The sequence below is a fragment of the Denticeps clupeoides genome, chromosome 10, assembly GCF_900700375.1.
Source record: "Denticeps clupeoides chromosome 10, fDenClu1.1, whole genome shotgun sequence".
Classification (NCBI taxonomy): Eukaryota; Metazoa; Chordata; class Actinopteri; order Clupeiformes; family Denticipitidae; genus Denticeps; species Denticeps clupeoides.
In genome coordinates, this window is record NC_041716.1 from 1,271,053 (window position 1) to 1,372,432 (window position 101,380).

General features: G+C 49.4%; 9 protein-coding genes and 1 pseudogene across 20 annotated transcripts; 4 read left to right on the forward strand and 6 right to left on the reverse strand.

Moving 5' to 3' along the window:
* Window positions 1–12,276: 12,276 nt before the first annotated feature.
* Window positions 12,277–15,851, reverse strand: cbx5 (chromobox homolog 5 (HP1 alpha homolog, Drosophila)). 2 transcript variants are annotated; one of them, XM_028993193.1, is made up of 5 exons: window positions 15,702–15,851; window positions 14,639–14,853; window positions 14,332–14,557; window positions 13,861–13,961; window positions 12,277–13,612 (listed from the first exon to the last, which is right to left on the reverse strand). In XM_028993193.1, the coding sequence occupies exons 2-5, from the start codon at window positions 14,779–14,781 to the stop codon at window positions 13,474–13,476; spliced, it is 609 nt and encodes a 202-aa protein (XP_028849026.1). In that variant the 5' UTR covers window positions 14,782–14,853; window positions 15,702–15,851; the 3' UTR covers window positions 12,277–13,473. The 2 variants fall into 2 exon arrangements, with proteins under 2 accessions (XP_028849026.1, XP_028849027.1); XM_028993194.1 differs by having other exon boundaries at window positions 15,748–15,841.
* A 658-nt stretch (window positions 15,852–16,509) lies between these two features.
* Window positions 16,510–20,983, forward strand: hnrnpa1b (heterogeneous nuclear ribonucleoprotein A1b). Of its 3 annotated transcripts, none has more exons than XM_028993191.1 (12): window positions 16,510–16,631; window positions 17,175–17,291; window positions 17,386–17,532; window positions 17,615–17,825; window positions 17,908–17,985; window positions 18,075–18,164; window positions 18,245–18,322; window positions 18,925–19,071; window positions 19,158–19,301; window positions 19,382–19,464; window positions 19,703–20,840; window positions 20,924–20,983. In XM_028993191.1, the coding sequence occupies exons 1-10, from the start codon at window positions 16,620–16,622 to the stop codon at window positions 19,450–19,452; spliced, it is 1,095 nt and encodes a 364-aa protein (XP_028849024.1). In that variant the 5' UTR covers window positions 16,510–16,619; the 3' UTR covers window positions 19,453–19,464; window positions 19,703–20,840; window positions 20,924–20,983. The 3 variants fall into 3 exon arrangements, with proteins under 3 accessions (XP_028849024.1, XP_028849025.1, XP_028849023.1); XM_028993192.1 differs by having other exon boundaries at window positions 20,755–20,840; XM_028993190.1 differs by having other exon boundaries at window positions 19,382–20,840.
* Window positions 20,984–23,222: 2,239 nt separating this feature from the next.
* On the reverse strand, window positions 23,223–26,875 carry nfe2 (nuclear factor, erythroid 2). Its single transcript, XM_028993189.1, has 4 exons — window positions 26,724–26,875; window positions 25,173–25,251; window positions 24,945–25,082; window positions 23,223–24,569 (listed from the first exon to the last, which is right to left on the reverse strand). The coding sequence occupies exons 2-4, from the start codon at window positions 25,218–25,220 to the stop codon at window positions 23,322–23,324; spliced, it is 1,434 nt and encodes a 477-aa protein (XP_028849022.1). The 5' UTR covers window positions 25,221–25,251; window positions 26,724–26,875; the 3' UTR covers window positions 23,223–23,321.
* Window positions 26,876–28,940: 2,065 nt separating this feature from the next.
* Window positions 28,941–29,040, forward strand: LOC114798952 (uncharacterized; annotated as a pseudogene).
* A 14,442-nt stretch (window positions 29,041–43,482) lies between these two features.
* On the reverse strand, window positions 43,483–47,679 carry znf740b (zinc finger protein 740b). 4 transcript variants are annotated; one of them, XM_028993861.1, is made up of 7 exons: window positions 47,599–47,679; window positions 46,803–46,930; window positions 46,484–46,654; window positions 46,041–46,184; window positions 45,735–45,858; window positions 45,524–45,642; window positions 43,483–44,515 (listed from the first exon to the last, which is right to left on the reverse strand). In XM_028993861.1, the coding sequence occupies exons 2-7, from the start codon at window positions 46,845–46,847 to the stop codon at window positions 44,342–44,344; spliced, it is 777 nt and encodes a 258-aa protein (XP_028849694.1). In that variant the 5' UTR covers window positions 46,848–46,930; window positions 47,599–47,679; the 3' UTR covers window positions 43,483–44,341. The 4 variants fall into 4 exon arrangements, with proteins under 4 accessions (XP_028849694.1, XP_028849693.1, XP_028849696.1 ...); XM_028993860.1 differs by having other exon boundaries at window positions 46,469–46,654; XM_028993863.1 differs by lacking the exon at window positions 46,484–46,654.
* A 322-nt stretch (window positions 47,680–48,001) lies between these two features.
* Window positions 48,002–53,964, reverse strand: csad (cysteine sulfinic acid decarboxylase). Its single transcript, XM_028993090.1, has 14 exons — window positions 53,665–53,964; window positions 53,124–53,296; window positions 52,911–53,037; window positions 52,745–52,835; window positions 51,579–51,801; window positions 51,424–51,503; window positions 51,293–51,347; window positions 51,102–51,218; window positions 50,951–51,015; window positions 50,105–50,186; window positions 49,780–49,979; window positions 49,424–49,475; window positions 49,250–49,339; window positions 48,002–48,288 (listed from the first exon to the last, which is right to left on the reverse strand). The coding sequence occupies exons 2-14, from the start codon at window positions 53,268–53,270 to the stop codon at window positions 48,115–48,117; spliced, it is 1,503 nt and encodes a 500-aa protein (XP_028848923.1). The 5' UTR covers window positions 53,271–53,296; window positions 53,665–53,964; the 3' UTR covers window positions 48,002–48,114.
* Window positions 53,965–55,747: 1,783 nt separating this feature from the next.
* LOC114798643 (uncharacterized) lies at window positions 55,748–59,049 on the reverse strand. Its single transcript, XM_028994510.1, has 2 exons — window positions 58,963–59,049; window positions 55,748–56,680 (listed from the first exon to the last, which is right to left on the reverse strand). The coding sequence occupies exon 2, from the start codon at window positions 56,637–56,639 to the stop codon at window positions 55,887–55,889; it is 753 nt and encodes a 250-aa protein (XP_028850343.1). The 5' UTR covers window positions 56,640–56,680; window positions 58,963–59,049; the 3' UTR covers window positions 55,748–55,886.
* A 2,250-nt stretch (window positions 59,050–61,299) lies between these two features.
* On the forward strand, window positions 61,300–70,190 carry lima1a (LIM domain and actin binding 1a). Of its 6 annotated transcripts, none has more exons than XM_028994143.1 (11): window positions 61,300–61,387; window positions 62,737–62,875; window positions 63,296–63,341; window positions 64,965–65,270; window positions 67,596–67,662; window positions 67,794–67,882; window positions 67,979–68,041; window positions 68,124–68,175; window positions 68,635–68,696; window positions 68,765–68,898; window positions 68,983–70,190. In XM_028994143.1, the coding sequence occupies exons 2-11, from the start codon at window positions 62,763–62,765 to the stop codon at window positions 69,854–69,856; spliced, it is 1,806 nt and encodes a 601-aa protein (XP_028849976.1). In that variant the 5' UTR covers window positions 61,300–61,387; window positions 62,737–62,762; the 3' UTR covers window positions 69,857–70,190. The 6 variants fall into 6 exon arrangements, with proteins under 6 accessions (XP_028849976.1, XP_028849977.1, XP_028849979.1 ...); XM_028994144.1 differs by having other exon boundaries at window positions 68,638–68,696; XM_028994146.1 differs by lacking the exons at window positions 61,300–61,387; window positions 62,737–62,875; window positions 63,296–63,341 and adding an exon at window positions 63,584–63,686.
* A 50-nt stretch (window positions 70,191–70,240) lies between these two features.
* Window positions 70,241–89,043, reverse strand: spryd3 (SPRY domain containing 3). Its single transcript, XM_028994149.1, has 11 exons — window positions 88,938–89,043; window positions 88,375–88,538; window positions 88,048–88,123; window positions 85,947–86,071; window positions 85,731–85,866; window positions 84,631–84,819; window positions 80,035–80,184; window positions 77,209–77,266; window positions 75,566–75,685; window positions 72,254–72,390; window positions 70,241–71,361 (listed from the first exon to the last, which is right to left on the reverse strand). The coding sequence occupies exons 2-11, from the start codon at window positions 88,500–88,502 to the stop codon at window positions 71,227–71,229; spliced, it is 1,254 nt and encodes a 417-aa protein (XP_028849982.1). The 5' UTR covers window positions 88,503–88,538; window positions 88,938–89,043; the 3' UTR covers window positions 70,241–71,226.
* Window positions 89,044–91,022: 1,979 nt separating this feature from the next.
* LOC114798364 (insulin-like growth factor-binding protein 3) lies at window positions 91,023–93,992 on the forward strand. Its single transcript, XM_028994013.1, has 4 exons — window positions 91,023–91,594; window positions 92,301–92,335; window positions 92,542–92,661; window positions 92,809–93,992. The coding sequence occupies exons 1-4, from the start codon at window positions 91,228–91,230 to the stop codon at window positions 92,920–92,922; spliced, it is 636 nt and encodes a 211-aa protein (XP_028849846.1). The 5' UTR covers window positions 91,023–91,227; the 3' UTR covers window positions 92,923–93,992.
* Window positions 93,993–101,380: the final 7,388 nt, after the last annotated feature.

The window sequence follows — 101,380 nt, forward strand, 5'->3', positions numbered from 1 at the left end:
CAATCCTCATTTTCCTGCATTTTGTTTCAGTTGTACTGAATCTGAATGTGAACCCGCCTGCATCTGCGGCGTCTGGCTCAGGGGGGGGGCAGGTGTCCAGACCCCCCCGTCCCCGTCCCCTCCTCATGCATCTGTGCTGATCCCAGGCCTCCGGCCCGCGACGTTCGCCGTGGCCGCGCCTCCTTGCTCCCTCCTCCCTCCCTCGCTCCGCCCGCCGCTGATGGATCACCTTCCCCTCCCGTTGAACTCGACTGATAATCCGGGGGAAGCGGTGAGGGACCATCGATCAGCGTCACCGACAGCGCCACAAGCCACATTGCTGCGGCTACATGGCAACAACAAGCTACTGCTCTGGGCTGCGCATGGCTGCATGTGCATGCATATTTCATAAATACACGTGTGTGTGTGTGTGTGTGTGTGTGTGCTCGTGTAGTCTGCCGCTGGGATGAATGAAGGGCTGAATTCGGCTCTGTTGATATCGAGACTCATCTCATGTGTCCTCATCGCCTGGTCCCATCATCTCTGAAGGTAAAAGGAAGACGCTCATCTAGACTCTTCTCCATCTTGGCCCCTCGGTGGTGGAATGAACTTCCTCTCGAGGTCAGAACAGCTCAGCCACTGAGCACCTTCACACGGCAGCTCAAGACCTTCCTTTTTAAAGAATATTTAGATTAAATTGTAATTTTCTTGTTGTCGAACTTTGTGTACAGAATCTACAACAGAGTGAATTAAATAGATGTATTCATAGTTGGGGTCCTAGTGAACCGGAATTGATCTCTTCATCGATGTAACTTGAAAGCACGTTGTAAGTCGCTCTGGATAAGGGCGTCTGCCAAATGCCGTAAATGTAAATGTAAATGTTGTGCTTTTTGTGCATTCGGTGCATGTCGCAGCCACAACGGAGCCCGCATTCTCCTGGTCCCCTGGACAAGAGACGTGAAGCCATGGACGGGGATTAAATTAAAAATAAAAAATGCTTTAAACATGACAAACGTTTGAATTCAGAGTCCTGGCGCAGGTCCTGTTGTGAAGTGAGGGGCAGCTGGACGGGCAGGACTCCGGCCTCCCGTCAGTGCGAGGCGCCACCTGGCGGCAGGTTTGGGAACAGGGGACACCTGCAGGCACCTTATCTCTGTACACACGTGTGCGTGAGACGTGGTGCGCACCTGCTGTCTCTCTCTCACGTGTGTGTGTGTGTGTGTGTGTGTGTGTGTGTGCGTGTGTGTGTGCGTGTGTGCATGTGTGTGTGTGCGTGTGAAGCGAGTTTTGACGACTGTGACAGATCACCTGGGCCTGCGCGATTGCGGGCTGTTGCGTCCCCCGTCACCAAGCCCATCCGTCACTGCCGTACCTCCAGGACACCTCGCTGGGACCACGCCCAGGGTCTCTGCCAGGTCCGCTTCGAAGCCGCCTCTGAAGTTTTCATTTGAAGAATTTAGCAATGGTGCCCCCTGCCGGCAGCTAATGACAATTTGTCCCGTTTTATTACTTCTGTAATCAGTGTATTAGCTGCACTAATATCACTGAAAATGTATTTCTAATAATCAGTCCAATGATAAACCTGCACTAGTGAAATGTTGACAGGACAGCATATAGAGAGACGAGACGATGAAGCTCTGGTTAAACCAGTCCAGAACAACAATAGAAACAGAAATATAAGAAAATATAAGAAATATACACTTATGACTAGGAACGGAAGTTAGACAAAAAATCTAATATGTGCATTATTTTAAATGTACAGTTTTAAATTTAAAGTTTAAAGTGACGAGTGTAGTTTCTTGTCCATAATTGTCCATAAAGCAGCATCTGCACCATCTGCATTACAAGGGGAGTGATGTGTCAAGTACAGCAGAGTCGGGTAACGGTCCGTGTGTGTGTGTGTGTGTGTGTGTGTGTGTGTGTATGTGTTTGTGCGTGGTCGGGGGGGGAGCAGGTAGAGAGTTCAGGAGTCTGGTGGCTTGTGGGAAAAATCAGTTTCGCAGTCTGGAGGACCGGATCTGACGCTTTGATATCGTAGGAGAGAAAAGGGTCCATGAGGGGGTGGGAGGGGTCAAGCACGATGTCAATTCAAAGAAAGAGCTGTCTATTCAAACTTAGAATAGTTCCAAATGACCATAAACATTTGAACAATAGTGCAGACAGATATCATGTTTTTGTACTTTTGTAGGTAATAATACATCTGGACACACGCACGCACATTTAAAAAAAAAAATGTATTTCAACCTCCAGTCAAAACAAAGATCTTTGAACTTTGAGCAAAGCAAAGAATGTGGCAGGAACGAAGATTTAATCTTGCGTGGGGAGACCCACCACCATCTCCCCCTCAGGCCGTTCTTCAGGGCGGCTGCACATGCTTTATGACGGGCAATTTAAGTGCAGCTGCCGTCGGAGCCATCCCTGGAATGGACTCGCTTAGAATCAAGTGCAATAAAGCAGGCACTCATGGAAACGTGTGTGTGTGTGTGTGAGTGTGAGACTATCTGAGTATTGATGAGAGAATGGGCAGGAAGAACAAGGAGTCTTATTGCCCTCTTGGGTCACATGCTCGCACTCACACTGACCATGTGACCCAGTTCCAGACGGGCCGGTGGATCTGTTGGTTTTCACCAGACGCTGTGGACAGCACAGGTCTGGAGTCCGGTTTCCTGTCCTTGTCTGACAGACGCCCCGCCCCACCCGCCCATCCTCATTGTTGCGTCTGGTGCTGTGAGGAAATGTCACCAGGGTGGGGTGGGGTGGGGGGTAATTTACACACTGTCCCCTGACACAGCCTGGGGCCTGGAAAGAAAGAAGTAAGGCTGGAGCCCATAAACACACACACACATTTGAACTGGTAAAACAGACCTACCAGTGTGTAACATTACTGAAAATTCTAAAATCCGGCATGGGTGATTCTAATAATAATAATAATTATTATTATTATAATTTTGTAGATATTTTATATTAAAATGAAGTTTATATTAACAATAACTGTAATATATGTTTTTGTTTTCAATAATATTGTTGTATTTAATATAAATTCTCAATGAAAAATATTTATTATAATTACTTACACCAAAACCAGTTATTTAATTCTTGATTTTTGTCAAAATAGTTATTCCAGTGATTCAAATTTGGAAATTTATCAAAATGATTTGTGAACCTATCTGAAAAGGATGATGGGATTTTTTTCTCAAATGAAAGAAAAAATAGGAATACAAACAGTGAGGTCATGTGACCAAGCGAGGCATGTGGTCATGTGGCTTGGCTTGTCACAGCATATCTCAGCATTCAGCTGCTGGACACACTGCACAAATGCAGCGTCCGCAGTGCCTGCAGGACCCTTGACACCCGTCACATTTTACACTCCTGCCTTCCAGAAGAAGATACTGCAGCATCAGAGCCAGACCTGCCAGGTTGAGGGACAGTTCTTTACCCCCCGGGACGTCCAGCTCATCAATACCACGCTGACCCCCAGGACCATCCATGGCATGTCAACCACATATGAAGCCTTAAATCATCTGCAAACTGCACTTTTAATTGAAGTACTGCACCCTGCACTCTCATCTCTATCTTATCACTACCTCACACAACCTTCGATGGTAACTTGAATGCACGTTGTAAGTCGCTCTGGATAAGGGCGCCTGCCAAACGTCACACTGTGTTATTATCATCATATCATGGCACATTACCACTACTACTACCATTATTATCATAGTATATCAAACACCACATACACTATATATAATGCATATAATGTATATAATATATATAATACACTGATGTATTGTGGTCTTGCTGCTACTTGTCAGCCTGGTTTGACAAGTTTGTCACTATTTTATGGGTCGGAGCACAATGTCCTTTGTCATGTTTTTGTGTTGTGTGTTTTGTGTCCCCGAAGCTTCGCCGTCTCATCTCTCCGTGTACTTCTTTACGGTGAGACGACGATAAAGTTGACAATTATTTTTGACTTGGAGAATTCTGGGACAATAATTGGCAAATTGAACAAAAAAGAACAAAAGTATCAGGCCTGTTCCCGTCACCTGAGACAAGTCAAACAAAGACATACAAGACGCGCCGGGACAACCCTGCTGGGAGCCACGCCCCTGCTCCCCCTCTCCATCAGACCCAGGCCTGCGGCCGGCGGGCTGGAAGCGAACCCCGCTGTCTGGGGTGCTTTCATACTCATGAGGCGCGATGCCACGTCCATCTCCGGGAACCCAAACGCTGCAAAAAACGCAACCAAAAACGCTCAGGTCCTCCGCCGGTGATTCAGGGCCGAGACCAGCATGCAACACCTGACAGGCCCGGCCGTAAATAAGCATCTCCAGCTCATTTACACCTGCGCCATCTCTCCTAAACTAACGCGGAACAGGCCCACGCCGCGTATTTCAGCGAGAGCGGGCGGGGCGGCACTTCAAACAGGCGGCGGAGGCGGAGGCCCGAAGCGGGCGCGGCCGAGTCCCGGAGATCAAGGCAGGGGGGCCGGCCTTCCCGTCCTCGTAAATCCAGGCCGCCGTCTCTTTCGCTCCTCTCCCACTCCGCCGAACATACCTTCGTCCAGTGAGCGTGATTTATGGGGAGAGACACCGCACACCGCCGCTCCGGGCAAGATGGGAACGCGGTACCCGCCTACGTACCGCCCGTCCGTCCGATTCCAGAACGGCCAGCTGGCAGGACCTACACAACTACACCGGGGCCGTTGTAAAGCCGCGTTATTAATCTGCACGTCGACTGTACGTGTTGCAGATGTAGTAAAACCGGTGAATTTGTTTAACTGCGCCGCTATTTTTATCTCTCTACAGCCTTGAAGAGCGTTTTACTCGCTCACAACCCGGCGTGGAATTCTGGCCAGGTCTAAGTATATAGGATTCAGCTACTCAGTGTTGTATACTGAATTCTGTCCATTTTACGCACGTAAAACCCAACCAGACACTGATAAAGTGATAAAGTGAAGTGATACACAGCAGCACAGCATACGGTGCACACAGTGAAATTTGTCCTCTGCATTTAACCATCACCCTTGGTGAGCAGTGGACAGCCATGACAGGCGCCCGGGGAGCAGTGTGTGGGGACGGTGCTTTGCTCAGTGGCACCTTGAGCCGCTTCCTTAACCGCTAGGCCCCACTGGACGAAGATACTTTTCAGGATGTGGATATTACAGTAATAAAATCCTGCGATTTTCCTGGTAGGACATGCATGAAACGGCATGATACACACACACACAGATCTGTTCCCAGCAGCTGCAGACGCTCTTCAGCCACCCGGCTCTTATTGTGAAGGTTATGAAGTGTTGTTGAGCAGGGACCGTTCCTCTTACTAGGGTTAGGCTCAGAGCTCCATTACTGCGCCCGTGGAGAGTTTCCTGCTGGGCCGGAGTAGTACGCCCCCTACTGGGAAAGAGGGGCCACTGTGTGGAACAGGGGGGTCGGCCTCACAGTATGAACCTGACGGACAAATACGTCTGAAGTCCAGTCCAAAGGAAACCGGACCCTGCCAGCGGTCCGAGACGGTCTGACCACGCAGAAGACCACGCCCTTTAAGCACATGCAGATTTTCCTAACGTGCATCTGAAATATTAAAAATATATATAAGGGGGTGTTAGTAACTTACGCCGGTAACACGCTCGCTGATGAACCAGAAGAGCACAAAGTTCCGGGTTCAAACCCCACTTACTACCATCGTGTCCCTGAGCAGGACACTTAACCCAGAGTGTCTCCAGAGGGGGGACTGTCGCTGTCACTACTGACTGTAAGTCCCTCTGGATAAGGACGTCTGGTAAATGTGAACACACATTCAAGAGATCTTCTGAGATGTATATTTAAGCCATCACATGTATGGCGAGTGTAATAATCAACACTCTCATGCCCATCTGCAGCTGAAAAATCACGTCAGGGGTCAAAGGTTAAATGCATCGCAGGTTTTTTCCAGGTCGTCCAGATCATATTCCATTAAAGAATAATATTTACATACATCCAATATGTAACTATATGTATGTAACTATGTTCTATAACTAATATTCTATTTAATATCATAATTACAATATTTTTATTTACATATGGTTTTGGTATTTGCATGTTTTAACTTACCTTTAATACATGTTTACACGTTGCTGTCTTGCTGCTCCGCAGCGCCCCCTGGTGACCACTAAATCCCGTCACACGAAATGAAAGTACAAAACATTTTTAAAATTCAATTTATTTTTATACTTGGGTTTGGACCGTCATCTCCTTATTTTTATTCACTATATTAACATATTTTGGTTTGTCAGTAGTTCTAAAGTTTTATTTGTAAAAAGGACTGAGCACAAATATAAGGAAATCATTTTCAAAATTTTCAAATGCACAAAAAGTAAATACAGAAGAGACTATAATAATATTTATTTTGCCCTCTGTAGGGTTAATGGATGTTTAGTAGGTGCTCTTTACAAGGTAAATCATACAATACGAGATGGAAATGCGTCATGTTCCAACAGAGAGCCGAGTTCCTCGGTGCTGAGTGTTGGGTTTGGTGTTTATGTAGATGAGCGCATTAGTCTAGCAGCGTGACAGATATTTGGAAGATAATAGGGGCTTTTAAAAGCTACAAGGGAGTTTGGCAACGGCGAGACGTTGTGGAAAGTAAACATGCCCTCGAACAAGCCGTAACTCCCCTGCTGACAAGCGCATTAACTGCACGACGCCCGCAGTGAGGTCATTTTATGTCAAACCAGAGGCCAGAGTCAGCAGGCCCCCCCGGCATGCCGGCGTCCTCGCGTGGCGGCAGCGGGAACTCCAGCTGCCCACAGGCCGCAGGGCCGACCGCGCCGGCATTAACACCTGGAATGGGCGGATCGAGGCTCCGGCTGCGTCCCCTGCAGCTGGTGATTCACGGTTATGGCTGTTTGGAGGAAACATCAGCAGTGGAACGGGAAAAAAGTGATCTCAGCATCTCCACATTTACTGCCTGCTTTCCAGTCACGTGAATATTCAACTTTTTTTTTTTTTTTTTATGATTTCGAGTATTAACTTTAATTAACCCGTCTGCAGCTTTTTAAAATGCGTTGTCATGTGCAAAAATGAAACTTTCATCCTGTTTGTTCTTGCACAAGGTCTCCAGTAGACGATAAAACCCGAAGAGTAGAAAAGCAGCAGCATCGGCGTCGTGTCTCCAGCTTCGAACCCGTCTTCATCTGGCAGCTTTGATGTTGGCCGCAGCTTCTCCGGTGACGCCGTGACAGACGTGTGCTGACCTCGCCGCTGCGGGCCAGGCCTGCGGAAATCGTATCTGCTTTATTCTTTTTCGTCTGGCCACGCCCCCGAACACACACACACACACGCACACACACACACACGCTCGTGCGGCGCGAATAAACGTCACATGGCCGGAGCCTGCAGTCGAACGCCGTCTTCCACGCGGTGTGGCGGCAGAATTGATTTTGTCCTTCTACTCGTCTTGATGTTTTTGTCCCCCTGCAGCCTGCTTTCCACCCAACGCGGGCCCCAGATTTCCACCCGGCGTCCGGCCCCTGGAGACGAGCGGAGGGCCCCACCTGGATTTATGCCTCGGAAGCCGGCACAGCAGGTGCTGCACGTTTCGGGGCGTCCTGCCGCACGGCCCCGCCCGGCTGTGCCGCGCCTCTGGACGGCGGCGATGGGAAACAGATGAGGGCCGGCTGTTGCCGAGGCAACACATCTGCCGTGCATTTTCACCTACTTCCACATGACCTTTAAAGGGAATCATTTGGTGCTCTTCTGCAGTGCGTGAGTGTGTGTGTGTGTGTGAACGTTCTACGTTAATTTACGTCTTGGTTATTACGAACGACAGTTTGTTTTTCTAGCAGCAGAGGGCTCCTGGAACACAACCTCATTTCTGCGGCCCGGGGCCGGCGTTTACACCGAGGCAGCATGACCTCCGGCTCCGGGCTGCAGGCTAAAGGGAACCAGGCGCGGGGTGAAAGGTCAACGGCGTCAACATGTGACACCACAGCCCCGAACGCTACATGCTAAAAAGGCACCGTTAACGCTGCCCGGCGTCTCCGGAAGAAGTCGGGTCAGATGTGTGAGCAGGAGGCCGGGAGGTAATCACGTGGCTCGGGCGCAGAGAGGCCAGGCGAATTTCTCGAATTCCTGCGTTGTTTCTGCCCTCCGTTCGAATGCGCTCGTCATTCACGCCGTACATGCAGCCGCCCTTTTGCCGACTGACAGGTCCAGAACGTGCTGAGTGAGACATGTGGTCCTGTAGGCTGTCGAGCGTACTTTTCTGTGAAATGTGCATATATATTTTATAGGACTGTAGCTGAATGTCTGCCGTGCATGGAGCACAGGAGCGGCAACAACAACAACACAGCTGCTTCATTCACAATAAACCGCGCTGATTGGCCAATGTGTTGAGAATGTTTGCATAAATCACATGAAAGTGAAGTGATTGTGAGACACTGCAGCACAGCACGCGGTGACACAATGAAACGTGTCCTCTGTATTTAACCGTCACCCTTGGTGAGCAGCGGGCAGCCATGACAGCAGCCTGGGGAGCAGCGTGTGGTGCTTTGCTCAGTGGCACCTTGGCGAATCAGGATTCGAACCAGCGCTGCCCCATGTGCCTCATCCTGCGAGATCACTTTATATACATACATTATCATGGCGATATGACGCGCCGATAACACACAAACTACAGATCCCATAATGCAGTTCGCACGGAGATTTGGTGACTTTGAAGCATGAAAAAAAAGAATTTTGAGATGTTTCACAACCTGAGATGTTTCACTAGCTGGTCACTCATGTTAAGATGAAATATAAATATTTAAATACAAACCGTACTAGTGCATCTTAAATAAAAATTTCACCATATTCCTATTTGTTGAGGTGCACAGTGAGACAATCTCCGCCGGTTACGAAGCCGAATCAGACAGGACTTTTATTTCGCGGTGTGTGAAGCGCTGCCTTCGTGGGCATCAGATGTCGGAATGCAACGAGCAGGCGGGATCTGGCGGGATCCGGCGAGTCCGGCGAAACTCATCTGTCTGGTGACGTGTGATCCTGGCCCAACACATGGTGCCTTGGCGTACAAAGTTGGTCTGTAACACCAGAGGTGTTCGGGTGGTGGGCGGCGCGGGTTTTGGTGCCAGGATTAGCGCCACCAACACACACAGCTGGCCTCAAGGCCCAAGATGGCTTTTAACACATAAGGGCGCCAACGAGTCGCCGTAGAAAACCCGGCCAGTATCCTGGGGTGGAACTTCTCCTTCCAACCCCATCATTGCCGGGCGTCTGAAACGAACACGGCAGATCCGCAGCAGGACGCCGCTACCCTGCGCCGCAACCTTAATCACCTCCATTATTCAGAGGGAAGAATTAAATCGAGTCTGTCGTCAGGATTTATAGACTGCAGTGGTGGCCCGGCGGGTATGGACGCAGACCCGTAATCGGAAGGTTTGCGGGTTCGAACTCCGACCTGTCGAGGTGCCGCCGAGGTCCCCTTGACGGAGGTATCGTCCCCACAAAAACAATGACCCTCCCATTTACATCACATTTAAAAAGAGCCCCAAAATCCAGCCCCCTCGCTTCCGTCTACATGCCGCTACATCACGAGCGTCATCTCCGGAACTAAATTCCATTCTGGAATTGTGATGGGCAAATCGCTGCATATGACGATTAATAACTCTCGTATGCACAGAATGTTCGAAATCTCGCTTAAAAAAAAAAAAAACGAATTAAATTCTGGACGTGGCACTTTCACGCGCAGCTGAAATGAAGTTGCAGCTGCGCTGGTGATATGAGTAAAATGCATCTCGCATGTGGCTATAAACCATCTCTTAGCGGAAAATAAAGGCCTGGAGGGGGGAGGCGGAGGTGAATTCTAATTCCGGAGTCCTGGCCGCGTCTCTGCAAATGAATTTACGGTGTAATTACGGGACGAGGCTGGAGTTATGAAGGGGCACAAATCAGCCGCCGTTAGCAGATGGCAGAGAAGTGGTGGGGGGTAGATTCAGATCGATATTTAGAAGTCCCAACAGGTTCCTCCGAGAGTGGCGCCACTGTGCGTGATGGGCGTGAAATTCCTATCCTCCTCCCGTCGCTGCCCAGAAGAAGTGGGAATTACATTTCAGATTTCAATTTTTATGATTTTGTCAGAACACAGAGGCACATAAATGTTTTAAACACAAATGGAACATTCCGGAGGTGATATAATACAAAACAAAAAGTGGCATTCTTCGGAATACTAAACGAATCCCATAAGAGCAGGTTTGTCGATCAATTAAAAAAATACATTAAATGAACCACACAATTTGGAAATATTTAATTGCAATTAATCACAATTAATTTGTCAGACTAAGGCTTGCCATAATATTTTAAACTACTAAAGAGACAAACGTGGGAAGGAGGCTCACCGCATGCACCGAAGCCATCAGTGGAGGCATCCCCGAACAGAATTGTGGGTACGGCGCCCTGCGTTGCTTCTGATTGGCTGCCGTTCCTGTGCCCCCTACACGACACTCACGTCAAATACGTATACGTGTTCATTTATTTAACATAGATATTTCAGACGAGACATGAGTAGAGAACGTAAATTATTATTATTATTATTATTATTATCATGGGGAAAAATGATCTAAATATGGCCATCGGGCCACTTCTCTTTCTTTCTAAGTCTCACCACACTCCTCACCGCAGGTCAGGTCCTCCCTTCTTCAGCGCAGTTAAAAATTATATCAGCTCGTGGAGGGCAAGCATTAGCATTTGCATTTTATAGGAGGCACTGAGATTTAGAGCGGGATATATCAGCTCTGAGCAGACAGAATTAGTTAACAATGCATTATCTGCCTTTTATGGCCGCCATAACTCTCCTGCTTGGCCGCGAGCGCCGGTGAGGAGGGGACGGAGCGATGGAGGGATCCGGAGCGGGCGCGGGAGAGCCAGCCTTTGTCTCCCGAGCGTGTCGGCCGCGCATTAAACACGACAGTGACTCTTCGCCGGCCGTCACCTTGGCACGGATCAGTGGGCCGGAGCGAAACCGCCCTGCGCCAGGACACGACTCCTGAGGCCACCTGTATGCACAGACACCCCAAAGAGCTGACCCTGACCTTTTAGAGGGTCAAAATGAAAGAACAACAACATTTATTTCTTATATAGCCCATAATCACATACAGAAAAAGAAGGAAAAAGAAATAACCTATCAATATTTTTCCTTCAAATAATACCATTTGTCTCACAACAGGAATTGTCCCCGTCACTTAAAATATTAAAAGCAAACAAGGGAATGATCAACGCGTCTAACCATATATATCCCCATGCACCGGCGTGAGTGTGCGTTCTGACCCCCACGGCTGCACTGTGGAACCCTTGCCACTCATTCGTTGTGCCCTCTGGAACAAATATACGTTGGGGTCTTTTGTCTCAGCCAGGGGACCCCCCGGTTCGAACCCCACTTACTACCATTGTGTCCCTGAGCAAGACACTTAACCCTGAGTGTCTCCAGGGGGGGACAGTCCCTGTAACTACTGATTGTAAGTCGCTCTGGATAAGGGCGTCTGGTAGGTACATACCATAAATGTAAATGTAGAGTAGATTTAATCAACACAACCTAAATCTCATTATACCCTGGCTGCATTCCGGTAATTAGTCTCATTAACAACTTCTACCCGTTTCAGATTAACACCAACACACACTGTGCTGCTCCGCTGCCGGTGGTCCTGCTGGACCTGCTGGTCCCCAAAGCTGCAGATTTACTGGTGACCTTTGGGTTCCATTTGCAGCAGGCCCCGCCCACTGCCGAGGAAAATTCCAGAAGCAGAGAGGCGGCGCATGCGCACACACCTCAAGCCAATTACACAAGCTGCAATGCACCATGGGGCCGTTTATTCTCGGCTGAGGCCACGCCCCAATTAAACCGTTAAACGAGAGGAGCAACGATGCAGGAGAACGGGGGGACAGTTTTACTATTGATTCTATATTAAACTTATTTATTAAAAAAAAAGAAGCTCTAAAATAGTTAATTAAATGTGGTGATGTGCGGTGAAATGTGCAGAAATCGCGACAGAACTGTTCTCTACTTTGCTACGGATTTTGAGCAGTGAGCGTCACATCAATAAAAGTTTCACTATTTAGAAAAAAAAATAAAAACAAACTCGTGGATCTTCACAACTAATAACTGTACGAGCATTTTGTCAGAGTTGCTTTAATAATAATAATTAAAAAAGTAATTTAAGGTATTAGGACCTTAACGTAGTTTGATGCCATCTGCTGGTGTGAAATGAGAACTGCACCAAAAAGCCCCGTGATAATGGCAGACGGACACAAAGACATATGACACCATCTATTATAATGTTGAAAACTAGATTTACTACAATCATCTACAAGACATACAAAAAAACAAAAATAATAATAATAAATCAACCGTGCTGAGCACTTTACATGGTAACATACATCAAATGCTGCACATCTTTTAAAACACCCTTGATTGAATAAACCTGGAGAGGTGGACTGATGAAGATGATGGGCACGTTTTTAGAAACCAGGAGCATAAGAAGTGGAAAGAATAAAAATAAAAACAACACATCTGCATCCAATGCACGTTAAACACGATCCGCGCCGCAGCTGAGGGACGAATCGCCCGGCAACTTCCTCCGGGCGAATTCGTGCGCGTGATCCCAGCACATCTACTACCTACATACATTCTTTCTTTCTTTTGGGGGCCCGGATCAGTAGCTCAAGAGTCTGGGCGCACCATCAAGTTTGACCTGTACACAACTTCATTCTACAAAAACAGCCACAAAAACAGGTCTGAGGTCAATCTGATGAAGTGAACGTGGAGAGAAAAAAAAATAAAAATACAGCATTTTACTGCATTTGTAGCATTTTAAAAAAAAAAAAAAAAAAAGGAAGGGGGTAACATGGGAGCAGCGGCTGGTTACATTTCTCGAACACATGGTGGCGCACCGAGACCAGAACACAGAGACGAGCTTCGCTCACTTCAGACCAGACGGGACGCGCCGCTCTCTGGGCAAACGGACTGCTTTAACCTCCACTGTGGGTTATTAATGAACCCAAACCCATTTAGGACCGAGACGGACGCTCGCCCGCTGTCAGACCACGCCCGCTCTCGACAGATCCGGTCACCTGGTTGGAAAGGGGACGGCAGTGATTGGAAGATGATCTCTGTGTTCCTCAGGCCAGACCTGGGCTTTAGCGAATCTCATTTATAACCAGAAAAAAAAAAAAAAAAAAAAGAACCCACACAGAGTCGATGTAGAAACGTAGCATGGCGAGGACAGAGAGAGAGAGAGAGAGAGATGAAAAGCGAGTGTGGATGGCAGGAGGGTGAAGCGCGACGCCCGGCCGGGGCATCGCCCACTGTCGGCAGCTTCTGAGGTCTCTGGAGAGAAGGTGGTTGGGAACCAACGATGACTAGGGACGGGCGGGGGGGGAAGAGTGTACATGTTTGCTGGGGTGGGGGGTGGGTGAGGTGGTGTTCCAGCTGTCCTGCACACGTGCAACACACACCACCCGCCCGCCCTCACGCCTCCGCGCTCTTCTCCTTCTTCTCGCCGTCCTCGTGCCAGGTGAGGCGCTCCTCGTAGAACGCTATTACGATCTGCGGGCACTTGTGATTGGCCTCCTTAGCAAGAACAAGGTCAGCTTCGTCTGAGTCTTTCCTGCAAGGAGAGAAAGAACAACGGCATGTTGATCGCCCCGATTTCACTACAACGTCTGGGTTCACATCTCGACCCCCCCCACGTTCACCCTTTTGTCCCCCCTCAGCATCAGTACCATCTGAGTGATGCCACCACACATCTCGGTTCAGCCTGACGATCCGGCGCCGCATCTACAGTCTGTCGGTGGGGGACGGGTGACGCCTGCTGAGGGGGGACTACTGTGATGGTAATCACCCCAAAATTCTCACCATTTCATGAGGAACATCAGGTCTCCACAGGAGTCCGTGGCTCCGATGATCTTCTCTGGTTCCAGACCTCGTTCAAAGCCCCTCGCAATAAGGATTTCTTCCTGGAGTTAAAAAACAAAGATGGCTGCTTCATTCAAACCGTATTAATGTACTGAACATGTCAGACCCTCTGTAACGTATGGGTGGTAGTAGCGGCTAACGCACTCGCCTGTGAACCAGAAGGCCCAGGTTCAAACCCCACTTACTACCATCAAGTCCCTGAGCAGGACACTTAACCCTGAGTGTCTCTGGGGGGGGGGAGGACTGTCCCTGTAACTACTGACTAAGTCGCTCTGGATAAGGGTGTCTGGTAAATGCCGTAGATGTAACTCCAGATCCTAAAAAGAGGGTCTTACTGAAGGGTGGAGGTCGGACGTTCTGCATGTACATACACACACTGACAGCCACCCCCCCATGCGCAGAGTGGCTCACCTCTTTTTTCCGCTTGGGTTTGCTCCCGCCTTCCTCCTCCTCTTCCGTGGAGTTTTTCCTCTTGGTGGCGCTGCCGCCGTCCTTCGCTCGCACTCCCGAAGGGCCGGTGCTGGAGGACTTGGGCCCACTGCTGTTGGTGCTGCTTCCTTTCTTGTAGGTCTTCATGAACTCAGATATGAGCTCCGGACAGTCCAGATTTTTCTCCGGCTCCCAGGTGTTGTGCTTTCTGCGCAAAATTATAATAATAATAATTTCAAAGTGCAAAACCAACAAGCCGTTGCATTAAAAAGCGCGGGGACAGACTCACTCTGAAAAGCCCTTCCACTTCAAGAAGTATTCAACGCGGCCCTTCACCACACGCCGGTCCAGCACCTTCTCCACCACGTACTCCTCCTCGTCCGAGGACTGCTGCGAAGCCCCCTCGCCGTGCGACTGGCTCTTCTTGCCCATGGCCGACAGCGATTCCGTGCACCTGGTAAAGAGCGAGGACGTCTCCCTGGTCTGCCGAGGAGGCGCTTCTTCCTGCAGGGAGGGGGTTGAAAATTACAAGCCTTTACATGCCACCCTAATGCATACAGGTGTCCATGCAGACCTACACAGCCAGAGAATCTTTATTCATTCATGCAAAGTGGGTGATCTGAAATCAAGAACGTGCACCGCTATCTAGTTTGGTTTTCCAGTTTGCAACCAATCCATAGAACTATTGCTTCATTTTCTAAATGCATATATGAACATAACTGCTCATAGTGTTATACTAATATACCTGTGACACATATTTTATGTTAAAAACATAAAATTGTAATATTTGCATATTGGTTCACGGTATACTTGCAATACTGAGGTCTATAGCAGTCGCTAAAGCATTTCACTGCATACCATACCGTGTATGTGACAAATAAAATTTTAATTTTGTTATTTACGGTATAATATTAATATTTACAGTAAATGAGCCAGACGTTACACGGTGTGATGCATGGCTTAACTGCGGGGAAAAGAATAAAGTCATATGCGGGCTGATCGGGAAAACGAATCGTTATAAAAATGAAACCGCGTGGGGAACATTCTGCAATATGTTAATCCGGTCGTGGCGCGAAGCGTGTGGCGGGACGCCAGCCGCCCACTTAAGCCACGCAAGACCGCCACCCACCCGAGACCGGGACCAGCGTCCTTCACGCACATCCACCTCGAAATTCACGCATATCCCCAAAAACCACCACAGCAGCCGGCCATGTCCGTCCACGCTAGCCTTTAGCCGCGGTGCTAGCTGCAATAAACAACACGGCCTAGATCGCCGAACCGCGGGCGTTCCCACAAAACCGAGCCGAGCCGCGGAGGGGCTTGTGCGACAACTGCGGGCAGCGCGGACTCACCGAAACCGCGTCGCCGTGAGGTTATTTTTATTTTATTTTTTTTTACCGGGCAGAGACGGGTCCTGCTAACCGCTGGCGACGAGCGCTTCCTCCCACCGCGCCTCCTGCGTGCGCAGATAAGCGCGCCAAAATACACAATGGCGGCCGCGCGCGTCTGCGCATGCGCGCGGGGCCCCGCGTCACGGCAGCTCGGCGTTTTCACGAAATTCAAAACATCCCGTCAAAAAAAACACAAACAAACATTTCATTGCGAGGGGGGGGGCGTTTAATCAGACCAACAGGACAAAATCAGTATCAGTAGTCCGTGTGTGTATGTGTGTTTCGGTCGTGTATTTATTTCCTTCTTTGTACGTTTTACACAGCCTGTAGGAGATTGCACGCGCCCCCTCACTCGGCAGCGCTACCGACGACCCAAATATCAGATTAGTTAAAATATATAAAATACGGATGCATATGGTCAGTGTTCAACCAATCTCGTAGGCCTGAAACCCGGTTCCAGTGGCTCTGATTTAACAATTGCTGGGGAATAGTCACACAGCTGATACGACGGTCATCACCCGTCCATTTACACGTCTCAGGCGTGCAAATACAACATGTATGCACACAGCCTTTCCATTGTAAAAACATACGTTTACTACAGTATACCCTTTACATCGTAAATAAGGCATAAAACAAACAAATCACCGAGCCTGTGGGACCAAGGGGTTTGGCGCGATTTAATTGGACGAAGTTTGTACTGGCGCGCTCGTCGTCCTATGAGAGCGGTCGCTACGTCACTCGCGGGAAAGATTGGCCCAATCAGCGTCGGGGCTGGGCGGGACCGCGCCGCTTTATTTGTGAAACAGTGCAGGGACGGCTCCGTTGTCGCAGCGTCTCTCTCCTTTGTTGCCGGGGGGAGCCCACGGATCGTCACACGCAATGTCGAAAGAGGTGAGCCTGTGGCGGCCGGCGCGGCGCGTTGCGCTCGCCGTGCGCCGCGTGTGCGTTTCGGGCGCCTTTTTCTGCGCGTCGCGTCGGTGCGGGCTTTGTGGGAGACGTTCGGAAGGCCGTGTGCGGAATAATGGCTCCGCCATTTTGCAGGCCTCGTGTGGCCGAGCCGGATCTGGTGGACCCGCGTCGCGTCGTTCCGTCACTTGCGCGGCGTGCGCCAGTCCAAATGTTCCGCACGAAATTGTATTGTTTGCTTTTAATGGCATTTGTGGCACATTTTCGGCGTTTCCCGCAGCGTTGAATATTAATGGCGTAACAAACATGGCGGAAACGCGTTCTTGTTAGCTTAGCATTAGCTTCCTGCAGCGTATGATAATCTACCGGTTTCTATGTATGTATATTTACCCTCTTAAAACGCATAAGTCGTTTTTTTTCCCCATTCTAAAGTCTAGATTTTGAAACGTGGACCATTTGTGTTGTTTGCTTGATTGCGGCGGTTCTCCATTGTCCCATGATCTTCACCGACACGGTTCTGTGGCGCAGGTCCCGCGCGAACCCGAGCAGCTCCGGAAGCTCTTCATCGGCGGACTGAGTTTCGAAACGACGGACGAGAGCCTGCGCGGCCACTTCGAACAATGGGGCACGCTGACCGACTGTGTCGTGAGTATCGCCGGCTTGACGCGGCCCGACTCCCGCGCGGTGAATTGTGGGCCGTCTGACCGGCGCTGTATTTTATTTTTATTTTTTTCAATAGGTCATGAAAGATTCGCAGACCAAACGGTCAAGGGGGTTTGGGTTTGTGACCTACTCGTCTGTCCGGGAGGTTGACGCCGCCATGGACGCTCGTCCCCACAAGGTCGACGGGAGACTCGTGGAGCCCAAGCGTGCCGTCTCCAGGGAGGTGAGTGTGCATCAGACGTTTCATTGTATTCTGCACCCCGGGTTGTTCCAGAACTCACGCTCTGGCCCGTCGTGCCCGCCAGGATTCCAACAGGCCCGGCGCACACATAACTGTGAAGAAGATCTTCGTCGGTGGGATTAAGGAGGACACCGAGGAGAGCCACCTGCGCGACTACTTCGGCCAGTTCGGCAAGATCGAGGCCATCGACATCATGGTCGACCACAAAACGGGGAACAAGAGGGGCTTCGCCTTTGTCACCTTTGATGACCACGACTCCGTTGACCGGATCGTCAGTGAGTATTTGGGCCAGATCGTGTGATCGGGACGGCGCCGGCAGCGTACCTGACCCAAACCCAACTCGTTATCTGCCTACAGTTCAGAAGTACCACACGGTGAACTCCCACAACTGTGAAGTGAGGAAGGCCCTCTCCAAGCAGGAGATGCAGAACTCTGGTATGAGGAGGGCGGATTCCTGTTTGAGGGCTCGGGATTGGCTGCTTAAGTGGGTCTAATCCCCCCTCCCCCATCTCTCTCGCCTTCAGGTCGTGGTGGAGGCGGTGGCGGGGGCAACTTTGGCAGAGGCGGCGGATACGGCAATGACTTTGGCCGCGACGGATACTTTGGCGGTCGTGGTACGAAGGGGGTTGGCTGGCTCACTATCGGCTCGTGTACTTTGTTCTATGGCTGCTGAAACCGTACTTGTTTTTTACAGGAGGTGGGCGTGGCGGCGGTGGTGGTAGCGGAGGGTACGGAGGTGGCGATGGCTACAACAACGGCTTCGGGGGTGATGGTGAGTCGTAGGGTTTGTGTTTTTGTGGGCATGCACGTCTCTATGAACGTGGGGCGGTGGTGGCCTAGCGGTTACGGAAGCGGCCCCGTAATCAGAAGGTTGCCGGTTCGATTCCTGATCTGCCGAGATGCCACTGAGTTAAGCGTCGTCCCCACACACTGCTCCCCGGGCGCCTGTCGTGGCTGCCCACTGCTCACTCAGGGCGATGGGTTAAATGCAGAGGACAAATTTCACTGTGTGCACCGTGTGCTATGTATTTTTTTTTTTTTTTTTTTTTTTCTTCCCTTCAGGGTATCAATTCAGCTAGAATTGCTGATAGCTTGACAATTCAACCCAAAATCAAACTCACCTTATTGGACCCAAAAAGCACTTTTTATTCCTACCTTTGCCTTCTGAGGAGCAGTGGTGGCCTAGCGGTTAAGGAAGCGGCCCTGTAATCAGAAGGTTGCCGGTTCGAATCCCGAGGTGCCACTGAGTCCACTGCTCCCCGGGCGCCTGTCATGGCTGCCCACTGCTCACCAATACAGGGGACACGTTTCACCGTGGCACAGTGTGCTGTGCATCACATGTGACAATCACTTCACTTATTTTTTGATTGATAGGTGGCTATGGAGGAGGACCTGGCTATGGTGGCAACCGTGGATATGGTGGTGGTGGCGGCGGCGGTGGTCAAGGCTACGGCAACCAGGGTGGATATGGCAGCAATGGCTATAACAACTACAATAACGGCAATGGAAACTTCGGTGGCGGTACGTACGTTTTAATAATTTGGTGGCCTTTCCGGTTTGGTGAGAGGCCGTGGAGTCCTGACGTGTCTGAACTGGACCCTCTGCAGGTAACTTCGGAGGAGGTGGTGGAGGCGGCGGCGGTGGCGGCGGCAACTACAACGACTTCGGGAACTACAACAACCACCCGTCGAACTACGGGCCCATGAAGGGCGGCAACTTCGGCGGCGGGAGGAACAGCGGGCCGTATGGCGGTGCGTAAGGGAAGCTTCGGGCCCAGCACCGCGGCGAAAGGCCACCCGCATTCACACCCCGCTCTTCTGTCTCTTTTCAGGCGGCTACGGTGGTGGCGGCGGCGGTGGCAGCGGGGGATACGGCGGCGGCTCCGGGGGCAGGCGGTTCTGAACTGAGTGGCAGGTCAGTGCTCTAGCCGCAGTGCATCCAACACTTACATTTTTTTTATTTTTTATTTTATTTTTGTTTTTAATTTTATTTTTTCTTGAGGAAAGTGTAAACATTTTTGCTAAACTGTGATGCGCCTCCAAGCATCTTTCACTTCTTCTTCTTCTTCTCTGTGGAGCTTGTGTTGTGGATCATGTAGATGCACTGAAGTCGGCATGCAGGCTTAACGAATGTTGTTCATATTGTTCAACAGGACTGAGTACTTATGAGAGGAGGGCGAGAGGTGACAGGGCAGCTGCAGGTTTACACCCCCCATAGATCTGCTCAGCCAAACACTTGTGGCAGGTTACCGCTGCCACAACGACGAGATGTGTACAGTAGCGCAAGAGATCATGATTGGTTCCATTTAAAGAAATGTTTCCTTCAGACATTATTTTATATTTGTGTTTTTTTTTTTTTTTTTTTTTTTTTTTTTGTGGAGAAGCATTCCAATGAGGTTTTATGTAGATCACTTTTACGTCAGTCTGGTTTTTATTTCATGTAACCACAATCAAGTTGAAATAAACATCTTTCATTTCCTTTTTTTTTAAAGAAGCGTGTCTAGTTTTTGCACATCTCTTTTGGGGGTGGTGGGCGGGCGGGCTCGGTGGTGGTGGTGGTGGTCCGGCGTGGGGCATTTAGCAGGTGAATACAGCCACGCCCCGGGGTGTACAGGGAGTGGGGTGCCGTACGCCCAATGGAGGCAGGCTTACATACGTAAGACTAGCCATGGAGGCCAGCTGAGGGAGAGGAGTAGATCTTCGCCAGGAGCCAGAGAAGCAGGGGACAGGGAGTTACAGGTCGTCACTCAAAGACTAGCAGGCAGCAGCTTCCAAATGGCTTTTTAGAACAAAAAGCCCCAGTAGGTAAGAACCTAGACTGCACACTGAAACACTACAATTCCTTTTTATTTATTTATTTATTTATGAACAGTGCAACTGTAGCTCTAATTCTTTTATGTGTATGCAACAAAGGCTAAGGTTTTTTTTTGGAAGTGTTTGACAATCTGCATGTGTTTTTTTTTTTTTTTTTTTTTAAGTCGATTAATCGTTTAGGTAAGATTATTTGGACCATTTAGGATTTGTAAGAGTTAAACTTTCAGAATTTAGTCTGTCCTTTTTGTAACCTGTACATTTTTACTTCGGGTTTTTTGGTTAGCGCCAGGGCCACTGAGGTTTTGGTTTTAGAAACGATATGTGCATTCATATTAAATACCCCGCTTCTACACTGGACCAGGTCTTCTGAGTGTCTTGTCTTGCTCCCCAGATTTCACGTGGGAAAATCATGACCTGCTGCTGCAAGCACCTCGAATGTTTGTTTTATTCGGACAAATCCAACGGACTTCTTTTTATGTACGTATTCAATTGCTCTGACCGTTCTTTATTGTTAATCTGCTTTACTGTGTCTTCATTTTATCCTCACCCTCTCTCCACAGATGGCATTGGGAGTGAAAGATTTTTATTACATTTTTTTAAATAAATTATTCTAATATATATTTGTCTCTTGCAGTTTTATTTATTTTTCAGTTTGCTTTTGCATTTTGAACATGATTGTGATCCAGTGCAATTTAGGGCTGAAACGATTATTCGAATTACTCTAATGATTCGATTACATAAAGTGTTCTAGAAATTCTTTGCCTCGAGGCTTCGTTTAATTCGCCAGAAAGTCCATCTACTATCGTATCGCCCCCGCGGAGCTGCGCAGCACCGGATTCATTGTTCTACACGGACCGTTTCAACTGGAGCGCATTTTTAAGGAGGCGCGATTTAATTTGAGCTCAATGGCGGAAAATGCCGATACCGGTGCGCGTAAAAAAAGGCATCAAATGTCTAAGGTGCGGGACCGTTTTACGCTGCGTGGACAACGTAGTGCAGTGTATACACTGTAAAACGGACCCGGCTTACCACAAACGTACTTAGTCAGCTCGAAGCTTCTACAAGGTATTGTGTTTTTTATGGGTGCTAACTAGCATTAGCGCTTCCTAGAACGGACATTTATTAGTGTTATGAGTCGATAGTGACGAGGCACGATGAGTAGCAAGAGAGCTAATACAGCACACACACATCTCAAAACGCCTTCCCCAAAAGGTAGTAATAATAAATGCAACAGATGGACAAATGTACATTAGCATATAGATTTACTTTTGGGCGAGTTTATAGCACTTGTTGTACATCACAGCGGCGCAGGCTTGAACATGCATTGCACACACAAGACAAAATCTCTATTTTGCACATAACATTGCACAAAGACAAACATTCCACCTACCTACCGCATCTGGATGCAACTGGAAACTGAACTGGATTATTAGTAATACTTGAATTGTTTATTTTCCTTTTTCCTTTGTTTTTTTTTTTTTTTTGTTCCTTTTATACTTTTTGTTGTTTTTCGTTCTTTTCGGATGGGCTATAGCAGGGGGTGCACCCCTTTTTCCTTTTTTTTTTTAATTAATTTAAAACTAAGCACAAACAGGCTAACCTATGTTTGTGAATGTTTCACAGAAAGATTGATTAAATGGTCTTAGTTCTTCAGCCAGTAACCCAAAGGTGTTAAGCTTTGATCTAATAAAAGTGTTTTTTGAGAGGAATAACAGCCAATTGCTTGCTCATTTTAAGAGGTTTTTCATGTTGTTTAACATACTAGTGATAGAGTTGTTTAAAAATGCAAAAGTGTGACTTTATTCGATTACTTGGTTTGAAAAATATTCGATAGTTGCAGCCCTTATGCAGTTTAACCTGGGTGAGCGGCGTCTGTGCTCAGTGGTACCGTGGCTGGATTTTTCACCTTAAATTATGGCTGCTCCACTGCTCACTTGGCCAGAAATTGCACCCGTGCACGGCACAACCCAAATTCCTGTTACGCCGTTTTGGCAAAAAAATCTCTGCTATTGAAGATCATCTCTAAATCGCGTCAGGTAGACAGTTGAGTACTAATGTTCTCCTGGATTATGCTTACGCTGTGACTTTGGGGAGTTTTTTTTTAATTGCAACATCTGGGTTAAGCCTCCTGTGAAATCTGATTAGCCACAAAACCAGAGCTTCTTGTAATGGTGCTTTACAGTATTTAGTGGGCAGCGGTGGCCTAGCGGTGAAAGAAGCGGCCCCGTAATCAGAAGGTTACCGGTTCGAATCCCGATCCGTCAAGGTGCCACTGAGCAAAGCACCGTCCCCACACACTGATCCCCGGGCGCCTGTCATGGCTGCCCACTGCTCACCAAGGGTGATGGTTAAATGCAGAGGACAAATTTCACTGTGTGCACCGTGTGCTGTGCATCACAAGTGACAGTCTTTTCACTTTTTTTCCAGTATTTAGTGTCTAATTTGTTCTTGTGGAGTAAAGTCAGGGTTTTTTGTTCTTCGACTGGGTGTAAATGTTCTAAATATTTATTTGTTTGCAGTCATTGACCGACTAGACTAAAGGAGCAGGTTGTTAGTAGCCTAGCGGGTAAAACACTCACCTGTGAACCAGAAGACCCAGGTTCGAACCCCACTTACTACCATCGTGTCCCTGAGCAGGACACTTAACCCTGAGTGTCTCCAGGGGGGGGACTGTCCCTGTAACTACTGACTGTAAGTCGCTCTGGATAAGGACGTAAATGTAAAGGAGATCTTGTTTAAGACCAGGCCTAATCCAGGAACAGGAATCTGGTCAGACCAGGATAGATCTCTTCTCTCCATCCAACATCGAGTCACGTCAGCAGAAACATTCTTTTAATGAGCAATTTTTAAAGGAAGAGCTGCATCTCAAATCTTTTATTACAGAGACACTTGGGTTACATCCATAAACATGGTTATTGGCGTGTGTGCTGGTTTAGTTGGCGAGGGAAGAACGGGCGCTCAGTGTAGAGCCTGGCATCCGCGGGCCGCGCACGGCTCCCGGGGCACCAGGTACACGCCGCCGTCGCCGGCCTGCTGGAGCGAGTAGTCGTCCAGCGAGTACGGCCGGCCGTCCTGGTCGCGCAGCTGCGAGAACACCGTGGCGTGCAGCTCGGCCAGGCGACACTTGACGACGGCGAGGCTCTGCTGGAAGTCGAGCCGCTCCCGGCTCAGGTGCTCGCGCTGGGCGCGGAGCTGGCCCAGCTCGCCCTCCAGGTGCACGATGTTCTCCAGCTTGCGCTTGCGGCAGTTCTGCGCCGCCACCTTGTTCTTGCCGCGGCGCCGGATGTCGCGCACCAGGGCCAGCTGGGCGTCGCTCAGGCTGCACTGTGTCAGCAGTTCGTTGAAGTCGTCCACGGGCAGGTTGACTATCTTTTCCAGCGGGAAGGGGATCTTGAGGGCCAGGGCCCGCCGCTCGTCGCGGCTCAGCGCCACCGGGGTGCCACCGGAGCAGCGGGCCTTCGGGTAGGACGTGGCCGAGCTGTTGAGGTGCAGGTCGTGTAAGGCCTGATGCTGTTTGGGCGGAGGGTGGTGGTGTTGGTGCTGCTGGGGTCCGGGGGGCGGACCACAGGACGCCGGGAAGAAGGAGGCGGACGGGTGCGGCCCTGGGTAGGCGTGGAGGGGATGGGGGTGCTGGTAGTCCGCCGGGTAAAGCAGGTTGGGTCTCATTCGACTCAGTTCTCCCGGCCTGGTGTCCATTTCCCCTTCGCCGTAACCCACGCCAGCCTCTGGCCCGATGTAGGCGGCTGTGCCCGCCATGCCAGTCTCGGGAGATGCCAGCGGGGGACTGGAGCCCAGCGACAGGCCCGAATCTGATTCCAGGTCGTCGGCGCCCGATTGTTTGCCGCGTGCCGGCCTCTGACCCCGGATGTCCTTATCGAGGCCTTGGCTGCCACCGGCTAAGTTCATGTGCTCCAGGAGGCTCATGAGCGGTGGCTGTAGGGTCGGCGCGCCGGGATTCAGCCTGGGCGCCGGCTGAGGGCCCGCGGGTCCGTAGTGAGGGTCCACGTTCAGGCCCAGGCGCTGGCAGGGCGCAATCGCCTCGGCGAAGGACCCGTCGTAGGCCGGCGCGTGCATCTGAGGGTCACAAGCTGGCGTGAGAGTCACCGCCTGGGCCGGATTCATGCCGAAGCTCCCGGCCGGGACCACGGGCTCCATGTGCAGGTAGGGATTGGGTTCGAACGTGTTGTCGCCGGGGACCTCGAACTCCTGCAACGCATTAACGTAGCACATAAACGGCGTGGTCTTACACGCATGTTATAAATGAACGTGATCACCCGTGTGAGGTGTGTGTGTGTGTGTGTGTGTGTGTGCACGCGCCACCCAGGGCTTACGCGGGTCTGATCGGGTTACGCGTAGAAACAGACCGTCATTGTGCAGCGCAGGGGCGCTGCTGGAAACGTACAGCGCTGCCCCAACCTTTTCTCTCCTCCCTGCACCCCCATTCCTCAATCGGCCCATTGTTGTTGTTGTTGTTGAACGTAAAGCTTCGCTTTTCGCTCCAGATCGGCGGCCTTGCGCCCACGTGCGGAGCACTAAGCACATCGCAGGTCGTGCAAATTGCTCTTTTTAAGAATAAACTACCGGCAGGTCGGTGATGGCCATCAGTTCCTGCCACGTGAAGTCCATCTCGGGGTCCTGCGGGTGCCGATGTGGCCGGAATCCGCTGGCGGCGATGGGCATGGACGCTCCCCCATGAAGCCTTGCGGGGTTCGCCAGACCCTGGGGAGGAATTCATCGGGAGAAGGGACGTCAGGGCGAGGAGCGTTGTGGCCGCCGCGGCCGCCGGTGCCTCGGATTCGGGGGACTCACCTCGCAGGTCCTCCTCAGGGGGAGCACGCAGTCGGCCGCCGAACACATTCAGGCGAGGCTCGCGTCGCCGCCAGCACCTCTACAAAAGTCCGGGGAGAAAAAGCGAGAGTGTGTGAACAGTCCCGATGGTGACGGGGAGACGGGCCCCCGACCCAGAACCCGAATAAGGTCACGCGGTGCAAAGGTCTGAGCTCGGGGAGCCCGGCGTTCCCGCCCGACGTTAATGTCACGCGGCGCGAGGGCACAGCGAGTTCCGTTGCACTGAACTCCTCCTATCAGCTGGGCCGCGGGGCTGCGGTGGCCGTCCCTGATAAGACAATCTGCAGCCGGCACACACACTGACCACGGCTCTAACAGCGCGGGGACGTCTTCCCAACGGAACCCGACCCTCTAGGAAAAGACATGTTCCGTAACGGAACCATTACCGGCCGCAGTTTATTCGTGCAAAGCAACAAAACGCGTGAGGAACCCGAGGTGAGGATGCATGAAAGTGGAAGGAGGCGTTCCGGCCCTGCGTCTCCAGCAGGGTTCTGCCCACGTCCACGGCGGACCGGCGCAGCCTCACATCCTGCCGCCGCCGCCACAGCGCCTGTGCCGGGTTTCCTCTCGCCTTTTTCCCCCCCCTCAGAGGCAGAGCTCTATCTGCCATTTCAACACCGCGGTGCCACCGCCGGGCACGGAGTGGAGCTGTCAGGCGAAGAGCCGGGCCCCCAGCAGCAGACATTTCACAACCAAATTTCAATCGAAGTCGTGGTGGCGGGAAAGTTGTTTTTACATTTACAGCAATTACGGCATTTACCAGACGCCCTTATCCAGAGCGACTAACAGTCAGTAGTTACAGGGACAGTCCCCCCCCGGAGACACTCAGGGTTAAGTGTCCTGCTCAGGGACACGATGGTAGTAAGTGGGGTTTGAACCTGGGTCTTCTGGTTCACAGGCTACTACCACCCTACTTTCAGTATCCTACCACCCTTACAGTCAATAGTTACAGGGACAGTCCCCCCCCGGAGACACTCAGGGTTAAGTGTCCTGCTCAGGGACATGATGGTAGTAAGTGGGGTTTGAACCTGGGTCTTCTGGTTCACAGGCTACTACCACCCTACTTTCAGTATCCTACCACCCTTACAGTCAATAGTTACAGGGACAGTCCCCCCCCGGAGACACTCAGGGTTAAGTGTCTTGCTCAGGGACATGATGGTAGTAAGTGCGGTACCCACTAGGCTACTAAGATATAAAGTTGTATAAACCAGTCACTGTCGTTAAAGTGTCTAAACGCCATTACCCACACAGTGGAGCTACAACTGAGATGAATTCATCTTCCTGAAGAGTGATCAAGCAACAATAAAGTGCCTCATGTCACATATATACCGACATTTATACTGAAATGTGTCCTTCCTGTGTGATCGTCCTGAACTGTGCTGCCATGGAATTCTTTTTAATTTACAAATATTTCCTGTATTTCTATCATTTGAGACAAACTACAGTTCTGAACTTCACTTGACTTTGAGGGAATTCCAATAAGGAAGTGTGGAAGTAATTAAAGAAGCGTACCTGTGCAGCATGACGCTGATTGTCCTCAGGCAGGTCACTTGGGTTTAAGAGTAAGAAGGTGTCACCTAATCCTGGCAGCGCAGTGTGAAGTGACGGTCCCAGCCACGCTCCCCTCCCTCCCTCACTCTCGTTCTCGCTCACTCGCTCCTCCGCTCCGCCTGTCACTCGCATAAATGGGACGTGTCCGTGGGCGACGCGAGCAGCCTTCCTGTAAAGCGCCCCGCCCCCCCCCCGACCCCCTCCGCTGTACACGCCCGCAGCGTCCACGAGAAGCCGAACGTCGGCGTGACAAAAACCACGAACGATTAATCCCATCCGGCAGCGAGATGCGCGCGGCGGGCCTTCCCCTCCACCTCCGGTCACCCGCAACTGGACGAACAGGGCGTGTCCAGGGGCCGAGGGCGGCCGGTAGTTCAGCAGGTGCCCCAGAGCACCTGGAGTTGAAGGGCCCCGGCGAGGGAGCCGGGCCGGGCGGGGTCCGGAATGTGCACCTCCGACAGGTAAGAAAGGCCACATTGTTCCTGTACCTGGCAGGGACGCCGCCGCCGGCGAGGGGGAGCCGAGGTGGGTGGGGGCTGGCGTCCCAACGTAGACCTCCCCCCGTGCCCTGCCCCGCCCCCCTCCCGTGGAACCCTGGGATTTCATTAAAAAAAAAAAAAACAATAAGATTGTACCGAAACAACCGCCGGGTCCCCTGGGTGGGGGGGTGGGGGGGTTGGTTGCCACCCAACGTGTTTTCACTTCACCTGACTGATGCCATTGAAGGGCCTTCACCGTCTCCGGTTTCCCCGGCTCCCAAGCAGCTGCTCTGCACCCACTTCAAAATGTAAATCACCCCGCCGGCTCGAACCGTCATCGCGTGCACGAGACGCGGGGACGCCTGCCACCGCAAGCGTGCCAGAGGAACGGGGACACGGAACCCGTCTCTCGGGGGAGTGCTCGCGCTCCGTCCCGTCACGGCGGACGTAGGTGGCTGACTAGAGTTCACAGAGGCGGGCGTCTACCCGGAATCAGAAGAAGGGACTTCCCGAAGTTCTCGCTTGTGAGCCCCCACCCACCTCCTCAGCCACCTACAAACATGCCAAGAAAACAGCCTGCCATTACCCCGACCACGGCGGTTTTGGGATCTGGCTCGGGTTCCAGGCCGCACGCCTACTCTCCTGGTTTTCCCAGCTCGGGTCAACGGGCCAGTCTCCGGTGGATGTTTATCTCCACCTTGTTCCCCTCCCACGTGCCATTCTTTCCTACTTCTATCTGCCCATCGGTACCCTCGCAGTCTGGGCCTCCCCATCCCATGTCCTCCTCGTCCCCCCGTTTCAGGTCTCAGGGTCCTGACCACAGGAAGTCACACTGCCGCCGGCCCGCAGACCCCGGTCCCGTAATACCATCATCTCCCGTTACTAATAACATCTTGGACCTCATATCGCGGGAATATCTGCCATTATTTCATTATTCTTCTCCCCCCACCGACGTCGGTGCGCCGGGCTCGACAGAGCGCCTTTGATTCTTGCACAAACATGGGAAAGAACCCTTGTTAATTAAACACGAGAACGTTTTCGTGTCCTCTGTGGTCGCGCGGGGAGAGTTGCTGGGAATCGGGGGAAGGTTGTGATGGAAAGAGCGCGTGTTTTATCCAATACCCAATACCGTTCACGACATCATCCCACAAATATGTTGTTCTGTGCGTCCACTACAATATTTTCCATGACACGTACTTGCACGTGATTTTTTTTTTATTATAATGCACTGGGTTTATGTCCAGAGTTCTACATGAATATGACCAATTTACACAAGTAGATACGTAAACAAGTGAGACCAAAATATATTTCAGCAGATATTTATGAAATTATTATTAATGATTATGAATTAACTGCAGCAAATGCAAATTGTTTGACCAACTTCAACTAATTGCGTCGGTTCATCCACAGAATTTCTGTTGAGTTGCGATCAGGTTCTGGCCATTCTAGAACATGGCTGTCCTTCAACCAGAATGACTTGTAGAAAATGGTTCCTTGTTTCCTTTAGAATTTCCCGTTATTCTGTATTACAGGCGGACCTTTTGGTGCCTCTGCATTTAACCCATCACCCTGAGTGAGCAGTGGGCGGCCATGACAGGCGCCCGGGGAGCAGTGTGTGGGGACGGTGCTTTGCTCAGTGGCACCTCAGTGGCACCTTGGATCGGGATTCGAACCGGCAACCTTCTGACTACGGGGCCGCTTCCTTACCTGGCAGGGGAGATACCGTGATCAAAATGGCGGTTCACCCAGGGCGAGGCTCAGCCATTGCACTTCAGCTGTGCTGAATCTTGACTGCAGTCATCAGTGATGGCCTGGTGGGTAAGAAACAGACCCGTAATTGGAAGGTTGCCAGTTCGAGTCCCCCAATTCATGGCTGCCCACTGCTGACCAAGAGTGATGGGTTAAAAGCAGAGCATGCATTTCGGGCCAGTGGTGGCCTAGCGGTTATGGAACCGGTTCCCGGTTCGAATCCCGATCCACCAAGGTGCCACTGAGGTGTCACTGAGCAAAGCACCGTCCCCACACACTGCTCCCCGGGCGCCTGTCATGGCTGCCCACTGCTCACCAAGGGTAATGGTTAAATACAGAGGACAAATTTCACTGTGTGCACCGTGTACTGTGCTGCTGTGTATCACAAGTGACAATCACTTCACTTTTTTAACTGGTGGCTTCCAATCTGAAAAATCTTAGACATTAACAGTCTTGAGCTATTCACACATCTAATATTTCTGTTTCCCGTTTGTTCATTTTGTTCTCTTGATCTACTCTAGAAGAATTCTGTGAAAACGTGATAATTTCAGGTCAAATGTACTGTGTAGAAGAAATCTAGCCATTTATTTGTGAATTTTCTTCCTAATATAAGCCACTGGTTGTGAATGTGGGCCGCGTTGTGCAACAGTAGACGGTGCAGGGACAAGCTATATCTCCAGGCTGCTCCCCTCGCCCCGTCTCAGGCCAGAAACCACAGCGCCCTCCACATGCACCTAATGTCGACTTTATCAGCTCCACGCAGAACTTCCTCTATTCAACACATCTCCACTGTCTTCCCGTTCTTCAGAAACACACACACTCGTGCACACACACATTTAACCATGCACACGCATGTTATTTCCATCATGGACAAATGCCATTCCTGCATTGTGCCGCCCCCGCCGAGGATGAGGACGTTCTGCGCGGCCCCCAGCAGCACTGTCACCCCGTCCAACGCAGCTGTGAAGTGGCCGGACACTTCGCGCGTGTTTCAGCAGAACTCGCTCAATCTGTCAATCTTATCTCGTTCGATTGAGACGTTGGCGATGTACGCAATAATACTGCGGGTTCGGCTTCCCCATTCACGGTCTGTCAGGTATAACGTTAAAGTTTTTGTTATGTCATTTTACACAAAAGGTTGGCCCCTGTTCTCAGAACTGGCGTGAAAGGCCACACTGAGAGTTCACTGCAGGCTGCTGAGTTAAAAAGTCGCCGATGAACCAGAAGACTACAGAGTCACAGGTTCAAATCCCACTTACTACCATAGTGTCCCTGAGCAAGACACTTAACCCTGAGTGTCTCCAGGGGGGGACTGTCCCTGTAACTACTGATTGTAAGTCGCTCTGGATAAGTAAGTCGCTCTGATAAATATCGTAAATGTAAATATACTAAGTGACACATTTTGATTTATGATATTAAATGTTGAATTAGATCTTGCGTCTCTCTACATTTGGGATGATGCCTGCAGGACAACGTGGACTGACCACGTTCATGGTTACAGTAGAAGAAGGTTGCCAGTAATGTTAGAAAACGGAACTTTTTGCCTGATACTCTGACCTTCGGGTTATCTTGATTCATATGGCAATCTCTCTCTTCAAGGCTGATTTCGAAATCATCTTGGTGGTAGCGTTGTGAAAATCCATTGTTATATTGCAAAACCCGATGGTGCGCCGCAATGCTGTTACTTTAGGTCTAGTCTGTTGAAGTGGCTTCATTTATTGTTGCTTTTTGCTTCTCTCCAGTGGCATTAATGTTTATTCTGGTCTTATTCTGGGAAAAACGGTTGTTATTTTATTCAACAGCAGAGCAATCGTGGACATTTGAAAGTAATATTGTGCTTTTGTAAGCACGGCAGTTATATATTAGATTACAGCATTGTTCTGAAAATGGCATTTTACAGACCTGAGAGAGGAGTGAAAAAAGGACAGTGACCGTAAGAGAGATTGACTGGAATGCTGAAACCAAAAAGGCTGAACATGGCACCGTGGTCTCTGATGTCATTTGTATCAGGGCTGGTAAAACAGACCAGACGTAAGTGCAAGGGGAAAACCCCGGTGGGATTGGTTTTGGAATGGTGCTTCCCAGAAAAACTGACCGAGAATAATTATCTTGGTTGGCTGTAGGAGGAAAGTTTTTTTTTTCTTTCTTGTTGTTTTAACTCCTTATTGGATGATGCACAAATTTGGACACGAAACAAAAGACCACAGAGCTCATGTAAATTAGAGCCGAGGGAAAGAAGCGGTTTATAAAAGCAGTTGGCCAAGAGCATAGAACGAAGGAATATATTAATAACTGCCATTCCGCAAATGAATACGGTGCAGAGTGTATCTGTGGCAGTGGGAGAGGGCCGGTCATCCACCCCTATTGTCATGCTGATTGTGTTGTTGCCCAAAACCCATGAACTGAATCATTCTCTTGCTATAACTGAAGCCACGGGCACAGAAATAGATGACCCCGTCGACCACGACATGAACGCTGAAAGCAACTTACTGTAAAATACCCTAAAAATAACCTGGAAAAACCTGTTTAAAACAACCAGAAATTCATTGTTTACTGCTTAATAATATTTTCCCTGCATGCATCGCTTAGACTAATATATATATATGATATGATCAAATTTAACTTTCACTTTTATAGAACTAGAGGCCTTTCGTGTATGGCTGTTAATTATGATGTCTTCAGTAAAAACTTGTTTTTTTATTCATTTTTTACTCAAGTTTTTACTGAGGATTTTATGCAAACTCAAAAGTTAGGTTTACTTGACAAACGGTCGTTCATCATTCGTTTAAAAAAGCAGGACACATAAAAGTTCTCTGTCTGGTGTTATAATACATATATAATAATCAATAAATAAAAATAATCAATAACATATTTTGATTACCGAAATGCTAAGATGTCATAAATAAAGTTAGGCTTGACTCACCAACCCTGCCAGAAATACTAACTATTAATATAAAATATCTTTATACTGCACACATTCATCTGTCTGATATTTAATAAATGTGGCTTCCTGTGTGTGGCCATTTTCCACTGTTCTTCACAACACTCCAATCAAAGTCATCAATGACCAGTATTATTAAACTCTCTCTCTCTCTCTCTCTCTCTCTCTCTCTCTCTCTCTCTCTCTCTCTCTCTCTCTCTCTATATATATATATATATATATATATATATATATATATATATATATTAAAAGAAGAAAATTCTGTAACCAGTGCAGAATGAGCTCATTTAAAAGGTATGCTGTTATATATTAAAGCACTGTTATATATTTTTGAATACAAGCACAAAATAAGGATGGTTTTAGTTTTTTAATGTCAACTGTTCACAGAAAACGACGTGATTCGAAGCGGAAATGTGGCATCCGGTACTTCAAACAGAAGTGCAAACCAGGAGCCAATTGGGTGCCTCTTGGCGAGTTTGTCATTTCCCTTTTTTTGGCGCTCCCAGTCAAACTTGTTTTCTCTGTGCAGGTTGTGACAGAAAAAATAAAAATAAAAATAAGTGATTCGACTTCATCACAATACTCATATTCAAGTGAATGATGATTTGAATGCTCATAATCAGAATCTGACATTTTATGAGTATTAGCAATATACCAACGTCCTTATAGTTGCATATGAGGGTGGATGCCATAAAATGTGGGAATATGAGACCAGAGGTATGTGTGACAATAAATTAGTGAGGGTCGTGGGGCAAGATACAAACACACTCAGGAAGACTATAGAAAATAAAAAAAAGAAAACGGCAGAAATTAATTGTGCGTATGTGAATGTGAATATGTGATATATGATTGTAGTGTGTTGTTCTGTATGAAACAGTATTATGACGAAACACTGCAGCACAGCACACGGTGACACGGTGAAATGTGTTCTCTGTATTTAACCGTCACTCTTGGTGAGCAGTGGGCGGCCATGACAGGCGCCCGGGGATGCTTTGCTCAGTGGCACCTTGACGGGTTGGGATTCGAATAATTCAGATGTGCTTTTTTTATCCTTCTTTCTTTACAGGTGAAAGCGACACTGACCTGTATGTCTATATGATTGGAAGTTTTCATGAGCTGATGAGGGGATTTTGTCTTTATTTTTAATTCCCACATTCAGATGGTGAGGTCAGGAAGCACACCGCTTTATAGTCTAGATTCCAGAAGCTGTTCTTCTTTGGTCTGTAGGATGAACGTTGAGAAAAGAGCCCTGCTGGAGAACATGGACTTTACCTCACTGGGGACGGAATCGTGGACACTTAATGTAATGAAAGCATGAAAAATAAAAATTCATTTCCTGTTGTCATGTGATCTTGGAGAGCAATACCCGGCATGGAAACATCGTCCTCCCCTTCTTCTCCTCGCTGCCGTCAGTCCTGTACTTGTTCCTATCATCAGTTTAATATCATCTCACTTTGTTTCACTTCTGGGACAGGGGCAGGTGAGTACTCCCAGAATGTAAATGTAGGTGTCTCCTGCCCCCTGCTGGCCGAGGAGAGTCACTGTTCATCATGACCAAAGGACAGTTTATCATGACAAAAGACATATATATGTGTGTGTGTGTGTGTGTGTGTGTATGCATAAATATATATATATATATATACACACATCTACACATATACATAAAAAAAAAAAAAACGAAGCCCAAAACCACAAGCAATATGTCTTGATGGGCTTTACAGCCACAGCAGACAACACCCCTAAAACTTGGATTCAAGGAAAAAAGGGGAGGGACGCCATTCCAGGGTTGGTCATCACTGCACCGGGTTGACGACTTGTGGATTGTGATTGTCCATGCCGATGATGCCCAGAGTCATGGGTCCGTTTTGGGCCGACGTGGACTGGGGTCCTGTATGGCGGCCTGTGGAATATTGTGGTACATTAGTGCAGTGGTGGGGCAGCCTGAAGTGTAAGGTGAAACCAACACGAGAACGCGTTTCTCAATAAAGGGTTGTCGGTTTCTAAAGAACCTGCATCCACATATTTACATTTACGGAATTTACCAGACGCCCTTTTCCAGAGCGACTTACATTCAGTAGTTACAGGGACAGTCCCCCCCTGGACACACTCAGGGTTAAGTGTCCTGCTCAGGGGCACAATGGTAGTAAGTGGGGTTCGAACCTGGGTCTTCTGGTTCATAGGCGAGTGTGTTACCCGCTAGGCTACTACCACACTGCACATGTTGTGGCACCGTAACTCCTCGCTCTCTTGGTTTCTCCTCTGCGGTGAGTTAAACACGTCGTTGTTCTCCAGCCGCGTCATTGGTAATGTGCACCGTAGAGAGGAACACTAATTTCCAATTTCTAATTAGATGCATGACGGCATTCCAAGATGGATGGACACCATCACATCTAAAAAGAGGCTTTCCACCGAAACTCTGCCCGATTAGATATAAAACCCACATCTTTCTTTGCTACCTATCAGATGGCCAGCTTGGGCCAGTGGTGGCCTAGCGGTTAAGGAAGCGACCCCGTAGTGATTGTCACATGTGATACACAGCAGCACAGCACACGGTGCACACAGTGAAATTTGTCCTCTGCATTTAACCCATCACTCTGAGTGAGCAGTGGGCGGCCATGACAGGCGCCCGGGGAGCAGTGTGTGGGGACGGTGCTTTGCTCAGAGGCACCTCAGTGGCACCTTGGCAGATCGACCCGCCATGGTCGGTCCCCTGAGGTCCCCTTGATGAAGGTACCGGCGCCTGTCATGGCTGCCCACTGCTCACCAAGGTTTAATGGTTTAATACAGAGGACATGTTTCACCGTGTCACCGTGCGCTGCGCTGCAATGACAATCACGTCACTTTCAGTTCACTTAATGCAAATTATCTGCTAGTTTCATCCACCCCTTTTTACACCTTCTGGCCACGAGGAGTTGCACTTTGACCCCAGCGGGCCCTACTTTTAGCTGTGGGCCCGGCTGAGCGCCGACTGTGCTTCTCTCCCACGCTCAGTGGGCCACTAGCGAAGCATGATGGCTAATTATGCACGGCTGTCTGGGAGCACCGTCTTCCTGCAGCCGACGAGGGCCGTAAGCCGGTCTCCTGATTGATGTTCTCATTTACAGCACGCGCTGACGGCCGAGCCGCCTCCCTCCCTCCCGCGCCGCGCCTTGATTAATGGCGGGTTTTTTCCCTCCCTTTCCTCTCCCCTCCTCCACGTGCTTTATGGTTATGGTTTCTCGTTCCTTCCTTCAGCGAATTAAGATGATTAATTAAATCCTTCATATATTCGTTAAACACACACGCACTTAGTTATACTGTCAAGCATTGTCAAGCGTTCCTTCAAACGTTTTTTAAAAAGTAGAACTTCGTAAACTTTGTTTTTTTTTTTTTTTTGTCATTGTGAGATACTGCAGCACAGCACACGGTGACACATGTCCTCTGTATTTAACCGTCACCCTTGGTGAGCAGTGGGCACCATGACAGGCGCCCGGGGAGCAGCGTGTGGGGACCGTACCTTCATCGGCTGGTCGGGGTTCGAACCCACAGGCTTCTGATTACGGGGCCACTTCCTTAACCGCTAGGCCACCACTGGCCCACCATTTAAAAAAAAAATGGGATGGACAAAGGTGTCAATAAGTTAGTCTTCTCATTATAAAATCATGACGTGATGGATATTTCCTGTTTAAACAGCCACGTTCCTCTCTTTCATCTCCAGGTTCTCCAGCCACAGAACAGATGAAATGTTTCTTCTGCCATCGAGAGGTAGGGCATGTTCATGACACCGAGCAGCCGTAACAGAAACACTGAAAGGGCCTGGAGGAACCGACTCTCTCTCACCTCTTGGCCTGATCGAGCCTCGGACCGCACGGTCCATTCCACACGGTTCCGTGTTTGACCGCCATCTGTCTATCTGCTCTGGCTTTGGACCTTTCCTGAGACGCTCCACGCACCGCTGCACGTGGCGGAAGCGGCGATGGAGCCGAAAGGCGAGGCGAGGCCTCCATCTGCTGGCCAAGGCGCGCCATGTTCCCCTCTGGGATTAATGGTGGCCTCGGATCTCAGCGTTCCGGTGGAGAATCGCTTTCCGGACGCCTTGTCAATGGAAAAAGTGCCAGAGGTTGTTTTCCGATAATCGCGCCACCGGCTCTGCATGCACGGCCCGCAGAGCAGCCAGGGCCTCACTGTCCCTCCTCTCGGGACGTCCCGGCGAGTGGTGCCGTTTTATGGGCATAAAGCTGATTAATATCCCGCAGCGGGAAAGAAATAAGGTGGAACGTCTCCGAACTTTTCCGGGGGACCCTGCTGCGGATACCTGCTCCCTAAACGGCCCGGAGCGCTTCATTTATTCCGGCAATCGAGTTAAGTACCCCGGTCATAGGAACATGATTTATGGACCCCGTTGTGCTCGTTAGTTTACTCTCCGCATCGATCGGCTCCGGCGCGGACGGGGAGGTAATACGCCGGTTATTACGGTCGGGCTAATAAGCTGCGGGAGGGTTGGGGAGATCATTTTTATCGGGGCCGTAAATAAGGAGCCGTGACCTCTGCGTTCCTGCCTCCAGGGGGCGGCCGGGAGAGATATGAAGGTCACGGAGACGGGTACACCGAGACACGCCCAGATTACCCAGCAGCCCCTTCGCCCCCCCCCATCCGCTAATTACAGTGGCCTGGAGGTAATTTACATTAATAATACTGGAATGGGTATAATAGTGTACCGTGCCGTACGTAACGCGCCGTAAACTTGTCACAGGAACAGAGTCTCTTGTGTGTGACAATAAATTGTCCTCGTACGCAAGCGTACACAGTCTTTATGTACCTCCAGTAGGTGGGTCTTATCGGAGGGACCCGGTGTGTGTGTGTGTGTGTGTGTGTGTGTGTGTACCTGCCCGGTACCGCGCCTGTTGGTTGAGCGAAGCTGTGCAAGCTGATAACTCCGCCCGCCTGACCAGGGGCATCGGTGTGACAAGTCAGAGTGGAGTGACTATCACTGTGATACGGTGACACGGTGAAATGTGTCCTCGGTACTTAACCGTCACCCTTGGTGAGCAGTGGGCAGCCATGACAGGCGCCCGGGGACCAGTGTGTGGGGACGGTGCTTTCGTCAAGGGGACCTCAGTGGCACCTCGGCGGCTCGGGACCCTCCACCCCTGCCCCTGTGGTGAGACATCGTTGTGCACCAATCTGCCGTAAAATGAAACCGTCTGGCGCTTCGAATGGACGTCGAAAGCGTGGACATGTTCTACTGTAACCGAGCGCTTACGGGCCAGTATATCAAAACATTGAATACCGGCTGTACGGCAGCGGCGCGCGTTGGCGGGATTTAGACCTTCCGTGCTGTCGGAACGGGAGTCCTCCCGGCGTCCACCCGGTCCTCGTGCCTGGTCCAGGCCCCTCGACTGAAATCGTGTTTATTTGGTCCCAACCTTCATAACTCACCGCGCCCGGCGCACCCTCAGCAGCCGTTAGCCGCGGCGGCAATAAAGCTTTATAGCTGTTTTTCCACCGCGTTATTCGGCCTGGACGTGGCCCCGGGGGGGATGTGAGTTCTCTCTTCATCTGCCGCTCGAACTGGGCCGTGTTCTGGCACGGCACGGCGCTCTGCGTTGGGGGGAAGGTGTGGAGGGGAGAGGTTTTCGGTAGAAACCCCCCCCACCACCACCACCACCCCCTTTAATATTTTCCCATCTCGCTCCCCGCGGATTCCCCGACTGCACCGCATCCACCATTAACAGACGTGGCCCCTGACAGATTTACCGCCGTCGCCCCACCATTGGCCGCCAGCCTGACAGCGGTGATTTAGCGCCGCCGTCCCATTGGCCCGGGCGTGACAGGCGAATTTATGCCCGGCCCGTGATTTGATGCCCGCTGCCTTTGATGGTGAGTTACGGCCCTGTCGCGTACGGGACACAGAAAGGGTGTCGGGTTGCGGCCGTAAAACGCTCTCCCCCGGGGCGAGGCGGAGGGTGGGGGGCGCTCTCCTGACGTCACGGAGGAGGTGGGGGTGATTTAAAGGCGGCGTCCATTTTAACTCCCCTGCTGGCTTTCTTCAGGATCCTCACCTTCTTCACCCATAACTCAGCAACAACATGGCCGACCACTCCGTACCCTTCTCCCCGAAACGCAACTCGTACGCTCAGGTTCTATCTCGTCTCCCCGCTTCCCTCTTATCCTCCGGCATCAATCAGCCGCCCTTCGACCCCCTCCGCCCGTCTCACTCCCAGCTGCTGCGATCCGTCAGGCCGAACCGTCCCGCATCGCCACCCCGAGACCAGAGACCCCGCGTGGACTTTCATCTTCCAGCTGCGTGTTAAACGCTGGCCGAGGGACGTTTTTTAGGTGGATCCGTCCACAGCGCTGCAAGACAAACCGAGGCGTGCAATTAGCTCGCTGTCACATAAATCTCCCCCGTGTGGGTGTGTGTGTGTGACGGCGTGACCCTTTTAGCGTCACCTCTAGTGCACATTAGCCGTTTGCACGAAAGCGCGCATTCCCGCCTGAGCACGTGACCACGTTCTCTGAGGCTCCGGGCGGCCTGCGTTGCCCGGCGACCGCATCGTGTTACGACCGGGGTCCACACGCAGCCACCAAACACTCTGTAGGCGTCGGCGCCGAATTCGGGATTTCCCCGCCGCCAAGCAGAGGCTGCCACCTGGCACCAAGCAGGCGAGAATCGTCACTGCCAAACTATGACAAAACATTCGCCACCAGGTCAGCATACACTATCAATCAGAGCGATGCTCATTTACGACCTGTTTTATATTCATGTATTCAGGGTGGGAGGGGCCTAGCAAGTAACACACTCACCTACGAACCAGAAGACCCGGGTTCAAACCCCACTTACTACCATCGTGTCCCTGAGCAAGACACTTAACCCTGAGTGTCTCCAGGGGGGGGACTGTCCCTGTAACTTCTGACTGTAGGTTGCTCTGGATGAGGGCGTCTGGTAAATGCCGTAAATGAAAATGTAAATGTATTCATTGGGATGTCACACAAAAATGTATGTTAATAATAAAATAAAAGTCCTGCGTGGGCAGCTGGGCGCAACTCACCTGATGCCGTCACCTACCATTTACATTTACATTTACATTTACAGCATTTGGCAGACGCCCTTATCCAGAGTGACTTACAACGTGCTTTCAAGTTTCCATCGATGAAGAGATCAATTCCGGTTCACTAGGACCCCAACTATGAATACATCTATTTTATTCACTCTGTTGTAGATTCTGTACACTAAGTTCGCCAACAAGAAAATTACTATTTAATCTAAATATTCTTTAAAGAGGAAGGTCTTGAGCTGCCGTGTGAAGGTGCTCAGTGACTGAGCTGTTCTGACCTCCAGGGGAAGTTCATTCCACCACCGAGGAGCCAAGACGGAGAAGAGTCTAGAGCGTCAAAGTGTACCGTGCGGGTGAACCAAACATGCCTGCTACCGAAGTAACAGGCAATGGAAGTGCATGTTGAAATCTCAACACCTACATGATGGCCAACAGATGTCCACGGTTCATGGCACTTCAGGAAGTCTTTTTAAAATGTCTGCAAGTGATTTACCGTGAGAGTTGGTCAACGGCAGCGAACCCCCAAAGTCACTTTCCGTTCATCCTCTAATAAATTCCCCCCATATGCCGCTTTCAGGCCTAATCCATCCAGGTTTCTATCTTCCCGGTTGTCACCAGTAGATCAGAACCAAGAAAAAAAAAAAAAACGGCTCCGCTGGTTCTCCCGTAGCGGCCGTGACCCGTGAAAATGTGTGAGGGCGGGAAACGCGGATGACCCCATCGTCCGAAGGCTGGAAATTCATACATCACCGATTTCCAACCAGACACCTGATCCCTTCCTGGATCCCGGGGGAACGGAGGAAGGCCGAGTAGCGTAACGCTGTCAGGGCGTAAATTAACAAAGGTTTGCATATTTGCATTTACCACATTTACCACACATTTACAGCATTTACATTTACAGGATTTATCAGACGTCCTTATCCAGAGCGACTTACAATCAGTAGTTACAGGGACAGTCCCCCCCTGGACCAACTCAGGGTTAAGTGTCCTGCTCAGGGACACGATGGTAGTAAGTGGGGTTTGAACCTGGTTCAGGTCAGAGTGTGTTACCCACTAGGCTACTACCACCCCAGACGGCCTCATCCAGACATTATTACAATCAGTAGTGACGGGGACAGTCCCCACCCTGGGGACACTCAGGGTTAAGTGTCCTGCTCAGGGACACGATGGTAGTAGGGGTTCGAAGGGGTCCCTTCTCCTGTCTCTTGGCCTCCGGTATCCTGTGCCAGGACCACCGCTCTGCTGACGCGTCCCAACAAGCCGCAGATTGATGGGGTGGCCGGGAGCCACGGCACGTTGATGTGTCCTCAGCCGCTAAATGCGGCGTCAGCAGGCGCCGGGGTGTCCGACCCGTCGAGGGAAATGTAGACGAACGCGAGGCCAAATAAATCTTCACAATGAGCTGATGGCCAGCGGCGGCCGGCTTCCTACGGCACGGGCTTCCCCGCTGTCAGCTGGCAGGGATGCACCACGAACCAACGCAGCTGGCACCACGTGGACCCCGTAAACCACACCCACCGCACCGGCCCCACAAAACCACAACTCGTCCGGGTGTAAAGAAGCAGCCGTTAAGTGTGTCAAAGTTGGATCGAACTCTTCAGGAGCAGCGGGGGGCGGTGAGGGAGGCGCCGATCGGCACGTGCGGCGCGCCGATTCGGGGAAATGCGACGGAGATCCAGATGGGGGTCCACGGGGCCGCATGAATATGCATGATTTGTTTGGATAGACAGCTAAGTGGGTCACCGCACGTGCTTCCAATTCCCAGCATGCCGTCAGTCGAGAGCGGACGCCGTCGAATGGGAATTGGCGGTTACAGCTCGTTCGTCTTCGTCAGAGTTGCCGCATTCGGCAGCTTTTTAAGTGTAAAAAAAGGAAGCGTCAGCAGTATAAGTTCTTTTTCGGAGAGTTCGTCAGTGAATATACGTTTCCGGAAAAACCGTACACCCATCAGGAATGAGTTTATTGTCCATTTACACATAACCTGCACCTGTTATCCGTCACTGGGTGCAGATACTGTCATTGTTGGCATATTGATTATCAATTTGCATGTAAACGTCGTTCTCCTGTTGCATCACACATGTGCAATTATCATATCGGCGTAAAAAAAAAAATGGCGGCGATCTATCATGCGCTGAGTAGCTCTCACTTTTAATCTCTGGTTACGTTGTGTCAGGTTTAAGTAGATAATTAGCGAAACGGACACTTGATTAATTTGGTGGGAAAATGGGCTTTATTGGGAGCCATTTTGTTCATTTTTCAGGCCTGGCCAACGTGCCGTCACACAAAATGGCTTCCATTTGCAATCAGTGTCTTCCCAGGAGGCGTCTGACGGGACTTACGGCCTGGAATGGCAGGTCTTTGAGTGACGATGTGGCGCACCGCTGCATATTACAGCGAGTTTTCGTTAAAGCCCGAAACGACCCACAGGCCGAATCGGACACGCCGCCAGCCTCTGGTGACCTTCCGGTGACATCGGGTAGACCGCAGGAGGGTCATTGAGGACCTCACGGAAGAAGAACACCCGGCAGAGCAAAATCCCAAAGCTCATAAAGTGGCGCAGCCGTGTTATTAATATTTCATTCTCATAATTTCCCCCGTCTCCCTGCGTGCGCGTTGAAGGGTTTGAAATTTTAATGAGCAGCTCCACCACGCTGACGGGCACCCCGTTAAATACCAGCGCTAATTAACACGGAGTGCCGTGCTGTCGGTGCCCAGACACATGCCGGCGAGGGGCCGGATTCCTTTATTAATTAAACATTAAAAGGCGGGGCCAACGGGACTGGGGATCTTCTTGTCTTTCAGATGGAAGCGGTCCAGATGAAACACCGGCGGTGTCTCCTCGCTTCCCATCCTCTTGGGGAGGCACGCCGTTAAGTGCAGCCACCCCCGGGCATGGTAAATCAGGCTGAGAGCCGGGAGTAGAGGGGTGCTGAGGGAGTAGAGGGGTGCTGAGATAATGCAGGTCGAGTGGGAGGTCCCGTTACTCGGCAGCTCCTTGATGAAGCAGTTCAATCTTTACACTCGAGAACGGACCACCAGTGGATCCATCCATCCACCCACCAATCGCCATATCAGTGCAGCGTTGTGGGCGGGGCCTGGTCCTGTCCCAGCTGTCATTGAGCCCTGAACAGGGTGACAATCAACACACTGAAAAAACAAACAGAACTACTCTCAAAAAAAAAAAACATAATGAAAATATATAGCCAAACCAGAATCATTGTGTGTGTGTGTGTGTGTGTGTGTGTTGATTGTCACCTTGTTCAGGGGTCAGTGCCTGCTGGGACAGGACCAGGCGATGCAATCACCGATAGATGGGTGGTAGTAGTCTAGTGGGTGAAGCGATTGTCGCATGTGATACACAGCAGCACAGCACACGGTGCACACAGTGAAATTTGTCCTCTGCATTTAACCAATCACCCTGAGGGAGCAGTGTGTGGGGACGGTGCTTTGCTCAGCGGCACCTCAGCAGATCGGAATTCGAACCAGCAACCTTCTGACTATGGGGACGCTTCCTTAACCGCTAGACCACCGCTGCTACCACACCCACCCACAGAGTGCCAGATCCAAACCCCACTTACTACCATCGTGTCCCTGAGCAAGACACTTAACTCTGAGTGTCTCCAGGGGGGGACTGTCCCTGTAACTACTGACTGTAAGTCACTCTGGATAAGGACGTCTGGTAAATACAGTAAATAGGACACAGAAATGGCTCAATTTAATTAGTTGTGATGAAAAATAAATGTTTATGATCATTTGTTCATCATCAACATCCGGGTCAATTCTCTCAATTTACATACAGATTTTATAAGCAGACGTGGAATCCCATATTCCTTCACAGCGAGAAATGGAATTTTCACGCCCTCTGCTGGCAGGTGAGCGCAAACACAAGGCCCTGTTAATCAAACGCAGCAGTTTAATAATATCAATACGAGTTTATTAAAAAAAAAAAAAATCACTGGTGTTCTTTATAATAAACATCACTGCACACAACGTTCATCTCTCATCACCTCGCATCCCAACAGAAATTAAGAAAGGGTCGTAACATTGAAGACAGGTACTCAGCATCAGCATTTCATGGCATCTTACCTAGATGCATCGTTCTGGAATGATTGAAAATTGGTGGGATTTTAGCCATATTGAAAATACTTATGAAGAAAATGTGTTTCTTCAGAAATCTGTCCAGCAATAATCTGAATAATGCACGATCAGCAGGATCATGATATTGTTAAGATCATCATATCATATCATATCATTTTCAACTCAAAAGCAAATGAATGAGCGAGTCCTGGCCACACCCCCATATCCTGCAAAATTGGATCCATCCCTGATGTACCCCCCTGCAATAAGAACTAAAGAGAACTAACCTATACTCGCTAATCCACACTTGAAGGCTGAATTTGTTTCGAAAAATAGATATAATCTATATATGTACATACTAACGGGTTAAATTCAGCAGTTCTGAACTGCCTGTAATCCAAGTTAAAGGGCAAAAATGGTTTACAAGTTGACCTGTCAAATACAAACACTACTGGTCTTTTTTTTTTTTTTTTTTATTACAAACATAAAATCTATGGAATTATGAACACTATGAAATTGATGTCACAGTCCTCCAGATGTTTGGCTTCACGCATTCCAGTGTTTCCTTTTTTAAATGACACTGACAACAGTATTAGAGATACAGGTAGAAATAAAACAAAAAGAAAAGAAAAGAGAGAGAGAACATCCGAGGTAAACGGTCCAGGACGCACACGTGATCAGACTAAACTTTAGTCCCCGTCCAGTCCTGTCCTCCAGGGGTTAAAATGGCGGGAATGGCACCGTTAACAAGGTAATGGGTCTGTGTGAAAGTGTTTTAAAAGTCAAGTTATAAAAAAAAATACATAAAAAAAAAAAAAAAAACATGCCACGGTGGGACCCGAACGGAAGCGATCATCGAGGAGGACGACTGCCTCGGAACAGGTCCGCCTGGTACGTGTGGAACCTGCAGGGGCGTCCCACCAGGACCCCCGTCTGCTGAAGTGCTGCCATCTAGGCTGGTGGGTCTGATGGAGTTCTTCAGTAGAACCCTCTACAACGTTCTTACAAAAGAAAGCTACGCATGTTCTATTGGCATGAATACATTATTGCCCTGGTGAAAGAACCGTACTACTAACCCCGCCCTAATCCCTACCGTCGGTACCGTCTACAATACTTTAAAAACAAAAACCATGTTGTCTGGCATTAATAAACTGTGTGGAAAAAGCAATCACTGTCCGTGGGCCGGGGTTAAAGTTCATCCAGCTCAGTCAGCAGACCCCGTCTCTCCCAGCACGCACCGCGCTGGACTACAGTCCCGGGTCCTGGGCATGGCGGACAGGATGGGGGCGGCCCGGATCAGACCGCCAGCCTGCCACTGGGCGACTGCAGAGGGGTCCATGAGGCAGTGTGCTGAGGCTGGGGGTCTTGGGAGTACGGTCGGCCTTCGCAGCACGATTGGTTCTCCTCCTTTGCCACGCCCACCGAACACAGGCGTCGGTGTCTGAGAAGTCGGTCAGTCCTGGAGAAGTTCTAGAAGAGAGGACGGGTCCCATCAGTCCTGCCTTCAGTGTCTAATGCACACGTTTTAGTCAACATCTACATTATCAGAAATTAAAAAGACTGAACCATGTGATTTATTAAAATACACAAATTAAAATCCTTTCATTTGAATTCAGTTCTTACTTTCATATGTTTTGTACATTGGTTATTAATGGCTACACTTTAAGAGTCTTGTCTTTAGAACCCTACAAAACCCAGACGCAGCTCCATCACAGGCTTCTTATAAATGGGCCAGGTCGTCTGCAAAGTCACCTCATGTACAAGTGGGTGGAGTCTCACTTCGAGACCTCAAACTTACAAAAGAGGCTATAACCGGTCATATATAGACAGGCCAAGGACAGGAGATATCCACGGCTGACAGTGACGTCACGGCAAGGCGTGCGAGTAACTGGTATTCATAAGTATTCATATCGACAGTATAAATTTGTAACGCGATTCACGGAAAATCTCTGGCAGACAATAATTTCGAACAGGCATTGCATCGGGCAGCCCCTCCTTCCGGCTACTGGAGGACCCACCAAGCTTGCAAGAAAACGTAAAAAGCAAAAGAGCACCGCCTGGAAGTGTTTCGGATATAAGCCAGATGAACGGGCCAAACGGAAGACGTGGACAAGTACGTGTACATGATATCTGCCACGGTCGGCAGGGCCGGTGGTTCAGGGCCTAGCGGTTAAGGAAGCGGCCCCGTAATCAGAAGGTTGCAGGTTCGAATCCCGATCCGCTGAGGTGCCACTTTGCAACACAAAGCACCGTCCCCACACACTGCTCCCCGGGTGCCTGTCATGGTGCCCACTGCTCACCAAGGGTGACGGGTTAAATGCAGAGGACACATTTCACCGTGTGCTGTGCATCACAAGTGACAATCACTTCACTTATGGTGTTCTGACTGTATCAAAGATGTTGCTGAGGTTAGTTTTTTCCCCGCCCCTGTAGGATTGAGCACCATCCTTACTATCGATATCGAGTTTGAAATATCACCTGCTGACACCGGTCGCACTGATAAGGCTTCTCTCCACTGTGGACGCGCTTGTGTCTCTCCAGGTGGTAGCGCTGGATGAACCGCATGTCACACATGTCACAACCGAACGGCTTCTCCCCTGAAACGGACACAGCATGGACACAGTAATGACCCTCGCGGGGCACCCGCTCTCGCGCAGATCGGGCCGGGGCGCGGGGGCCCGCCGCTCACCTGTGTGGGTGAGGATGTGCCTCTTCAAGTGGTAGCTACTCCTGAAGGCGCCGTAGCAGTGCTCACAGATGAAGTTCTTCTGCACCTTCAGGGCGCTGTCGTCGTTCAGGTCCGGCACCTCGATCTGCAAACGGCGCCCGGGTGTCCAGACAACACGAAAGAGGGTCAGAAATGTGCGACAAACAGGCACCGTTAACGTCACTTATTACTGGCGGAGCTTGGGGATCAAAAACGAATGAAATCCCCCACCAGCGTCACCGGTGAAAAGACGGTGACAGCTGCTGCCACCGGGTCGGGGCCTCTCACCTGCTGCGGTTTCTCCCGCAGCTTGTTGGGCGCCTCGGACTTCCGGTGCTTCTTTTTGGGCTGCACATTCTGGCTGTGGCTGGAGCGCATGTCCTTCTCCTCCAGCAGCCGGGACGAGTGGAACTCGCCGTCCTTCCGGATGAGCTGGGCAGAAATGACATTTTTGGTCCAGGCGTTCGTCTAACTTCACGCCGCGCGGCCACACTGGTGACAAATGACGCTCTCCAACACTCATGCAGGTGGTAAAAAATATAATGCAAATGCATCACGTGCAGACAGATTAACCAAAGAAATGCGCAATGGAGAATACCGGGTCCGCCCCCATAAACCCTCGCCATTCACCGCGAGCGTCCCCGTGCACAGACAGGGACGGGAAAAGGGTGCGGTCACCGCAGTTCCGAGCATATGGGATGGATTATGGGACATACATGCTCCTGTCTCACCAGCGGCGGACAGCTGACCCCGGAGGGCAGCACCATGTGGCTGTGGTGACCCTCCTGGTTGTCCCTCTGGCCGGGGCCCAGTGGCGTCACCATCTTTTTGTGGCCGGACATGGAGTTGGCCTGCATCAACGCCATGCTGGACAGCACGGCTTCACAGCCCAGCAACCCGGCCTACCAACACACACACACACACACACATGCAAAAGACACACTTAAAAGAAACCAGACAGCATCAGGAGGTGCAAGATGCGGGCGAATGAATGGACGACGGGCGGAAATTGAAAAGAAAGGGTGAGAATGAGGAGAGAGGAGCACTGACCCACTTCATATGGTCTCGCACTGAGTTGTTGGGGAGGTGGGTCATCGCCGTGGCTAGTGTGTGCGTGTGTTGGGGGGGGAGCGAGTGAATAGAGACCCTCACAAGCCCCGCTCGTCAGGGGCCGACGCCTGGAAACACAGGGGGGTGGGGGGACATGAAGCCATGACATCCCGGCCAGCTTCCCACGAGTGGGCGGGGGACTGGCCAGTAAGAACCGGGAGCCCGGATTCACACAGTATCGTTAATGTTTACAAAAAAAAAGAAAAAAAGTTGTCCCAACTGTCACTGTCCACTTCAGCCCCTTTAATACAGGCAAAGCGAACGGGACGCATGTTTCACTCGGACGTTCTCGCCTCGTCGCTGCGAGTGTCGCCGAAAAGAAACCAAGACGTTAAGGCACCGAGGGGACCGATCGCGGCGGCTAAAAGCGTGGGTCTACGGCCCGTGGACTTAAGATGCTAACCCTGCTAGCGCCGTTAGCGATAAATTAGGATTTTTTTTAAAAGTCAGAGCCGAGGAGCGCCAACCCGGCCGCAGACGGAACGCTCGTCCTGCCAGCGCCATTCCAAATAATAAAAGAAAAAGAAACCCGGCGAATAAAAACGTCGTTCTCTCCGCCGCGGCTGCATTGTTTAGCTCGGCGGCTAGTTAGCATGACGCTAGGACCCCCCCACCCCCCTCACAAACACAACAACAGGGCGTGTGTTCGGCCAACGAGGAGGGACGTGGATTTAAAAACCCGGGCCGTGGACCGAGACGAGGGGGGGACGCGCCTGGAGACGCGTCCCCACGGTACCTTTCAGCCCGCGGTGTCCTGCCGATCCGCGCAGCTTGTCCCGACTCGCAGCTTTCCACAGTTTACAAACACAGGAAACGCTGCCGGAAGTTCTCCCGGGGGAGAGCGGTGCCACGTGACCGGGGCGTGGCGTCAGCCGGCCGCCATGATGGTTGGGGCAGAGGGCCACCTTTTAATTTGATGTTAACCAAGCACTCATTTATACAACACGCTATGTTTATTTTACCAGGCAAAATTCTGTCCAATAGTCAATACATTTACTAATGTTTAACAGTAATTAATTTTCCTAAAGAGAAATTTCTGCGTATAGACAAAGAAAAATCATGCAACATATCTTTTTACATATAGTACAAACAAGAAATATCCAAACTCTACAGTAAATTCACAAATTAATGTCTAACAGAACTGTTTTAGTTTATGACTTCTTGCATGAAGGGTAGATCTGAGTTGAGGTTAACACCAAATCTTAACAGTTGTGATGCAATGAAGCTGAATTAGAGGCACGGTTGCATAAATTCACAGGTCACTTCCGAGATGTTCAATTTCGTCAAGAAAGAAGTCCAGATCTTTCTGGGAGACTTGTGGGGAGTGGACCACCATGCGGAAAAAGTTGACCAGTCCGTTAAGAGGCTGATAGCCCACCATCATGGTTCCTCGTTTCACCATACGCTCCTTTATGGCTGGAGCAACCTGATGATGAACATTGGGAGGGTAAGTTAACTGGTAATGATTAGACATTATGATGGAAAAAAGGTGTCTTCATATTTGAAACAATTAAATAAAAGACTTGTAAATGCACATTAGGAAATACCCAAATCTTTTACAGGTCCCTTATTATGAAAATGTCACTTTGTGAGATGATTTAACATTAATACAAGTTACCCAAGTTCTGTCTATGGTCCTGCAGTGGCTAGAAATGGCGATAGGTGTAAAGAGTGGTTTGGTTATTCTGCTTCACCGCTCAGAGAGTGGCAGCTCACATCTGATCTGGAATTTGTCCCCTTATGACATCATAAGGGGAAAGGTTACCTCCCATTTCTCATGCTTTTTCTGCCCAGAGAATTTCCCACCCCTCCCCTAAAACATTATCTCCACCGACTGTCATGGCTTCCAAACGTGCGAAGCATTGTAGTTGCTTTGTGATTGGATGTAAAAATGAACACAAATGTATTTTTTAGTTCCATCACGCGAGACTCTGAAAAACCAGCGGGTTCATTTTATTTTTAACCTGGAAAAACACGTCATGACTTCCTGTCTGCACCAAACATTGTGGTTGGTGGATGGTGTTGATGACGTCATTTCTGCGAATGCCCCTCAACTTCTATAGGCCGCCCTCCTCGTCATTAGGATTTAAAGCTACAGACGGAGAAACAGCGCATCCTGGGAAATCTCATAGTGGGACTGGATCAAAGTGGCACCATGGCTCAGATTCAGTATTAGGAGACCGAATTCCAAAGATTGATATAAAAGCAAAAAAAAAATTTTAAAGATCATAATAGGGGACCTTTAAATTCAAATAAATAATTTCAGACCTCTAATGCTGTCCTTGACATAAAGCCACATGCCTAATGCTAAAGATATATAATACATTTTTAATAACGAGCCAACAGACTGTTCCCATTTCAGCAAGAAGAAAACGACAAAGTGAGACCTTCGAAAGCTGTTCGCTGTAATCCGCACTGTTCTTCTTTCCTCTCAGGCTGGGGGGGACGAACCAGAAACATACGTTCACGAACTGTGGCTGTTGGTCCGGGAGAGCGGGGAAAACAGGTCACATGACACCGAAGCAAACGTATAAAAGTACATCTTCACCACAGCAACTCACCTCCCCAACCAGCTCAAAGCCCTCCCTTTTCTCCATTTCCTCAGCAAGGTATCTGTGTCAGGGCGAGAAGAGCAGATAAATGTGTATAGATGATCATCATCAATCTGCAGATCAGGCCTAGGTCTAGACCGCGTCTATGAAGAGTGTCTGGTGTCTCGTTTTTTTTTTTTCTTCCTGTAGGACAGTGGGTCCCAGTCCTGTTCTGGAAGGTGTGTGGCGGGTTGAATGAGGCCTTCTTGGTCTTGCCCCTGCTGGACTATGTTCTCTTATCTTTCTGGTTGGTAGTCTTCTATCTGTCATCGTAAAGGTCAAAGGTCACCGCGAGTCAATTAGCCCTGATTAGGGCCAGTGAGTACCTTGCGTTGGCAAACGCTCGGTCAACTCTCTCGGCGAGGCCTTTCGTGCCCACGGCCTTCCACATCAACCACAGCTTCAGGCAGTCCACCTTCCGGCCACACTGGATGGTCTTGTCTCCGGTGTCCAGGTTGATGTCGTAAAATTTATCCTGCTGGAACAGGTAGGTGGCGTTGGCACAGTGGCACTGCTTCAGCAGGTTCTGCACGCGAGAAGGAGGTCAAACGGTTATTTGAGGGCTTCTGAAATCTGTTGACCTATATTGTGCAGCACTAAACAGATAAAGTGTTGAGATTAACGGAGATGTGGAGGTCGGGAAGGTCGTACTGTGGTGTCTTTCGTCAGGAAGACGGAGCACTGCAAGCCGGTGGTCAGCATTTTGTGGGGGTTCCAAGCGACGGAATCTGCCCTGAACAAAAACACACACAACCCACAAACATAAAATTCAAGGCCCCCCGACACCAAGGTCCCGTCCACACGAGGACGTTTTTCTATAAAACGGGAAAAATTCCTATCTGGCCTTGCGTCCACACATAAACGCTGTTGCAGGGGAACCAGAAGGGTTATTTTCTAATTTTTCTAATTATTTTCTAGTAGTCTAGTGGGTAACACACTCGCCTATGAACCAGAAGACCCAGGTTCAAATTCCACTACCATCGTGTCCCTGAGCAGGACACTTAATCCTGAGTGTCTCCAGGGGGGGCTGTCCCTGTAGCTACTGATTGTAAGTCACTCTGGATAAGGGCGTCTGGTAAATGCTGTAAATGTAAAATGGCTTCCAGAGGGAATTTATTTTTTGGGGAAAACGCTGATGCATCAGCCCAACCTCCAACCTGACCTTTAACCCTAGACGTGTCCTACATGGACGTGCCAAAAGCGGTCCTCTGTACGCCGTACATTTCTAACGGAAAACGAGGGCGGAGAACAATTTTACTCAAATTAACTCAGAACTAGACGTCAAGCGGTGAGAGCGCTGGGTTACAGCGCCACCCACAGGTGTGGAGGGGGCTTAAAACAGCGCTCGGGACTTTCTCTGCCATTTCGGTCAACTCTCCTGTCTGGACGCGGGCCGACAACCCGTTTAGAGAAAAGCGCTCTCATGTGGGCGGGACCTTAGTACAGCCTTGCGTAAGTCATCGAGTTCATCTTTTTTTCCGTTTTGTTGGCACGGACCGTTGAATTCCTTTCACCAGATGCTTGTGCTTCTTGGAGAACAGCGCGCTCCCTCCCCAGGCGGCCTGCGGGGTTTAAGGCACAGCAACTGTAACTGTAAATCGCGCCGCGGCGCTCCAGCTCGCTCCGCGTCCCGAAACGGGAGACGTACGTCTACGTGCATCCACAGGCCGCGCTCCTGGCAGACGTCGGCGATGCGGTCGAGGGGGTCGAAGGCTCCCTGCACCGTGGTGCCCGACGTGGCGCTGACGAAGAACGGCTCGGCGCCCTGACGTGGGGAGACGAGGGTTCGCTTGTGTCAAATTGTCAGCCACGGCCGAGATGACATTTCGGACGCGGTACCTGAGATTTGGCGTCCTCTATCTTGGCCACAAGGTCTTCAGGAACCATACAGCCTCTGCGGGAATTCGGCAAGTTAAGAAAGTACACGTGCGCTTTATTAACTGTTACAGCGTGGAGGGGAAATGGGGCACCTTTTGTCCACTTTGACTATGAAAACGTTGTCGGTTCCGATCCCGAGGAACGAGGCCGACTTCTTCACAGAATAGTGGCTCTACAGAAGCACATGGAAGAATTGGAACGGCGTCCACTGAGGGACGGGCGGAGACCCGCACGTCTCAGCGCTCACCTCGGCCGACGTGAAGACCGCCAGACGGGGAAGGGCCCACATGCCCTGCTGCTTGACCCCCGGAAAGGCCCGGAATCGGGCGACATTCATGCCAAACATGTTGGACATGGACCCACCGGGACAGAAGATGCCGTCCCCCTCACGCCACCCCACCAGGGAACGTAGTTTTTGGAGGACCACGCTCTCCATCAGAACGAAGACGGGAGCCACTTCGTAGGTGTACCTGAAGATACACGGGAACACAAGTCATTCCAATCGCCTCGACTAGCAGGTTTATTTACCCTTCTTACATAATTCTGTCTTTCCGAAGAAAATATTCCCGGCACGACGCCATAAAAATCACACCCACCTTATCCAAGCTTGCGTTTAAAACGTTCATAAAACGTTCTTCTTTCTTTTAAAGAAAGAACTGCCTGGGGGCAGTGGTGGCCTAGCGGTTAAGGAAGCGGCCCCGTAATCAGAAGGTTGCCGGTTCGGATCCCGATCTGCCAAGGTGCCACCGAGCAAAGCACCGTCCCCACACACTGCTCCCCGGGCGCCTGTCATGGCTGCCCACTGCTCACTCAGGGTGACGGGTTAAACGCAGAGGACAAATTTCACTGTGTGCATTGTGTGCTGTGCTGCTGTGCATCACATGTGACAATCACTTCACTTTATTATACTTTATAAATGCTGTGTGGTGTAGTTTATGAGCAGTTTTGTATAATTTTGGCCTCAAGATACACTGCAGCACAGCACATGGCAACACAGTAAAACGTGTCCTCTGCATTTAAGCCTGCACCACCTTGATGGGCAGCCACGACAGGTGCCCGGGGAGCCTTGTTGAGTAGATCACGGCCGTTTGTTGGGTTAAAGGACATTCACTAATCATTTATAAACCCTCGGCGCTGTTGCCCCATGATTTCAAACCCATTATCTGTTCCCAAACCATCGCAGCACTTCCTCAAGGTCCCGTAAGCTGTAACGTAATAATGAAATATCACCAATGAGACACAAGGGTCAGTGACTACTGTACCATTTGGCAGTGATAAATCGTAATAAATCTTTACAATCCCAATGTTATCTGCTGGAAAGCAGCCATCAGATTTCAAAGGCTGCCACTGTAGGCCGGCGAGGATCGGCCTCCGGTTCTAACATGGCCGCATTACTGGAAGCGGGCTCCTTACTGGCTGGTGTTGAGCGTCTCGGTGAGGACTCGGCCAGCCAGGGCGTGGTAGTCGACTCCAGCAAACAGCTGGTTGAAGAAGCGCGGGTGGCCTGAGGACGAGAGGAGGTTAACGCGGCGCAGGAGGAACCGCGGCGCACGGCGGCGGGGGGGCGGGCGCGGCTTACTGGTCTTCACGCTGTACTTGGCGACGTCGCGGACCCGCCTCAGCAGCTGATCGTGCGACTCGCCATCGTCCCTCAGGTCCAGGTCCAGCAGCGCACTCAGGTCCGCCGGGTCCTGCCACTCACACACCTGCGAAGGACACACACACACACCTGGTGTCTCGCACCGCGGAAGACGAAGGCAGAGCAGAAGCTGCGTGCCAGAACGGGCCCGACCTTCTCCTTCGCGTCCACGCCTTTACAGATGGCCTCCTCCACGATCGCCCTGAAGGCCTCCGCGAGGAAGCGCTGTCCCTCCTCGTGACCGGAGCCGGGGTGGCCGTCATCATGGTGACCATTGCAGCCGTTCACGACGTCGTTCATCTTGTGCTCTGGGCTGCTGAGGTGGGCTGCAGAAATGGTGCATACATTTCAATACTTTTTATTGACTTGGTATCTTTACCTTTTTTTTTAAGATTTTTTTCCTGTTTATGGTGTGGACATTAAAAAAAAAATCTTAATTTTTTTTTTTTTTTTTATAAAAGTTTTGCACTTCACCTCCGTAAATAAGAAGAAAACCTTATTTAATCTGCTAGAAATAAAAAGAGGAAACGGAATAATTGTGGTTTGTTAAGCGCATGTGGAGGTCAGCGGGTTCGCGGGAGAAACCTGGCAGCATCCAGCTGTTATCCGCGCCGCTCATCATTCATTCCCAATAAACTCCAACAAGAGCAGCAACACGAGAGTTAAAACGCGTCAAAATCCGCCACACGCTCACCCGAAAGAGACGATCCGCGTCCGCCGGGCGTTGGCGAGGGGATGCGACCGATCCCGAATTTAAGGAGGGCTGGAGGGGGGGGGACGTTCGCGGACTCCGCACGCAGCCTTTCAATTGGATTGGGATTCCTGGCGGCGTGACGTCAGCAGGGCCGAAGCGGATTCCCGGGAAAGCTTTCCGCCTGATTCCCTTCTTTTTTCTGTCTTTTTTTTTAACACGATGCCCACTTGTTGCGCATCGCGGCTTGTAACGTGGGGGGAGAAGAAAAAAAACCCGGGATCTTGTCCCCCGGTCCCGGATCCGGACAAGTCGACGCCAAGAAAGCGCAGGAATGCGCGTCACGTGGTCGGCGTGTCATTCCTGCCCGGACGGGTGCAGAATCCGTGCATTTTACAACCCCCCCGACACGCCAGCATGCGTGCAAAAAGTCGTCACTTCATTGCAGACGTGCACCGGGGACTTGAGGGTTCATTAGTGGGCGCAACGAGACGTCATCAATTATAAATGTGCATTTCGCAATAACGCAGCGAAACGCGTTGAAAGAAGCCCGGCGCGTATCTCTCCGCGGTATCTAAATGGCTTAATAAAGCGGTTACTGGTTAACTCGGGGCCTGTTCACGACGACGCGAATCATTAACCCGCCGCCGCGGGCCACGTTCCGTTTTTTTTTTTACCCCACTTGCACGGGTTTTTACTGCATTTGCATGCATTTTAGTGCATTTGCACTTTTTTTTTTTTTTTTGCTCGACTGCAGTAGCCGCAGGGCCACGCAGCGCCGCCGCCCGGAGCGAACGTCGCCGAGAAACGGCCGCTTTTCGGCCGGACGTGGCCGCTCCGCGCCGCTGTTTGTGTAACGCCGGGTGAACAAGGGTGAACAGTCCGGGTGAAAATGCATCAGGGTGAAACAACGTGATACTTGCCGAGAGAGCAAAGTGCACAAGCGGCCAGATAACCGCGTCCAGGGGGGCCGAAAAGTCAAAGCCCGCTTTGCACGTTTATTGCCGCCGGAGAGTCGGTTTAAAGCCCCGGGCCCGGTTCCCCGGTTCCTGCACACACTTATTACATCTTTTATTTTGCACATTTGGAACTTATACAGAATAAATGTAGAAAACGGCCTACACTGACATTTTTTTTTTACACAAGTGCCGTGAGAGGATTTTAATAAGTCAATGATTATCGAAGCTCCTCCGTCATCTAGCGGACAATATTAACTTTATAGTTTATAGATATTTAAAATACATTTAAAATATGCATGTTTAAAAATGAAAAGATTTATGTTCGTTTGTGTTTTTTTGCACATAGAATTTCAGCACTGTAAAAATGGGAAACGTTGGGAAAACGTGGCAAGTTGCCACGGACCCCTGGACCCCACTTTTCAATTTTAAATATACAAATAAAAGTGATTTCAGAAATTATACCTTCTTCCATGGAGACAATCTGGAATTTATACAGAATAAATGTATAAAATGTCCTACACTGACATTTTTTACAAAAGTGCCGTGAGAGGATTTTAATAGTCAATGATTATCAAAGCTCCTCCGTCATCTAGTGGACAATATTAACTTTATAGTTTATAGATATTTAAAATACATTTAAAATATGCATGTTTAAAAATGAAAAGATTAATGTTCGTTTTTTTTTTTTGCACATTGAATTTCAGCACTGCAATGCTGGGTAAACGTGGCAAGTTGCCTCAGGCCCCCACTTTTCAATTTTAAATATACAAATAAAAGTGATTTCAGGAGTATATCTGGCCTAGATTTGAAGACATTATTGCTTCTTCCAATGAGACAATTCTCTCTAAAGGATTTATTCCTTAGTTGCCGAAATGGAAGAAGCCACCAGGACACTTCAGCTCAGTATAACTTCCGACCGTGACCCTCATCCGAGTAAATTTGCAGTCTCCTCATGTCCGGCGGCATAAACGGAGCAGAATTTCCCCGTGGAAACGTAGTCTTGCCTGAATCCTGCCTGGGAAATGATATGATAATGATGGATGTGGTGACGTTTTCTTGCATTCACTGATTCCACCGTGATGCCATGAGTGTGCTGTCAATTCAGAATTATTAATAAGACAACTTCGAACATCCAAAAGCACATTTTATCCCACCCCCAAGTGTCACCTTTTAAAAAAATGACACAATTCAAATGACAGTTTGTCTTGCTTTCCAGCCACACCGATACAGATGATTATTATTAATAATAATAATAATAATAAGTCCTCAGATGGACTCCAGCAGGAAGTCGAGGCTGCCAGGGAGCAGCGCCCAGTCACCCTGCGTAAGGAGAGCGTGGAGGCGGGCGGCGGTGGCCCTCGGCCCCTCCCTCATCCTCCAGTGGCGCAGCACGCTGAAGACCTGCATCACCGGGCTGCGGGGGTTCTCCTCCACCGCCTGCTCCAGCTTGGCGGCGGGGACCCCCAGGGCCGCGACGGCCAGCTGCTTCCAGGTCCGGCCGAACGTCCCCGCCGCCAGCATCAGCTGCTGCTCGCTCACCACGGCTGCGGGGGACGGACGAACGAGTGGAGGAACGTTCTCGGGCCGGGCCGCCGCTTCTGGTAACGGCCGCCTCCTCTTCGCCGTGGTCTTTCGCTTCCCTGGAAGGCGAGAAGGACGCGTTGAGAAGCGGCCGCGGTGAGGGTCGCCGATGCTGGACGTTCTACCGGCTGACGTCCCACTCAGTCTGTCCCCGAGGAGCCGCAGCCTGGGATACGTCTCCTGCAAGTTCTCGTCCAGCAGGAGCTCCAGGAGCCTCAGCGCCGGAGCGTCTCCTTTCTGGATCACGTGGTCCAGCAGCTCCCGCACCTTCTCATGCGGCGAGGCCAGCGATTTGACCTGCAGGTACTGCCGCGGGGTCAGCAGGCCCAGGGAGTCGGCGTGCTGCAGGACGAAGTCGGCGTCTGAGCTCAGGACGTCCAGGAGTTCGGGTTTGAGCCGCCGCAGGCGTCTGGCGCCATCTGCTGTCCCCTCCTCCATGGCCCCTTCCCGGGACGCCGGTCCTCAGCTCTGCCACCCCCCTGAACAGGATGACATGTTCGTCACGTTAACGCTTTCACCCCTAGAACCAGACGAGCACCGAACCGTACAGATACACAGCAGAGGCGAAACGGCGAAATGGTTCAATAAAAACACAAATAATGCCGATTAAAAAGCGTTGGTGGTATTAATATCGATATGTAGACATGCGCTATAAAAAAAAAGTCTATATGTAGCTCACAGTCCCTTTCTCAACACGCATCAAGTCATTCTGTAATAAGTGGTTTCATTAAAGCAATATTTCTTCAGTGTTTGACATGTTTTTTTTTGTACAATTTTTTTTCAATTGCTTCCAACTTAAATAAATAGTGGTTTTGTTCCTACATTTACATTTACGGCATTTGGCCGACGCCCTGATCCAGAGCAACTTACGACGTGCTTCCATGTTACCATCGATGAGGAGATCAGTTCTGGTTCACTAGGACCCCCAACTATGAATACAATCTTTTTATTCACTATGTTGTAGTTTCTATACAGAAGTCAGACAAGAAGAAGGTTACAAGTTCATCTAAATCTTCTCTAAAGAGGAAGGTCTTGAGCTGCCGTGTGAAGGTGCTCAGTGACTGAGCTGGAAGTTCATTCCACCACCGAGGGGCCAAGATGGAGAAGAGTCTAGATGAGCGTCTTCCTTTTACCTTCAGAGATGGAGGGACCAGGCGAGCAGTACTGGAGGTTCGGAGTATACGAGGTGCAGTGCGAGGTGTAATAAGGGCTGTGAGGTAGGATGGTGCTACTCCATGTTTGGCTTTGTAGGCCAGCTTCAGTATTTAGAACCTGATGGGTGCAGCTACTGGGAGCCAGTGGAGGGAACGTAGCAGAGGGGTGGTCTGGGAGAATTTGGGAAGGTTGAAGATCAGTCGTGCTGCTGCATTTTGTATGAGTTGTAGAGGTCGGATGGTACTTAGACCAGCTAGAAGGGAGTTGCAGTAGATGTAAAAGATGTAAATTGTAAATGTTGTTCTTACTTTGTATGAGGTTTGCACAGGACTTAATATCCTGTAAAAATGCATATTATTAATTTGCAAGTATTACCTTCTGCTCTCTAAACTTTATTGTAATATTTACACCTCTGCAATACCCTGCTCTTCACGACTGCACAGCCACACCATCAAATTCACGGATGATACGACTGGTACTTATTGGTGTGCAGAGAGGAGGTGGAACAGCTGTCTGCAAGGTGCCACAATAACAATGTCTCTGAATGTCGATAACTTAATATCGACATTCAGAGATCATTATGGACTTCAGGAAATCACCGTAATCAGAAAAATTGCCGGTTCAAATCCCAATACGCTAAGGTGCCACTGAGGTCCCCTTGATGAAGGTCCCGTCCCCACACACTGCTCCCCGGGCTCCTGCCATGGTGCCCACTGCTCACTCAGGGTGATGGGTTAAATGCAGAGGACAAATTTCACTGTGTGCACCGTGTGCTGTGTATCACAAGTGACAATCACTTCACTTTGACTCACATGGACACTTCACACTCCTGCCCCCCAGCAGTGTGTTTTGAGCTCCTCTTATTTAATTTTATTCTGTTTTCTTTTTATTATTTTTGCCTGTTCCTGGTAATTTAACATATTTTTATTTGAATGTACAGCACTTTGGCTCCTTTGTTGTGTTAAAGTGCTATATAAATATGGTATGGTGCGGTTGGTATGTTCCCAGGATTATCCACATCACCTCAACAACACCTGAAATTAGAAACTAAACATCAGTACTGCATCCTGCACTTTAATCTCTGTGCTGCTGTGTTATTATTATTATCATCATATCACGACTAGTACTGTCATTATTACCATATTATATAATATACACTATATACTAAATATATCCATACACTGATATATCGTCGTCTTGCTGCTACTTGTCAGCCTGGTTTGACTAGTTTTAAGGGTCGGAGCACAATGTCCTTTGCCATGTTGTTGTGTTGTGTGTTACTTGTCTTTTTGCACACTGTGAATCCCCGAAGCTTCGCCGTCTCGTCTCTCTATGTATTTGGTGAGATGACACCACAAAGTTCACTTAAGGGAACAACAATTTAAATACAGAGAAGCTTCCGTCTAAAAATGTATGTAAATTGATAAGTAAAGAAAAAGAAAACACACGCAACGTTCCGTTCTGACTTCCTGGAGTGTGTTTCCTTTAAGAATTCATGTTTAATATACGTGATAGTATGTTCGGATTCAGATTCTGAACAGGAAATGTGTGTCGCCTTATGACAATAAGCAGGGCGACGAAATAAATCAAACCAAAACAAGCTTACAGAATCAGTAGATGGAGTGTAAATTCAGCCCCCGGGCCGCGGCTCTCCTCCTTTGTTGTCGTCTCGCTGGCGCCATGTGGCGGGAAGTTCTGCGCATGCGCGCCGCTCAGCCGCGGCTGACTCCTCCCACTCACCCCCGACTTCTGTTCGCTATTCAACTACAACGATTAAAAAATACACATTGAAATGTGCAGATAGAAATGGATCACGATTTATGTTTCCCTAATTGCACGCCGTGTTTTTTTATATAAAATAGTTATTTAATAGTTATAGTTATTTTGTCCAATTTGAATTAGTATTGAACAATGGCATCATACAGTAGGGTATTTTTGCTGTTAATGCATTAAATCATGCACAGTCGTCATGTCTTGTGGGTTTCGGTTTATTGATGACCATTGATGACTAGAAGTTGCTCATTGGCTGATTTGAAGATGACGACGCGGTGATGAAGACTCCTGTCGGGGGCGTGGGACGAGCGTGGAAAGTTCACGACGCCCCGAGTGGACGCTGAATTGCTGTTATTTTGATCATTATCGTTTTAAAGCGACTCCATCTCGCCGCTTTTCACGCAGGAACCGGTGAGACGCGAATGAATCGCTCCGCGTCTCTCACGACCTGTATGTTCGGAGCGCTGGTCGTGGGGGAAACTCGAGCCTCACCTGGTCCTCAGGTACACACTCACAAATTAACCTGGTGAGTGTGTTGTTGGTGTGTTGTGTGTTAGTGTAGTTTGTGTGTTGGTGATGTGTGGTTTATGTGTGTTTGTGTGCTGGTGTTGTGAGTGTATTGTGTGGTGTGTATGTCGTGTGGTTTATGTGTGTTTGTGTGATTGGTATTGTGTGGTGTGTGTTTACATCTACATTTACAGCGTTTACCAGACGCCCTAATCCAGAGCGACTTATAGGCGAGTGTGTTACCCTCTAGGCTACTACTACCCTGTGTTGGTGGTGTGTGGTTTGTGTGGTTTGTATGTTGTGTGATTTATGTGTGTTTGTGTGATTTTGTTTTGTTTGGTGTGGAGTCTGTGTGTATGCTGGTGTGGTGCGTGGAGTCTGTGTGTGGTGTGTGTGTGTGTGTGTGTGTGGTGTAGTTCGTGTGATTTGTTTGGTGTGTAGTCTGTGTGGTGTGTGTGTCTGTGTGTAAACAGCTGATAAGGTGACCGCAGTGTCCAGGCAAATGTTTGAACCATTTTTCTGTGTCAATCTATCTCCTGTTTGGGGCAAATATTTGTCCAGGACGAGCGTCCCTGTTGGGCTCAGTCCAGGGTCCTCAGGGTCCTGGGTGGGATGGAGACTGGTGGTTCCGGTCTCACTGGCCTATGAACTAGGAGACCACAGAGTCCCGGGTTCAAACCCCACTTACTACCATCGTGTCCCTGAGCAGGACCCTGTACCCTGAGTTTCCCCAGGGAGACTGTCCCCGTAACTACTAAGTTTCCCTGGATAAGTAAATGCTGTAAATAATCAGCATGCAGTTCTGGACTTGTTCTTGGACAGGGTTTTTTGTCTCGTTAGACAGGATGTTGTTGGGAAAGTGGAGCTCTGTCCTCCTCTGTGTGTGTGTGTGTGTGTGTGTGTGTGTGTGTGTGTGTGTTTCAGCAGGAAATGGCCACCGACCACCCCCTCCTTGCCCTTTCTCCCTCCCTTCTCTCCGTCGGCTCGGGTTACATTATCATTGACCTTTTTCTGTGTCCTGTGTCCCAGGGACGAGCCTCAGTGTGGGGGTGACGTCTACATTTATATACAGTTATTAAATGGATCTGCTTTTTTATTAGTAGTTTTCCTAGTCTGGACAATTTTACGTAATCTGATCTCTCACGCATCCATGCTGCCCCCCCCTCACGTTAAGATCAGGTCTGAAATTTCCTGATCGGGATTAAGCTGTCTGGTGAGGTCATCTTCACGGGAAAAGATGAGTCTCCCGCGAACGTCCACAGGTTCTGGGATGAAGATGATCGTGTTCGGGCATGAGAAGGTCTGGCCAATCCAGGTTCACTCTGGATATCGAGTTCACCGTTACCCTCGTTTGAAGACGTTCCCAGGTTCCTCGGAATCGTACCTGAAGTTGTTGAGGGATGATATTCCGAGGAAACGACATTCCGAGGCCACTCGGTGCTCTGGGGAATATTCCTCCTCCGTTCCAGGAAATGTGTGGGAATCGCCGCATTGACTCAGTGCTGATTTACGTATATTATTTATTTATTTAAAATGGGCGTTGGCCATACCAGACAGGTGCCCCGGGGGGGGGGGTCTACGATTTCATTGGCTTAGAGTCGCCTTGTGGCCCCACCCCTTCACTGCCCCCGCTTGCCTCCTTCCACTCAAATACCTGCGTACGTACAGCAGGGGTTTAAACACACACACACACACACACACACACACACACACACACACACACAGGAGGACCGAGGAGTCGAGGATCTCAGGTAGGTCCCGTTTCTTTATTCTTCATGAAAGCATCTTCTCAAGCCGGCATTAAATCCCACTGGTTCTTCCTCGGGGGAACGGGAGTTTAGAGCAGCGTTCCTCTGCTTCAGCGATGTAGGGACACGCCTCTCTTGTATCGGTGCTTTTCCACCAGCAAGACAAGACTGGATGTCCAGTAAAGTGGACGCGTCTTTCAACGGGACCGTGGCGCTGTCAGCGCCTCCGTTCCCTGCTGAAAAGTTTCACTTTTCCAACATTCCCAGAACGCAGAAAGAGACCAGACGAGACTTGCGTCAAGGCGTGATGGTCGCAGTCTGGCTGAGTCAGGCCTGATGTCAGTCTGGGGGACTGTCAGTCCCCGGCCAGAACACAATTATTCAGGATCAGGGGCCGCTGGTCTACTTCCTGTTGGAACTCTGCTTCTGCTCTAAATAATAGGGCGGTAGTAGCCTAGCGGGTAACACACTCGCCTGTGAACCAGAAGACCCAGGTTCAAATCCCACTTACTACCATCGTGTCCCTGAGCAAGACACTTAACCCTGAGTGTCTCCAGGGGGGGACTGTCCCTTTACCTACTGATTGTAAGTCGCTCTGGATAAGGACGTCTGATAAATGCCATAAATGTAAATGTAGTGTTAGAAAAGAAAGACATTATTTTTATTGATGTTATTACGTGGCCTATCCTGTCCCCCCTGTATCCTGACCCCCCCCCCTTCTCCGTCTTGGCCCCTCGGTGGTGGAATGAACTTCCCCTGGAGGTCAGAACAGCTCTTTAGACCTTCCTCTTTAGAGAATATTTAGATGAACTTGTAACCTTCTTCTAGTCTTATTTACGTATAGAAACTAGAACAGAGTGAATAAAAAGGTTGTATTCATAGTTGGGGGTCCTAGTGAACCAGAATTGATCTCTTCATCCATGGTGACATGGAAGCATGTTGTAAGTCACTCTGGATAAGGGCGTCTGCTAAATGCCGTAAAAGTAAATGGTAAATTCATGCTCCTCCTCCTCTGGTCCTTGTTCGGTGCAAATTTCCCAAAGAGAACACTATTTTAAAAATATATAATAATAATAATTACAATAATTTAACCAATAATTGGATGAAGCCACGCGTTCTTCTGTACTGTTTTTGAATTCCCGGCCTCCTGGCGCATCATGGACAGGAAGTGATTCACCGGTCCAGGTCCAGACAGGACGAGACTGTGGCGAAGTTCTCATCGCAAGTCATCCTGAAGAAATGTAGACGAGCTGAAACTCGCAGAGCGGCGGGTCTCACCGTCTTTATTTGAAGATGACGCGGGTCCGTTACTCTGTTACGTAGGAACCTTCTCCATGTTTGTGTCCCACCAGGTTTTCCCCATTCTGACCGCACAGCTATGGCCACGGCTTCGTTCCAGAGACGGCAGTGGGCGTCCAATTCCCTGCGCGTCACCGCCAAAGAGCTGTCCATAGTGAACAAGAACACGGCCATCGCCGAGCGCTTCTCCAAGTGAGTCTGGAACGTTGTGTAGATGCTTTACAAGATACGTGTAACAGCGCACACAGATAACAAATATTCCTGCATCTGCGAGTGTGACGCATGCTCCTGGACACCAGGATTATATGGCTGGAGCGCTGTACTGGTTACTCGTCTGGGAATCCCTCACTTGCTCACACTTTCCCTAAAAAAAAAAAAAAAAAAAAAAAAGTAGTTTGTCTCCAAATTGGAACAATTGATCAATAGCTCATCATCCAAGCAAAATATTTCATTCTCCAAGTTCTCATCCAGGTGCTTTTTTTTTTTTTTTTTTGGTCCTGTTTGTGACATCTTCCACCACCAGGTGTCACTATGACGTCGCTGCTCTGATTCATCTCCATCATTGTCTCATTTGTAAACCCAGAACTCCCACTGTGCTCTGTTCCCTCACAGGTACCAGAAAGCTGCGGAGGAGGTGGAGTCGGAGAGGCGGAGCGCTGTAAGTTTTTCTCAGTCATACATGGTTAAATTAACCGCCCGGGACAACTTGAACAAGATCTGGATTCTAGCGTGAAGGACCTTGTCCTGCAATGCGTTCATTATGACTTTATTATATCTGCCCATGTTTTTGGTTTAGACACACAGAGACCTTCCCTGCACATGTCCAGCCTCCCTGATCCTTATTTAGACGGTTTAATCTGCGGATAATGACCCCGCCCATCGTGTTGCGTCTCGTGTGCATCCGGGTACAGAGGGCTAATAAGGTGTAGTAAGTGGAGCGTGTCTCCTCGCGCTCGGTGGACAGAGGTACGGGACCAGGCTGATGTGGAGATATATTGTTTAGGTACGTGAGCGGTCAGTGTAGTTTAAAAATCTCAGACTTTTGAGAGATTAGTCACTCTGTTGTTGTTGTTGTGGAAGTCACTCTATGACCCATGTGACCCCCTCTCCCCTGGGGGTCAGGGGTCGGTGGCCCTTCACAAAATATCAGCAAAATATCATGACCTGACCGTTCAGACCAGATCATGAGGTTCGTGCTACACTCCTTGTCTGCAATAACCGAACGCATCTCGTTACATAAAAAAAGAACATGAATATTATACCGTTTTATTGGAGTATAGTATACTGCTTTATTTTGTTATACCGTTTTATTGGAGTATACTGCTTTATTTAATTATAGAGTTTTATTAGAGTATAGTATACGGCAGATTTTATTATACGGTTTTATTGTTCACAGATCAATTTTTATACATAGAATGTAGGCAAAAAGTGTTGAACAGTTGAAGCAAGTAGAGAATCAGATTTAAGTTCATTTTCCATTTCATTAAAATATACATCATTAAAATGAAAATTGATACCATTTTTCAGCCACATTGCCCTTCTATCATAATCAGAATATCTGTATTGTCAATGAAAGTACAATGAAAATAGGTTCTACTGAATGAGTTTTTATGCTTTATGTACATTCTGTTATTAAAGAAATGACATTTAAAAGCCAAATGGCTGCTGTATTCTTTATATCGGAGTCGTCTTTATTACAGGATTTATCTCCCTGTTCCTCTAAGCAGTTTAAAGAACTTATCCCTCCGGGGGCGGGAGTATTGCAGAATTAACGTCTGGTTGACCTCTGACCTCTCTCGATTCACTTTACCCTTTTAAACAGACTTTCTCTTTCACTGCGCCTTCCTCCACCCTGTCATGCGTCCTCCTCCTCTTCTCTGGCTGCGGGGGGCGGGCTCGCCGCTTCGTGCTCGACTTTCCTGACGGAGCGGCGGGACGCCGCAGATCTCCAGGTTTCTGTCTCGGATTTCTGTTTAGACCCTGGAGCCTGACCTCCTGCGTTCCACTCGCTTCACCTCCAGTTCCAGGATGGAGGAGGGACGTTCATGAGCTTTCTTCCCTGCCGCTTTCCTCTCGTTTCCATCACTATTCGAGTGCTGTTACCGCTCCAGGCGGAATTCATCGTTCTCCATGGGCTTTTAACGTCATCCGTAGAAGTTGATGATGCCGTATGATGCCTGTTGGCAGTGTCTGTTAATAACATGCACGATTGTATTATGCTGATGGTTGAAATCTAATATTTCAGATGTTCCAATAAACGTCCACATTTTGATTTTGTCAGGAGAGCGGCTCTTTGGGTCCACGCTGCGGGAACCTGAATGACCTGAAGAGGCGCTGGGAGCAGCCGATGGCCGCGCCCGTTAGCCCGAGCCGCGAACTCGCGCCGGAGCGCAGCCCCCGGGCCGGGCCGGAGAGGCTGGCGGCGGCCGGAGCTGAGTCGGAGTGCTGCCACAGTCCGGACGGGTGCGGGATGGATGCGACGCAGCAGGAGGCCGTGGCCCCGCCCGCCGGGACCCCCGAGACCCCCAACGTGCCCCTGAACAGCCTGAAGATGATGTTCGAGAGGGGAGACAACGTGCAGAACCGAGTGAGTGAGTTCCCGGTGCTTTCTGAGCGGGTCACCATCCTTATATAAACCATGGCATGGTGATGTTCTTCTGATCCAGCGAGTTGAAGCGTCGGTGCTACGCTGAAGTGCCTTTTTTTTTTTTTTTTTTCTCCTTTCTAAGTTACAATAAAATCACATCTTCTGTGCTTCTGAAGTGTAAATTTCCCTCCGATTAATGAGTGATGGGATTTTTACAGTAATATCTACAATCCAGTGTCATGTTTACTGGAACCAGACCATAAATCCACAAGATTACTCAACCAGGTCATTTTATCTTTAAAAAAAATTCCGTAAATGAAACTGAGATTATAATCTGCTACTGTTGTGAGGATATTGGCTTTGGTTTTTATATAGAACAATACGCATATTGAAATGACTAGTTTGAAAATGGAAGTTTTAGATGTCCACATGGCCGTTGTTGTGGACCTTTTTAGTGATCTGGAGAGTAATGCTGGGTGATGCCGTACTGGGGTCACATGTCCTGGGAATTAAACCCCCTGTGTGAACCTGGACGTCTGTTAGGATCTTTTTTTTTTTTTTTTTTTTATAAATTCCCTTCTTATTTATTTGTTCTTTCCTGCTTTTTGAAGGGTTTGTGTGACTCTGCAGAGGGTTGGTGCTGCTCCTGGTTTGAAATTGGTCAGTTTAATTTGTGTAACTAACACTGCGTCAGCTGAGCGTGAGGAAGCGATGAAGGAGACGCTGTGTTTTCAGAAGCCACCCTGAGGTGGTGTGATGCCCACTCACATGACCTCGTCCCCCCCTGTTCTGTAGGAAGTGGTCATGAGCTCCTCCGAGAGGAAGACCTGCAACTACAGACAGCAACTTTGCTGCATTTTGACTGACTGGGGTGCCCCCACATCGGAGTAGCTTTTGGGGGATTACTTTAAGACCCCCAGTCTGCTCGGCTGGGCTGTTTACTTCCATGGCATCACTCCTGTCTGGAGAAGCCAACCGGCTGCTTATCCAGGCCAGACAGGAAGAGGACACCATCATCATCCTCCTGACCCTCAGTCTGAGCTCAGTCTGAAAACCATGAACCAACATGTGCAGCGCCAGCGTCTGGAACCCGAGCCTGTAGATTTTAGTGTGGAGTGAGCGGGAGATGATCTGGTCGATCTTCAAAATAAAACTCCCTGCAGAGGGTCAGTAAGTTCACGCCGGCTGCAGCGCCGAAACCTGATTGGATCGTACCTTGTGCTGTTTGTGCTGCCCGGGCCAGACAGTGTTGTCTAGCTGAGGCGGGGCATCTTATTAGGAGATTAGCGGCATGGGGAGCAACTCTGTGGGGCGGGGCAGGGTGGGAGGGGCCAGACGTCTGGACCGCTGCAGATGAACAGAAGCAGAGCAAAAAAACAATAAATTAAAAAACGATTAATGAATAGTGGGATTTTTACAGTAATACACAAGATTACTCAACCAGGTCATTTTATTTTTAAAAAATTACGCAAATGTTAGAATTTATTATTATTTTTATTATTATTATTATTTTTTTTTTTTACAAAAGGCAGGCGCACATGGCAGATGCTAATTAGCAGTGGTTTAGGCCCCGCCCACACTCTAAAACTAAAAAACCTCCATCTGATCTGGCCTTGCGTCCACATGGAGACGGTGTTTCAGGGACCTAGAACGGTTGTTTTATAAGTGAGACTGAAGTGATTGTCATTGTGATGCACAGCACACGGTGACACAACGAAATGTGTCCTCTGTATTTAACCATTACCCTTGGTGAGCAGTGGGCAGCCATGACAGGCGCCCGGGGAGCAGCGTGTGGGGACGGTGCTTTGCTCAGTGGCACCTTGGCGGATCGGGATTCGAACCAGCGACCTTCTGATTACGGGGCCGCTTCCTTAACCGCTAGGCCACCGCTGCCCCCGAGTTCCAGAGTGAATTTCTGTTTTGTGGAAAAACCTGTGTAATCGTCTCTACGGCGCACATTACTAATGAAGAGGCTGGAGAACAACAACGTCGAACAAGGAGAGCTGGGAGTTACAGCGCCACCTACGGGCGTGGAGGGGGGTTAAAAATGGCATCCGGGACATTCCCCGCGTCTCCCTGTGGATGGTAACATTTCAGATAACGCTCCCGTGTGGACGCAGGTGTTTTTAGAAACCAAAAACCCGTTTTAGAGAAGAGCGTCCATGTGTGGACAGGGTCTTAGTCATGTGACCGCCTAACTGTGCATCTAGCCAATCAGAGCGCAGGGAGCATCGGTGAAACAGGGTGCACTTCAAAGCCAGATGGACTGTGTAGAAATGACCAGGCCGCACCCAAACTGAACCTTCTCCCCCCGCGTCTGTGCAGGTGCCTCTGAGGATGGGAGCGAGCCGCAGCGTGCCGGAGAACATGGCGCTCCAGCTGGGCGAGCGAGGTACGCGTCCTCCACCCCTCACTCCCCTGTCCCCGTTTGGTGTCTCTTTCTGTGTGTAACAGCAGCAGCTCCGAGTGGGCCGCGACCCCTGACCTTCCTCCCCTTTCACGTTGCTCTGTGTCCATTCTCAGACAGAGGCGTGGACACCATACCGCTGCGGGACAGGATGGCCCTCTACCAGGCGGCCGTGTCCAAACGGGACGTCAACGTTTCTCCTGCTGTAAGTGTTACGCTCGCAGACCCTTTTTTTTTTTTTTTTTTTTTTTATAAGCATCAGAAACACCGAACTGCAGCGCTGCTCTCCTCTGTCCTGCAGAACGACGGCGTGGACGTGGATCACGGGAGTTCCGGCGTCAGACAGAAGGAGAACGTGGAGACGGTGCGCCGCCACCGCGCTGACCTCAGTCCGCTTCGCCGGTGCTTTGTTCGTCCGCTCACTCTTGTCTTCCTCTGTCTGACAGGCTTCGTTCTCCGAGCCCAGCAGCAGGAAAGGCTCAGCGACTGACAGCAACGGTAAAAATCCACCCGTCATGTTGAGCAGGTTCCCCTTGCGTCTGTTGAACAACCCTGATGTGTTGAAACATGGACTCCTCCTGCTGTGGCCTCTGGTAACCAGCAGATCAGCTGAGATCAGATCCCACTAAAATCGCCATTAAAAAGTAGTGCCGGTAGAGACTGTGGCGACCTGAGTACAGCGCCGCTCCGGGTAGGAATTCGGCCTCGTCCACACGGACCTTTAAAACGAACGCTCTCTGGAGTCCAGACGCATTTTTTATGCACTTTGTAGCTGTAGCCCTTTTCAGTGTCGCTCATCCTTGCACGTTCCCTTCCAGCAGATCAACTTGAATAGTATCTCCCACAGTCAGAAAATCAACCCCCTTCACTTCACCGGTCATGATGTTATGGCTGATCTTTGTGTCTGTGCTGCCCTCTGGCGTATAAACTGACGGCGACTGTGTTGTGTCACCCCAGCAGGCTCCTGCAGCACCGTACCGCCGTCCCCCCACGATTCGGCGCAGGCCAAGCCCTCCCGAGTAAGTTAACACACACACACACACACAATCGAGGCGACCGCGTGGTACTAAACGTGTGGTATTCCCAGACGTTCCGGCCGGCCGTGCGGGAGAGCTGCGTGGTCTGTTTAAAGACGGTGTACCCCCTCGAGCGCCTGGTGGCCGACCAGCAGGTCTACCACAGCGCCTGCTTCCGCTGCGCCCACTGCAACACCAGGCTGAGGTGAGCAGAGACCAGAGAAGGTCGCGCGTTGGGGTGAAAATAATAATTTAAAAATGGTGTCCTCTGTGTCCCTCTGCTGGACAGCCTGGGGAACTACGCCTCCCTGCACAACCACATCTACTGCAAGCCACATTTCTGCCAGCTGTTCAAAGCCAAGGGCAACTACGACGAGGGCTTCGGCTACCGGCCTCACAAGGAGCAGTGGGAGGCTCGGGCGGAGTCCAGGCCGGCCGTCCCGGCAGACGGACGTCCCGGCCCGACTGTGGAGGAGTCGCACATCGGCAAGGTGAACGAGCTGATGGCCACGCTGGAGACGCGGGCGCGCTCCTGCTCCCCGGAGAAGCCGGCCGGCGTCGGGGCGGAGCGGCCGGTGGAGACGGGCCGGCTGAAGATCTCTTGGCCACCGCGGACGGAAGCCCCCGATGGAGCCACGTCACCGGTCGGCAGCGGACAGGCCTCCACGTCCGACTGTAGCCCGACGGTCCGGCCCGTTCGGGCCAAGTGGCCCCCGGACAGCGACTCCCTGCCTCCCGCCCAAAGTCCGGAACAGAGCGACTTGTTCGGTCTCAGGAGGAGCTCCTCCCTCAAAGAGCGCAGCCGACCGGACGCCCTCACCCCCGTCCCCACCTTCAAACCTGAGACTCCACAGGATCAGAGAGTCCCTGACTCCTCCTCCGAGGCTGAAGAACCTCAGGAGGAAGAGCATGCTGATGATAATGATGAGGAGGAGCTGCCCACCCTGAAATACCAGTCCACCTCACTGGACCACTCTCCTCCCGCCTCCCCCTCGCTGGAGTCCAGTCAGAACCGGACCTCTCAGGACGTGGGCTTCTGGGATGGCGAGGAGGAGTCAGTGGAGGACACCATGGAAGACGTGATCAAGAGGAACCGCAACTATGAGGAGGAGGATGATGATGATGATGATGATGATGATGATGATGAGGAACAAGATGACTGAGGATCTCACCTCAGAAAACAATAAAAATCAGGAAATGGAACCCCCGTCATTAAATCACTTTTATTCCAGTAAGGAGGGACAGTTTCTCTCTATGCACCTGCTTGTAGGACATTTTATTAATTTCACACTAATTATTATAAATTTTATCATGTTTTAGCAATTTTATGGTTCTGTGTCGTGCATGTAGTCGGGTTCCTTTTCTCACCGTGTGTTTTCCACCACACCGTGTTCAGAATAGGACTTTCTTTCTGCTTTATTTGCACATTTGCATGTCTTATTGTAGTTTTTTTTTACCAAGAGATTGACATTATTACCAATAAATAATCATTATCCAGGTGCGCCTGTGTGTGATACGTTCATCAGACAGATTCAGCACGTGAATACTTCCATATAAACAACCATCTTTTATTGTCAAGTTTATATACAGATTATCAACATGTGCGATACCGATTAAGCTCAACGTTCCTGCCCCAGTCGAGAACCGTTCTTCAGCAGAAGTAAATTCAGTTTGCAGGGATAACGATGATTTAAACGCTTGCACCGCTTTCGTTTAACAGGGATACTGAAGTGCTACTTTCAGAATAATAATAATAAAAAAAGTAAAGTCACAAGTAAACTATTTAATAGTGATATGACTGTGGTGTGAGGCACTGTAGAGTTGATGTGGTTCCCTTTGTCAGGATATTACGGGGAGGAGCAAAATATAGAAACATTTGGCATTGATAGTCTCTTATTCTGAGAGATATATATAAATACAGCATAAACGGCAGAAAAAAAAGTGTAAGAAATACAGACGATAACCATTAAACCGTGAGCGAAGGACAGCTTGATGCGTGTGCAAAAATGGCTTTCAGTTCCGGTGGCTGATGGGCGTCGCCGGACGCCTTTAAAGTGCTTGTAGCAACAGTGAAGGTGAGGCATTTCTTCCTCCTCGTTGTTAAGTATTATTCATGTACAGTGAGGCATAATGTTTCTGTAATGATACACTAGTTGAAGTTTCAGTTCATCAATTGTGTGTGCGTTAAATAATTTTTTCTTCCTATATGTGATAAGATTGCAAATGTAGCGTAGCCATTACAAAACAAGCACTTGATGAAAGGGACATTCATAGTGTGACACAGCCATGATGGGTCAGGTGACACAGCACCGACCCATTTTACATGCATGTTTGTCTATTTATAAAAATATATGCCATATATACATTATTAGTTAAATGGTTATTCTCTTGGTCAAAAAAAGGAACTATTCATACTGGAAGCCCACGTGGCAAAGCTGTGCCTGATTGCTGCTTTTTTGGCTTGTTGCTCACAATACAAACCTGACAATATAAAAAAATTAAGACCGTTGAGAACGATGAACAGTGGAGGGTTTCAGCCACTCAGAGGGTGCAGGTCCACTTTGACCTTCTCGCCGCTACTCAGCATTCCCACCGTGGGGTAGAACCCTCCCAGCGGGACCACCACCTCCCGCCGACCGATGATCTTACCGTTGCGAGTGAAGAAGACCTGCATGGGCACAGGGGGGCGAGAGTGAGTCGGTTTCAGCAGAAAACACTTCCTTTTTTCTCTCTCTCTCTCTCTTTCTTTCTCACACACACGGTCTATATTGATAAATCTCCTGTATGTATGTGCAGCGCCAGGGGTCCATTCTCACACCCAAAACGTTTGTCGATAGTCCCTGATCCTGCACAGTTTGTCCCTGTCGAGCTGTGCCAAATGCACTCTGTGGTTCTTGGCAAATGACCGAGAACCTCAGACGAGAACAAACGAGTCCTGCAGCAATTAGAGCAGCCATAATGAAGACTAACTGATGTACCTGTCGAGAGGTGTGTGTTTTGTGTGTTTCCAAGCCCATGTTTCTGGCACTAGGCCTGCAAACTACAACAAGGTTCCCAGCCTCCATCTGGCAACAAAGTCAGTTCTTCTGCAACGGCAATTTACAAATCATAGGCAATTTGCGCATTATATTTCTCCAGAATTATGAATTTATCCATAAGGTCGTAATCCTGTCACCGTGTGCTGTGCTGCAGTGTATCTGTGAATGAAACAAAGCCCTCAAATGTATGTATAAATGTCTGCATAATTTTTGGAGACAGTAGTTGAAACGTTTTGTCTAGTGGTGTTTTAATTTACTTCCATTCCCGTCTTTGTGTTAATTTTAACACTCCCATACATCGATACTAGACACCAGCATATCGATAAAGGAAATATAATTTATTACCACACCGATTTCTCGTCCCACAACATAAAAAACAGAATATCAAGAAATGTAGTCAAATATTGATGGTATGAAAATATCCTGGCAGGGCACATGGCACCCCCTCTTATCAAGCTCATGCTTCACAATAGTGTGGTATGTATGAGAATCTGTGGAGAATCCGTGGAACGTTGGTCTTACCACGACCTTCCTGCCCTCGTGCTCCTGCTCTGCATCCTCGGCGTCCTCCTCCTCATCTTCGTCGTTCAAGTACAGGACGTTCTGGACTCGACCATGTTTAGGTCGGACCTCGAGGGCATCTGCGTCATCGGTGTCATCTGCAGACATCACATGCGACAGATCAGGGCCGTGATCTTAACACGCCTGCCACGATTCTCCGGGCCATTAAACAGAATTATTGATTTTTATACATTACTTCACATTATGTTTTAAATACATCAGTGCGATTAAAGCAAAGGCGCCGTTCACACGAGGCCGCATGTGAGCGCGGACTGAACAGCGACTGATTTTCAAGGCGTTCACATGGGCGTTTTGCGCTTCAACGCACAGCATCACGTGTTGAAAAGAGCGTCACGCAGCGTTGAGCGTTCAAAGCAGTGTCGCAGCGCATTGTGCAGCAAAAAAAAAAACCGTTGTGCTGTGTCGAGTGTTAAAAAAAAAAAAAAAAAAAAGCGGTGAAGCCACGACGAGTGCTAAAAAGAGCGGCGAAGCTGCGACGAGCGCTAAAAAGAGCGGCGAAGCTGCAACGAGCGTTACACAGAGCGGCGAAGCTGCGACGAGCGCTCCACAGAGCGGCGAAGCAGCGACGAGCGCTCCACAGAGCGGCGAAGCAGCGACGAGCGCTACACAGAGCAGCGAAGCTACGACGAAGCTGCAACGAGCGTTACACAGAGCGGCGAAGCTGCGACGAGCGCTGCGACGAGCGCTGCGACGAGCGCTGCGACGAGCGCTGCGACGAGTGCTGCGACGAGCGCTCCACAGAGCGGCGAAGCAGCGACGAGCGCTACACAGAGCAGCGAAGCTACGACGAAGCTGCAACGAGCACTACACAGAGCGGCAAATCTGCGCCGAACGCTCCACAGAGCGACGAAGCAGCGACGAGCGCTACACAGAGCAGCGAAGCTACGACGAAGCTGCAACGAGCACTACACAGAGCGGCAAATCTGCGCCGAACGCTCCACAGAGCGACGAAGCAGCGACGAGCTCTACACAGAGAGGCGAAGCTGCGACGAGCTCTACACAGAGAGGCGAAGCTGCGACGAGCACTACACAGAGCGGCAAAGCTGCGACGAAGCAGCGACGAGCGCTACACAGAGCAGCGAAGCTACGACAAAGCTGCAACGAGCACTACACAGAGCGGCAAATCTGCGCCGAACGCTCCACAGAGCGACGAAGCAGCGACGAGCTCTACACAGAGAGGCGAAGCTGCGACGAGCACTACACAGAGCGGCAAAGCTGCGACGAAGCAGCGACGAGCGCTACACAGAGCAGCGAAGCTACGACAAAGCTGCAACGAGCACTACACAGAGCGGCAAATCTGCGCCGAACGCTCCACAGAGCGACGAAGCAGCGACGAGCTCTACACAGAGCGGCAAAGCTGCGACGAAGCAGCGACAAGCGCTACACAGAGCGGCGAAGCCGCGACGAGCGCTACACAGAGCGGCGAAGCTGCGACGAAGCAGCGACGAGCGCTACACAGAGCGGCGAAGCTGCGACGAGCACTACACAGAGCGGCAAAGCTGCGACGAAGCAGCGACAAGCGCTACACAGAGCGGCGAAGCCGCGACGAGCGCTACACAGAGCGGCGAAGCTGCGACGAAGCAGCGACGAGCGCTACACAGAGCGGCGAAGCCGCGACGAGCGCTACACAGAGCGGCGAAGCAGCGACGAGCTCTACACAGAGAGGCGAAGCAGCGACGAGCGCTACACAGAGCGGCGAAGCCGCGACGAGCGCTACACAGAGCGGCGAAGCAGCGACGAGCGCTACACAGAGCGGCGAAGCTGCGACGAAGCAGCGACGAGCGCTACACAGAGCGGCGAAGCCGCGACGAGCGCTACACAGAGCGGCGAAGCAGCGACGAGCTCTACACAGAGCGGCGAAGCCGCGACGAGCGCTACACAGAGCGGCGAAGCCGCGACGAGCGCTACACAGAGCGGCGAAGCAGCGACGAGCGCTACACAGAGCGGCGAAGCCGCGACGAGCGCTACACAGAGCGGCGAAGCAGCGACGAGCTCTACACAGAGCGGCGAAGCCGCGACGAGCGCTACACAGAGCGGCGAAGCCGCGACGAGCGCTACACAGAGCGGCGAAGCTGCGACGAAGCAGCGACGAGCGCTACACAGAGCGGCGAAGCCGCGACGAGCGCTACACAGAGCGGCGAAGCAGCGACGAGCTCTACACAGAGCGGCGAAGCCGCGACGAGCGCTACACAGAGCGGCGAAGCCGCGACGAGCGCTACACAGAGCGGCGAAGCAGCGACGAGCGCTACACAGAGCGGCGAAGCCGCGACGAGCGCTACACAGAGCGGCGAAGCAGCGACGAGCTCTACACAGAGCGGCGAAGCCGCGACGAGCGCTACACAGAGCGGCGAAGCCGCGACGAGCGCTACACAGAGCGGCGAAGCCGCGACGAGCTCTACACAGAGCGGCGAAGCCGCGACGAGCGCTACACAGAGCGGCGAAGCAGCGACGAGCTCTACACAGAGAGGCGAAGCAGCGACGAGCGCTACACAGAGCGGCGAAGCCGCGACGAGCGCTACACAGAGCGGCGAAGCAGCGACGAGCGCTACACAGAGCGGCGAAGCCGCGACGAGCGCTACACAGAGCGGCGAAGCAGCGACGAGCTCTACACAGAGCGGCGAAGCCGCGACGAGCGCTACACAGAGCGGCGAAGCTGCGACGAAGCAGCGACGAGCGCTACACAGAGCGGCGAAGCCGCGACGAGCGCTACACAGAGCGGCGAAGCCGCGACGAGCGCTACACAGAGCGGCGAAGCCGCGACGAGCGCTACACAGAGCGGCGAAGCTGCGACGAGCACTGCGACGAACGCTCCAGAGCGGCGAAGGGCCGCACAGTGTTAAACGTAAAAAAACTGCGTTACTGCAGCGTCAAACGCTAAAAGTCGCGTCGCACAGCAAGGATTGTTAAAAACAGTGGCTCAAAGCGTGGAGCGTTAAACTGCGCCACACAGCGAGGAGCGTTAAAAACCGCATGGAACGTTAAACAGCATCAATCGATTGCGCGTACAAATGCGTCTGACAAATGCATTTTGAACGTCCGTGTGGACGAGTCCAAACTCCGACCCGGAGCGCCGCCGTACTCCGATCAGTCCACCACAGTCACTACCGGCACTACTTTTTAACTAGGAAAGCAACGTCATTATGATATAACCATGTCTGCATTGCAATGCATCGATTACGAGAGTCATTTAAACACCCCCATTACACAGGTGTCTGCGGACCCTCACTGAACCGAATCTGCTGGAAGTCTTACCTTCTCCATCTGGGATGTAGTCCCGTGGAAACATGATGCCGCAGCCCATAATGTCCCCTTCAAAACATCGAGGACCAAACGGATCTCCGACTCCACTTCCATGGAAGATCTTCCCATCATCTGCAAGAGACGAATTAACAGTGATAGTCTGTTTGGGAACAGATCGTTGAGGGCCCAGTCTTTGAAGGTATTTTTTTGAAAGCCGCCATGTTGTGAAAAGTCCTCACGGTAAATTATGGGATAGGTTGGATTCAACAGACAAATTCTTCTCGGCCAGGGAATAGATTCGAGTTGCTGATTTCCACTGACCCTTGACCGTTTAAAGTCAGGCGCCGCTGGGCAGCTGTAATAATGCAGAACACAATGGCGTGAACATGACCGAGAAGGGAGAAAAAAGAAAAGCGGTGCACCGGCGGGTAAATATTTGTGAAGTTGTCATGGGACCCGGCCTCCCGGCACAGGATCCTGTTTAAACAATCTCTATCAGGACCTGGGGAGGGACGATCATTACGGCCCCCATGCGGGCTCCTGTCACAACACCACGCGAACGCCGCCGCCAACACGCCCCCCTCCCGGCCAGCCAGGAAGTGGTCTAAAAATAGAGTCCGGTGTCGGGGTGGGGGACACTTTCTCTTCCTCGCTTCCTGCCTCTCCGTTTCTCGGGGACGTTCTCAGCAGAACGCGAGGGCTTGTCCTCAGACGCTTCTCAGAACTTCTCAGAAAAGAAGGGAGCAGACATCCCAATCAGGGCGGCGTTGCCGGTACCGCGGCAGCCGCTAAAACGGCGGGTTAGAAACGCCCGGAAAGCGTGCGGGTCTTGATGACCAATTCTGAGAAGCCGGGAAAGGGAGCGGCGACGAGGTGAGCGGGAATTAACCGGCGGGCCCGAGGACGGCCCACATCCCACCGCTCTCCTTTGATGAGCCACGCCCGCAGGCCGCGGCTGCAGCGCCGGCGTGATGATAAAAAGCTCGGACCGGGGGTGCCGGCTCGGCCGCCACCGGAGCGTGTTAAAGAAAAATAGCGGCGGCCTGCCCCCGAGCGATAACGCATCGGTCGCAGCGCACTCACATTTTTGTGGGTGAAATGACACGGAACCTTCTACAAATGCGGGGCCCGTCAGGAGAGGAGGTCCGGGAATGAGATTTCGGAGGAAGATTCGGCAACGTATGGGGAACGTGTTCTGCCCTTTGACCTAATGAAATTCAAACTAAAACACATCGCGCGTACATACGTACACCGACCGTTCTATCCTAATGAGCGAATGCGATTTAAAAATGCAGGAAGTCCTGCAGATGGAAACGCGGCTGCAGCGTGCCTCGTAGTGCCTCATCCGCGGCGAGGCCCGGAGAGGATGGCGAGAGGTCCCACCCGCCCGGAGCGCTGCCTGGTGCCTTATCGTCGCCGGGAAAGGCGGGGGGTGGTGCCCCCGAGGCGAGATTCTGTTTCATTCACACCCCGACAGCTCCTGATATCCGGTCGTCATCGTCACGCGACAGTGGAGCCGCATCTCAAAACACTCAACCACAGGCGGAATGCTGGCGGCATCATGCTGGAAATCCGACCTCTCTGTATACTTTTAAAAACTGTATTACTTCAGAACTACCACAACTATTTTAGTTTTGAAAGGAAGAGGTTCTGACCTGCATGGTAGGCCACCGAGCCACGACTCCAGCCAGGGTGACGGTTCTTGGGGTAGTCCTATAAAAAAAAAAAACATTTTCGTAAAAAAACAATTACGCCGCTGATGCTTCTGGCTGCCAGGGAGCCATTGCATAGCTGCAAAGGACGCGTCTTTTGTCTTTTGTGCGGGGGGGTAAGCTGTGCCAACACAAACTTCAGTCGGGACGGCACCGTGACTCAGACGTAATTAGCGCCGCCGTGTTTCTCTGCCTGCCTCTACCAACCCCTAATTCCATTAAAACCAAGACAAGTACAGCCCCGAAGGCACCAGAAAGGCCCGTTCCTGAGGGCGCGGCACGGCACGCGGCCCGACCATTACACGACCGCCACGACGGGGTCCGTGGAGAATGATGACACGTCCCCAGTCCACGCATCTCCAGAGAGACGCAGAGTTGGGCCAGGAACCGGGAGACGACCCCGTGAGAGCAGTCATCACACGGTGCACACAGTGAAATTTGTCCTCTGCATTTAACCGTCACCCTTGGTGAGCAGTGGGCAGCCATGACAGGCGCCCGGGGAGCAGCGTGTGGGGACGGTGCTTTCGCTCAGTGGCACCTCGGCAGATCGGGATTTGGGACAATGGCGTGATTCGGGACACACCGCTGGTCCCATGATCAGAAAACTGATCAGGTGATCACAAGACAAGGCCCATGACGTCATTTACTTGGGACACTTTCACACCTGGGGGCTTTGGGTGGCCTGAACCGACTTTGATTTGGATTTTGTGTGGACAGGAGAGGAAAACGACACGATGCTCAACACTCGCCGACTGATTTGGGCCAAAGCAAACACGCTAAGGTGCGAAAGCGAGTCTGTTGGGAACAATTCAAGTGATAAAGTGGCAGGAGTGAGGTCATGATAGCCATCTGTTTGCAGTCTGGGATCTCAGGGTTCGGTTTTTGGACCATTACTGCGCCTAACTGGCGAACAACGTTGACATTAACATATGCAGCAAGACAACGCCAGGGACATGCTGCACTGGATTCCTTGAAGTAGATCTAGACTAGATTAAGCTTGATTGACCGAAATGCCTCCTCTCACTTCTAACTTCGTTTTCCTTCAAGTGAGGAGACGGAGATTGTGCAGATTTTACGGTCTCCAAGAAACACAAACAGCAGCGCTTCCGTCCTATCGGCCGCTCGGGGGTCTTTATCTGCGCCGCAGCCTGCATTTCCAAACTCCGATAGCCATCTCCCTGCCCGCCAAACTACAAATATAGCGCAGCGGGATTGGTGCGGATGAGGGGGGCCCGGGCTCCTCCGCATCTCACACGAGGGTGGACGTCCGGGTCAGGAGTTCTCCACACCACCAACCCACTCTACCTTTGTCCTGCAGCCCAGCAACGGCCTCAAAGGGAAGCGTGGCTGCGGCCTTATCAGCAAGCAGGCGAGGGGAGGTGATAACAGCATCAGATTTGTTGTGCATACCTACGTACCGTACATCCCACTAGACCCACGCGTCTTCAGATCCTCGGTTTCCTCTGATTTCCTGTCAGAAGTCCGAGTCGAAGTAAAGAGAAGGTGACGAGAGACGGTCGCTCGTCCAGCTCCTGACATGAGGAGGCGACGAGGGAGACACCTCACATGACGTGGCCGCATTTTGCCTCCTCACTGCAGCTCTTCCTCACCAGACCTTCTAAAGCCAGGTCAATTTACAGCTGACCTGATGGCATTACACTAACTGTTCATTTACATTTACAGCATTTACCAGACGCCCTTATCCAGAGTGACGGGGACAGTCCCCTTCCTGGAGACACTCAGGGTTAAGTGTCTTGCTCAGGGACACGGTGGTAGTAAGTGGGGTCTGAACCTGGGTCTTCTGGTTCACAGGCGAGTGTGTTACCCACTAGGCTACTACCACCCACTGTTGATCACTGTTCTGGTGAGCTACCAGCATACTGGCCAGTGGTTTATGCCACAGGATTTTTCACTTTTCCCGCCCAAGAAGACTGAACGCTTAAATTAATTCGTTTTCAACTGAATTGTACAGGTTGTGGATTACATTAAATGTGGGAAACTGTTTAAAATTATTTATTGTGCACTTAATTTAAAACATTAAATAGCTTGATGCACATTCGAAATGAGCATTCTTCTATAGCGTAAACCCGTGAGCGCAGCTTGGTTCCCTGCACCATTTACTCTGCTGCTCAGTATGCGAGCGCCTGCATCAACTGAACTTCGTGCAAATCTGCAGAGATGAGGGACACAACGAGCCCCTCACCTTCAGGGGTCTGCAGGCGGCATGTCAAGTTCAGTAAATACTGCCCGAAAACAGGCACTGCAGTAAGCTTCATGCTGTACGAATCCACACGATAAAAAAACAACATGGAGGAGAGACAGAGCCATGAATTCCACAGGATACCAATGGATTTCAAGACATTTTACAGGATAAACTATGCATGTGTTTTCTTAAACGTATCCATATGGAAAGGCAGACCTCAGGGTCACTGAGACCTCACAGGATGAGAATTTGAGGAATTTAATAAATGCAGTGTGTGGAACAATCACTGAATACAATAATGTGAGTGCATAGTTGTAAGAAATACATTGAGGTAAACATTTATGTTTAAGGAACCCCAGGCATGCCAGAACCCACAGCTTTACAAAACGTGACCATGTACGGGTTGCATTTTTTGGAATTATGAACAAGAGACCCTCAAGGATGATAGAGCCTCCAGAACCAGACCCGGACCAGACCACAGTTTGGGCCAGAACAGCGTGTTCGAACGCCGTGCCACGACAATTCTCCCCAACCCTATACACTAAACCCCGGTGAAGGACACTTACCCGCCGTGCCAGTCCGAGTGCAATATAGCACCTCTCACCAGCATCCACTATTTCCACCTCAAAGTAATGGCTCCGCGTGCTGAGCGGCTGCCGCGCCTGGGCCAGACCCACATCCATGATGCTCTTGCCCTTTCCTATGTACTCCAGAAGCTGTGGAGAGAGAAGCCATGGGTAAAACTCTCCAGACGGAACATTGGTGGCGAGGGTTTGAGGGGTTACTTAACAATACATTGTTTGTTCTAGTAAACATCATCTCGATTTACCTAAAAAAAAAAAAAAAAAAAAAAGATCTCCCAGATTAGGAATCAAAAAATTTATTCTAAAGATAATCTAAACTTTTCCATCAACAACCAATGCATGTATGAGTATCTGCCAGTGCGGTACGCCATGACTGACTCTCCTTTTCACAGAAAAACTAAAACAGAAGCAGAAGAGTCTGTGCACAGACAGGTATGTCTGTTGGTGGGGGCGATATATCGAATATAATCGAATATCCTCAATGTGACCATCGAGTGTAAATCTTAACGTTGTTCTTAAACAGGCCACGGGTACGTCACTATCGTCCCCTCGTCCAGAAAACTCAACAACGGAGAGAAGAGAATCTGCGGAGATGAGGGAACAGACATTCATTAGAGATGGTGGACGAGTTGGTTCAGAATAAAAACTTTACACTTTGCATCTGCAATGACGGCTCGAATTTAGCATTTATACAGTGATTTAAAGGAAATTTCATGGTGTCGAGATAGAGATTGTGCGTTGTGATATTATTTTTTAGATCATATTGCCCAGCCCTACCTCATGCATGCTTCCTGGTTTGCACATAACACTTATTCCGGTGTTTTTTGACCCTCAGAATGGTCTTAGTTCCCATCAACTGCACTGCATCCACACTCTTGGTATATTCAGTCCTGCCAGCGCTTACGTAGCTTTGAGGACATGAACAAAATGCGGAATGTGTTAGGTGGGTAAGAAATAGATCATCCAAGTATAAAATCAGATTCTGTTTGCACTGATGTGGCATTGTTCTCTCAGTACGTCACACTGGCCAATGAGAACGAACTCAAAAGTATCTACAAGCAAACTGAGCAAGCACGTCTTAAGGGCAATGCTAGGTCTGATGACGTGGGTCATCTCCACCCACTCATCCTTAGCACACACCCTCAGCACCGTTTAAATTCCGCTTCCTTCCTTCATGCCTCCCGCTTGTTCTCCTGACCTTGTAACATGCCGCTTTCATTGCCTCAGACGTTCTAGGTCAGTTAACCAGGACCCCAGTTGCTTGGGCAACGGAACATTTCCTTGACGCAGTTCGCCATTTCCGGGTGTGCCTGTTTATTCCTGAACTCCGCGGCCTGTCAAGACAGCGGAATGGTGGGTAATTGAAACGGACATACCACAAGGCCCTCTAAACTCGAAGACTTTCAAGTCAAAAGGACAAGTGGCACAACAATCATCTTTCCCCCCTCCCCCCCCCGGAAAATTCAACCGTGAGACCTCAAGAAGGTCAGGGAGAGAGTCTCATTCTTAGTAATTGCTTGAAAGACGTCTTGTGTACTGGTATGAGATGAAAGGCATGTTTTGCATTCCTCAAAAGGCCAGACTTGGTCCAAGCGGCTGAAGACGAGTGTGGCGTGTATCTACAGTTTGGACGACGTGCATTCATATTTCTTATGCCGCATTCTTGGAGATGACGAAAAGGCGTATTCCCTCAAATTGGTTTTCACGTGTTCTTCAACATCGGTTTGACCGCACAATGAGGTGGACGTTCCTGACGTTCCGGTTGAGATTGGAGGACCTACCTGGGTTCACACCGATAGATCCAAACAGTTCCCTGAGCGACACGCATCAATGAGAGCACTGACAGGTTTAACCGCGTCTTTGGCCAGATGATCTCAGTACCAGGGTGTGGAGGGTGCTGAGGTGTTTGAAGGGGGGGGTGGCACCGGTCGGGTGTTTTGTTGACTGCTGCCCGAGCAACAGATGAAACACAGAGAACAGGTCTCTGTAGAAGTCCTGAAAATTAGGGGCATCTTGAAAAGCTGGAACATGTCTTCAAGCCAGAGCGAGCTGCTCTTTATGCACGGTAATGGGGTGGCAGTACCCTGGTGGGTAACACGCTCACCTATGAACCAGAAGATCCAGGTTCAAACCCCACTTACTACCATTGTGTCCCTGAGGATGACACTTAACCTTGAGTGTCTCCAGGGTGGGGCTGTCCCTATAACAACTGATTGGCAACTCTACAAATTTGACTCATGCACGATCAAGGTTCTTGTCCTAGTGCATCTCCTGGCAATGCTACCGTTGTTTTACGGCAAATTCAGCATAGTTTCGTTACGAATCTGATCTCTCATATAAAACCACGTGGATTATCTAGAGCTGAAGCAAGTGAAATGTCAAGTGAATCTAGCGAAAATGGTGCGTGTATTTAGGCTTGGGGAAACGAGTTAGTAAAAAACCTCATTGTCAGTAACTCAAGACCTGTCCGAATGAGAGCTCACTAGAATATGTAAAGAATGGAGAGCAGAGGACAGATAATTCTCTGCACAATGACAGTTTTTCAGGACCAATAGGATTCCAGAAACAGCCGGACGGGAGACACGCATCAACCTAACATCCTGAAGGCAGTGGTTTCCAGATATGAAATGGGTCATTGTCAGGCTCGGCCTACGCATCAGACGTCTGATCACTCCAGATGTGCCAACCTGAGTAAACCTCCTATCATCACCCTAAAAAGCTGGTTGCTTTGGTTGGAGAACCAGGGCCTGATCCAACAGGTCCCCTCATCAGTCATTTGAACAGCGTAGCTTTTCATCACCTTTTAATAGAACCAAATTTGTCATTACGACGAGAATGTTGGTGTAACTATAATTATGCTCCCATGCCAACGTGCTGCCATACCCGTCCATGGACATAGAAAAGATCAGACAAGCACGTGTTGCTTTTTAATTATGTAATCATGTTCTAACAGTGAGTAATGCTGTGTCATCACAAATCAAGCCACAATAACGTTTTTTTTTTTTTGTAATCGAATGTTTATGGTATTAGTGCTACACTGATCAGCCACAACATGAAAAACCACAAGTCAAAAAAAAAAAAAAATCATCATCCCAGTCATCAAACAGGAAAAATTGTGATTCTCAAATCCTCCTGGATGTGGACAATTATGAATAGATTCCTAAAACGTAGAAAAAATTTTAAAAATCCGACTGCAGATGAGTTGAGGGGTGACAACCGTATGGGCAAAAAAAAAATTACCATATTTTGATATAACTGATGTTTCATTTCTTTGGAAACACATATCTTATGTTTCATTCAAAAACATATATATAAGCAAAGGCGCCTTTTTTACAACAAATGCTACTGAGAGCTAACTGTTAAGACATTTGTTTTATTTTTGTCTAATAACTTCAAAATTAAGAATTAATTCAACTTTGCCCCAAATTATGGTTCTAACCCCTGGAAATATTCATAAGTTTAAAAATGGCCAGAAATGCCGCGGGTGCCCCATAAAGCTCTAGACTCTACGCTGTGAACAGGAATTGCGCGTGAGGAGTGAACTGGGACAAAAAGAAGAGTTCAGTCATTTTCAGAGCATGAAAATCATGTAATTCCTAATGTTTTGAATATCTCGTGGCAGGAATCTATACCGCGAATCACCTGGCAAGGTGAACAGGGCGGTGGGCATCCTGCAGGGCAGGTGGACGATGGCACGAGCGCTTCATCCGCGGCGTGGCATAAACCGGCCGGGCGAAACTGTTATTAACACCGCCGAGAAGATAACGGTCTCGCACCGGTCTCTTTCGGCCAAGGCGAGAGCGCGATCCGCCGCGTTCATGCAGCTCTTCGGACGTTTCATTTGCAATTTCAATGAAAAAAAAAAAAAAAAAAAAAAGCAATAATGCAGAAAGCCAAACTAGGGGGTGCGGTTTAGAACATTGAGAGGGGGGGACCGTTAAATGTTCCGGAACGGCTCTGCGGCGGTGGTGTGGAAAAAAAAAAAAAAAAAGACGACCCCGCAATGCAGCTGTGTACGTGTAAAAAGAACAAATCGCATACAAATGCATGAATTACGCAGGCGTGCCTGTCGCGAGGACAACGTAAACCAGCGGAGGCACGTCCGTCAGAAAACCATAATGACCACCCGTAATCTGCACAAACACAGAAATGACGCCGCCGGGTGCAAACACACGGCCAGGTTCAAGTCAGAAAAGTCTCTCGTACGGTATTTTGGGGGCAATTTTTTTTTTCTTATCTACGTTGACGCAGGCGTTGCTTCTGAAAATATGGCCCTTAATGGACTGAAGAGGAAAATCTGAGGCCTGGAAATTCCACAAAACGACGGCTTCCACTGTTAAAGTTGGCCAAACTCGTAAACAGAAAAACCTGCTGCAGAGCCGATCATCTGGACCGCGGCTCCATTCCTCCCGTCTCGACGTGAAAAGTTATTAAAAGGCCACGCTTGTCCCAACCTGCCGTTATCCGCCTCGGCATCTTAAACTACCACGTCGGCCCCATCGGGAAAATGCCGGTCGAGCTTTCTCCTTATCACAACCCCCCCCCCAACAACTGGCTGATCCATGGGGCGTGGCTTACCGTTCCACTGACGCGGACGTCATACAGCCGCGCCCACTCGTCCTCGTGGCTGTCCACCATCATCACGCTGTCCTCCTCCTCCAGCCCCCACTCAGCCTGCAGGTCCAGTCGAACCTCCTCACCCAGCGAGTGCATCCCGATCGCCGGGAACAGCCCCTCCGGCGTCAGCTGAACCACAACGGTGCCCACCTGAGCACCAACGGCCTGATTAGTGTAAGGCAGGCTAATAATTTCTTTATATTATTCGCCGTAAGCACCGGTTTGCTGGACCACTGAGTGAAGTCAGTAACGTCACCTGGCAGTAGGACGGATTTATCAGGGAGCAAGGTCAATGTAAGTATTTGAGCGACGTGCCATGGCTGTCTTAAATTTTAGTTTTAGTCTTTAAAGTATTAGCCCATCACCCTGAGTGAGCAGTGGGCGGCCATGACAGGCGCCCGGGGAGCAGTGTGTGGGGACGGTGCTTTGCTCAGTGGCACCTTGGCAGATCGGGATTCGAACCGGCAACCTTCTGATAACGGGGCCGCTTCCTTAACCGCTAGGCCACCACTGCCCGAGTTTTTTTTGCATCAAGCAGTCATTTCAGTTTTTAATCCATACTAATTTTAGTCTAGTCAGTTATCTAATCTTAGTCATAATCATATGGTTTTGTTACATCATGAATATTCGCTGACGAAGATATTTATAGGGTGGTAGTGGCCTAGTGGGTTAGACACTCGCCTATGAACCAGAAGACCCAGGTTCAAATCCCACTTACTACCATTGTGTCCCTGAGCAAGACACTTAACCCTAAATTGCTCCAGGGGGACTGTCCCTGTAACTACTGATTGTAAGTCGCTCTGGATAAGGGAGTCTGATAAATGATGTAAATGTAAATGTAAATTTAGATATTTACTAAAACAACACTAGCCACAGCACGTCCAAAACAGCAGGTCCTCTGGTATGTTCCAGTTCTACGGTGTTTAGGATCTACCAAATGCTCTTTAGCAGCCATAGGCACACTAATGCATGAAGGCCAGCCTGTGATGCTGGTTGCGATAGAAAGGTCAGTGTCCACCTTCGAACGCCGTCACCGGGCTCAGTCCACGGCTGGCACCCACCTCTTTACTGTTCTTCGTGAAAAACACCGTCGCCAGTCCCGATTCGAAAGAGTCGGCGTAAATCCCGCAGCCAATCCGGTCCCCGCGGCTGCATTTCGGGCCAAACTGCTGCCCCACCGGGTTCCCGTTGTAGAGCCTGCCAACGCACAACGGGGCCGCAATAAAACAAAGTCCCCGTGGACAGTGGATTACAGGCGACTCTCGTCCCCGACTTACTTGCCGTCATCAGCATGATAGGCTATGGAGTGTGGCAGCCACCCCGGCTGGTGGTCCAGTTTGTAATACTGCGGCACGAGGCCCACTGCGATGGTCCCTCTGACTCCAGTGTCCACTATTGTCACCTGAAGGAACGAGAAACAAGATATTACCGGGCGACAGCAAACGTTTCGCGCTTTTATTAAAAGGCTGATGTCGTGCAGCCCCGGAGGCAGGAAACCGCAATAACGGGGAGGTTTCAGTGATAAAAAGGCAGAGCGGGCGCCCGGGCCACACGCGTCACGAGTAAAATACGAAGGTGACGACGGAGAGGGCCAACAACGGCTGACCAGTCCCGAACTCCGACACCAGCCGAGGAGCAGTTCACACGTCCAGGAGTGAAGCACTTCCTCCTTCATGCGGGAAATGGAACGTTTCTTCAAACACAATTATATATATGTGGGAAGGATATGAATTTAATAAATGTCACTATAAATTGTCACCAATATTCACATTACATTTACAGTATTTACCAGACGCCCTTATCCAGAGCGACTTACAATCAGTAGTTACAGGGACAGTCCCCCCCTGGAGACACTCAGGGTTAAGTGTCCTGCTCGGGGACACGATGGTAGTAAGTGGGGTTTGAACCTGGGTCTTCTGGTCCTTAGGTCCCTAGTTCTTACCCCTTGATGTCAACATATACAGAATTTGCTAAATATAGAAACACAATGCGAGTGCAGGTATTTTCTAGGATTCTGTTAAAAGCAGCAAAACGGAAAATCCTTAACGTCGAACCTCCGTGTACTTGTTACGTGAAGATATCAACATTACGGAAAAAAGCCCAGGGTTCTCCAACGCGCATTACGGCAATCATATCCGGGCTGCCGCCCACATCTGTCCGCCCCGTTCGTTTTTTTTTTAATAAAGCGCATCGTGGCGTTAACAGCATGGGCAACATCTCGGAGTAAGTTCTTCACACGCGACTCGTTTTATTTGATGAACTACGAAGGGGGGGGGAGAGAGAGAGCAAAACGGCGCCGCCGAGTGTGTTAGCAGTTAAAAAGGCTGCGAGGAATGGAGATGTCAGCCGACGATGGATGACGGGAGGCGGCAGAGGCGGCCTGAAATGAGACGGATTGGACGGCCCCCGATGCCGAGGCGCTGGGGGAGACGAAACGCAAACCTGGCGTAATGAGGAAACATGAGGACAGCGCTGACGCATACAGCGCCGAGCACATGACCTTTATTGGAGCGATTTGGAGGAGTCTCTTGAAACGTGCGTCACCATTGGGACGGCTGCGTCACATGAAATAAGCGGCAGCGCTTTATTGATCAGGCAAAATCCCATGGCTGCAAATGTCAGACAGATTTACTTCGGGATCTGAGATTTTCCATCAGCCGGCAAAACCGAACCGAGTCTTATAGGAATGTTAAGCCTAAAATGTCCAGACACGTACAGCCAGCAGCTAATTAAGCTAATTTCACTCATGACTAACATAATCGTTCGTTGTTTTTTCGACGCCGTTTACCAGCATTCAAAATTCAGCTTCAGCCTGTGTGCAAATTTTATTTTATTTTTTTTATTCTCATTGAATCCAATTTAGTCGCCTGGCAGGACATGTACGCTGTTGCAGGGTCCGGGGCATTATGCGTATAGGGGTCTTTAATCAACAACCCGTCAGTTTCCTGGCCCACAGTCGCCGAAGGGCAACGTTCATAAAAGCCGCTCAACCCAGGCTCGGCCCCATTTCTGCCCCCATGCCTATAAATTTTAGTCCATTTGCCCTCACCCAAACCGCAATTTATGACACAATCCCTAAAGGCTTTCCTGCATTAAATAACCACGGCAGGACAGTCACAGACCAGGCACCCCACAGCTGATTCTACCAAAGGCAAAACGCATGATATATGTCAGAAGAGCATATTCCAGAAGCCTGCTGCAGAGGCAGTGGAACGTGCACCACAGATTTTTAAAAAAGCCCCTCTCTACTAGCATAGAGCATAACTGCTGAAGGTATTTTCAGAACATTTTGGTCAAATGTCAACTGTCATTCTCTATTGGCATGGAACATTTGCTCAATCAGGGGGCATTTTTTTCGCACAAAAACACGGCGCTCACCTCAAAGTAGCGATTTCCCTTGGACAGCGGCCTTGGGGCCACATAGCAGCCAACTTCGTCCGAGTTTCCCTGGTAACTGAAGAATCATAAACATATGAGAAAAAAAGAAAGACCATCACCTTGGACCTTTTAATTTTTCCAGAGCACGCAGTCACCAACTTCCCATTATAATTGTTTCAGTGAGTGAGGTTGAGGGAGTCGGTGTCGTTTGGGAGACTCTCGCCATAAAGAACACGATGGAAAGCCATTCGGCACATATTTCGCTATGGAACCCGATGAAGGGTCACAAGGTCATCGTCGCAGAGGCCTGGGTGGGCCACGCCTTACCTGAGCGAGTCTCCGTCTTTCAGCATGCGCTTGTATCGCTCCTGAAAGCGCACCGCTCGCACCTCCCGGATCTCCCGGATCCTCCGGCGCCAGTTGAGGAACCTGTAGTGTAGGTTGATGTCATCCATCTCAGCAGCTCAGAGATGCGGTCTGGGTGGCAAAGCCTGACCGTACAGAAACACACATATACACGTCTACTTAGAAAAATATAATTCATCAAAAAAAAAAAAAAAAAAAAAGAGTCTTTTTATATATAGTATTTTCAGGTGCAGATTATACAATAATCAGGTCAAAACAACACAAATCATTATAACCGGATGAACAGCGCTGAATCACGTCATGTACAGGGTTCAGGCAGCGAGAGGAACTGTTGTTCTGCACTTCAGCTGGCGAGTGACGAATACTTGGGTTATACTTTAAAAATCAAGGCTTCACTTCGCTTCCTTAGCGGCGATGCTAATTACCAAACCAGGCAGCCAGCTAGCAATAAAGCCGCGGTCCCGGCGTCTTTCACCTCTAACGGAACGCAAAACCGACGTCCACAATCGCTTGGCACGTCTTACCGTGGGACCAACAGAACGTTAAAACATTTTAAAGGGCACTTTCATCCACTTCTCACATTGGGCTCCACTGGTTGTAAAACTTCAATAGAATATCAACGGCGCTTCCTGGTGACGTCACACCGCGCCCGTAGGCAAGCCACCAATAGGCGGGCCAGGCAAGGTGACTGACGGGCTTTACTACCACTCAAACGCGAGGATGATGTTCCGATGGGGCGGGGCATAGCTCAAATCTCGAGTGCGCATGAGCAGATACATGTGAAGAGCCGTGGTTTTGGAAATCATGGTTTCGTTTGAAGAGTCTTCCGTGAGCTCAGAAACGTTATCTTAATTAAAGTGGAACTGACCGGCTAACACCCGACCTTCTCTTTGCTCCGAAGTCGTTGAATCCCACGTTTGTATTACAATGTCCATACTGCAAACGATATTATATTATGCTGTACTGGATTTACATTTATGGCATTTACCAGAGCGCCTTACAGTCAGTAGTGACAGGGACAGTCCCCCCCTGGAGACACTCAGGGTTAAATTTCTTGCTCAGGGACACGATGGTAGTAAGTGGGCTTTGAACCGGTGACTTTGTGGGCTGCTGGTTCATAGGCGAGCGTGTTACGTACTAGGCTTCTACCACCCCTTTTTTCAACAGCTTTTCACCTAACATGGAAGTACAGGCCTAAAACCAGTCAAAGAATGATGTGGGGTAAACTCTAATTATCACTAATTATCTTATATATAATATCTAGGTACAGTACGGAATACACTACAATGTGTGAGTAGGTTGAAATGAACGTGGGAGAAATCCGTCATTGTGGCACCTGTGAAGCACGATCAGAGTATTTGTGATTGTCCATGGGTTGGGTGAGGAAATGTAAATTAATTGAGAAGGATGAGGAGAAGAGAAGAGAAGAGAAAGAGAGATATTTCCCAACCGCACTGCACCAGCCTGGCGTCCCTTCTTGAACTTTATCGGTGACGGGAAAACAAGACATCGACTGCTTCTCGGGTTCATTCGCAAGACGAATCACCCGACAGCCAAGGACATCCAGAGCTACAGAACGTGATTTGGTTCATCTCAGCTGCACAGAATAATGTCTGTTACCCCAACATGTCTTCCTTTCCAAGAATGGGCTGAATGTGATTACACTTTAAAATGGGAATTTCTTCATACCAGCTCTGAGAGCATAATGCCGCTGCTTCGGCAGAAAGTAAAAAGGCCGTCATCCTCATGTGACTAGAGGAACCTCTGTAATGTAAAGTAATGCATGAAAAAACAGCCTCTCTTGGCACTCTGTAAATATTGGTATGAATATGATATAATATGATATAAGTCTGCGCAGGACTTCAGGAAGTGGCCCCTGAGCAAAGTTCTGAATGGCCGAATGAAGTGATGATTGCATTATTATGCTGTTGGCATCGCTCGTGCTCGTGAACCTTCCAGGAACAACAGCAGCGCATTGTCTCACTGTGTTGGATTCCGAATAAATATGCAGACATTCAAAGGTGGAAAATCTCACCTCCAGCCCACCCACGTCCACTCATCTTAATGAGGGGACACATATGGCAGCCCGGGTTTTGTAGGGTGAAAGGTAAAGGACCTAAAGAGCCCCAAGGCACCTAAAGAGTTCAATTACATTCCACTGATTTCCCACGATTCATTATTCCGAATATTCAGGAAGTTGCAACAAAAAGCCTTGTTTGTGTGCTGGCATCCTGCTTCCGAACATACACCTTTATGGTTCATTGTGAAGGCAGCTCTCACAGTGAAGGTGTCTTACGACTTCTTTTTAGGTCAACGGCACACCAGCGGAGGACGTAGCCGCGAGTCACTCTCATTTATCGTAACCATGGCAAACATTTGCACGTACATCCACTTACGTGCCTCTCACCGGGATGAATGTGGCTGGCAGAAATGGCTCTCTCCAGATGCGCTGATGAGGAAGGGGGGGAGGCAGAAGGAGAGCTTGATTATTTCTAAAAGGGAAAATAATCTGTGTCTCTCTCGCCCTCCCGCTCTCTCTCCCGCTCTCTCTCCCTCTCTCTCTGAGTCCCAGCCCCTGAAGGTGTCATAACTGAGCTCTCTCCCTCTCGCTCGCTATCACCGCCTTTCAGATCTTTAAAAGCTGCAGCTTGCCGTTCCCCTCTCATTCTCGGCTCGTGTCCTCGGCCGCCGTGGGGGCAAGTGCTGAAGAAGGGAGGAAGACGAAAGAGTTCACCAGAGAAGAAATTACACCCCTTCCACAAATAGCATCAAGCTTCTTTTTTTACTTCTTTTGCCGGGGGAGGCAGAGCGAGGATGGAAAACCCGAGAACAGGTTGCAAGATGCCTCTCCTCTCCAACTTGATGGCCGTCGTCCTGTTGCTGATCACCCAGTGCGGAACCCGGACTACGGCCGGCCGCCTTGGCCCCCACAAGCTCTGCTCCTCCTGCAAGGAGTCCCCGGGGGCCGGCCGGGCCTCCCGGGACCACGCGGGGACGGTCAGCAGCACCGCCGTCCTGGCCCAGGGGGAGCCCTGCGGGGTGTACACCCTGAGTTGTGCCAAGGGGCTGCGCTGCATGCCGCCGGCGGGGGAGCACAGCCCCCTTCAGGCGCTGCTGCAGGGCAGAGGCTTCTGCGTCAAGAACGGCAGGTTCAATCCCACCGAGAAGCCCCACCCCCCAGGTAAGACCTTGGCCCCTCTCCGTCCCTCCGTCGCCTCGTTTCTTCCCCCTTCCTTTTCATTCTCAGCAGAAGGCATCTGAGGCATGTTCGTGCTGCAGAGGAAGAATGCCAGCGCTAATCTGCTTCCACTACCACAATAAATGGCACAGGAATGTCATACCGGCTGCAGAAATGTGCCGGCAATGCGGTGTGCTGCAGTGGCTGTAAATGTTCTAGGGAGTAGAATAGACAGAACCACACAGAGGCACCTTCCCCTCTGTGACGTTAAATTCAAATGTGACACACGTACCGTAAAGAGATGCTCTGTCACCGACTTGTGCCGTTATGGTTAATATCGGTGTAAGTATACATATATATATGTGCGTGTGTGTATACTCACACACACATTCACATACATACATATATATGTGTGTGCATGTGTGTAAATATGAAAAAAGTGTACGGAAATCACAGAGAAGATGAGATGCGTGAAGAAGTGTGTGTGGACCGTATTGGACGACCACACAGGTTATGAATGTGCTGCTCCATGAGCGCCCCCTGTTGGCCCAGCGGAGCCGCTGTAATCTGTAGAGTTCCTGCATGTCCTTGATCAGTCGGTGGCCATAAAATGTTCTCCTGATATGCCATCTAGTATGCCGTCTTCTGTTCAAGACGCACGCCGCATGTATGTGTTTGAAGGCACTGACCACACTGATGTGCTCTGCAGGTCCGCATCCACCACACAGCGGAGAAACAGACAAAGTGAGTATTTCTGGGATCTGAGGTCAAGAGGTGACATTAGGGTCATACAAAACCACCAAATTCAGGTTCCACAAATGCATGGAAGTTTTTTATTAGGATATTTTGGGGCTCTTGTGACCTAACTTGACCCGGATTATGTGAACGCATATGAACAGAACCTGGAATTTTCCTCTTAATGCCTTGTGTCCCGCGTTCCTTTCTACCAGGCTCCGTGCCGCAAGCTGCTAAATTCTATGCTGCGAGGCCTGGAGTTGACAATCTTCCAGTCCAACCGTGACATCTACATCCCCAACTGTGACACGCGTGGCTACTACAGGAAAAAGCAGGTGACTGCGGGCTTTTATACGTGTCACATGTGTGTGTGAGACAGGTTTAGGTTAATGCCCTACCATAGGAACGCGCGTGTGCATGCGCATTGTGGAAGAATAATGTCAGCAGAGTGGCTTATCTGTCACCTCCGCCTGTCTCCGCAGTGCCGGTCCTCCATGGGCATGCAGCGCGGCCACTGCTGGTGCGTGGATGAGCTGGGCAACGCCCTGCCTGCACGTGCCAGGGAGGATGGCACTTTACCGTGCGACGGCGAGTGAGTGGGGGGGCCGTCCTCTGCGACGTTCCGAGCCCGGCGAGGACAACGAAAGAGGGGGGCGGGGGAAGAGGAGGGAGAGGGGATGGCTTTATGCTGCCTGGCCAGGAGACACCAGTGAGAAGCACTCGGCATGGAAAAAAGATCCGCCCAAATCCATCAGCTGCACCAGAAGGATGCCACCGCACGTCACTGTCATCATAGCTCATGGTCTTTATCTATTACGTCTCCAAATGTGCATTTTAACCTTGATCTCTGCTGTACCGTGGATGGTCCCTTTTAGTTAAAAAAAAAAAAAAAAAACTATGTCTCCTCGCTATCTCTCCCCCTACCCAGTGATACACTGAGCAACGTGCAGAATTTATAAAAGAAAATGTCTTTTCATTTAATTTATTCTGAAGAATTCCATATTTCCATGCAGACCTGTATCTCTTTAGCATGTAATTAAGATGCAGAAAAGCTATTACTTGTATGATTTGGGATGCATCCTGTTTTACCTTCATTTTGTCTGTTACTTTGACATTATGATTGCAAAATGCTTAGTGGATTGTACATATGTGTATGTTTTTGTGTTTTTTTTTGTTGTTGTTGGTTTGGTAGATGGTGTGGCAAATTGTGCTTTTGGCTGTTATCCTTTCTGAGAAGTTGTGGCATATTTTTATACTCTCAAATATAACGTTTTATACATATAAATATATAAATGGTGAATTTATTTAAGGATATACAGTGCCATGTATTTTTATATTGTTGATTTTTTTGTTGTCAGGACAGAAGCTATTTTAATTCCTGTAATAAACTGCATTAAGCCTTAACGGCACCTTTAAATGAACCAAAAAAACAAAGAAAGAAAGAAAAAAAACACACACACACAGATACTAAGCTGCTGTACATTTGTCTTTCTCTCTCCATGTTCTGTGGTTTCACTTCTGTTCTTTTGTTCACTATTTATGTTGACCATCTCAATGTATTATTATTTTATTCCGTTACTGTCCTCAGCCAGTCTCACTCCTCAATAGAGCAAGTGCACAAATGATTCATTAATAAAGTGGAACACAAATGCATATATTAATAGAACTATGAAGTGTGCAGTGCGTTTTTTTATTGCAACTATGGCTCTTAAAATTATATATTTTGAATATCTCTGGTAAGTAAGCTATTATTCACTAATCTGCAAACTACTACATGAATAATTTCTTACAATATTAAATCTAAAATGTATTTTTGTGGTATTAAAGATATAATAGGGGAGGTCTTTAGAAAAGCATAGTGTCACGGGTGGGCTGGACATGGCGATAAAGGAGGACGCATTCGCACGATTTCACGCGACAGGGGTTTAATACGAACTACACGAGACAAGGGAACATGAACATGCACAATGACCCGACGGCGAACAGACACAAACAGGATAGTTATATACAATTATATAAATATACACCAGGTGAACACGATCAGGGAACATTGCACAAGACGAACATGAAACTCCGGTCCGGACTCCGGATCCGGAGGCAACCCCTGTCGGTCCGGATCATGACAGTACTACCCCCTCAAAGGCACTACCACCTGGGAGTGCCCACAAAACGGTCCATGAAAGGGGGGAGAAGTCCATAAGGACGAGTGGCGGCTGTCCTGCACCGGCGGCGTCAGGCCCGGGCCAAAGCACGGCTCGTCCGTGGGGGACCGGCATCCTGTCCGCCGTCCGCAGGCACCGTCACTCCGGTCAGTCTCCGGTATGCCCCGCTGGGAAGTTCGCCGCCTCCCTCGTCTCGGTTAACGCCGGGAGCACCTGAACTGCGCGACCGGTCTCCTCGACCCCACGGTAGCTTTCGTAGGCCATCGAGGTCCGGTCGCACAGATTCGCCGGTACTCCCCGCCTCTGGAATCGCCAGGGTGAACATGGACCGCGTGACAGATCCTCTCGACCCCAAGGTAGCTTTCGTAGGCCGCCGAGAGTCTGTCACGCTTGGGGAAACTTCAAAAGCATGGACTGGATCTTGGGCAGGGCACTGGCGATTACCGGAGCTGCGTTGCTGGAATCCGGACGAGACGGTGGCGTCGGGGGACGTCCATACATGGAACCTTGAACATGGAACTGTGGAGCAGACGTCCTCCCGACCATCCACGGTTCCCTGGATCTCAGCGGGGCGTAGATCGGCTGCATCCACATGGTCGGGTCATTGTGCGTGCTGATGTTCCCTTGTCTCGTGTAGTTCGTATTAAACCCGTCGCGTGAAATCGTGCGAATGCGTCCTCCTTCATCGCCATGTCCAGCCCACCCGTGACACTTAGCTTTAAACACTGTTCCTTCATTTCAAAATGATATGACGTGATATTAGTAACAAAATAATTAATATTAGTAAAAAAAATAAAATCACACGACATGCAGGAAGTAGATCTTTGAGAATACAGTTTATGAATAAATGTAATTTGTATACGGTTGATAATTGTCTTCTAGGGATGGTAGTAGCCTAGTGGGTAACACACTTACCTATGAACCAGAAGACTACAGAGTCACAGGTTCAAATCCCACTTACTACCATTGTGTCCCTGAGCAAGACACTTAACCCTAAGTTGCTCCAGGGAGACTGTCCCTGTAACTACTGATTGTAAGTCGCTCTGGATAAGAGCGTCTGATAAATACTGTAAATGTAAATGTCTTCTTATGAAGACAGCTCTATGAATTTATTTGATAAGCAGCAACACAGAAAATTTCAGTACCACAATAATTCTTTAACACAAGGAACATGCGTCCTGATGTTTAGTTTGGGTCTAAAGGCTGCAGCTTAATGTTTCCATATGAAAGTAAAAGTAAAAAAGAACAAATTTTGACTGCTTGTGCTGTAGTGTGACCCCCCCTCCATAATATGACAGTTTGGTATGAATACACATTCCCTTACTAGCCTAAACCTTATTGGAGATACTCAGGGTTAAGTGTCTTGCTCAATGGCACAATGGTAGTAAGGTGGATTTGAACCTGTGTCTTCTGGTTCATAGGTGGATGTTTTACCCACTAACCTACTACCCCCTACCACATACTGTATGTAGGGCTAGGCAATATGGCCTAAAATAACATTGCAATTGCAAATATCTAACATCTCCTGCCCTTGGCCCCTTAGCAAAAAAATATATTGAGAATATCTCAGCAACTGCAGGATCTATTAGTGTAATTTTGGTATTGTTATAAAGATAACAGCCATTAAAATTACTTATCGGCATATATGTTACTGAGTCAGAGAAAATTAAGATGGAAGTAAAAAATCTAATTTGTTTCACTTTACACTATTGTATTTACACTTTACACTGCATATATTAGAACTGTTTGGGGACTGATAATATAATAAATGCATAATAAAAAGTTTTTTATAGTATAGTTATATTTAATTAGTGGATATAATACTAATATGACAAAATATTATCTTTTAACAATATAGCAGTGAAATCATTACAATTACAATAACATACAGTTTTTAAATGTTAAAAATGGAGCAGATTCGAACATAAAACATTATTAAATAATAGAAGCACTGCCACAGGGATCCATATGAATGTGCTTTCTCTTATCTGGAGAGTTCGCACTGTAATGAGTTACATTTACTCCATTAAACTTTTTGAAAAAACTCTACTTCATAAGTAGGTTTACAACGCAATTCTGGTTACTTGAGTGCATTTATATTAGAGGTGGTCATAGATTAATTTTCTTAATCTAGATTAATCTCACTGTAATCTTGGAATTAATCTAGATTAATCTAGAGTAAGAAAAATAAATCTAGATTAATCTAGAATCTATATTTATCTAGATTAGTGTAGATTACTCTAGAATTAATCTAGAATCTAGATTAATCTACATTCATCTAGATTAATCGAGATAAAAATGGCTCAATTGAATTCTGCCGAAGGCATTCAGAATATGTGTGCTGACTAAAAGTAAGTCTTTGAGAACGGGTTTCTCAAGCCAGGTGGCGCATTAGACCTGTTTCCAAAATGCATCACAAACTGCTTGAGAAAGCTGTTCTACTAAAGTGAAGTGAAGTGATTGTCACATGTGATACACAGCAGCACAGCACACGATGCACACAGTGAAATTTGTCCTCTGCATTTAACCCATCACCCTGAGTGAGCAGTGGGCAGCCATGACAGGCGCCCGGGGAGCAGTGTGTGGGGACGGTGCCTTGCTCAGTGGCGGATCGGGATTTGAACCGGCAACCTTCTGATTACGGGGTCGCTTCCTTAACCGCTAGGCCACCACTGCCCCTATGATAATTGGTGATGAAAATAAATTATGTTCAATAAGATGTACTTGTGTTTACCAACTGTTTATTCAGTTAAATAGCTGCATCCATGTTACCACGTCACGTTTGATGTGGTAATTTCACAGTTCGAAGACTCGTTCTCGCCCCCTACAGTGCAATTCGGCTAGGTATACATCCACGCTCAAATATCAAGGTGAAAGTCATCATAGTGTAGAGGTTCTTCTTCTGCGTTGTGTAACTTTTTGATTTCGTTTCTTGAAACACAAATGATGAGCTGACACCCAAGAGATTTTCTGTGCAAAGTGTATTCTGTACAAAAAGCAAGGTCGCGTCGGAACATCGCGTCACACATTGCGTCTTTCTGCACCTCTCTATACTCTCACAACTAACGCCATGTGTCCAAGAGTACTGAACATTAACATAAAGCATTCACAATTTACAATACTGCATTCCTGTACAAAAAGCAAGGTCGCGTCAGAACATCGCGTCACACATCGTGTCTTTCTGCACCTCTCTCCACAATATACAGTATTAAAAGAACATAAAAAAAATATTCACAAAATAACACACATGCAAAATATTCCTAATATGTACATACATTAAAATGAAAGAAATAACTTTTTGCACACAAACCCCACGCACCTCTCACAACTCGCCATGTGTCCAAGAGACTGGTCTTCGGTGGCACTTGTCTGTGTTTAAACAGACCGCAACCCTCTAGTTTTCCTGAACGGGATGAAGAATGCTAGTCAACGCATTACGTGTTGGTCTCTGTACCTTCAAGGGTTCAGCCTGGACATCAGGTACAAGAAGGGAACGGAGAAGGTTTTGGCAGACACCTTGTCCCGGTCATGTTAACCTTCCCCAACAGATGCTGAACTTCTGGGGGTGGGGGTGTTACGTCTGTATGTGGGTTTGGGGGTGTTTGTCAGTCTGCTTTTCTTTTAGGTGCACTTACTGGCTGGCGCCGGGCTCTGATCCGTTAGTCCTGCTTCATCCCGTGTCATTTTTGTTTTATAATTCTTTCTTTTTCTATTATTTCTTGGTAAATATTCTTTAAAATTTCAGGCGTAGTTCGCCGCATTTTGCTTTCCCCCGCACTTATTTGTTAACATGTGTGTAGCTGAAATGACAATAAAACTTACTTGAACCTGAAGGCTTAAGAAGGTGTGAGGGTGGCAGAACATTACTGAGTATGACCTGCCACAGGATCAAATGGGACCAGGAGGGCGAGTGTGTCATTGAAGATGGTTTGGTCCATGTGGCAGGTCTGTGAGGAAAGGGTTTCTTTTTGATGGATTCTTTTGTAGCGTTTCTTCATTTGTTGAATCTGAACCATGAGACGCACTGGATCGTGGGTTGGACCGTTTGCAATTTACTGAAGAACCTTTTAAATTTAAAATTGTATATAAATAGTTCTTCAGTAAATTGCAAATGGTCCAACTCAAGATCCAGTGCGTCTCATGTGAACCAGGTTGTTATTGGTGAAAAGAAGGCAAACCCAACTGTTGCTCTTGGTGTACCAGGATCAAGACCAGGACAAGTACTGAAGCAGGAATAAAACCCATTATAAAAACCCTAACCCTAGGACAAGATAAAGAGTTGGCATTAGTACATTCTGGAGGAAGAAGAAGCAGAGACAAGAGCAGCAAAGAGATAAAGAAGCGCAGGAAGAAGAAGGCAGAGAAAGAGGCTGAGGGTCAGAAGAGCTTCAAGCCTGGAAGATTGATACAAAGGTAAAGTGTTGAAACTATAGGGCATTAAAGAAGGAATGATTTTCAAGATGGCGCCTGTTGCCATCTGTCTCTCCGTACTCTGACTGCGCTTATGCTACGGTAAATACCAACCCTGGTGGTTTATGGTCGCAAAAACACTCCTGGACCTCCGACCTTCTTCTGTAAATCTGGACAGAAAACTTCTCTGTAATGTACCGGCACACCTCCGGCGCGTTCCTGGTTTACTTGCGCACAGAAGGAGAAACGTAGTGGCGTGCCGGGCAAACTGAAGGCTGCTTTCTCTGGAGACATTTTACCTCTGGATTTTAATATCCACGTGTGCTGTCCTGAGAAACCTTTAGTTGGAGACTTTTGAAACCTCACTGACTCTGGCCCGTCTGGCCCGACTCATGAACGCTGGATCTTGTCTTAACGGATGGTTTCATAGTTTGTAACCTTGATGTTTGTGATGCTGTGTTCTCAGATCATATGCATGTTAAACCTCCTGCTCCTGCACTTGTAAAAGTTTTAAATGACATTCTCCTGGCCACTGTGTTGTTTCGGAACTCTTGGACCTAACAGCTGCCTTCATCTACATAAGGTTGGACCATCAGATTCTCCTGTCTCAACTGGGTGGGCATTCAGGGTGGTGTCCTAGAGTGGTTTTGTGTCCGTATAGGCGCCACTGAGTCTGCTCTTGCGCCTCTCACGTCGATTCTTGGATCTCTTCAAGATGTACTAAAGAACCTACAAAGAAAAACACATATATATATATATATATATATATAAGTATATATTTAAGCATATCACATAATAGTCAAAAATAGTCAAATGAAGCACTCCGACACGAAGGAATATAAGAAACTGTAGTTGAGTGATGAAAAGTGGTGGAAGAACATCAAATCTCGCTTCAAAAAACCAAAGAAGTGCAACCCTTCTGATAACCTTAACATACCAGAGAACCCAACTCTTGTGAGTGACCTAAGAAAAAGCGATGGAGACACAACACAGCTACACAGAGTGCTTAGGCAGAAAGATGCAGAAATTCAGGCCTTAAGTAGACAACTGGAGATGGAACAGTACACCTGTGGAAAACTACTAACGCGACTGGTAGAGAAGGAGAAGCAGGGAGACATCATGGAACAAGAGATCCAGAAACTGGGCAATGAGTTGCTGAGAGGGAGCCAAATTCAAATTCAGACGTGTGATTTTTATGAGGACAAGATTAGGAGGCTAAAATGTGGCGTCACCTAGGCAAGTGTTAAAATGGAAGCCGGTGGCTTCAGGATGTGTGTCTACGTGAAGATGTGTGGCATAAAACTGGATGCTTTACTTTGTACGGGGGCAGAAAGGAACGTGCTTCCTGTTCATTGCCTCAGCTCTGTTCCCACTGAAGTAAGGCCCCAGGTGCAGCCCTCCAGTGTCCATCATCTACAAGGTGTCGCACGTGGAATGGTGCACGTGTTTGGGGAGGTGACCGTCCCAGTGCAAGTATGCAGGCACATCGTTAATGTAAACTTTGTAGTGTTGGACATTGTAAGCCCAAATGTTTTCCTAGGTCTCCCCTTTATGGAACAGACGGCAGCCCGCTTGGACTTCGGCCGGAAGGAAATCATTCTGTTCGGTGAACACATTTCATGTAAAAGCACAGAAGTGTCAAAACCCTGCCAGAACCACGGTACTGCAATCAGGACATGAATATATATATTTATATTAATTCCAGGCCGCAAAAGGGGACATGTGATTTAAATGTCCTGCGAAACGTTTTGTCACCAAACATTGTGCACTGGCAGACCATGTAATGGTTGTGACCACAGCCGGGGGGTCACATCCTCTGCTGCTACACCGGTTGTGAACCCTCCATCACTCTACTGAGATCGGCAGTGGTGGCCTAGCGGTTAAGGAAGCGGCCCCGTAATCAGAAGGTTCGAACTTTCGAACGAAATTAAAAAGATTTAAAAGTACTGAATGTTGTAATCCTTGCAGGGCATCAACCTGAATTGAAAAATAAATTGAAAATAGATAAATTGCACTGTTTCACTGTAAAATACATATTTGCTTATGTCTGATTATGCCACGACCACCGGCGGGCCACCAGGGCATGCACGGACGTCCCAGGGGACGCCAGAGGCGGCAAACTAAAAATGGAAGGTGCCAAGGTCAACCAGAATAAAAACACCCTGGCCCACGCCATCCTTGCCTGCTCATTGTTTGGTTTACCTTCATTGCTGCTAGCCGTCCATTTCTACGTACCTTGTCCGACTCTTTGACCGATCCACGCTCGTGACTGCCCGGCCCTCGACTTGTTTCTCCCCGAATGTCCCTGACGTCGAGATCGTCATCACCTCTGACAGACCAGCCGCCGATGTGAATGGCTCACGGTTGTGAACTGATTTCTTTAATTTGTGGTTTTGTGATGATGTTTCTGTCCATTTGACAACTGTTGCAGCGAGAACATATCTTACATTTTTTGCACAATTTAATTTTTCAGAACGTGAAA

Coding starts and splice junctions, on each gene's coding strand:
- cbx5 (XM_028993193.1), bottom strand. CDS start 14,781: ATGGGCAAGAAGAGCCAGTCGCACGGCGAGGGGGCTTCGCAGCAGTCC. Junction 14,558..14,638: donor AAGTGGAAGGGCTTTTCAGA/GTGAGTCTGTCC, acceptor AATTTTGCGCAG/AAAGCACAACACCTGGGAGC. Junction 13,613..13,860: donor CTGATGTTCCTCATGAAATG/GTGAGAATTTTG, acceptor CTCTCCTTGCAG/GAAAGACTCAGACGAAGCTG.
- hnrnpa1b (XM_028993190.1), top strand. Junction 17,292..17,385: donor GCACGCTGACCGACTGTGTC/GTGAGTATCGCC, acceptor TTTTTTCAATAG/GTCATGAAAGATTCGCAGAC. Junction 17,826..17,907: donor CTCCGTTGACCGGATCGTCA/GTGAGTATTTGG, acceptor ATCTGCCTACAG/TTCAGAAGTACCACACGGTG.
- nfe2 (XM_028993189.1), bottom strand. CDS start 25,220: ATGTGTTCGGCGGCCGACTGCGTGCTCCCCCTGAGGAGGACCTGCGAG. Junction 25,083..25,172: donor CCCTGAGGAGGACCTGCGAG/GTGAGTCCCCCG, acceptor ATTCCTCCCCAG/GGTCTGGCGAACCCCGCAAG. Junction 24,570..24,944: donor TGGCCATCACCGACCTGCCG/GTAGTTTATTCT, acceptor AATGCGTTGCAG/GAGTTCGAGGTCCCCGGCGA.
- znf740b (XM_028993860.1), bottom strand. CDS start 46,847: ATGACCCACCTCCCCAACAACTCAGTGCGAGACCATATGAAGTGG. Junction 46,185..46,468: donor CGCTGGTGAGACAGGAGCAT/GTATGTCCCATA, acceptor ATTTCTGCCCAG/CTCATCCGGAAGGACGGCGA. Junction 45,859..46,040: donor TGCGGGAGAAACCGCAGCAG/GTGAGAGGCCCC, acceptor CGCCGTTTGCAG/ATCGAGGTGCCGGACCTGAA.
- csad (XM_028993090.1), bottom strand. CDS start 53,270: ATGAACGACGTCGTGAACGGCTGCAATGGTCACCATGATGACGGCCAC. Junction 51,016..51,101: donor GCCTGTGGATGCACGTAGAC/GTACGTCTCCCG, acceptor TAAACCCCGCAG/GCCGCCTGGGGAGGGAGCGC. Junction 49,980..50,104: donor TCCTGACGAAAGACACCACA/GTACGACCTTCC, acceptor TCTCGCGTGCAG/AACCTGCTGAAGCAGTGCCA.
- LOC114798643 (XM_028994510.1), bottom strand. CDS start 56,639: ATGGAGGAGGGGACAGCAGATGGCGCCAGACGCCTGCGGCGGCTCAAA.
- lima1a (XM_028994143.1), top strand. CDS start 62,763: ATGGCCACGGCTTCGTTCCAGAGACGGCAGTGGGCGTCCAATTCCCTG. Junction 67,883..67,978: donor ACGTCAACGTTTCTCCTGCT/GTAAGTGTTACG, acceptor TCTGTCCTGCAG/AACGACGGCGTGGACGTGGA. Junction 68,042..68,123: donor AGAAGGAGAACGTGGAGACG/GTGCGCCGCCAC, acceptor TCTGTCTGACAG/GCTTCGTTCTCCGAGCCCAG.
- spryd3 (XM_028994149.1), bottom strand. CDS start 88,502: ATGGATGACATCAACCTACACTACAGGTTCCTCAACTGGCGCCGGAGG. Junction 85,867..85,946: donor TATCATGCTGATGACGGCAA/GTAAGTCGGGGA, acceptor GTGCGTTGGCAG/GCTCTACAACGGGAACCCGG. Junction 84,820..85,730: donor TCACGAAGAACAGTAAAGAG/GTGGGTGCCAGC, acceptor GTTGGTGCTCAG/GTGGGCACCGTTGTGGTTCA.
- LOC114798364 (XM_028994013.1), top strand. CDS start 91,228: ATGGAAAACCCGAGAACAGGTTGCAAGATGCCTCTCCTCTCCAACTTG. Junction 91,595..92,300: donor CGAGAAGCCCCACCCCCCAG/GTAAGACCTTGG, acceptor TGTGCTCTGCAG/GTCCGCATCCACCACACAGC. Junction 92,336..92,541: donor ACAGCGGAGAAACAGACAAA/GTGAGTATTTCT, acceptor CCTTTCTACCAG/GCTCCGTGCCGCAAGCTGCT.